This window comes from Salmo salar, chromosome ssa12 (genome assembly GCF_905237065.1).
Source record: "Salmo salar chromosome ssa12, Ssal_v3.1, whole genome shotgun sequence".
NCBI classification, from domain to species: Eukaryota; Metazoa; Chordata; class Actinopteri; order Salmoniformes; family Salmonidae; genus Salmo; species Salmo salar.
Window position 1 is genome coordinate 9,708,786 of NC_059453.1, and position 131,215 is coordinate 9,840,000.

Sequence of the window (131,215 nt, forward strand, 5' to 3'; positions counted from 1 at the left end):
GCATCATGAGGAGGAAAATTATGTGGATATATTGAAGCAACATCTCAAATGGGTCTTCCAAATGGACAACGACCCAAAGTTGTGCCAAAATGGCTTAAGGACAACAAAGTCAAGGTATTGGACTGGCCATCACAGAGCCCTGACCTCAATCCTATAGAAAATGTGTGGGCAGAACTGAAAAAGCGTGTGCGAGCAAGGAGGCCTACAAACCTGACTCAGTTACATCAGCTCTGTAAGGAGGAATGGGCCAAAATTCTTGTGGGAAGCTTGTGGAAGGCTACCTGAAACGTTTGACCCAAGTTCAACAATTTAAAGGCAATGCTACCAAATACTAATTGAGTATATGTAAACTACTGACCCACTGGGAATGTGATGAAAGAAATAAAAGCTGAAATTAATAATTCTCTATTATTCAGACATTTCACATTCTTAAAATAAAGTGGTGATCCTAACTGACCTAAGACAGGGAATTTTTACTAGGATTAAATGTCAGGAATTGTGAAAAACTGAGTTTAAATGTATTTGGCAAAGGTGTATGTCAACTTCCGACTTCAACTGTATGTAAATTTGAAATTACCAGAAAAAAATACCTGTTTTTGCTTTGTCATTACGGGGTATTGTGTGAATGTTGATGAGGGGGGAAAAAACTATTTAATTAATTTTAAAATAAGGCAGTAACCAAACCAAATGTGTAAAAAGTCAAGGGTTCTGAATACTTTCCGACTGCACTGTATATCTTTTACGTCAAGATGTTTAGGGCTAGTTCTTGTTTCCCCCCCTTCCACCGTGCTACCGTTGACATAAGAGGTTGTCTCCTCCTCTTCATCTATGATACTATTGGAGTGCTCTTCAGTCTTGATCCCGTTAGCCTGGTCCTCCTCAGGAAGTGGGCTGTGGTGTCTCTTCTTCTGTCTCCCAAGACTCTGAGAAGTGGTAAATCTCTGGCCACTTGTCATGCGTCTTTTCAGATCAAATAACCATTGCCAGTCTTTCCAACACACAGAGCAACTGTATCTCTGAGCTTTGAGATTCCCCTAGGTTTCTTTAGGTTCTCCTGATGTAGAGGCTCTCCCCTACAAACTCTCGTCTGTGTGAATGAGAAAACATAGGTTAAAAGGTCCAATGCAGTCAAAAATGTGATTTCCTGTCTTTTATACACATTTCCACACTATGAGGTTGGAAAAATACTGTGAAATGATGATAATAATAAAATTCTTGCTTGAGAATTCTCTTATCTACAGTGGGGGGGAAAAGTATTTGATCCCCTGCTGATTTTGTACGTTTGCCCACTTACAAAGAAATGATCAGTATATAATATTAATGGTAGGTTTATTTGAACAGTGAGAAACAGAATGACAACAAAAAAATCCAGAAAAACGCATGTCAAAAATGTTATAAAATGATTTGCATTTTAATGAGGGAAATAAGTATTTGACCCCCTCTGCAAAACATGACTTAGTACTTGGTGGCAAAACCCTTGTTAGCAATCAGAGGTCAGACGTTTCTTGTAGTTGGCCACCAGGTTTGCACACATCTCAGGAGGGATTTTGTCCCACTCCTCTGTGCAGATCTTCTCCAAGTCATTAAGGTTCCGAGGCTGACGTTTGGCAACTCGAACCTTCAGCTCCCTCCACAGATTGTCTATGGGATTAAGGTCTGGAGACTGGCTAGGCCACTCCAGGACCTTAATGTGCTTCTTCTTGAGCCACTCCTTTGTTGCCTTGGCCGTGTGTTTTGAGTCATTGTCATGCTGGAATACCCATCCACGACCCATTCTCAATGCCCTGGCTGAGAGATGGATGTTCTTACCCAAGATTTGACGGTACATGGCCCCGTCCATCGTCCCTTTGATGCGGTGAAGTTCTCCTGTCCCCTTAGCAGAAAAACACCCCCAAAGCATAATGTTTCCACCTCCATGTTTGACGGTGGAGATGGTGTTCTTGGGGTCATAGGCAGCATTCCTCCTCCTCCAAACACAGCGAGTTGAGTTGATGCCAAAGAGCTCCATTTTGGTCTCATCTGACCACAACACTTTCACCCAGTTGTCCTCTGAATCATTCAGATGTTCATTGGCAAACTTCAGACGGGCATGTATATGTATTCTTGAGCAGGGGGACCTTGCGGGCGCTGCAGGATTTCAGTCCTTCACGGCGTAGTGTGTTACCAATTATTTTCTTGGTGACTATGGTCCCAGCTGCCTTGAGATCATTGACAAGATCCTCCCGTGTAGTTCTGGGCTGATTCCTCAACCGTTCTCATGATCATTGCAACCCCACGAGGTGAGATCTTGCATGGAGCCCCAGGCCGAGGGATATTGACAGTTGTTTTGTGTTTCTTCCATTTGCGAATAATCGCACCAACTGTTGTCACCTTCTCACCAAGCTGCTTGGCGATGGTCTTGTAGCCCATTCCAGCCCTGTGTAGGTCTACAATCTTGTACCTGACATCCTTGGAGAGCTCTTTGGTCTTGGCCATGGTGGAGAGTTTGTAATCTGATTGATTTATTGCTTGCTTCTGTGGACAGGTGTCTTTTTTACAGGTAACAAGCTGCGGTTAGGAGCACTCCCTTTAAGAGTGTGCTCCTAAGCTCAGCTCGTTACCTGTATAAAAGACACCTGGGAGCCAGAAATCTTTCTGATTGAGAGGGGGTCAAATACTTATTTCCCTCATTAAAATGCAAATCAATTTATAACATTTTTGACATGCATTCTTATGGATATTTTTGTTGTTATTCTGTCTCTCACTGTTCAAATAAACCTACCATTAAAATTATAGACTGATCCTTTATCAGTGGGCAAACGTACAAAATCAGCAGGGGATCAAATACTTTTCCCCCCCCCACTGTACGAAGATATTTCTTTATTTTAATTGAAAACAATCACAGCAGGGTACTTAGTAAAAACATTTCAAAAGTCATATGGAGTTAACACTAGCAGCATTGGATTTTTAAATAAAAGAGCGATGTTCATTCAAAGTCAATATTGTATTAATGTAATTCATGGCTGTTCTGCTTCCACTTACCGAGACAATGAAGATCCCAACCAACCTCTTATCCATCTGAATGAATCAGACCACCAACTTCCTCATCTTCTCCCTCCCTCTCTCCTTCAATTGTTACAGGGTTTTGAAACTCAACAGGTGGTAAACCAGCATGAGATTTCTGGTGTCTCTGAAGTTTTTGAGAACTAATGAAGCTCTGGCCACATTTAGCACAGCTGTAGGGTTTCTCTCCTGTATGATATCTGTGGTGGACTTTAAGGCCTGCTGATCTTGCAAAACTCTTCTCGCAGACAGAGCAGGAGTAAGGTTTCTCTCCAGTGTGTGTCCGCAAATGCTCCTTCAAGTAACGTGCTTCAGAAAACCTCTTTCCACACACAGAGCAGGAGTGGGATTTCCCTTCTATGTGCAACAGTCTGTGTTTACGCAGGGACGAAGCACATCCAAACTTCTTGTCACAATCAGGGCAAGGGTGTCGTTTCTCTCCAGTGTGCACTGACCGGTGGTCTTCAAGATACGCCTTCTCGCTGAAACTCTTCCCACATACAGAGCAACTGTAAGGTCTCTTTCCTGTGTGAGTCTTCTCATGCTTCAGGAGTTGTTTAGACAAGGCAAAGCTTTGCTCACACATAGAACAGTGGTGGGGTTTCCCTGCGTGTTGCAGAGAGTGGTCCTTTAACTGATCTGGACGGCTGAAACTCTTTCCACAGACAGAGCAGGAGTGGGGTTTCTCTCCTGAGTGCATCAGGAAGTGTTCCTTCATGCGTGATTGTAAGCTAAAACCCTTCCCACACACAGAGCAGGAGTAAGGTTTCTCTTCTGTGTGTAACCACTGGTGCCTTTTCAAGGCTGAAGCAAAACCAAAACTCTTGTCACATTTGGAGCAGACATAAGGTTTCTCTCCAGTGTGCACTTTCTGGTGGTCTTGAAGATGTCTTTTTACACGGAACTGCTTTCCACACACAGAGCAAGGGTAAGGCTTTTCTCCTGTGTGTATTCTCATATGTATTATCAGTTTTGATAACTTTTTGCAGTCTTGTCCGCACACTGAACAGCAGTGAATTTTCTTAGCTGTGTGATTCCCCTGGTGTTGTTCAGGTAGTCCTGATGTAGAGGGACTCCCTTCACCGTCAGAGCAGTGGTCATGTCTCTCTGCTGTGGGATAAGATGGGATGGATAAACTATGCAAAAATGTGGAACTGTAACAAAAAATATGTTTTGCAATTCAAGCCCTTACAGAATAAGTCCCTTAAACTTACCAAAAGCAGGATCCTCTTCCTCCTCTTTCACTTTAATAACCAGTGCTGGTGTCAGACCATGACTCTCTCCTGTGTGTGTTCTCTGGTGTTTGGTAAGAATTGACGATGAAGAGAAACTCTCCCTGCACACGGAGCAACTGTACAGCTTCTCTCCTGTGTGCACTGTCTGGTGTTTTTTCAGGTTTCCTTTCTCACTGAATTGCTTCCCACAGACAGAGCAGGAGTAAGGTTTTTCTCCTGTGTGAGTTCTCATATGTATTTGTAGTTTTGATAACTTCTGACAGTTTTTTCCACACATTGAACAACAGTGAATCTTCTTAGCTGTGTGATTCCCCTGGTGTTGTTCAGGTAGTCCTGATGTAGAGGGACTCTCTTCGCTCTCAGAGCAGTGGTCGTGTCTCTCTGCTGTGGTAAAAACATAAGTATGGATTTACTCAAATTAGTCAACTGACTAAGTCAAAATGGTGTTCCTGACTAAACAGAAAATAATAAATATTGTAAAATTATAGGGTCCATACTTTTCTCGAAAATTCTACATGTTAGCTTTTCCCATGAGATAACCTGGCACAATTAGCCCTAAGCTAACCCCCAGAGGGATATTTTAAACCTCCAAGTCAAGGTTGTTCCACTTAAAATCAAATAAAATGTTATTGGTTGTGTACACAGTATTCTGCCATTGTTATAGCAGGTGCAGCGAAATGCTTATGTTTCTAGCTCCAACAGTGCAGTATTACCTAATAATACATACAAATCCCACCAAAATGTATCAGAACAGTCCGGAATATGTACAGTATCTCACAAAAGTGAGTACACCCCTCACATTTTTGTAAATATTTGAGTATATCTTTTCATGTGACAACACTGAAGAAATGACACTTTGCTACAATGTAAAGTAGTGAGTGTACAGCTTGTATAACAGTGTAAATTTGCTGTCCCCTCAAAATAACACAACACACAGCCATTAGTGTCTAAACCGCTGGCAACAAAAGTGAGTACACCCTTAAGTGAAAATATCCAAATTGGGCCCAAAGTGTCAATATTTTGTGTGGCCAACATCATTTTACAGCACTGCCATAACCCTCTTGAGCATGGAGTTCACCAGAGCTTCACAGGTTGCCACTGGAGTCCTCTTCCACTCCTCCATGACGACATCACGGAGCTGGTGGATGTTAGAGACCTTGCACTCCTCCACCTTCCGTTTGAGGATGCCCCACAGATGCTCAATAGGGTTTAGGTCGGGAGACATGCTTGGCCAGTCCATCACCTTTACCCTCAGCTTCTTTAGCAAGGCAGTGGTCGTCTTGGAGGTGTGTTTGGGGTCGTTATCATGTTAGAATACTGCCCTGCGGCCCAGTCTCCGAAGGGAGGGGATCATGCTCTGCTTCAGTATGTCACAGTACATGTTGGCATTCATGGTTCCCTCAATGAACTGTAGCTCCCCAGCGCCGGCAGCACTCATGCAGCCCCAGACCATGACACTCCCACCACCATGCTTGACTGTAGGCAAGACACACTTGTCTTTGTACTCCTCACCTGGTTGCCGCCACACACGCTTGACACCATATGAACCAAATAAGTTTCTTGGTCTTATCAGACCATAGGACATGGTTCCAGTAATCCATGTCCTTAGTCTGCTTGTCTTCAGCAAACTGTTTGCGGGCTTTCTTGTGCATCATCTTTAGAAGAGGCTTCCTTCTGTGACGACAGCCATGCAGACCAATTTGATGCAGTGTGCGGCGTATGGTCTGAGCACTGACAGGCTGACCCCCCACCCCTTCAACCTCTGCAGCAATGCTGGCAGCACTCATACGTCTATTTCCCAAAGACAACCTCTGGATATGACGCTGAGCACGGGCACTCAACTTCTTTGGTCGACCATGGCGAGGCCTGTTCTGAGTGGAACCTGTCCTGTTAAACCGCTGTATGGTCTTGGCCATTGTGCTGCAGCTCAGTTTCAGGGTCTTGGCAATCTTCTTATAGCCCAGGCCATCTTTATGTAGAGCAACAATTCTTTTTTTCAGATCCTCAGAGTTCTTTGCCATGAGGTGCCATGTTGAACTTCCAGTGACCAGTCAGTATGAGGGAGTGTGAGAGCGATGACACCAAATTTAACACACCTGCTCCCCATTCACACCTGAGACCTTGTAACACTAACGAGTCACATGACACCGGGGAGGGAAAATGGCTAATTGGGCCCAATTTGGACATTTTCACCTAAAGGTGTACTCACTTTTGTTGCCAGCGGTTTAGACATTAGTGGCTGTGTGTTGAGTTATTTTGAGGGGACAGCAAATTTACACTGTTATACAAGCTGTACACTCACTAATTTACATTATGGCAAAGTGTCATTTCTTCAGTGTTGTCACAGGAAAAGATATACTCAAATATTTACAAAAATGTGAGGGGTGTACTCACTTTTGTGAGATACTGTATATATAATGTATAGACAGTATATGAATAGGAAAGGTGTGTACAGCAGTAGTTAAATTGGACAAACATTGACTAGAATACAGTATATACATATGAAGTGGGTAAAACAGGATGTAAACATAATTAAAGTGACCAGTGTTCAGTGACTATGTACATAGGGCAGCAGTCTAAGATGCTGGATAGAACACAGGGTGGTAGCCAGCTAGTAACAGTGACTATGTACAGTGCAGGGTACTGGGCGGAGGCCTGACAGTGGTGACTATTTAACAGTCCGATGGCCTGATAGAAGCTGTTTTTCAAGCTCTCTGTTCCAGCTTTAATGAACCTGTACGGTCTCCCCCTTCTAGATGGTAGCAGGGTGAACAGGCTGTGGCTCGGGTGGCTGAAGTCCTTGATGATCTTCTTGGCCTTCCTGTGACACCGGGTGCTGTAGATGTCCTGGAGGGCAGGCAGTGTGCTCCCAGTGATGTGTTGGGCTGAACGCGCCACCCTATGGAAAGCACTGCGGTTGCGGACGGTGCAATTGCCCTAACATGCAGTGATACAGCCCGACAGGATGCTCAATGGTGCATCTGTAGAAGTTTGAGGGTCTTCGGGGGCCAAGACAAATTTCATGAGCCTCCTGGGAGGTTGAAGAGGCGCTATTACGCCTTCACCACACAATCTGTGTGAATGGATCATTTCAGGTTGTCAGTGATGTGCTTTAAGCTTTTCACCATCTTCACTTCGGCTCTCTCTGCCGTCTCCTGAAGTCCAGGATCAGCTCCTTCATTTTGTTGACGTTGAGGGAGAGGTTATTTTCCTGGCACCACTCCACCAGGGCCCTCACCTCCTACCTGTAGGCTGTCTCGTTGTTGTTGGTAATGAGGCGATCCCAACACAACAGGCTGAAATTTCAGGCGGCAGTTTCAAACAGCTCTTACACAAAAAGGGTATTATCATAGTTTTTACATTTTCACAGTATTATTCCATCCTCAACCAGTCAAAAGTTTGGACACACCTACTCATTCAAGGGTTTTCTTTATTTTTACTATTTTCTACATTGTAGAATAATAGTGAAGACATCAAAACTATGAAATAACACATATGGAATCATGTAGTAACCAAAAAAGTGTTAACCCTTTCTCAATGCCTTCAATTAACCTGTTGGGGCTAGGGGGCAGTATTTGCACGGCCGGATAAAAAACGTACCCGATTTAATCTGGTTACTACTACTGCCCAGAAACTAGAATATGCATATAATTGTTTGATTTGGATAGAAAACACCCTAAAGTTTCTAAAACTGTTTGAATGGTGTCTGTGAGTATAACAGAACTCAAATGGCAGGTCAAAAACCTGAGAAGATTCCTTACAGGAAGTGCCCTCTCTGACCATTTCTTGGCCTTCTTCCACTCTCTTTATTGACAACTGAGGATCTCTGCTGTTACGTGACACTTCCTACGGCTCCCATAGTCTCTCAGAAGGTGGCAAAAAGCTGAATCGTGCCTTTGTAGGCCATGGCTGAACAGTAGCGCATTTGGATAGTGGTCGATCAGAGTACTATGAGACTGGGGGCGCGTGCACGAGCCGACACCATGTTTTTTATTTTTCGCTCTTTGAACGAAAACGGAGATTCCCGGTCGGAATATTATCGCTTTTTTACGAGAAACATAGCATAAAAATTGATTTTAAACAGCGGTTGACATGCTTCGAAGTACGGTAATGGAATATTTAGATTTTTTTTGTCACGAAACGCGTCGGGCGCGTCACCCTTCGGATAGTGTCTTGAACGCACGAACAAAACAGAGGATATTTGAACATAACTATGGATTATTTTGAACCAAGCCAACATTTGTTATTGAAGTAGAAGTCCTGGGAGTGCATTCTGACGAAGAACAGCAAAGGTAATCCAATTTTTATTATAGTAAATCTGAGTTTGGTGAGGGCCAAACTTGGTGGGTGTCAAAATAGCTAGCCCGTGATGGCGAGCTATCTACTCAGAATATTGCAAAATGTGCTTTTGCCGAAAAGCTATTTTAATAATCGGACATAGCGATTGCATAAAGGAGTTCTGTATCTATAATTCTTAAAATAATTGTTATTTAGTAAATTCACCGGAAGTTTGCGGTGGGTATGCTAGTTCTGAACGTCACATGCTAATGTAAAAAGCTGGTTTTTGATATAAATATGAACTTGATTGAACAAAACATGCATGTATTGTATAACATAATGTCCTAGGAGTGTCATCTGATGAAGATCAAAAGGTTAGTGCTGCATTTAGCTGTGGTTTGGGTTTATGTGACATTATATGCTAGCTTGAAAAATGGGTGTCTGATTATTTCTGGCTGGGTACTCTGCTGACATAATCTAATGTTTTGCTTTCGTTGTAAAGCCTTTTTGAAATCGGACAGTGTGGTTAGATTAACGAGAGTTGTCTTTAAAATGGTGTAAAATAGTCATATGTTTGAGAAATTGAAGTAATAGCATTTCTAAGGTATTTGAATATTGCGCCACGGGATTCCACTGGCTGTTGAGTAGGTGGGACGATTTCGTCCCACATACCCTAGAGAGGTTAACAAGTGTGCCTTGTTAAAAGTGAATTTGTGGAATTTCTTTCCTTCGTAATGCATTTGAACCAATCAGTTGTGTTGTGACAAGGTAGGGTTGGTATTCTGAAGATAGCCCTATTTGGTAAAAGCAAGTCCATATTATGGAAAGAAAAGCTCAAATAAGCAAAGAGGAACGACAATCCAACATTATTTTAAGACATGAAGGTTAGTCAATTCAGAAAATGTAAAGAACTTCGAAAGTTTCTTCAAGTGCAGTAGCAAAAACCATTAGGCGCTATGATGAAACTGGCTCTCATGAGGACCGCCACAGGAAAGGAAGACCCAGAGTTACCTCTGCTGCAGAGGATAAGTTCATTAGTTACCAGACTCAGAAATTGCAGCCTAGATAAATGCTTCAGAATTCAAGTAACAGACACATCTCAACATCAACTGTTCAGAGGAGACTGCATGAATCAGGCCTTCATGGTTGAATTGCTGCAAAGAAACCACTACTAAAGGACACCAATGAGAAGAAAAGGCTTGCTTGGGCCAAGAAACATGAGCAATGGACATTAGACCGGTGAAAATCAGTCCTTTGGTCTGATGACTCTAAATTTGAGATTTTTGGTTCCAACCGCCGTGTCTTTGTGAGACGCAGAGTAGGTGAACGGATGATCTCCGCATGTGTGTTTCCCACTGTGAAGCACGGAGGTGGTGGTGTGATGGTCCTTTGCTGGTGACACTGTCAGGGATTTATTTATAATTCAAGGTACACCTAACCAGCATGGCTACCACAGCATTCTGCAGTGATACGCCATCCCATCTGGTTTATGCTTAGAGGGACAATCATCTGTTTTTCAACAGGACAATGACCCAACACACCTCCAGGCTGTGTAAGGGCTTTTCTACCAATTTTGTACAGGACCAGTGCTCAGCATATGTGGGAACTCCTTCAAGACTGTTGTTAAAGCATTCCAGGTGAAGCTGGTTGAGAGCATGCCAAGAGTGTGCAAAGCTGTCATCAAGGCAAAGGGTGGCTACTTTGAAGAATCTCAAATATAAAATAAATTGTTGTGGTTCCTACATGATTCCATATGTGTTACTTCATAGTTTTGAGGTCTTCACTATTATTCTATAATGTAGAAAATAGTGAATATAAAGAAAAACTCTTGAATGAGTAGGTGTGTCCAAACTTTTGACTGGTACTGTATATATATATATATATATATATATATATATATATATATATATATATATATATATAAAAGCACAATATGTATAAAAAAATTACAAAAAAATATTGGCTGATGTGGAATTTGTTACAGGAAATAATCATGCAGTCAGCTGGTTGTGTTAGCATAGGGCTACGTTTTCTCATGTTGTCAGCTGGCTGTGTTAGCATAGGGCTACGTTTTCTCATGTTGTCAGCTGGCTGTGTTAGCATAGGGCTACGTTTTCTCATGTTGTCAGCTGGCTGTGTTAGCATAGGGCTACGTTTTCTCATGCTGTCAGCTGGTTGTGTTAGCATAGGGCTACGTTTTCTCATGCTGTCAGCTGGTTGTGTTAGCATAGGGCTACGTTTTCTCATGCTGTCAGCTGGTCGTGTTAGCACAGGGCTACGTTTTCTCATGCCGTCAGCTGGCCCTGTTAGAATAGGGTTACGTTTTCTCATGCTATCAGCTGGTTGTGTTAGCATAGGGCTATGTTTTCTCATGCTGTCAGCTGGTGGTGTAAGCATAGGGCTACGTTTTCTCATGGTTAAAGCTTAAGCAAGAGGTCGCAAGTATGGACCCATTAAATATCAAAGCTATAGTACAAAATAAACGCTTTTACTCACCAAAAGCAGGATCTTCCTCCTCTTTCACTTTGACATCCAGTACTACAGACTCCTCCTCAGCTGCAGACACCTGCTGCTGTGATCCCTGTCCAGGAGCTCGGCTCAGGCTAGCCACAGTTCCTTCTCCGGCATGGAGACAGGATTGATTTGCTGATGAGGAGAATTTCTTTCTGCAGAGATAGCAGGGGTAAGGTTTCACCCTAGTGTGAACTATCTGGTGTCTTCTGAGAAGGGCCGAAGCTGAGAAACTCTTATCACACTGACAGCAGTGGTGCAGTTTCTCTCCGGTGTGCTGTTGCATGTGTATCTTAAAAGTCTGCGATTGGCTGAATTCCTTCCCACATTCTAAGCAGCTGTATTGTGCGACACTAGTGTGGGATTGTTTGTGTCTTGCTAGAGAGCTAGGGTGAACAAAGGCATTTTTACAGGTGGTACACTGGTACGGTTTCTCTCTATCAGTGTTGACAAAAACACCAATTTCCTCCTCCTCTTTGACATTAATTGCCAGCTCCTGTTCCTCGTCTTTGATCTTGATATTCATAGTTTGACTGTCTGATGACGCCGTATCTGGAATTCCCAGTGTACACTGGTTGCTATGGTTACTGGCATGGCTGCATTGATGTTTGCGAAGACCTTCGGTCGAAGCAAAACCCCTCCCGCAATCAGAGCACTCGTAAGGTGTCTCTCCAGTGTGCATAGTCTGATGCTGCCTGAGCCTCGATGGTGACTCGTATCTCTTCCCACACTGTGAGCATTGGTAAGGTTTTGGTGTGGGTGCTCCTGTATGGCGTCGTACGTGTCTCGATAGAGTTCCCTTACAGCCAAAGCTCATCTCGCAGTAGGAGCACTGGTGAGGTCTCTCCCCTGTGTGCCTTCTCATGTGCATCTTCAGCTCATATGCAGAGAAACATTCCTTTCCACAATCGGAGCACGGGTGCTTCTTTGTCGCGTCTGGCTGCTTCTCTCCAGGGTGGGTCATCTGATGTCTTTCCAGGTGGGGCTTCAGTGTGAATCGCTTCCCGCACACAGAGCACTGGTAAGGCTTCTCTCCTGTATGTGTTTGGAGGTGTCTCTTCAGTTTGGAGGGGTGAACAAAGTCTTTTCCACATACTGGACAGACGGAAGACTCCTTAGCAAGGTTTGTGTGTGTTCTCAGGTGTCTGTTGAAATTAGATGGGTGAGCGATCTCTTTTCCACATTCTGGGGCAGCGCCAAAGCTTCTTAGCTCTAGGATTCTCCTGGTGCTGTTCAGGTTCTGCTGAGGCCCCATCACTAGAGCTGGAGTTAGAACACTCTCCTCTTTCAGCTGGAAAATAAGGGGGGGGGGGTCATTCAACCTCAAAAAACACAAGAAAAAGGCTTTCAACACCAGCCCTCTCAGATTGTTCTGTCAGATAAGATAAGCGTTCCTGAAACATTATTTTTGTTCAAACGTAATTTGATCTTTGAGAAATTCAGCTAATTGATTGCACCCAAATTGGCCATTCTAATTTAAGGGATTCATTCATATGATCTTCAGTAAATATAGTACCGGACATCCAATTAAAATGGTCAAAAGTCATCCGCAGACACCAATCTCACCCACACAACCAGTGTTACAGTATCAGCTCTTTACAGTGCCTTGCAAATGTATTCATCCCCCTTGGTGTTTTTTCCTATTTTGTTGCATTACAACCTGTAATTTAAATGGATTTTTATTTGGATTTCATGTACATACACAAAATATTCCAAATTGGTAAAGTGAAAAAAAGAACTTGTTTCAAAAAAATTATTACAAAAAAACAAACTGAAAAGTGGTGCGTGTATGTATTCACCCACTTTGCTATGAAGCCCCTACATAATATCTGGTGCAACCAATTACATTCAGAAGTCACATAATTATTTAAATAAAGTCCACCTGTGAGCAATGTAAGTGTCACATGATCTCAGTATACAGTTGAAATTGGAAGTTTACATACACCTTAGCAAAATACATTTAAACTCAGTTTTTCACAATTTTTAAAAATTCCCTGTGTTAGGTCAGTCAGGATCACCACTTTATTAAGAATGTGAAATGTCAGAATAAAAGAGAATTATTTATTTCAGCTTTTATTTCTTTCATCACATTCCCAGTGGGTCAGAAGTAATACACTCAATTAGTATTTGGTAGCATTGCCTTTAAATGGTTTAACTTGGGTCAAACATTTCGGGTAGCCTTCCACTAGCTTCCCACAATAAGTTGGGTGAATTTTGGCCCATTCCTCCTTACAGAGCTGGTGTAACTGAGTCAGGTTTGTAGGCCTCCTTGCTCGCACACGCTTTTTCAGTTCTGCCCACAGATTTTCTATAGGATTGAGGTCAGGGCTCTGTGATGGCCACTCCAATAGCTTGACTTTGTTGTCCTTATGCCATAACTTTGGAAGTATGCTTGTGGTCATTGTCCATTTGGAAGACCCATTTGCAACCAAGCTTTAACTTCCTGACTGATGTCTTGAGATGTTGCTTCAATATATCCACATAATTTTCCCTCCTCATGATGCCATCTATTTTGTGAAGTGCACCAGTCCCTCCTGCAGCAAAGCACCCCCACAACATGATACTGCCACCCCCGTGCTTCACGGTTGGGATGGTGTTCTTTGGCTTGCAAGCCTACTCCTTTTTCTTCCAAACATAACGATGGTCATTTTGGCCAAACAGTTCTATTTTTGTTTCATCAGACCAGAGGACATTTCTCCAAAAAGTACGATCTTTGTCTCCATGTGCAGTTGCAAACCGTAGTCTGGCTTTTTTATGGCGGTTTTTGAGCAGTGGCTTCTTCCTTGCTGAGCAGCCTTTCAGGTTATGTCGATATAGGACTCGTTTTACTGTGGATATAGATACTTTTGTATCCGTTTCCTCCAGCATCTTCACAAGGTCCTTTGTTGTTGTTCTGGGATTGATTTGTTCTTTGTCGCACCAAAGTACAGTCATCTCTAGGAGACTGAACGCGTCTCCTTCCTGAGCGGGATGATGGCTGCGAAATCCCATGGTGTTTATACTTGCGTACTATTGTTTGTACAGATGAACGTGGTACCTTCAGACGTTTGGAAATTGCTCCCGAGGATGAACCAGACTTGTGGAGGTCTACAATTATTTTTCTGAGGTCTTGGCTGATTTCTTTTGATTATCCCATGATGTCAAGCAAAAAGGCACTGAGTTTGAAGGTAGGCCTTGAAATACATCCACAGGTACACCTCCAACTGACTTAAATTATGTCAATTAGCCTATCAGAAGCTTCTAAAGTCATGACATAATTTTCTGGAATTTTCCAAGCTGTTTAAAAAACTTCTTAGGGATAGGGGGCAGTATTTTCACGTCCGGATGAAAAGCGTGCCCAAAGTAAACTGCCTGTTACTCAGGCCCAGAAGCTAGGATATGCATATAATTAGTAGATTTGGATAGAAAACACTCTGAAGTTTCTAAAACTGTTATAATGTCAGAATAATGTCTATGGGTATAACAGAACTGATTTTGCAGGCGAAACCCCGAGCAAAATCCATTAACTTCTTGGTGACAGGGGGCAGTATTCGGAAGTTCAGATGAATAATGTGCCCAAAGTAAACTGCCTGCTACTCGGGCCCAGAAGGTAGGATATGCATATTATTAGTAGATTTGGATAGAAAGCACTCTGAAGTTTCTAAAACTGTTTGAATGATGTCTGTGAGTATAACAGAACTCATATGGCAGGCAAAAACCTTCCACTAGATGTCAACAGTCTTTAGAACCTTGTTTCATGCTTCTACTGTTACTGGGGAGAGAATAAGAGCTGTCTCAAGCCTGGGACCAATGAGTTGTTTACTGCGCGGGCACGCAGGCGCGCCGTTCCTTCTTTTTACTCTGTAATGAATACGCTATTGTCCGGTTGGATTATTATCGAAGATTTATGTTAAAAAGACCCTAAGGATTGATTGTAAACATCGTTTGACATGTTTCTACGAACGGTGATGGAACTATTTGACTTTTCGTCTCGGGTTTTGCTCTCGCACATTATGCCTTTGGATTAGTGATCTAAACGCGCTAACAAAACGGAGGTATTTGGACATAAATATGGAGTTTTTCGAACAAAACAAACATTTCTTGTAGAAGTGGGAGTCCTGGGAGTGCATTCCGATGAAGATCAGCAAAGGTAAGTGAAGATTTATAATACTATTTCTGAGTTTTGTTGACTCCAGAACTTGGCGGGTAATTGTACAGCTTGCTTTGATGGCTGAGCTCTGTACTAAGAATATTGAACAATGTGCTTTCGCCGTAAAGCCATTTTGAAATCTGACACAGCGGTTCCATTAAGGGGAAGTGTATCTATAATTCTTTCAATAACTGTTGTCAATTTTATCAACGTTTATGATAAGTATTTTTGTAAATTGATGTGCTCATTCACCAGAAGTTTTGGAGGCAATATATTTTCTGAACATCACGCGCCAATGTAAAATGGGGTTTTTGGATATAAATATGAACTTTATCGAACAAAACATACATGTATTGTGTAACATTGAGTCCTGGGAGTGTCATCTGATGAAGATCATCCAAGGTTAGTGATTAATTTTAGCTGTATTTCTGGTTTTTGTGACGCCTCTCCTTGCTTGGAGAATGGCTGTGTGGTTTTTCTTGTTTAGGTGCTGTCCTAACATAATCTAATGTTATGCTTTCGCCGTAAAGCCTTTTTGAAATCGGACAATGTGGTTGGATTAACGAGAAGTGTATCTTTAAAATAGGATATAATAGTTGTACGTTTGAGAAATTTGAATTATGAGATTTTTGTTGTTTTGAATTTGCCGCCCTGCTATTTCACGCTAGCGTCCCAGAGAGGTTAAGGGAATTTTTGTTTTGAGGTCATTGTGTTTTCCAATGATTTTGTATGGGAAACCTGATTTATTAGGGCCCAGATTGCAGTTCCTATGGCTTCCACTAGATGTCAACAGTCTTTAGAAACTGTTTATCCCATCTTAAATTTTATTGATTATTTACATTGTGGGATACCTGAGGTTGGATTGGGAATGTTGTTTGAAATGTTTGGACCAAGTTTACAGGTAACTTACTAGATACTTTGTAGTCATGTTGGAACAGGTGTATTTCTGAATCAAACGCACCAAATAAAAATGGACATTTTGGGGATATAAAAAAGGAATTTATCGAACAAAACGACCATTCATTGTGTCACAGCCATTTGAGATTGCAAAAAGATGAAGATCTTCAAAGGTAAGGTATTTATTACATGGCCATTTCTGACTTTCGCGTCACACCTGCCTGGTTGAAAGTGGTTTTCATGTTTTTGTATGCGGGGTGCTGTCCTCAGATAATCGCATGGTGTGCTTTCGCCGTAAAGCCTTTTTGAAATCTGGCACAGCGGCTGGATTAACAAGGAAGTTAAGCTTTTTTGATGTATTACACTTATATTTTCGTGAATGTTGAATATTTATATTTCTGTAGTTTGAATTTGGCGCTCTGCAATTTCACCGGATGTTGTCAAATCTATCCCGTTAACGGGATTTGATCCGTAAGAAGTTAAAGGCACAGTCAACTTAGTGTATGTCAACTTCTGACCCACTGGAATTGTGATACAGTGAATTAAGTGAAATAATCTGTAAACAATTGTTGGCAAAGTAGATGTCCTAACCGACTTGCCAAAATTATAGTTTGTAAACAAGAAATTTGTGTAGTGGTTGAAAAACTAGTTTTAATGACTCCAACCTAAGTGTATGTAAACTTCCAACTTCAACAGTATATGCACACACCTGTTCTGAAAGGCCCCAGAGTCTGCAACACCACTATGCAAGGGACACCACCAAGCAAGCGGCACCATGAAGTCCAAGGAGCTCTCCAAACAGGTCAGTGACAAAGTTGTGGAGAAATACAGATCAGGGTTGAGTTATAAAAAAATATCAGAAACTTTGAACATCCCACGGAGCACCATTAAATCCATTATTAAAAAATGGAAAGAATACGGCACCACAACAAACCTGCCAAGAGAAGGCCGCCCACCAAAACTCACGGACCAGGCAAGGAGGGCATTAATCAGAGAGGCAACAAAGAGACCAAAGATAACTCAGAAGGAGCTGCGTGGTCCATAGGACCACTTTATGCCATACACTCCACAGAGCTGGGCTTTATGAAAGAGTGGCCATAAAAAAGCCACTGCTTTAAGAAAAAAATAAGCAATCACGTTTGGTGTTCGCCAAAAGGCATGTGGGAGACTCCCCAAACATGTAGAAGAAGGTGCTCTGGTCAGATGAGACTAAAATGTAGCTTTTTGTCCATCAAGGAAAACGCTATGTCAGGCGCAAACCCAACACTTCTCATCACCCCGAGAACACCATCCCCACAGTGAAGCATGGTGGTGGCAGCATCATGCTGTGGGGATGTTTTTCCATCGGCAGGGACTGGGAAACTGGTCAGAATGGAAGGAATGATGGATGGCGCCAAATATAGGGAAATTCTTGAGGGAAACCTGTTTCAGTCTTCCAGAGATTTGAGACTGGGATGGCTCACCTTCCAGCAGGACAATGACCCTAAGTATACTGCTAAAGCAACACTCGAGTGGTTTAAAGAGAAACATTTAAATGTCTTGGAATGGCCTAGTCAAAGCCCAGACCTCAATCCAATTGAGAAGCTGTGGTATGACTTAAAGATTGCTGTACACCAGTGGAACCCATCCAACTTGAAGGAGCTAGAGCAGTTTCGCCTTGAATATTGGGCAAAAATCCCAGTGGCTAGATGTGCCAAGCTTATAGAGACATACCCCAAGAGACTTGCAGCTGTAATTTCTGCAAAAGGTGGCTCGACAAAGTATTGACTTCGGGGAGTGAATAGTTATGCACTCTCAAGGTTTAATTTTTTTGTCTTATTTCTTGGTTCACAATATAAAATATTTTGCATCTTCAAAGTGGTAGGCATGTTGTGTCAATCAAATGATTCAAACCCCCCCCCAAAAAAAATCTATTTTCATTCCAGGTTGTAAGGCAACAAAATATGAAAAATACGAAGGGGATGAACACTTTCACAAGCCACTGTATGTCTGATAAGAACTGCGGCTTGGAGTATTGCTTATTCGTTCTTTAATCCTTGTGAATCTGGTGATTTTATTTTATTCCCTGTTCAGACAAAGTTGCCATTGAAGATGCTTGCATTATTTGACATTAATTATTGTGGAAGAACCAGGTTTTGCCCACTAGAGTTTGGTTAAAGCATCAGGCTGCTAAGAGATGGACAAACTCGATTGCTTTCATGGGAGGGCTGGCTTGACTTGTGAGGATGACCTCATTCATCATCATTCAAATTCATCATAATCAAAAGCTATTCGTTTTCTACCCAAAGTTTCATGGAAAACGTTTTGATCAATTTAATAAACACAGGAGACCAGTAAAATGTATAAAATGATGTGGCAGCAGCAGGAACAGCAACATCTCGTGAGAAAAACCTGGAACTTGCACACAAATTTATGGTAAATAATGCAAGTTATTTAAATGGTTAATTTCTCTGAACAGAGGACAAAAATATCACCAGATTCACAGGGAATGCATTACATAGTATGGAGAAGCAATACTCCAAGCCGCAGCTTCGTACTACTTGTCAGACAGAGAACTGATACTGTACTGGTTGTTAAGGTGAGATTGGCATTGGGGTGTGGGGTCGGTTGATGCCTTTTGAGAATTTGATTGGATTTCTCATAACACTACATGGTCAAAAGTACGTGGACAGCCGATCTTCGAACATCTCATTCCAAAATCATGGGCATTAATATGGCCTCACTTTGATATGGACTCACTTCCACCAAACTTTACAGTTGGCACTATGCATTCAGACAGGTAGCGCTCTCGTGGCCTCCGCCAAACCCAGATAAGTCTGTCGGACTGCCAGATGGTGAAGCATGATTCATCACTCCAGAAAACACCTTTCCACTGCTCCAGAGTCCAAAGGCAGCGAGCTTTACGCCACTCCAACCGACGCTTGGCATTGCGCATGGTGATCTTAGGCTTGTGTGTGGCTGCTCTCCCATGGAAACTAATTTCATGAAGCTCCCGACGAACAGTTCTTGTGCTTTAGTTGCTTCCAGAGGCAATTTGGAACTCGGTAGTGAGTGTTGCAACTGAGGACAGACAATTTGCATGCGCTACAGCACTTTGTGGTCCTGTTCTGTGAGCTAGTGTGACCTACCATTTCGTGGCTGAGCCGTTGTTGCTCCTAGACATTTCCACTTCACGATAACAGCACATTTACAATTGACCGGGGCAGATGAGCTCTTCAATACGGGCCATTCTATTACCAATGTTTGTTTATGGCGATGGCATGGCTGTGTGACTGATTTTAGTTTATAAATGTCAATTTAATTTTACATGTTTTATTTTTTTACCCCTTTTTCGTGATATCTAATTGGTAGTTACAGTCTTGTCCCATCGCTGTAACTCCCGTGCGGACTCGGGAGAGGCGAAGTTCGAGAGCCGTGCGTCCTCCGAAACACGACGCCACCAAACCGCATTGCTTCTTGACACAATGCTCGCTTAACCCGGAAGCCAGCCGCACCAATGTGTTGGAGGAAACACCGTACACCTGGCAACCATGTCAGCATGCATTTTTCTTAACATTTTTATTTCACCTTTATTTAACCAGGTAGGCCAGTTGAGAACAAGTTCTCATTTACAACTGCAACCTCTCCATGATTAAGCAAAGCAGTGCAACAAAAAGCAACAGTTACACATGGGATAAACAAACGGACAGTCACTAACACAATAGAAAAATCTATATACGGTGTGTGCAAATGGAGTAAGGCGGTAAGGCAATAAATAGGCCATAGTAGCGAAGTAATTACAATTTAGCAAATTAACACTGGAGTGATAGATGTGCAGATGATGATGTGCAAGTAGAAATACTGGTGTGCAAAAGAACAAAAAATGTAAAAAACAATATGGGGATAAGGTAGGTAGTTGGATGGGCTATTTACAGATAGGCTGTGTACAGCTGCAGCGATCAGTGAGCTGCTCAGATATCTGATGCTTAAAGTTAGTGAGGGAGATATAAGTCTCCAACGTCAGTGATTTTTGCAATTCGTTCCAGTCATTGGCAGCAGAGAACTGGAAGGAATGGCAGCCAAAGAAGGTGTTGGCTTTGGGGATGACCAGTGAGATATATCTGCTGGAGCGCGTGCTACGGGTGGGTGTTGTTATGGTGACCAGTGAGCTGAGATAAGGCGGAGCATTACCTAGCAAAGACTTATAGATGACCTGGAGCCAGTGGGTTTGGCGACGAATATGTAGCGAGGGCCAGCCAACGAGAGCATACAGGTCGCAGTGGTGGGTGGTATATGGGGCTTTGGTGACAAAACGGATGGCACTGTGATAGACTGTATCCAGTTTGCTGAGTAGAGTGTTGGAGGCTATTTTGTAAATGATATTGCCGAAGTCGAGGATTGGTAGGATAGTCCGTTTTACGAGGGTATGTTTGGCAGCGTGAGTGAAGGAGGCTTTGTTACGAAATAGGAAGCCGATTCTATATTTAATTTAGGAATGGAGATGCTTAATATGCTTAACCACTTAACCGTCCAGAGTAGTGATGCTAGTCGGGCATGCGGGTGCGGGCAGTGATCGGTTGAAAAGCATACATTTAGTTTTACTAGCGTTTAAGAGCAGTTGGAGGCCACGGAAGGAGTGTTGTATGGCATTGAAGCTCGTTTGGAGGTTTGTTAACACAGTGTCCAAAGAAGGGCCAGATGTATGCAGAATGGTGTCGTCTGCTTAGAAGTGGATCAAGGAATCAACCGCAGCAAGAGTGACATCGTTGATATATACAGAGAAAAGAGTCGCCCCGAGAATTGAACCCTGTGGTACCCACATAGAGACTGCCAGAGGTCCGGACAACAGGCTCTCCGATTTGACACACTAAACTCTGTCTGAGAAGTAATTGGTGAACCAGACGAGGCAGTCATTTTGAGAAACCAAGGCTGTTGAGTCTGCCGATAAGAATACGATGATTGACAGAGTCGAAAGCCTTGGCCAGGTTGATGAAGACGGCTGCACAGTACTGTCTTTTATCGATGGCGGTTATGATATTGTTTAGCACCTTTGAGCGTGGCTGAGGTGCACCTGTGACCAGCTCGGAAACTGGATTGCACAGCGGAGAAGGTACGGTGGGATTCGAAATGGTCACTGATCTGTTTGTTAACTTGGCTTTCAAAGACTATAGGTCTGTAACAGTTTGGGTCTAGAGGTCTAGAGTGTGACCCCCTTTGAAGAGGGGGACGACCGCGGCAGATTTCCAATCTTTAGGAATCTCGGACGATACGAAAGAGGTTGAACAGACTTGTAATAGGGGTTGGAACAATGGCAGCAGATAATTTTAGAAAGAGAGGGTCCAGATTGTCTAGCCCAGCTGATTTGTACGGGTCCAGGTTTTGCAGCCCCTTCAGAACATCTGCTATCTGGATTTGGGTGAAGGAGAAGCTGGGGAGGCTTGGGCAAGTAGCTGCGGGGGGTGCGGAGCTGTTGCCGGGGGTTGGGGTAGCCAGGAGGAAAGCATGGCCAGCCGTAGAGAAATGCTTATTGAAATTCTCAATTATCGTGGATTTATCGGTGGTGACAGCGTTTCCTAGCCTCAGTGCAGTGGGCAGCTGGGAGGAGGTGCTCTTATTCTCCATGGACTTTACAGTGTCCCAGAACTTTTTGGAGTTAGAGCTGCGGATGCAAATTTCTGTTTGAAAAAGCTAGCCTTTGCTTTCCTAACTGACTGTGTGTATTGGTTCCTGACTTCCCTGAAAAGTTGCATATCGCGGGGACTATTCGATGCTAGTGCAGTACGCCACCAAAGGATGTTTTTGTGCTGGTCGGGAAAGGGACATGCTTATTTAAGATGGTGAGGAAATTACTTTTAAAGAACAACCAGGCATCCTCTACTAACGGGATGAGGTCAAAATCCTTCCAGGTCGATAAGAAAGGCCTGTTCGCAGAAGTGTTTTAGGGAGCGTTTGACAGTAATGAGGGGTGGTCGTTTGACCGCTGAGCTGAGGGGGGTCTATAACAGGCGGCAACAGTGAGAGACTTATTTCTGGAGAGATTCATTTTTAAATTAGAAGCTCGAACTGTTTAGGCATAGACCAGGAAAGTATGACAGCCCTTTGCAGACTATCTCTGCAGTAGATTGCGCCCGGCCTGACACAGGAGTCGCTAAAGAGCGATGGGACAAGGACAACACGGCCGGCCAAACCCTCCCCAATTGTGCAACGCCCCATGGGCCTCCCGGTCGCGGCCGGCCGCAACACAGCCTGGGAACGAACCAGGATCAGTAGCGACACAGCTAGCACTGCGATGCAGTACCTTAGACCGCTGCGCCACTCGGGACGCCCTGCTTGATTTTATACACATGTCGGGTGCGTCTGAAATATCCTTATCATCTAAATTAAAAGATGTCCACATACTTTTGGCCATGTAGTGTATCTTACTCAAAGGTAGGAATAAGTTTGGTCCAGATCAGATGTTGGTATTTATTGACTATTATGTGAATCCTATAAATCAAAAGGGCCCATTTGGATGCAATCAAATAGCTTCATTTCTCAGAGATTAAATGTAATTTCAACAAAATAATGTTGCAGGAATACTAATCTTATCTGTTACTAACTACAGACACAATTTCATAAGAATCTGTGATGGTGGGTGTCATGGAAGAATTCAGGGGTAAACAAAATCTATTACTATTTTCTAGCTATTATCGGTCATTGTCCCGTGTTTTTATTCCATAAACAATTAACCTTTTATTGAATTAAACAGATAGTCCATCTACAGATGGTCACACTATCAACAAACTCATCTGTTGATAAGCAACTGCATGCCAATGTTACGTTAGGGTTACGTTTAGAATAAGGGTAAGGTTAGGGCTAGTAGATAGATAGTTGACATGCTACTGACAGCCTGTAGAGAATGTACAGGTGGATTTAAAATTAAACTGCTGTGTGTTATGGAACTGTATAATCTCTGAGACTTAATTAATTAAGCATGTTTATTTACCAGTATTATCCATGTCCCAGTCTTCCTCCTCCTTGACTACAATGTTAAATCTGGGTATTTCACTATGGTTAGAGTCAGGAACCAGTGACTCTGGAGGGTTGGGTTCAGTGGAGTAGGAGAGAAGGGGGTTGGATGGGTCAGCAGAATCCTAAAATAAAGAATAAGACGTTAGAGGCAATCTGCTAGAGCTACATTCATTTCATGACATATGAATTACTTCTATATACCATTGATTCTTGAAGAATACAACTTATAAATGCCTCATGAGCGTAGTTCAACTGTGGTTCCCCATCAGAACCCAATATATCAGCTTGTTTTACTCCAATGTTTGCCAACAAAGTAAATGTAAACAAACACTGTATAACCTCAAAACATGGTTAAAACTATCATTTTCATATCATGGATGGTCAGTCCATAGCCCTGTTTATGAATTTGAGAGTGGTTACACTTCTTCAGCCCACCCCTCAGCTTCTTTATTAGCTTTAAAGAGGGGAGGCAAGACGCTTTGTGATTGTTTCAACTACTAATTGAAGCTTTAATAAATAGCTAAATGAATTAGCAAACTAGCTGATACTTTAGGCATAGCCATCCCGACTGGTTTAGCATTAGCTATAGACATTCTCACCTCATTCATCGTGAATTCTTCAGAAATAGTTTCCTATGATCGTTTTGGGTCACTGAATTAAACTAAAACAGATTCTTCTCAAATCCCCGACAGTTCACCACGAGGCCACATTAACTAGCGGATTCCTTTCCATACAAAACTATTCGACAACTCAGTTAGCTATCTAGCTAGGCCAACGGTAGCGAGAATTTACTTTCCTAGAACCGATAACAACTGTATGAAATGGTCGTTAAAAACATCGATAGCTCCGCGTATATAGTCCAGGTTGGGCAATATCAAAGTCTAATTTAAACGACATCAAACGATATCAGACACATTTTACACACTACCAAACTAAGCTAGCTATCAACATAAGCATCTTCTTTCTTCCTGGCCAGCTTCCGGGTTAGATTCTTCTGTCAATCCGCATTACCGCAAAACAGCAGAAGGCTCTTTGGGACACTAGCTTGTTACTAACGTTACAGTTAGAAAATATATAATTTTTTGTACCGGTACAATTAATAATATATGCATGGTTAGCTACCAGCTAGCTACATTACTGTCTTCCTGCTTCCGGTCTAACTTCCGGTCCGTCCTAGACTCTGCTGCCGACTCATTCTGCGTTACCGCCACCACCAGTTTATCTTCCTCTATGGTATCATGGCGGTCCGCAAACAAACGTTTAAGTGCATGCCGCCACCTACTGTGCTGGAATGTACGATTAATCATGATCTTCCCAATTCTGTACTACCATGGAAATAATATAACAACCAAATACTGTCTTCTACCCCCCCCCCCCAAAAAAAAACACTCCCCAACCCTCCTACCCCATTAAACTGTATCTACAGTACATTGGGAAAGTATTCAGACCCCTTGACTTTTCCACATTTTGTTACGTTACAGCCATATTCTAAAATGTATGAAATCATTTTTTTCACTCATCAATCTAAACACACAATACCCCATAATGTCGAGGCAAAAACAGATTTTTATAAAATTTTGGAAATGTATATAAAAAAAACTACTGAAATATTACATTTACATAAGTATTCAGACCCTTTACTCAGTACTTTGTTGAAGCACCTTTGACAGCGATTACAGCCTCAAGTCTTCTTGGGTATGACGCAACAAGCTTGGCAACACCTGTATTTGGGGAGTTTCTCCCATTCCTCTCTGGAGATCCTCTCAAGCTCTGTCAGGTTGGATGGAGAGCGTTGCTGCACAGCTATTTTCAGGTCTCTCCAGAGTTGTTTGATTGGGGTCATGTCCGGTCTCTGGTTGGGCCACTTAAGGACATTGACTTGTCCCGAAGCCACTCCTGTGTTGTCTTGGCTGTGTGCTTAGGGTCATTGTCCTGTTGGAAGGTGAAACTTCACCCGAGTCTGAGGTCCTGAGCGCTCTGGAGCAGGTTTTCATCAAGGATCTCTCTGTAAGTTGCTCCGTTCATCTTTGCCTCGATTCTGACTAGTCTCACAGTCCCAGCCGCTGAAAAACATCCCCACATCATGATGCTGCCACCACCATGCTTCACCGTAGGGATGGTGCCAGGTTTCTTCCAGAAGTGACGCTTGGCATTCAGGCCAAAGAGTTCAATTTTGGTTTCATCAGACCAGAGAGTCTTGTTTTTAGTTTTTAGGAGCCTTATGGAAAACTCCAAGTGGACTGTCATGTGTATTTTACTGAAGAGTGGCTTCCGTCTGGCCACTCTACCATAAAGGCCTGATTGGTGGAGTGCTGCAAAGATGGTTGTTCTTCTGGAAGGTTCTCCCATCTCCACAGAGGAACTCTAGAGCTCTATCAGAGTGACCATTGGGTTCTTGGTCACCTCCCTGACCAAGGCCCTTCTCCCCCGATTGCTCAGTTTGGCCAGGCAACCAGCACTAGAAAGAGTCTTGGCAGCTCCAAACTTCTATTTAAGAATGATCGAAGCCACTGGTCTTGGGGACCTTCAATGCTGCAGAATTTATTTGGTATCCTTCCCCAGATCTGTGCCTTGACATAATCCTGTCTCGGAGCTCTACGGACAAGTCCGTCAACCTCATGGCTTGGTTTTTGCTCTGACATGCACTGTCAACTGTGGGGCCTTATATAGACAGGTGTGTGCCTTTCCAAATCATGTCCAATCAATTGAATTTACCACAGATGGACTCCAATCAAGTTGTAGAAACATCTCAAGGATGAGCAATGGAAACAGGATGCACCTGAGCTCAATTTCGAGTCTCTTAGCAAAGGGTCTGAATACTAATGTAAATAAGGTATTTCTGTTTTATTTTTATTTGCAAACATTTCTAAAAACATATTTTTGCTTTGTCATTATGGGGTATTGTGTGTAGATTGATGAGGAACATGTTTTATTTAATCCATTTTAGAATAAAGCTGTAATTTAACAAAATGTGGAAAAAGTCAAGGGGTCTGAATACTTTCCGAAGGCACTGTATATCATACTGAAACACTCCTTAGGATTATTCAGCAGGTCAACAACCATTTCAAATGTCACATCTGTTACCCCCAATATCTCTTTTGCCGTCTCCACAATAACCTTCAATCTGGCATTTCTTCTTTCCACAACCCGAGTCGTATTGATAACCTTACCAATAAAAGCTATGAAGACAACTTTATTCATTCTTCAAAGTGTCCTGGAAACCATGCCAGGACCAGCAGAAACACCAGCCCCGACATTAGGTCCACTTAGTCAGCAGCAGCCATGGAAGTGCCATCATTCCACTGTAGTTCCACCAGTCTGTCCAACAGCCTCTGCATACGATATATCTCTGAGCCTCTTTCTGCTCCTGCTCCTGCACCTGATATCCACCAAAACCTGCACAATGCCCCCCCCCCCCCACACACAATTACAACACAACCTTCACATTGCTTCCACATTTGCAGTAATCCTGTTCCCCTTCACACATCGTTTCCCTCCTTTACATTGAACAGCTACATGTCCCATTCTTTGGCATTTAAAACACTGCAATAGGGATGGGACAAATTCTCTGACATTGAAACTGATGAATCCTCTCTGCACTTCTCTGAGCAGCACTGATAAGCATTCACTTCTTTGACCCTCTTTCCTACTGATCAACCTTTTTGGCCTCAATCTCTCTGCCTCCCTTCACATTTTCTTTAATATCATCTGTGGAAATAGATATTGGGACACCAATGACGACTCCCCTCAACCTAACAGAAGCACCAGGGACATGGTTTTTAATCTTCTTCTCATCACCACTTTTCACTCCAACACATTACTGCTCTTACTTCCTACCTTCACCACCAGTTCAGGAGCACATAAATGTGCCCCGTTACAGAAAGCTGGGCACATGACGCATGTCACTATTTCACAGGAGAGGCATTTGAACGTCATCAAACTGGTTTTTTTTCTTCTTCCAGAAATGCCTTCTTGAACATGTGAACTTTCGTGTGCCTTAATTACTAAGTCGTATATAATCTATAAATATAAATAAAATGTGAAATCACAAAGCTATTTAGACGCAGAGAAAATACAGAATCTTGCGTAGCCATGATTGGTGGTGATTTTTGTAGTAGCACTTCATCCCAACCTGTAAAATCTGTCAAAAAGGGAAAAGCTAGCAGGTGGATTAAATTGGGGGAAGTGGATGTTGAGTTCGAAGTTCAAAGTTGGTGAAGATTTATGTCCTGAATGGACAACAGTAGTGTCGAAAAAAACTGGAACAACAATGAAATTGTCTAAAATCGGAGTGGAGGTAAACGTCTATGAATGATAACGAATCGCTTCTTGTTCGGATGCATTTGTTGAGTGAGGATGCATATGTGGGAAACCCGTTTGAGGTGTTGAAAATGTTGAATATATGAAATACACATTGGGAAAAGTGGAGTCTGTCAGAGCGACCAGGAGTGGTCTTATTTTGATTCGTTGTGTTTCTGAAGAACAGAGGAAGTTTGCAGTGGGCTTCAAGAGAATCCAGAACAACAGAAGTATCGTGCTTTGAACTTGGGAGTAGAACACCTGTCAGAGGAGTCATCTGGGGTGAAGACGGATGTTCAAGTTGAATACATGAAGAGAATTCCTGGGTATGGTTGGTGTCCGGCGTCTGACCCGCTGGGTGAATGGAGAAACAGAAGAAAGTCTGTCGGTCCTGTTGTTTTATGATGAAGAGCATCTACCTACACATGTGAAGCTTGGTTATGTCAGATACACTGTAAGAGCTTTCATTCCCAAACCACTGCAGACGAAGCACTGTAAAGGATTTGGCCATGTTTCAAGTGTGTGCAGACTGGCGGAGTATAATGAAGAACGGTGTGTAGAAGGACGACGGTGTTGCAATTGTGGTGGGGATCACGATCCTGAGTTCCTGGAGTGTCCTGTAAGGGTGAAGGAGATTGAGGTGGCAAAAGTTAGAGCGACCAATCAAATCTCCTATGCAGAGGCGATTAAAAGAATTGAGAAAACAAGTGATGTGTGTGAAGATATGGTAGTGGACGCACCACAGCCTGTAGTAAATATTTGCTGCCAGTCAAAACATATCCGGTGTGTTAAAAAGGTAGATTTTGTGGCGTTCATTGCCACAGTTATAAACTGTACGACTCAAGTCTCAAAGAAGTCTAAGAAACTGGACATTATTGTGGATGCGGCAGAAAAGTATCAGGGACTTTTTACAACGAAAGACTTGCCGGAAGACGGCCCGCCCTCCCAGGATCCCCTTGAGCCTGTGTAGGGATTTTGTTTATTCTAGGTACTTTTTGGTTGTTTGTTCAGTTTTCTGGGGGAGAATCCTGTTTCCATCCCGCACAGTTGGTGGCAGGATGCCCATTAAATTCTGCAATTAAGCAATAAGGCCCGATGAGGTGTGGTATATGGCCAATATACCACGGCTAAGGGCTGGTCTTATGTACGACGCAACGCGGAGTACCTGGACACAGACATTAGCTGTGGTATACTGGCCATATATCACAAACCCCTGAGGAGCCTTATTGCTGTTATAAACTGGTTACCAATGTAATTAGAGCAGTAAAACTAAATGGTTTGTCATACCCGTGGTATACGGTCTGATATACCATGGCTTTGAGCCAATCAGAATTCAGGGCTCAAACCACCCAGTTTATAATTGCCAATATACGAGAGAAGAAGAAGGAGGCTGCAAGCTGGGCAGCAGCTGCTTTACAGGTGGGATGCACTGTTGAGTGCTTCATCCCCAGGGGTTCGTGCTGATTGTACTGAGATTGTACTGTAGCCAGTTAAGGGCTATTTGACAAAGAAGGAGAGTGATGGAGTGCTCCATCAGATGACCTGGCCTCCACAATCACCTGACCTCAACCCAATTGAGATGGTTTGGGATGAGATGGACTGTAGAGTGAAGGAAAAGCAGCCAACAAGTGCTCAGCATATGTGGGGATTCCTTCAAGACTGTTGGAAAAACATTCCTCATGAAGCTGGTTGAGAGAATGCCAAGAGTGTGCAACCCCATCAGCAAAGCACAGGGTGGCTACTTTGAAGAATCTCAAAACTCTCAAATCTATTTAACACTTTTTTGGTTACTACATGATTCCATATGTGTCATTTCATAGTTTTGATGTCTTCACTATTATTCTACAATGTAGAAAATAGTAAAAATAAAGAAAAGGCCTGTAATGAGTAGGTGTGTCCACACTTTTGACTGGTACTGTATATGGTTAAGTAAGATTAGATTTTTAGAATTTATAGCAATGGTTATCAACTGTATTGCAGGGATGGAACGTAATCGCAGAAAATAGAGGTTGTGGTGGCAGCTGCAGAGGTATTTGGGTGTGTGAGACTTGACATCAGAGTTACAGGGTGTGTTAAGTGGTGGTGTCCCATCCTTTCAGGCTGTTGACCTGAAGTAAATAGATTTACATAGATAAATATTGAGTAGGGTGGTGTTTCCTTTTTTATTTTACTGAGTGTTAGATGGGATAGGGTATTTGTTTATATTTTTCCTGCAAAGTATAAGGGCGTTATGCTTCAGTCCAGTAGCTGGCGGTAATGCAACATTTACTGGATGACAACCGCCTTCAAACCTTATCGAAGAAGAAGCCATGATTGGTTGAGGTAATCAGGGGGCTTGGACATTCACGAGAAAGAGTCCATTCTGTCACTCAAGGCTTCTCTGTCAAATGGCACCTCCTGCTCTCTGTTACCGTGGACATTTGAAAGATCCATTGGATATATAAACATGTTCATCATGGACAACATGCAACGTGTAGCTACAGCTTTCAATACCAGTGTTGTCCAGTGGTGATTTCAGCATGTCAACCTTGTTGGGGAAAACATTTGTTTATTTTTTTGATGAATGACAGCAAAGCCACTACACTATAACTGTAAACAATACATTAAATTAACTACAAACGGTGACAAACGTTGCCCACAAACGTTTAGGGTCTACACATGAATCTTTCCGAGAGTGGAGCTGATGGCCGACTGGCTTCAATAATCATGGTTTCTAATGACTCCTTGTGGATTTGTGTAACAGGGTTAGAACAGCATTCTCCTTCAATAAGGATGGTTTCTAATGACTCCTTGTGGATTTGTGTAACTGGGTAAGAACAGCATTCTCCTTCAATAAGGATGGTTTCTAATGACTCCTTGTGGATTTGCTTAACAGGGTAAGAACAGCATTCTCCTTCAATAATCATGGTTTCTAATGACTCCTTGTGGATTTGTGTAACAGGGTAAGAACAGCATTCTCCTTCAATAAGGATGGTTTCTAATGACTCCTTGTGGATTTGTGTAACAGGGTAAGAACAGCATTCTCCTTCAATAAGGATGGTTTCTAATGACTCCTTGTGGATTTGTGTAACAGGGTAAGAACAGCATTCTCCTTCAATAAGGATGGTTTCTAATGACTCCTTGTGGATTTGTGTAACAGGGTTAGAACAGCATTCTCCTTCAATAAGGATGGTTTCTAATGACTCCTTGTGGATTTGTGTAACAGGGTTAGAACAGCATTCTCCTTCAATCATATTGAATGTCGACATGAGTTTTAACTTTTGAAGCCATACACACACACACATTATTACATTCACATTCAGTAAATTCACAAATGATTGTTCTTTTATAATCAACACTTTGCTCTTAAGTATAAGCAACTGTATAAGAAAACGAGCTGCGATGAGGTAGGCCTATTCATTCAGCAATCCCAAAATGGACAGCGACAGAAATTCAGATGATGTTGAGGCCTTAATAACTTTTACTCTTCTTTAGTCACCACAGAAAAAACAAAAACCCAGACTCAGCGGTTAGCCTACTATTTGAAGTATTTTATTAGGCCTAAGTGGTCTAAAAAGAAAGGACAATACAATCACGAGGATTCCCTTTTATAGATAAGACAGACGCACTGAAAAAGCATTGAGAAAACAACCCTCACAATATGAGCTGGAATTACATGGGTATATTACTGAACTTTTTAATGAACAAAAATATTTGAATGGGAAGAGACTGTCACTGGCAAACATGGTTACGAGGAAGGGATACTATAATATAATATGTTGTTGGGTCTTCACCACCCTCATGGAGAAAATCACTAGAGATAATTATACACAAAGTAAGGGAAAACAATTAAATGCATCATTCTTACATGACCTAAAATTATGACTAAGCTACTAATGAGATAGACCTATATAAGCAATATAACAACGCAAATGTACAAACTATGGCAAAAAGCTCTGGCCACATTCAGCACAGCTGTAAGGTTTCTCTTCTGTGTGAACTCTATTGTGCATTTTAAAGGTCTGATGATCTTGCTAAAGCCTTCCCACAGACAGAACAGGGTTAAGGTTTCTCCCCTGTGTCTCCTTTGTGTGTCCAGAGGTGTTGTTTCACAAGGTCTGCTTGTCTAAATCTCTTCCCACAAACAGAACAGCTGTACGATTTCTCTCCTGTGTGCATTGTCATTTGTCTTTTCCGATCAAATATCCGTTGCCAGTCTTTCCCACACACAGAGCAACTCTATCTCTGAGCTTTGAGATTCCCCTAGGTTTCTTTAGGTTCTCCTGATGTAGAGGCTCTCCCCTCCGAACTCTCGTCTGTGTGAATGAGAAAACATAGGTTAAAAGGTCTAATGCAGTCAAAAATGTGATTTCCTGTCTTTTATACACATTAACACACTATGAGGTTGGAAAAATACTGTGAAATGATGATAATACCCTTTTAGTGTAAGAGCTGTTTGAATTTGAAATTTCAGGCTGTTTTGGTGGGATGGAGTTTTGGCCTGCCTGGTGACATCACCAGGTAGTAGTAGTTAGCAGACCAATAAGAAAGAGAGTTCCAAACCTCTCTGCTAATAACAGGTCATTTTCAGTTTTCCCCTCCCTACTCAGACAACTCCCAGACAGTCCTAGCAAAATTCTTGCTTGAGATATTGCTCTTATCTACTAAGAAGCTATTTTTGTTTGTTTTCAATTAAAATGGTCAAAAATAATCACAGCAAGGTACTTAATTTCTACCCAGAAATGATTTCATATGGAGTTAAAAATGGCCGCATTGGATTTTTAAATAAAAGAGCGATGTTCATTCACAGTCAATATTGTATTAATGTAACTAATGGCTGTTCTGCTTCCACTTACCGAGACAATGAAGATCCCAACCAACCTCTTCTCCATCTGAATTAATCAGACCACCAACTTCCTCATCTTCTCCCTCCCTCTCTCCTTCAATTGTAACAGGGTTTTGAAACTCAACAGGTGGTAAACCAGCATGAGTTTTCTGGTGTCTCTGAAGTTTTTGAGAACTAATGAAGCTCTGGGCGCATTTAGTGCAGCTGTAAGGTTTCTCTCCTGTATGATATCTGTGGTGGACTTTAAGGCCGGCTAATCTTACAAAACTCTTCTTGCAGACAGGGCAAGGGAGTCGTTTCTCTCCAGTGTGCACTGACTGGTGGTCTTCAAGAAACCCCTTCTCACTGAAACACTTCCCACATACAGAACAGTAGTGGGGTTTCCCTGCATGTTGCAGAGAGTGGTCCTTTAACTGATCTGGACGGCTGAAACACTTCCCACACACAGAACAGCAGTGGGGTTTCCCTGCGTGTTGCAGAGAGTGGTCCTTTAACTGATCTGGACGGCCGAAACCCTTCCCACACACAGAGCAGGAGTAAGGTTTCTCTTCTGCGTGTAACCACTGGTGCCTTTTCAAGGCTGAGGCGAAACCAAACCTCTTGTCACATTTGGAGCAGACGTAAGGTTTCTCTCCAGTGTGCACTTTCTGGTGGTCTTGAAGATGTCTTTTTACACGGAACTGCTTTCCACACACAGAGCAAGGGTATGGCTTTTCTCCTGTGTGTATTCTCATGTGTATTAGTAGTGAAGATAGCTTTTGGCAATCTCTTCCACACACTGAACAGCAGTGGGAGCTCTTTGCTGTGTGATTCTCCTGTTTTTGTTTAGGTTCTCCTGATGTAGAGGGAGTCACTTCACTGTCAGTGCAATGGTCATGTCTCTCTGCTGTGGGATAAGATGGGATGGATAAACTATGCAAAAATGTGGAACTGTCACAAAATATTTTTTTCCTTTGAATAACTGAAAGTAATATAAAATATTATTAAAAAAACATTTTTGCAATTCAAGCCCTTTAACTTACCAAAAGCAGGATCCTCTTCCTCCTCTTTCACTTTAATAACCAGTGCTGGTGAAAGACCACACACTTCTACAGCTAAAGACACTTGACTCTCTCCTGTGTGTGTTCTCTGGTGTTTGGTAAGATTTGACGATGAAGAAAAACTCTCCCCACACACGGAGCAACTGTACAGCTTCTCTCCTGTGTGCACCGTCTGGTGTTTTTTCAGGTTTCCTTTGTCACTGAATTGCTTCCCACAAACAGAGCAGGAGTAAGGTTTTTCTCCAGTGTGAGTTCTCATATGTATTTGTAGTTTTGATAACTTCTGACAGTTTTTTCCACACACTGAACAAAAGTGAATCTTCTTAGCTGTGTGATTCCCCTGGTTTTGTTCAGGTAGTCCTGATGTAGAGGGACTCCCTTCACTGTCAGAGCAGTGGTCATGTCTCTCTGCTGTGGGATAAGATGGGATGGATAAACAATGCATAATGTGGAATATATATGTTTTTTTCTTTGAATAACTGAAAGTGATGCAATGATTGATAAAAATAAAACGGTTTGGCAATTCATGCCCTTACAGAATAAGTACCTTAAACTTACCAAAAGCAGGATCCTCTTCCTCCTCTTTCACTTTAATAACCAGTGCTGGTGTCAGACCATGACTCTCTCCTGTGTGTGTTCTCTGGTGTTTGGTAAGAATTGACGATGAAGAGAAACTCTCCCTGCACACGGAGCAACTGTACAGCTTCTCTCCTGTGTGCACTGTCTGGTGTTTTTTCAGGTTTCCTTTGTCACTGAATTGCTTCCCACAGACAGAGCAGGAGTAAGGTTTTTCTCCTGTGTGAGTTCTCATATGTATTTGTAGTTTTGATAACTTCTGACAGTTTTTTCCACACACTGAACAAAAGTGAATCTTCTTAGCTGTGTGATTCCCCTGGTGTTGTTCAGGTAGTCCTGATGTAGAGGGACTCCCTTCACTGTCAAAGCAGTGGTCATGTCTCTCTGCTGTGGGATAAGATGGGATGGACAAACTATTCAAAAATGTGGAACTGTAACTATATATATTTTTCCCTTAGAATAACAAAGTAATGCAAAGATTGATAAAAACAAATGTTTTGCAATTCATGCCCTTACAGAATAAGTCCCTTAAACTTACCAAAAGCAGGATCCTCTTCCTCCTCTTTCACTTTAATAACCAGTGCTGGTGAAAGACCACACTCTTCTACAGCTACAGACACTTGACTCTCTCCTGTGTGTGTTCTCTGGTGTTTGGTAAGATTTGACGATGAAGAAAAACTCTCCCCACACACGGAGCAACTGTTTAGTTTCTCTCCTGTGTGCAACGTCTGGTGTTTTTTCAGGTTTCCTTTCTCACTGAATTGCTTCCCACAGACAGAGCAGGAGTAAGGTTTTTCTCCTGTGTGAGTTCTCATATGTATTTGTAGTTTTGATAACTTGTGACAGTTTTTTCCACACACTGAACAAAAGTGAATCTTCTTAGCTGTGTGATTCCCCTGGTGTTGTTCAGGTAGTCCTGATGTAGAGGGACTCCCTTCGCTCTCAGAGCAGTGGTTAGGTCTCTCTGCTGTGGTAAAGACATGAGTATGGATTAACTCAAATTAGTCAAAACCCTGACTAAGTCAAAATGTTTGTTCCTGACTTAACAGAAAATAAATATTGTAAAATTATAGGGTCCATACTTTTCCAGAAAATGCTACATGTTAGCTTTTCCCATGAGATAACCTGGCACAGTTAGCCCTAAGCTAATCACCAGAGGGATATTTTAAACCTCCAAATCAAATCAAATATTATTGGTTGTGTACACAGTATTCTGCCGTTATTATAGCAGGTGCAGCTAAATGCTTATGTTTCTAGCTCCAACAGTGCAGTATTACCTAATAATACATACAAATCCCACCAAAATGTATCAGAACAGTCCGGAATATATATATTATGGTATGTATAGACAGTATGGACAGTATATGAATAGAAAAGGTGTGTACTGCAGTAGTTACATAGGATGGTGTGTATAGACAGTATATGAATAGAAAAGGTGTGTACAGCAGTAGTTACATAGGATGGTGTGTATAGACAGTATATGAATAGAAAAGGTGTGTACAGCAGTAGTTACATAGGATGGTGTGTATAGACAATATGGACAGTATATGAATAGAAAAGGTGTGTACAGCAGTAGTTACATAGGATGACCATTGACTAGAATAAAGTATATACATATGAAGTCAGTAAAACAGGATATAAACATAATTGCACATCTGCACATCCATCACTCCAGTATTAATGCTAAATTGTAATTATTTCGCCTCTATGGCCTACCTCCCTTTTTAAATTATTATTATTTTTTATTTCACCTTTATTTAACCAGGTAGGCCAGTTGAAAACAAGTTCTCATTTACAACTGTGACCTGGCCAAGATAAAGCAAAGCAGTGCAACACAAACAACAACACAGAGTTACACATGGAATAAACAAACATACATAGAAAAGTCTATATACAGTATGTGCAAATGAGGTAAGATTAGGGAGGTAAGGCAATAAATAGGCCATAGTTGCGAAGTAACTACAATTTAGCAATTAAACACTGGAGTGATAGATGTGCAGAAGATGAATGTGCAAGTAGAGATACTGGGGTGCAAAGGAGAAGAAAAAAAAAACAATATGGGGATGAGGTAGTTGGATGGGCTATTTACAGATGGGCTATGTACAGGTGATATTGAATTAAACAGATAGTCCATCTGAAGCTGCTATACAGATGGTCACACTATCTGTTGATAAGCAACTGCTTGCCAAGGTTACGGTTAGGGTTATGTTTAGAATAAGGGTAAGGTTAGGTCCAGGGTTATGTTTAGAATAAGGGTAAGGTTAGGCCAAGGGTTATGTTTAGAATAAGGGTAAGGTTAGGGCTGGTTGATAGTTTGCTCAGGTGGCAGGTCATGGCACTTGTAATGCCAGGGTTGTGGTTCAATTCCCACGGAGGACAAGTACAAAAAAAGGTGTGAAAAAGTAACTAACTGTAAGTCGCTCTGGATCAGAGAGTCTGCTAAATGACTCACTACTGTAGTGGCTCTGGATAAGAGACTCTGCTAAATGACTCACTACTGTAGTGGCTCTGGATCAGAGTCTGCTAAATGACTCACTACTGTAGTGGCTCTGGATCAGAGACTGCTAAATGACTCACTACTGTAGTGGCTCTGGATCAGAGAGTCTGCTAAATGACTCACTACTGTAGTAACTCTGGATCAGAGTCTGCTAAATGACTCACTACTGTAGTGACTCTGGATCAGAGAATCTGCTAAATTACTACAATGTAAATGTATTAGTTGACATGCTACTGATAGTCTGTACAAAACTACAGGTGGACTATCAAAATAAAGTGTTACCAATTAAACTGCTATATATGGAATGGAACTGTATAATCTCTGAGATTTCATTAATTAAGCATGTTTATTTACCAGTATTATCCATGTCCCAGTCTTCCTCCTCCTTGACTACAATGTTAAATCTGGGTATTTCACTATGGTTAGAGTCAGGAACCAGTGACTCTGGAGGATTAGGTTCAGTGGAGCAGGAGAGAAGGGGGTTGGATGGGTCAGCAGAATCCTAAAACAAAGAATAAGAATGAATTAGTTATATATACCCATTGACCCATTCTGTGGTTCCCCATCAGAACCCAAAATATAAACTTGTTTTACTCCAATGTTTGTAAACAAAGTAAATGTAAACAAACACTGTATAACCTCAAAACATGGTTAAAACTATCATTTTGATATCATGGATGGTCAGTCCATAGCCCTGTTTATGAATTTGAGAGTGGTTACATTTCTTCAGGCCACCCCTCAGCTTCTTTATTAGCTTTAAAGAGGGGAGGCAAGACGCTTTGTGATTGTTTCAACTACTAATTGAAGCTTTAATAAATAGCTAAATGAATTAGCAAACTAGCTGATACTTTAGGCATAGCCATCCCGACTGGTTTAGCATTAGCTATAGACATTCTCACCTCATTCATCGTGAATTCTTCAGAAATAGTTTCCTATGAACGTTTTGGGTCACTGAATTAAACTAAAGCAGATTCTTCTCAAATCCCCGACAGTTCACCACGAGGTCACATTATCTAGCGGATTACTTTCCATACAACTCAGTTAGCTAACTATTTAGGCCAACGGTAGCGATAATTTCATTTCCTAGACCAGATAGCAAAACTGTATGAAATGGTCGTTGAAAACATCGCTAGTTCCACGTATATAGTCCGAGTTGGGCAATATCAAAGTCTAATTTAAACGACATCAAACGATATCGGACACATTTTACACACTACCAAACTAAGCTAGCTATCAACATAAGCATCTTCTTTCTTCCCGGCTATCTTCCGGGTTAGATTCTTCTGTCTATCCGCATTACCTCAAATCAGCAGAAGGCTCTTTGAGACACTAGCTTGTTACTAACGTTACAGTTTGATAGAAACCTGAGGAATTATTGACTATATTTACCTGTACACTAAATAATATATTCATGGTTAGCTACCAGCTAGCTACATTAGTCATTTCCTCCTTCCGGTCTAACTTCCGGTCCATACTAGACTCTGCTGCCGACTCATTCTGCCTAACTGCCACCACCAGTTAATATTTTTCTATGGCGTCATGGCGGTCCGCAAACAAACGTTTAAGTGCATGCCGCCACCTACTGTGCAGGAATGTACGATTAATCATGATCTTCCCAATTCTGTACCACCATGAAAATATCATAACATCAAAAAAATACTAACTTCTACCACCCCCCTCCCCCAAAAAACACTCCCCAACCCTCCTACCCCATTAAACTGTATGTATATCATGCTGAGACACTCCCCCCTTAGTATTGTTCAGCATGTCAAGAACCATTTCAAATGTAACATCTGTTACACCCAATATCTCTATGTCTCCACAATAACCTTCAATCTGGCATTTCTTCTTTCCACAACCCGAGTTGTATTGATAACCGTACCAATAAAAGCTATGAAGTCAACTTTATTCATTGTCAAAGTGTCCTTGACACCAAACATTCATGAGAGCAAGATTTCTGAACAGGCCTCCAAACCAGCAGAAACACCAGCCAGGACCAGCAGAAACACAACCAACATTAGGTCCAGTTGTTCCATCAGTCCTCACTGCAGTTCCACCAATCTGTCTTAACAGCCTCTGCATACGATACATCATGACTAATTCTATATCTCTGAGCCTCTCTAGCCTCTCTCTGCACCTGGCATCTACCAAATGCTGCACTATATTTGTCACATGCGCCGAATGCAACAGGTGTAGTAGACCTTACTGTGAAATACTTACTTACAAGCCCTTAACCAACAATGTAGTTCAAGAAAAATATTTACTAAATAAACTAAAGTAAAAAAAATTATTCAAAAAGTAACACAAGAAAATTACATAGCAATAACGAGGCTATACACAGGGGGTACCAGTACCGAGTCAATGTGCGGGGTTACAGGTTAGTCGAGGTAATTTGTACATGTAGGTAGGGGCAAAGTGACTATGCATAGATAATAAGCAGCGAGTAGCAGCAGTGTAAAAATAAAGGAGGGGGGTCAATGTAAATAGTCCGGAAGGCCATTTGATTAATTGTTCAGTAGTCTTATGGCTTGGTGGTAGAAGCTGATAAGGAGCCTTTTGGACATAGACTTGGCGCTCCGGTACCACTTTCCATGCGGTAGCAGAGAGAACAGTCTATGACTTGGGTGACAAAAGTCTTTGACAATTTTTTGGGCCTTCCTCTGACACAGCCAAGTATATTCAGTACCAGTCAAAAGTTTGGACACGCCAACTCATTCAACCTGTCCAATGTCAGTGAGGACACTTGCTAGTTGGTCCGCGTATGCTTTGAGTAGATGTCCTGGTAATCTGTCTGGCCCCGCAGCTTTGTGAATGTTGACCTGTTTATAGGTCTTGCTCACATCGGCTACGGAAAGCGTGATCACACAGTCATCTGGAACAGCTGGTGCTCTCATGCATGCTTCAGTGTTGTCCCGCTCCTTGAAAGTGGCAGCTCTAGCCTTTAGCTCGGTGCGGATGTTACCTGTAATCCATGGCTTGAATTATTGTTAGATTTGCCAAATGTTGTATTTGTATTTATTAGGGATCCCCATTAGCTGCTGCCAAGGTAGCTACTCTTCCTGGGGTCCAAACACCAAAGCACCCACATTACATATAAAACAAAAGGTAAAACAGTGAACTATGTTTGTACTGAATGAACTAAAGATAAAACCGTACATCATATAACATCCCTACACCACCACATATCCACAACACAAAATGTTCAATACGACCATACAACAATATCACAATGTGTGCGTATGGATGTGTCTGTACCTTTGTGTGTGTCTCTTCACAGTCCCCGTTGTTCCATAAGATGTATTTTCACCAGTTTTTAAAATCTGATTCTACTGCTTGTATCAGTTACCTGATGTGGAACAGAGTTCCAGAGTTCCATGTAGTCATGGCTCTATGTAGTATTGTGTGCCTCCCATAGTCTGTTCTGGACTTGGGGACTGTGAAGAGACCTCTGGTGGCATGTCTTGTGGGTATACATGGGTGTCCGAGCTGTGTGCCAGTATTTTAAACAGACAGCTCGGTACATTCAGCTTGTCAACACCTCTTACAAAAACAATTAATGATGAAGACAATCTCTCTTCCACTTTGAGCCATGAGAGATTGACATGCATGTCATTAATGTTAGCTCTCCGTGTACTTTTAAGGGCCAGCCGTGTTGCCCTGTTCTGAGCAAACGGCAATTTTCTCAAATCCCTCTTTGTGGCACCTGATCACACTACTGAACAGTAGTCCAGGTGTGACAAAATCAGGGCCTGTAGGACCTGCCTTGTTGATAGTGTTGTTAAGAAGGCAGAGAGGCGCTTTATTATGGACAGACTTCTCCTCGTCTTAGCTACACTTGTATCAATATGTTTTGACCATGACAGTTTACAATCCAGGGTTACTCCAATCAGTTTAGTCACTTGCTCAATTTCCACATTATTCATTACAAGATGTAGTTGAGGTTTAGGGTTTAGTGAATGATTTGTCCCAAATACAATGCTTTTAGTTTTGGAAATATTTAGGACTAACTTATTCCTTGCTACCCATTCCAAAACTAACTGCAGCTCTTTGTTAAGTGTTGCAGTCATTTCAGTCACTGTAGTAGCTGACGTGTATAGTGTTGAGTCATCTGCATACATAGACACACTGGCTTTACTCAAAGTCAGTGGCATGTTGTTAGTAAAAATTGAAAAAAGCAAGGGGCCTAAACAGCTACCCTGGGGAATTCCTGATTCTACCTGGATTATATTTGAGAGGCTTCCATTAAAGAACACCCTCTGTGTTCTGTTAGACAAGTAACTCTTTATCCATATTAAAACAGGGGGTGTAAAGCCATAACACATACGTTTTTCCAGCAGCAGACTATGATCGATAATGTCAAAAGCTGCACTGAAGTCTAACAAATGGAGGGCGAGGGAGAGCTTTGTATGTGGAGTGAAAGTGGTCTAGAGTTCTGGTTGCACACGTGACATTCTGGTAGAAATGAATTAAAACTGACTGTCACGTCCTGACCAGTAGAGGGTGTAGTTGGGTCAGGACGTGGCAGAAGGGAGTAAGTGTTTTATTGTTTCATTTAATTTTGGCCGTGTAACTTCCAATCAAGCACAGCTGTAGAGGGTTGTGGTTGATTGGGAGTCACACATAAGTTGCCTACGTTTCCGTTGTGTGGTGTGGGTAATTGTGCTTGTCACTGTTGTTGCACCTGACAGGACTGTGTTGGCTGTCAGTTTTGTTGTTTTGTTAATTGCATAGTGTTCGTAACATTAAAAATGACGAACCCTAACTCCGCCGCATTTTGGTCCACTTCTTCCGTAGACAGCCGTTACAGAATTACCCACCAAACCAGGACCAAGCGGCGGAAGAGGAAGGAGCAGCAGGACTACTGCGTTATGGACAAATGGACATGGGAACAGATCCTGGACGGAGAGGGACCATGGACTCAGGCTGGGGATTATCGCCTCCCGCAGTGGGAGATTGAAGCGGCGAGAGCGGAGAGGCGATACTACGAGGAGAGAGAGCGCAACGAGCGCGAGAGGCAGCCCCAATATTTTTTTGGGGGGCACACGGGACAGTCGGTGGAGCTGAGGTCGGAACCAGAGCCAGTCGGGATGACATTGGAGGTGAGCGAGGGCTATGAGACAGAGACTGTGACGGGGTTAATGGGAAAATTAGGAGAGAGAGAGATGAGAGAGCTGCTAGTGTGGTGCATAAAGTACGGCATTCGCCCTAATGAGCGTGTCGTGGGTATGATGTCACCTGAGGCAGCTCTCCATACTCGTCCTGAGGTGCGTGCTGGTTGTCTGGTAAAGACTGTGCCTGCGCCCAGAAACAGGCCTCCTCCATGTCTTCCCAGCCCTGCACATCCTGTACCTACGCCCAGAACCAAGCCTCCTGCATGTCTTCCTATCCTGGTCAAGCCCGTGCCTCCTCCACGGACCAGTACTCCAGTGGGTCTCCCTATCCTGGTCAAGCCCGTGCCTCCTCCACAGACCAGTACTCCAGTGGGTCTCTCTATCCTGGTCAAGCCCGTGTCTCCTCCACGGACCAGTCCTCCAATGGATCTCCCTATCCTGGTCAAGCCCGTGTCTCCTCCACGGACCGGTCCTCCAGTGGGTCTCTCCACCCTGGTCTCTCCTGTGCCACCTCCTCAAGCCAGGCCTCCGTTATGTCTCCCCAGCCTGGTGAATCCTGAGTCGGAGCTGCCCGCCAGTCAACAGTCGTCAGAGCTGCCCACCAGTCAACAGTCGTCAGAGCTGCCCGCCAGTCAACAGTCGTCAGAGCTGCCCGCCAGTCAACAGTCGTCAGAGCTGCCCGCCAGTCAACAGTCGCCAGAGAGGTCAGACTGCCCTGAACTGCCGGAGTGGCCAGACTGCCCTGAACTGCCGGAGTGGCCAGACTGCCCTGAACTGCCGGAGTGGCCAGACTGCCCTGAACTGCCGGAGTGGCCAGACTGCCCTGAACTGCCAGAGTGGCCGGACTGCCCTGAACTGCCAGAGTGGCCGGACTGCCCTGAACTGCCGGAGTGGCCGGACTGCCCTGAACTGCCAGAGTGGCCGGACTGCCCTGTTCTGCCAGAGTGGCCGGACTGCCCTGTTCTGCCGGAGTGGCCGGACTGCCCTGTTCTGCCGGAGTGGCCGGACTGCCCTGTTCTGCCAGACTGCCCGGTTCTGCCAGAGGTGCCCGCCTGCCCTGATCTGCCAGGGTGCCCGGCCTGTCAGGATCAGCCCGAGTGGTCCTCCTGCCCTCCGGTCCAGCCCGAGTGGTCCTCCTGCCCTCCGGTCCAGCCCGAGTGGTCCTCCTGCCCTCCGGCCCAGCCCGAGTGGCCCGCATGCCTTCCGGCCCAGCCCGAGTGGCCCGCATGCCTTCCGGCCCAGCCCGAGTGGCCCGCATGCCTTCCGGCCCAGCCCGAGTGGCCCGCATGCCTTCCGACCCAGCCCGAGTGGTCCGTCTGCCAGGGTCAGCCCGAGTGGCCCGTCTGCCCGGGCGCAGCGATCGGCGCCAACAGAGTGGGCGACGCCGAAGGTGGAGCGAGGTCCACGTCCTGCACCTGAGCCACCTCCAGGATAGGTGGGTTGGGGAGGGAGGGTGTAGCACAGTGCCGTCGGTGACGGCAGCCACCCTCCCTTCCCTCCCTTATTGTTTAGGTGTTCCTTTTTGTTGGGGATTTTTTTGTGTTTTCCTTTTTTTAGGTGCATCCCGGGGTCTGCACCTTGAGGGGGTACTGTCACGTCCTGACCAGTAGAGGGTGTAGTTGGGTCAGGACGTGGCAGAAGGGAGTAAGTGTTTTATTGTTTCATTTAATTTTGGCCGTGTGACTTCCAATCAAGCACAGCTGTAGAGGGTTGTGGTTGATTGGGAGTCACACATAAGTTGCCTACGTTTCCGTTGTGTGGTGTGGGTAATTGTGCTTGTCACTGTTGTTGCACCTGACAGGACTGTGTTGGCTGTCAGTTTTGTTGTTTTGTTAATTGCATAGTGTTCGTAACATTAAAAATGACGAACCCTAACTCCGCCGCATTTTGGTCCACTTCTTCCGTAGACAGCCGTTACACTGACGAATGGTAGAAAGTAGAGTGAGCTGAAGACAGGAGGAGAAATAAGAATGAGGGCGAAGTATCGGAGATGGTAGGTGTGGTGAAGTTCTCGGAGCCCGAGCGCAGAGGGTCAGGATGAAGATGAGTCTGTGACAGTAGGAGTGAAGTTTTAGAAAAAGTTGGGACCCCTGCCTTTTGGCTGATCCATTAGTGGTTTCAGGGTGGGTGAAAACAGAGTTGGATGCTGTGGAGTCAGTGAGGGTAACCAGAAGTGGTCTTATGATGATTGTTTGTGTTTCTGCTGGTCAGAGGGAGCAGGTGCTCCGCGTTAAACAAATGGAGACGAGATGTGAATTGTTTTTACTCTCAAGAAAAGAACACCATTGAAAGGAGTTATTACTGGGGTAGCAGTAAATGTGAAGGGAGTTATTACTGAGGTAGCAGTAAATGTGAAGGGAGTTATTACTGAGGTAGCAGTAAATGTGAAGGGAGTTATTACTGAGGTAGCAGTAAATGTGAAGGGAGTTATTACTGAGGTAGCAGTAAATGTGAAGGGAGTTATTACTGAGGTAGCAGTAAATGTGAAAGTTGACCAACTGAAGGAGAAGATTCCTGGTGTTTGTGACGCTCGTCGCTTGTTTGCGACACAGACGGTGTTATGAGTGGTGAAACAGAAGAGTCGTTGTCTGTTCTTTGATGTTGAGTCTTTGCCTAAGTGATGTTAGGATATATAAATTATCCTGTACAATCTTTTGTGCTGAATACAATACGTTGTTACAGGTGTCAAGCTTATGGCAGCATTGTGTAGCAGGGCGGTTCCCAGGTGTTTTTATTTTTTACCTTTATTTAACTAGGCAAGTCAGTTAAGAACAAATTCTTATTTTCAATGACAGCCTAGGAACAGTGGGTTAACTGCCTTGTTCAGGGGCAGAACGACAGATTTTTACCTTGTCAGCTCAGAGACTTGATTTTGTAACCTTTCGGTTACTAGTCCAACGCTCTAACCACTAGGCTACCTGCCGCTCCTACCTGCCGACAAAGGAATGTGTAGCATTGGGGAAAGTAGTGGTATGTGTTTTTTGTAGGGGTGCCCATGGAGCTGGGGATCAGATGTCCCTTGCGAGAGAGGCAGGTTGAGGTTTCCAGGGTTAGAGTAGTGCAGAAGGTGTCGTATGCTGACGCAGTGAAGAAAGTAGAGGAAGATGGGTCAAGGGGTAGGGATCCTGAGAGGAGTGGTGTGAGTAGTAGATCTGTACCAGTCCAGAGGGATAGGCCGAGGAGTGATATATGTTTCAGTAAGATTGGATTTTTAGCATTTATAGCAATGGTTATCAACTGTACTGCAGGGATGGAACATAAGTCACAGAACATTGTTGTGGTGGCAGCTGCAGAGAGGTATTTGGCCTGAAGTAGGAGTAAATAGATTTAAATAGATAAAAATAGAGTAGGGTGGTTTATTTTTAACATTTCTTACTGAGTTTTAGATGGTAGGGAATTTGTTAATTTTTTTCAAGCAAAGTATAAGGGAGTTATACTCCAGTCCAGTAGGTGGCGGTAATGCAACATTTATTGGATACCAACTGCTGTTAAACCTCATCGAAGAAGAAGCCATGATCGGTTGAGATAATAAGGGGGTTTGAACATTCACCAGAAAGAGTCCATTCTGTCACTCAAGGCTTCTCTGTCAAATGGCACCTCCTGCTCTCTGTTACCGTGGACATTTGAAAGATCCATTGGATTTAGTCATATGTTTATCATGGACAACATGTAGCTACAGGTCTCAATAATAATGTTGTCCTAAATACAGCTCTGTCTTTTGTGGCTAAAGCTGCCTGGACTAGTTGAAGCCCAGTGGGGAGGATTATTGTGAAAGTGTTTCTGTCTGCCGTGAATCACCATAATCCATACATTGGTAAGAGTCTATAGTTAAAATGCCAAGATAGTTACATGCACAGTACCAGTCAAAAGATGACACACACCTACTCATTCCAGGGTTTTTCTTTATTTTTACTATTTTCTACATTGTAGAATAATAGTGAAGACATCAAAACTATGAAATAACACATATGAAATAATGTAGTAACCAAAAAAGTGTTAAACAAATCAAAATATATTTTATATTTGAGATTCTTCAAAGTAGCCACCCTTTGCCTTGATGACAGCTTTGCACACTGTTGGCATTCTCTCAACCAGCTTCATTAGGTAGTCACCTGGAATGCATTTCAATTAACAGGTGTGCCTTGTTAAAAGTTAATTTGTGGAATTTCTTTCCTTCTTAATGTGTTTGAGCCCATCAGTTGTGTTGTGACAAGTTAGGGGTGGTATACAGAAGATAGCCCTATTTGGTAAAAGACCAAGTCCATATTACGGCAAGAACAGCTCAAATAAGCAAAGAGAAACAACAGTCCATCATTACTTTAAGACATGAAGGTCAGTCAATCCAGAAAATTTCAAGAACTTTGAAAGTTTCTTCAAGTGCAGCTGCAAAAACCATCAAGCGCTATGATGAAACTGGCTCTCATGAGGACCGTCACAGGAAAGGAAGACCCAGAGTTATCTCTACTGCAGAAGATAAGTTCATTAGAGTTAACTGCACCTGAAATTGCAGCCCAAATAAATGCTTCAGAGTTCAAGTAACAGACACATCTCAACATCAACTGTTCAGAGGAGACTGCGTGAATCAGATCTTCATGGTCGAATTGCTGCAAAGAAACCAGTACTAAACGACACCAATAAGAAGAAGAGACTTGCTTGGGCCAAGAAACCCGAGCAATGGACTTTAGAAATCTGTACTTTGGCCTGATGAGTCCAAATTTGAGATTTTTGGTTCCAACCGCCGTGTCTATGTGAGAGGCAGAGTAGGTGAACGGATGATCTCCGCATGTGTGGTTCCCAACGTGAAACAAGGAGGAGGAGGTGTGATGGTGTGGGGGTGCTTTTCTGGTGACACTGTTTATTTAAAATTCAAGGCACACTTAACCAGCATGGCTACCACAGCATTCTGCAGCGATACGCCATCCCATCTGGTTTGCGCTTAGTGGGACTATCATTTGTTTTTCAACAGAACAATGACCAAAAACACACCACCAAGCTGTGTAAGGGCTATTTGACCAAGGAGAGTGATGGAGTGCTGCATCAGATGACCTGGCCTCCACAATCATCCGACCTCAACCCAATTGATACGGTTTGGGTTGAGTTGGACCGCAGAGTGAAGGAAAAGCAGCCAACAAGTGCTCAGCATATGTGGGAACTCCTTCAAGACTGTTGGAAAAGCATTCCTCATGAAACTGGTTGAAAGAATGCCAAGAGTGTGCAAAGCTGTCATCAAGGACAATGTAGAAAATAGTAAAAATAAATAAAGACCTTTGAATGAGTAGGTGTGTCCAAACTTTTTACTTTCATGGCTTTAATTTGCCATTGTGAGGCTCCCAAGTGGCGCAGTAGTCTAAAGCACTGCATCTCAGTGCTAGAGGTGTCACTACAGACCCTGGTTTGATTCCAGGCTGTATCACAACCGGCCGTGATTGGGAGTCCCATAGGGCGGCGCACAATTGGCCCAGCGTCGTCCGGGTTAAGATTTGGCCGGGGTAAGCCGTCATTGTAAATAATAATTTGTTCTTAACTGACTTGCCTAGTTAAATAAAGGTTAAATAAAAAATAAAATAATTTATTTGACCTTGAAACATATTATTATTATTTTCTTACATTGTTGTGTCTCAATGGGCCACTAGGCTATAAATAGGAGTTAAGTGTAATGGTCAGGTCACTCTGAGGAAGAGGTCATCTTGACATCAAACTGTTATAATCCTGTACAATGGATTAAAGTAAGCTAAAATAAATCACACTGCTTTTTTTGTTGAGTGCTACAACTCCTTTCTGCCTCGAATTAGTCCTTTTTGACGTTGGTCTTGGTAAGCCCTTCCCATGATTTTTGTCATTGTTGTCGAGGACCCTTCCTTTCCTTTGTTTGCTGAAGTACAGTAGCTTTTACATCATGACATATAAGGCCAGTCCTTGTTTCCCTCCTTCCATCGAGCTACCATCCACAGCAGAGGTTTCCTCCTTCTCTTCATCACTGATACTAGTGAAGTTCTCTTCACTCTTTACCTCTGCAGCTAGTTCCTCCTCGGGAAGTGAGCTGTGGTGTCTCTTCTTGTGTCTTCCAAGACTCTGAGAAGTGGTGAAGCTCTGGCCACATTCGTCACAGCTGTAAGTTTTCTCTCCTGTATGAACTCTATTGTGTATGTTAAGGTCTGATGATCTTGTCAAATCCACAGACAGAACAGGGGTAAGGTTTCTCCCCTGCATCTCCTTTATGCATCCAGAAGTGTTGTTTCAATAGGTCTGCTCGTCTAAAACTCTTCCCACACACAGAACAGCTGTATGGTTTCTCTCCTGTGTGCGTTGTCATTTGTCTTTTCAGATCAAATAACCATTACCAGTCTTTCCAACACACAGAGCAACTGTATCTCTGAGCTTTGAGATTCCCCTAGGTTTCTTTAGGTTCTCCTGATGTAGAGGCTCTCCCCTACGAACTCTCGTCTGTGTGAATGAGAAAACATAGGTTAAAAGGTCTAGTGCAGTCAAAAATGTGATTTCCTGTCTTTTATACACATTTCGACAAAATGAGGTTGGAAAAATACTGTGAAATGATGATAATACCCTTTTAGTGTAAGAGCTGTTTGAATTTTGGAATTTCAGCCTATTTTGCTGGGATAGTTTTGGCCTGCCTGGTGACATCACCAAGAAAGAGTTCCAACCCTCTCTGCTCGTTTTCAGTTTTCCCCTCCCTACTCAGATAGCTCCCTGACAGTCCTAGCAAAATCCTTGCTTGAGATGTTGCTCTTACCTAAGAAGCAATTTTTTGACCATTTTAATTGAAAACAATCACAGCAAGGTACTTAATTTTTTACCTAGAAATGATTTCATATGGAGTTAAATAAAAGAGTCATGTTCAAGTCAATATTGTATTACTGTTTTTTGCGATTGCTTAGACACTTGTAGCAGAATTTGGCCCATTGTGTCAAAACTCTACACACAAGCCAAATAAGACACAACACTTGGAGATAAACATCTCACTTCTATGTCAAAATGAAACTCTGCAATCAAAACCTAACAATCCTTTTTCAAAATGGCATTTTTGCAACAAAATGATACACACATGCACCATTTGAATTACTCTTTCGAAGCAGCAACAACACACTGATTTACGTTATACAAAACACTGCTGTCTTTAGTACTTTGTATACCTTTTTAATTTTCTCATACAGGCTTCTGTGAAAGATTGTTCCAGTCCAGTACATCTACTCACATTTCAATGAACACAAAAATAGAAAGGCTTCAGAAAAAAATATATACAGCTTATTTTTTTGCCATTGCAGGTTTTTACAACAACAAAAAAAACACAAAGAAAAGTAGAACTACAGTACAGTAATCAATACAATATGTTACTGTAAACTCACGGAAACAAAAATAATTACTGTAAAATTACCATGCAATGGTCAAAAATAAGAATTATTGTAAGGGATTGTAAGGGCTGGAGTGGATGGTTTATGGATCCCGCCTTCTGTTAGGGTCTGGCCACATCACCTCATCCACATCACAAGCAATGTCATCCCTGGCTAGGCAACGGGGAAAATATCGCCTTGCGTGCCGTATCCAACCCTGGACTGACCCCACCTCAATGTCTCTGCATGCCTCTTCCATTGCTTGCAGAAGAGGCAGGCAGGCATGTGGTTGGCGGTCATACACTTTCCAACGCTAAGCCGAAAATAATTCCTCAATCGGATTGAGGGGTAAGGGGGCAAATATACAACTGTGAAGTTATGTGGTTGGTGAACCAGTCCCTGACCAGAGCTGTTAGTTATCTGGGATAACTAACATTATCCCAGATGACAACAAACCAGGCTGCTCTGGTCCATCCTGTACAACTGTATTATGTAGCGCATCCAGAAATATGATTATGTGTGCAGTATTGTAGGGACCTCGGGTGGCATGGTGATAGAGAACTCCTTGCAGACTAATGGCTGCACACAAGGTGATATTTCCCCTGCGCTGCTCTTTGGGTTTGTTCTTTTCGTCCTTGTCAATCATTGGCTCATTGGTGAAATTAGCATTATGACAATGTCTTTAATTAAATCATTCAAAAACCTTTATTAATGCAATTGCAGACAGAAGTTGACAATCAGGAACATAGCACGCATGTTTCCGAGTGAGGTCTGCCCTATAGGTCCACGTTGCTTTTATCATGCTTGTAGTCAACCCCTGTGATGTCATTGCATACGTCATTACCTGCTACTCCTCATACCAAGCCCATGCATACACAGCTATACTAACTTGCAAGAGAAACAATAGTTCCAGTGTTTTCTAAGGCCTCAGCAGTAAATGTCCACTCCCCCAAGTTGATTTATTGTGGAATGTCTGACTAGTCTCTTATCTCCCCCACTCCTCTGCAGAGCTCCTTCTTCACAGTCACACATTTCTCAGAGGGCCCTCTTTATAATGAGGCAGAGAGAGAGAATTAGAAAACAACTGTGGAACAAAATTAAAACCTAAATGTATATATATTGTTAATCTGTAGTCTATGACCCTATACATGTAAGGAGGGAGGGGTCTTATAATCCCTCCACTTCTATTAATATAACATAAGCATAATCAATTATTCTAATACATCAAACATTTGAACAGTCCATATCATGACCCCTAGGTGAACTGCCCAAAGTTCTCACAACAGAGGTGAGCTTACCTGAGGTCTATTTGTAGTGCTAAGGCTCAGACTAATTGGTGTTCAATTACTGTATAAGGGTCAAAGACGTATAAGGTTTTGAAAGTAGCAAAAAATTATATTAGTTCAAGAATAAAGCCAATGATTCATTTTTATTGTGATTCATATGAATGTACCCTAGTAAAACGTCATTCAGTATTCCGTTTTTCAGTTTTTCTTTTATGCCCATTTTTAATAATCACAAGGTTATATATCCATGCTTACACTGGCAGAAATATAACTACCCAGAAAAAAATAACATTATTTTATTTTGAATACCACTTATTTGATGTGTTTTTTACAAAAACTTCCTGCCTTACACTGAAGAAAAATGCAAAAATCTACAAAAAATATCTTTCACTTCATCCTTTGTTAATAATGTTAATAATAATCACTTTACTATAATTTGAGCCTGCGGCAACACTTTACGTTGCATTAAGGTGCATTATTACACGATTCATGATCGTTAATGTTGTAATTATGCATTGTTACACTGTAACTGGTCAATTTCTATTCAATGCAGGTACACAAATGCAATTTGAAGATACCTAAACAAAATTGCTACATAAAATGCCCATCAAACTACTTCAATTCAAACATGTACAGTCTCGACTTTTCATAAAATGCCGCCAACTTAATGTTAAGCGTTATCCACCCAGCTATATATACTATTGTATCCTATTCTGTTGCTGAAACCATGAAAACAATGCCTTGCTTTTCTTCTGGCTAGTCTTTCCTCCCTAGCAACTGGATCTGCGTTAATCTTTTGTCTGTGCTGTGCAGCCTTCTCCTTATTAGACAATGGCGTCTACAGTATAAAGATAATGTGCCTTGAAAATACCTTAAAATGCCATAAAATTGTTTAAAATGATAATATTCAGTATTCATACAAGTAAATATGCATGATATTGCATGATTAAATGTTGTAAACTAGTGAAAACATGGGATAACAAAGCTACTGTCATTCAGCATAATGGGTGACATTTTGGTATAACATGAAACTTTTGTTGCGCTGAAGGACAAAAGCGTGATACCGAAGGACGGATTTCATACATAAACATATTTAACAGGCAGTTCCTTGGCCACCTATATAAAGTAATGACCTTGACCTATAAAGATTATCCTTAATTTTCATATTTAATATAGATTTTATAAAATAATAACATGAATTGTATGTTTTCTGTGTTGTACTGAAGGACATGTGTTTTTGTTACAAAGGTTACTAGAGGGTGAAAAGGTGAACTCATCAAATATTTCAGAGAGATTTACTCACCTCATCACATTGATAGAGGGTCTTCAATGGGTCTTCTTTGTGATGTCACACACTGTCACATGATTACCATCATGTGATATGCTTTAAAATGGCTTTTCGCCTTTGTTATACTGAATGACATTGATGAAGCGTCAAAGTCCGGACAAAAGTTATTCAAGTTTTTAAATATTTTTTAGATACAGTATGCCGCCCATTATTTAATATATTGTTGCAAACACTAACACAATTATGCCATGGGTGTTCATTTATATTTTTAGGATGAATTTCTACATTTTAAAAACAGTTTTGTCATTAGAATTGTAACCCAGACAGTTACACTGAAAGACATTTTGACACTTTAGGGCTCAATAACTCCCTTAATTTAATAGTTTGCAACACAAATATTTCTGGGTCAAAAGATGGGTAAGAGTTGAGTGATTTAATATTATATTTTAATTCATATTTATCTTTTTATGTTAAATGAATGGCCTTCGGACACAAAATTTACACATCTCGTCTTTGACACACAAGTGTTTTCAAGTGTGTGTGTGGGTGTTGCCAATTTCAGGTATGTTTTGCATTTTTAATATAAGTGTTTTCCCAATGATTGCAAGAGATTTCATTCTTTAACTTAGTGCCTAATATAAGACACAGTGTGTAGTGTTTTGCAAGTGTGTTGCAGAATAGCAAACAAAGTGCAAACAAAGTGCAAAGTGTGTTGCAGAATTACAAACAAAGTGCAAAGCAGAAAATGTGTTTGTACTTTTGGTGCCTTTGTTTAAGGCATGGTTACAAAAGTTAAGGTTTTGATGCTTTTGTCTAAGCATTCACTTTCAGTGTGTAAGCAATCGGCAAAAACTGTAATGTAATTCATGGCTGTTCTGCTTCCACTTACCGAGACGATGAAGATCCCAACCAACCTCTTCTCCATCTGAATGAATCAGACCACCAACTTCCTCTCCCTCATCTTCTCCCTCCCTCTCTCCTTCACTTGAAACAGGGTTTTGAAACTCAACAGGTGGTAAACCAGCATGAGTTTTCTGATGTCTCTGAAATTTTTGAGAACTAATGAAGCTCTGGCTGCATTTAGCAGAGCTAAAAGGTTTCTCTCCTGTATGATCTCTTTGGTGGACTTTAAGGCCTGCTGATCTTGCAAAACTCTTCTCGCAGACAGAGCAGGAGTAAGGTTTCTCTCCAGTGTGTGTCCGGAAATGCTCCTTCAAGTAAAGTGCTTCAGAAAAACTCTTCCCACACACAGAGCAGGAGTGGGATTTCCCGTCTATGTGCAACAGTCTGTGTTTACGCAGGGACGAAGCACCTCCCACTTCTTGTCACAATCAGGGCAAGGGTCTCGTTTCTCTCCAGTGTGCACTGACCGGTGGTCTTCAAGATACGCCTTCTCGCTGAAACTCTTCCCACATACAGAGTAACTGTAAGATCGCTCTCCTGTGTGAGTCTTCTCATGCTTCAGCAGTTGTTTAGACAAGGCAAAGCTTTTCCCACACACAAAACAGTAGTGGGGTTTCCTTGCATGTTGCAGATAATGGTCCTTTAACTGATCTGGACGGCTGAAATTCTTTCCACAGACAGAGCAGGAGTGGGGTTTCTCTCCTGAGTGCGTCAGGAAGTGTTCCTTCATGCGTGATTGTAGGATAAAACCCTTCCCACACACAGAGCAGGATTAAGATTTCTCTTCTGTGTGGAACCACTGGTGCCTTCTCAATGCTGAGGCGAAACCAAACCTCTTGTCACATTTGGAGCAGACGTAAGGTTTCTCTCCAGTGTGCACTTTCTGGTGGTTTCGAAGATGTATTTTTTCACGGAACTGCTTCCCACGCACACAGACAGAACAACTGTTGTTCTGTTTGTGGGAAGCAGTTCCGTGAAAAAATACATCTTCGAAACCACCAGAAAGTGCACACTGGAGAGAAACCTTATGCCTGCCCCGACTGTGACAAGAGCTTTGCTTTCACTTCAGCCTTAAAAAGACACCATACGTTACACACAGTAGAGAAAACCCACTCCTGCTCTGTGTGGGGGGAAGAGTTTTACTCAATCATCCACCTTGAATGATCACTTCAGGACGCATTCAGGAGATAAACCCTGCTCTGTCTGCGGCTTATCTCCTGTGTGAGTTCTCATGTGTCTTTCCAGTGATGAAAGGTTTTGCCAATCTCTTCCACACACTGAACAGCAGTGAGAGCTCTTAGCTGTGTTGTACTCCTGCTGTTGTTCAGGTTCTCCTGATGTAGACGGACTCTCCTACTGGTTATTCTCTCCTATGGGAATAACAAAGCATGGGTTAAACAAAGCAGAACACTAGTTAATGTTGGATTGTTCATAGAAATAGAATCCAATCATTCAATTCAATGATGTCACAATGGGTGGACTGAAGATACCCAGGTTAGGACAAGAGGATTCTAATATCCCATACATTTTTGCATAATATGCAGACAAATTCTAAAATACAGGACCAGCAATGCAAGCAAATACGGCTGAGAGTGAATGTTAGCAGTGCAATCCAGCATCACAATACCAGGCAGCCATTGTGAATGTACCCATGAGTTTACCAGTCAAATTGCCAGGGTTAGAGGTTCCAAACCCTTCCTAGGATTTTTATTTTTATGGTATTGTTGTTTGACTGCAGTCTGATTCCCCACCATTTGTCCCCAAACTGTACACCTGCTCACTCCCCCTCATGGATTTACAAAATACTGGGTCAGTGAAAGCATTGACTAGAGAGAGTTTCTTACATCACTCCATTCCTATTGAATCCATAAGGTGGAATGAATGAACGCACCCTTAATGAAGAAAAGGAGAGAATGTGACCTCCACTTACCATGATGATCCAACCCAACTTCTTCTCCATCAGAATTGATCAGACCACCACCAACTTCTTCTTTTACCTGCAGTTCCTCTAAGGCATCACTAATCCCAGGTATCTGACGGAGGCCCTCGAGGTGCTCAGGTAACATTGACACATGGTCGTTGTAGGTACAGTCAGTCGGTGGATCAAGAGCATCACCATCAGCAGGGACCAGGCTAGCATCAGGGACCTGGCCAGCCTCTCTGGAGTGGATCTGCTGATGTCTTCTCAGACTTCCTGATTGTGAGAAGCCCCTCCCACAGTCAGAGCACTGGTAAGGTTTCTCTCCAGTGTGCGTCCTCTGATGGGCCCTCAGGTGTGTGGATTCAGAGAACCCTTTCCCACAGACATCACAGACATGACCCCTTTCTCCTGTGTGTCTTTTCTGGTGTTTAGTGAGATTCCACGATGTAGAGAAAGTCATTCCACATATAGAGCAAGAGTGAGGTTTCTCTTCTGTGTGCATCCCCTTGTGTTTCAGGAGTACTGTGTGCTTCAGCAGGTGTATTTTCATGGCTCCTGTTTGAGCAAACCTCTTCCCACAGTCAGGGCAGGGGTAAGGTTTCTCTCCTGTGTGTATTTTCTGGTGTTTGTTAAGGTTGCCCCTCTCACTGAATTGCTTCCCACACACATAGCAGGAGTATGGTTTGTCACCAGTGTGTGTTCTCGTGTGTTTGTGAAGGTCTGATAACCTTTGCCAACCTTTTCCACACACAGAGCAGGGGTAAGGCTTCTCTCCTGTGTGTATCCTCATATGTATTTGCAGTTTTGATAACTTTTTGCAGTCTTGTCCGCACACTGAACAGCATTGAGCGCTCTTAGCTGTGTGATTCTCCTGGTTTTGTTCAGGTTCTCCTGATGTAGAGGGACTTGCTTCGCTCTCAGAGCAGTGGTCATGTCTCTCTGCTATGGGAAAAAGATAGTATGGATGAACTCAAATTAGTCAACACCCTGACTAAGTCAAACTGTTTGTTCCTGACTACTTAACTATGTTTCTCCTACTTTGAATAACTCAAAAGGAAATAAATGGATTGTAAAACAGAAATAGTACAAAGTAACCCCATTGAACTCACCAAAAGCAGGGTCTTCCTCCTCTTCTTCTTTTACTTTAACATTGAGTACCAGACTGAGATCATTCTCCTCTACAGCTACAGACACCTGCTGTTGTGATCTCTGTCCAGTGGCTTGGCTCTCTCCTGTGTGCATTTTCTGGTGTTTTGTGAGACTTGACGATAAAGAGAAACTCTTCCCACACACATAGCAACTGTATGGCTTCTCTCCAGTGTGTACTTTCTGGTGTTTGTTCAGAATTCCCTTCTCACTAAATCGTTTTTTTACTCCTGATGTAGAGGGACACTCCTCACTGTCAGAACAGTGGTCAGGTCTCTCTGCTGTGGTAACGACATAAGTATGGATTAACTCAAATTAGTCAACACCCTGACTAAGTCAAAATGTTTGTTCCTGACTAAACAGAAAATAAATATTGTAAAATTATAGGGTCCATACTTTTCCTGAAAATGCTACATGTTAGCTTTTCCCATGAGATAACCTGGCACAGTTAGCCCTACACTAACCACCAGAAGGATATTTTAAACCTCCGAATCAAGGTTGTTCCACTTAAAATCAAATAACATTTTATTGGTTGTGTACACAGAGTATTCTGCCATTGTTATAGCAGGTGCCGCAAAATACTTATGTTTCTAGCTCCAACAGTGCAGTGTTACCTAACAATATACAACAATACATACAAATCCCACCAAAATGTACCAGAACAGTCCGGAATATATATATATATATATATATATATATATATATAATGGTATGTTGGCCTTCCCTGTGGCTCAGTTGGTAGAGCATGGTGTTTGCAACGCCAGGGTTGTGGGTTCGATTCCCACGGGGGGCCAGTACCATTTTTTTTAATGAAATGTATGCATTCACTACTGTAAGTCGCTCTGGATAAGAGCGTCTGCTAAATGACTAAAATGTAAATATATGTATAGACAGTATGGACAGTACATGAATAGAAAAGGTGTGTACTGCAGTAGTTACATAGGATGGTGTGTATAGACAGTATATGAATAGAAAAGGTGTGTACTGCAGTAGTTACATAGGATGTTGTGTATAGACAGTATATGAATAGAAAAGGTGTGTACAGCAGTAGTTAAATAGGATGGTCATTGAGCATCAATACCTCCTCCTTTAGACTATTTGTCAGAACACCCAGAAACCCCGGTATCACATCCGGCCGTTCTATAAGTGAAGATAGGAGAGAGTGCCAGACACATGCAGGAACCAACCCTATGACCTATGCCTATGTAACGTGTCTGTAACCAGTATAGAAGGGAACTAAACAGCATTGCCCCGTTTGAGCTCACTTCAGACAGGTACTTTATACATCTAAGTTTGACTGTGACCCTCCAGCTTGCTGACAATAGAGTGATTCATTTAAGATTGGCTTTGAGTGTCCCTGTGGAAGGATTTCTACAACAAGCTCTTACTCTAAAAGGGCATTATCATCATTTTCACAATTTCACAGTATTATTCCAACTTCATAGTGTAGAAATATATATAAAACACAATATGTTAAAAAAAATATTGGCTACTGTGGAATTTGTTAGAGGAAAATAATCATGTTGTCAGCTGGTCGTGTTAGCATAGGGCTACGTTTTCTCATGTTGTCAGCTGGTGGTGTTAGCATAGGGCTACGTTTTCTCATGCTGTCAGCTGGTGGTGTTAGCATAGGGCTACGTTTTCTCATGTTGTCAGCTGGTGGTGTTAGCATAGGGCTACGATTTTCTCATGCTGTCAGCTGGTGGTGTTAGCATAGGGCTACGTTTTCTCATGCTGTCAGCTGGTGGTGTTAGCATAGGGCTACGTTTTCTCATGCTGTCAGCTGGTCGTGTTAGCATAGGGCTATGTTTTCTCATGGGAAAAGCTTAAGCAAGAGGTCGCTAGTATGGACCCATTACATATCTACGCAACAAAATAAACACTTTAGCTCACCAAAAGCAGGATCTTCCTCCTTCTCTTTCACATCAAGTACTAGAATAGACACCTGCTGTTGTGATCCCTGTCCATGAGATTGGTTCAGGTAAGAAGCAGCTACATTTTTGGCATGGACATGATGTCTTTGACTGGATCGGTTTGCTGATGAGGAGAATCTATTCCTACAGAGAGAGCAGGGGTAAGGTTTCACCCTAGTGTGAACTAGCTGGTGTCTTCTGAGGAGTGACAAAGCTGAGAAACTCTTATCACACTGACAGCAGTGGTGCAGTTTCTCTCCGGTGTGCTGTTGCATGTGTATCTTGAAAGTCCACGATTGGCTGAATTCCTTCCCACATTCTGAGCAGCTGTACTGTGCGACACTAGTGTGGGATTGTTTGTGTCTTGCTAGAGAGCTAGGGTGAACAAAGGCATTTTTACAGGTGGTACACTGGTAAGGTTTCTCTCTATCAGTGTTGACAAAAACACCAATTTCCTCCTCCTCTTTGACATTAATTGCCAGCTCCTGTTCCTCGTCTTTGATCTTGATATTCATAGTTTGACTGTCTGATGACGCTGTATCTGGAATTCCCAGTGTACACTGGTTGCTATGGTTACTGGCATGGCTGCATTGATGTTTGCGAAGACCTTCGGTCGAAGCGAAACCCCTCCCGCAATCAGAGCACTCGTAAGGTGTCTCTCCAGTGTGCATAGTCTGATGCTGCCTGAGCCTCGATGGTGACTCGTATCTCTTCCCACACTGTGAGCATTGGTAAGGTTTTGGTGTGGGTGCTCCTGTATGGCGTCGTACGTGTCTCGATAGAGTTCCCTTACAGCCAAAGCTCATCTTGCAGTAGGAGCACTGGTGAGGTCTCTCCCCTGTGTGCCTTCTCATGTGCATCTTCAGTTCATATGCAGAGAAACATTCCTTTCCACAATCGGAGCACGGGTGCTTTTTTGTCGCGTCTGGCTGCTTCTCTCCAGGGTGGGTCATCTGGTGTCTTTCCAGGTGGGGCTTAAGTGTGAATCGCTTCCCGCACACAGAGCACTGGTAAGGCTTCTCTCCTGTATGTGTTCGGAGGTGTCTCTTCAGTTTGGAGGGGTGAACAAAGTCTTTTCCACATACTGGACAGACAGAAGACTCCTTAGCAGGTTTTGTGTGAGTTCTTAGGTGTCTGTTGATATTGGATGGGTGAGCAATCTCCATTTCACATTGGGGGCATCGCCAAGGCTCGTTAGCAGTAGGATTCTCCTGGTGTTGTTCTGCTGATGCCTCTTCACTAGAGCTAGAGTTAGGACTCTCTCCTGTTACAATAGGACAAGAAAAGTTAAATGACAAATTAGGGATGCACGATATAATCGATGAACATATCGGAATCGGACGATATTAGCTAAAAATGCTAACTAGTTTAACGCCGATGTGCAAAACTGATGTCAAAGCTGACGTGCATACCTATATAACGTAGGTACATGTAAAATGTTGTGCTACATGTGCAACACAGCATTCCTAACCTAGCCCACAATGACTGCTGTGTGGATCGAACAGTCAACAAGTTGAGCAGTCATTTGAAAGAGTAAGACAATTTCAGCGAGACAACTCAAAAGCGAAATCCATTCACGCCAAGATAATGGAATTCATTGCCCTTGACAATCAATCGTTCTCTGTCGTGGGTGATGTTGGCTTTCGCTGACTGGTTGAGCACCGGTACACATGTTGCCCTACCGGAGTTACACAGTAATAGCGTCACTGCTATTAGCTTCACGACATACTATGGAACGCCGTTTGGGTCTTTGTGTATCAAAAAATAAGCATTTAATTTGACACGTCAAATAACACAGTTCAATTATAGAATGTTATGTGTTCTGAATTTGCACTTGCAAGTCAAGCGCCACCACTACTATCAGTAGCACTGTCAAAGCTGTACAAAAAAAGTCTGCAAACAAGCCAACACCGGCCACGAACGATGTGTTTACAATACTGCGTTGGTAATAAAGCATTATATGTTCGACCGCAACTTCTGGGGTAGCTTGCTAGCTTTAGCTTGGTAGCTAGCTTTAGTTTGGTACATAGCTTTAGCTTGGTATCTAGCTTTAGCTTAGTATCTAGCTTTAGATTGGTATCTAGCTTTAGCTTGATATCGAGCTTTAGCTTGGTATCTAGCTTTAGCTTGGTATCTAGCTAGCACCAATACAACCATCCTGAAAACAATGACCAGTAGAAACTGGCCCAGCGTCGTCCGGGTTTGGCCGGGGTAGGCCGTCATTGTAAATAAGAATTTGTTCTTAACTTGTTATGGATAGGGGGCAGTATTTTCACGGCCGGATAAAAAAACGTACCCGATTTAATCTGATTATTACTCCTGCCCAGAAACTAGAATATGCATATAATTATTAGCTTTGGATAGAAAACACTCCAAAGTTTCTAAAACTGTTTGAATGGTGTCTGTGAGTATAACAGAACTCATCTGGCAGGCCAAAACCTGAGAAGATTCCAAACAGGAAGCGCCCTCTCTGACCATTTCTTGGCCTTCTTGATCATCTCTATCCAAAACAGGGGATCTCTGCTGTAACGTGACATTTTCTAACGCTCCCATAGGCTCTCAGAAGGCGCCAGAACGTTGACTTTGCAGGCCCTGGCTGAAAAACAGTAGCGCATTTGGTAAGTGGTCGATCTGAGAACAATGAGACTGGCGCGCGTGTGCACGAGACGACTCCATGTTTTCATTTTCAGTCTTTGAACGAAAACAATGACTCCCGGTCGGAATATTATGGCTTTTTAACGAGAAAAATCGCATAAAAATTGATTCTAAACAGCGTTTGACATGCTTCGAAGTACGGTAATGGAATATTTTGAAATTTTTTGTCACGAAACGCACCGGGCGCATCACCCTTCGTTACCCTTCGGATAGTGTCTTGAACGCACAACAAAACGCCGCTATTTGGATATAACTATGGATTATTTGGAACCAAACCAACATTTGTTATTGAAGTAGAAGTCCTGGGAGTGCATTCTGACGAAGAACAGCAAAGGTAATCCAATTTTTCTTATAGTAAATCTGAGTTTGGTGAGTACCAAACTTGGTGGGTGTCAAAATAGCTAGCCCGTGATGGCGAGCTATCTACTCAGAATATTGTAAAATGTGCTTTCACCGAAAAGCTATTTTAAAATCGGACACCGCGATTGCATAAAGGAGTTCTGTATCTATAATTCTTAAAATAATTGTTGTGTTTTTTGTAAACGTTTATCGTGAGTAATTTAGTAAATTCACCGGAAGTGTTCGGTGGGAATGCTAGTTCTGAACGTCACATGCTAATGTAAAAAGCTGTTTTTTTATATAAATATGAACTTGATTGAACAAAACATGCATGTATTGTATAACATAATGTCCTAGGAGTGTCATCTGATGAAGATCATCAAAGGTTAGTGCTGCATTTAGCTGTGGTTTTGTTTTTTGTGACATTATATGCTAGCTTGAAAAATGGGTGTCTGATTATTTCTGGCTGGGTACTCTGCTGACATAATCTAATGTTTTGCTTTCGCTGTAAAGCCTTTTTGAAATCGGACAGTGTGGTTAGATAAAGGAGAGTCTTGTCTTTAAAATGGTGTAAAATAGTCATATGTTTGAAAAATGGAAGTTTTCGGATTTTCGAGGAGTTTGTATTTCGCGCCACACCTATCATTGGATATTGGAGCAAGTGTTCCGCTAGCGGAACGTCTAGATGTAAGACTTGTGAAAATAATCCTGGGGGAAACACTGTATGGAACAGAACTATATAATCCCATTGTTATTATTAATTCAGTAACTATAGTAATATTTACCAGTATTATCCATGTCCCAGTCTTCCTCCTCTTTGACTACAATGTTAAATCTGGGTATTTCACTGCAGTTGTCGATGTCTCTATGTTCAGGAACCAGTGACTCTGTAGGGTTGGGTTCAGTGGAGCAGGAGAGAGGGGGGTCGGATGGGTCAGCAGAATCCTAAAATAAAGAATGACTTGTTATAAAATAGCAACATTCATCATCAGCTACCGCTTGCGCTTATCAGGGTTCCAAAACGCGTACGCACCGCAGTGTTCTAGAATGTTTGCTTTAATACTTTTTGAATTGCGTCCCATTGTGTTGAAATTGTGGGAAGGCATGTGTTCGGGCTGTGTGTCCCCCCCCCCTCCCCGCTGTGTGTCAGAGCCGCGTAGCTGTGTCACAATGGGATGTCGCGCCTCAGCGTCTTTGGACTACGATTTACGCTTAAATGCGTCTGCCTACATAGGTTCGGTTTGCTCCGAGCAGAAATCAGCGAAGTGAATGTCTCTGTTCACAATCTCCATAAAGACCTTTCATTGAAAAACTAGAGAAAGGCAATATTACTGTTGTTTGTCCCTCTTGAGCCACTGTAGCAAATACATAGCCAGAAACACTTCCTCAAAATAGTCAGAATTAATCTAAGATAAATGAAGAAATCTGTAATTAATAATTTAGACGTCTTTACCGAGGTCTTAGTCGCAGAATTGTATATCTAGCTAAGATACTTGGTGCAGTATTTCTAAAGTGGAAAAATGTGCACGAAAACTAGTCATCTCTAGTTGAATGACAACAAAAACTTAATTGAAGAATCCCGTTCCTACAAGGAGAAAGAACAATGAGCCAGGATGCATACATGAGCAGTGGTGTAAAGTACTTAAGTAAAAATACTTTAAAGTACTACATAAGTTTTTTTTGTATCTGTACTTTACTATTAATATTTTTCAAAACTTTTACTTTTACTCCACTACATTCCTAAAGAAAATAATGTACTTTTTACTCCATACATTTCCCTTACACCCAAAAGTACTTGTTACATTTCGAATGCTTAGCAGAACAGGAAAATGGTTCAATTCATGCACTTTCCAATTCATCCCTGGTCATCCCTACTGCCTCTGATCTGGTGGAGTCACTAAACACAAATGCTTAATTTGTAAATGATGTCTGAATGTTGGAGTGTGCCCCTGGCTATCTGTAAATAAAAAAATCAAGAAAAATCATGCCATTTGGTTTGCCTAATATAAACAATGTGAAATTATTTTTACTTTCACTTTTGATACTTTAGTATATTTTAGAAATTACACTTAGTTTTGATACTTAAGTATATTTAAAACCAAATACTTGCTGGGTGACTTTCACTTTTACTTGAGTCATTTTCTATTAAGGTATCTTTACTTTTATTCAACTATGACAATTGGTTGCTTTTTGCAACACTGTAAATGTGAAGCCTCCGGTTGGCGTTTCCACACTACCAAATATGGTGACGAGAGGAAACCCAGTGTCCGGCTGTGGGAGAAGATGGAGTGAGATGGATTTTGGCCGACATTCTGCAAATTTTCTCATCGATTAAACATTTGATCTCCATTCAGTATTCTGTTTCCAAAACTAGAATCTGTAACAGAGTGGACTGCGTTTTGTTGACTTTACCCTTTGCCAAAGTTGGTGTTGAGCACACGCGCACTTAAGAGTAGACGTTCCCTAACGCAAATATGCAAATAAATGCTAGGATCTCACCAGCTCGTGTTTGGCTCTGCCCACTTCTTTGCTTGTTCTGAAAACTATGATACATTTTCTCCCATTGGAAACGACAGGCTATGGTCGATCTTGGGTTAGTTATAAAAAAGATTTGGTAATACTGTTGACCAATCACCGACGAAGGGGCGTAGACTTCAGTAACCAAATTTCAACTTGCCTCAAGAAAAGAAAAAGCGTGCTTGAACATCACAAATGTTCATCATAATACATGTTCACATTATTTTGACTGGAAAGCATGCGACAGGCTTTAGTCAACGCCATCCAGACTGGTTTAGCATTAACCACCTAACATTAGCTACAGTCATTTCATAGAGGATGCACCATTGTATATGTTCTATTATGGCATCTCTGAGAGCATGGGCAGCGCCATTGATACTATCTCCATTTTGAAGTAGTCAATTTTATTGTTCTACTTCTATGAGTTGGTAAACAAACTGGAAGGGTGCATACTGCCACCTAAAGTGTGTTGTTTGAACAGATATAAAGCCAAGGTTGGCAATTCACTGCCACCTGCAGTTTTGGAACGTTTGCTCACAAATATAATTAATTGGCTGACCCCTTCTGATGACCTGGATGGAATTATGAGATCCTTCCGTAACCCACAGGAAGTCCCACCCAGTTGATTACTTCAAAATGGTCAACGTCCTCAATGGTACTAGTCCTCCATCTATCTCACCTCATCCATCATGAATTCTTCTATAGCTTCCTAGGAATGATGTAGTTAGCGCACTGAATTATAGCAGATTATTCTGAAATCACCGTCATCATTCCACTGACCGTTCACCACGAGCCCACATTAACTAGATAGTTCATTGCTTTCTATGCAGAACTGTTTGAAAACTAGCTAAGTTAGCGAGTTAGTAAGCTAGGCTTTAGCTAACAAGCTAACTTACTTTCCTAGACCCGATAACAAAAGGATATGGAATTGTGGTTGGTAACATCGTTGGTTCCACGTTTATAGTCCGTGTTTGGCAATATCAAAATCTACTTTAAACCGTATCAAATGATATCGGACACATTTTCACACACTTGGAAAATAACCCAGCTAGCTAACTATCAACGTTAGTATGTTTCTTCTTCCGGGTTAGATTCCTCAGTCGATCCGCGTTAGCGCCACCATCTGTTCTGGAGTTCAAACAGCAAAAATATTAATGGGACTTTGTCTACAGTACAGTAGTGTACATACAGCACAGTATGATATAAACAGGGTTGGGTAAGTCACTTTCTAAATGTAATCTGTTACAGGTCCAAAATTGTACTCAGTAGGATTACCCAAACTCAGTAATGTTATCTGATTACGTCCCCTTAAGAGGCATAGATGGGTTAGTTGTTAAGTAACAAAACCAACACATGCGCAACTATGGGGAAAACAGAGTTCGCTGATGCCGCGTTCACATGCTAGTCAGAACTAGGAGGACATTTCCGACTTGCTGATTCGTTGAATACAGCAGGTGTATAACTACAATTTAGCAAGTCGAACATTTCATAGTTTCGACTTGCACTTAGCATTAGACTGTTGACAACATGTATACTATATTTAATCTCTAAATGTTTATTGAAAGCAAATACATTTTCACAATGAGCACTTGTCTCACATACATTGTTATGGTTGTTGGTTAGCTTGCTAGTGAATTTTTGCCATATTAGCATAAACATGACATCAGTCAAAACACCTCAAAACAAGGAATTAATACAATGAGCACCACCTACGATTCCCCACATGGCAACTTATTTCATTTATTTTACTCATTTTTCTCCCCTATTTCGTGATTTCCAATTGGTAGTTACAGTCTTGCCCCATCGCTGCAACTCCCATACAGATTCAGGAGAGGCGAAGGTCACACTGCTACATAACCCGGAAGCCAGCCTCACCAATGTGTCGGAGGAAACACCGTCCAACTGGCAACCATGTCAGCGTGCATTGCGCCCGGCTCACCATAGGAGTCACTAGAGAGCGATAGGACAAGGACATCCCAGCCGACCAAAGCCTCTCCTAACATGGACGATGCTGGGCCAATTGTGCACCGCCTCATGGGTCTCCTGGTCGCAGCCGGTTGATACACAGCCCGGGATCGAACCCAGATCTGTAGTGACACCTCTAGCATTGCGATGCCGTGGCTTAGACCACTGCACCACACGGGAGGTCCCCATGGCAACCTCTTGTCACTGAGGGGGTTTGTTTATCTTGCCCGGGTTACACTGGTGGGAGGAGTTTGAACCAGGTGGAAAGTGATTGCAGTAGTTTTGGAAGCGGGCTGCCTCCTGGGCATGAGCCAGGTGCTCTGGCTGACATTAAGTCTCCTCCAAACAAAAGTTCCATAATAGAGTAACAATTTCATTAGTCATTACTCATTGCTGATTAAAACAGACACTCTTCATTTCTTGAGCTCAGCAGTTTCATAGTTTATATAAAATAAAATAAAAATGGAGATTGGTTTTTGAAATCATTGCAATGATTTATTTAATCATGATACGACTACTGTGCACAGGTACTGTTGTATCAGGTGGTGACATTCCACACTGAGACCCGTCTGCGAGAACTTCAGATAAAACATTTAAGTGCTTATGAATGAGAGACAATTGAACAGAGTAATATGACATACAATAAAAAATAAAGTTACTCAAATAGTATATTTAGTGTAAAACAGACAAGCGTCTCAACTCAACGGATGGTCATAAAAAAGGCATTGATCACAAATCTTAATCGTAAAATAACACTTGCTTGGCTTTTCACCCGCTCCCAGAACCTGAACGTAACTAATGCACCTCTATGTGTGGACTCCCACTGGTGATGGCATAACAGCCTGAACCTTGGTTTTTGGCCCTCCTCAGTCTAAATTAAGAAAAGAGCATACAAATAATTTTGAAAATAATTTTGTTTTTGTGCGGACCATCTACAAATGAAACTCTGAAGGCAAACAGAGCCCAGTTAGCATCCATCTTTCATAACTGTGGTGGGGATCGGAGAAGAGGAACATACATAAATAACGGTAACCCCTGTATATAGCTCCGCTATTGTTATTTTACTGCTGCTTTTTAATTATTTGTTATTTATACTTTTTTTTTTAGGTATTTTCTTAACTTCATTGTTGATTAAGGGCTTGTCAGTAAGCAATTCACTGAAAGATCTACACCTGTTGTATTCGGCACGTGTGCCAAATACAATTTGATTTGATGCTAGCAAGGACTAGCACATGAATTCCCACTACTTTTAACAGTCGAGACAAAAGTAGTGAGATTAACCACAGAGATAATATACTTGTCTGGTTTCCCGGATATAGATTAAGCCTAGTCCAGAGGCCGTCTATATGAAGCATCTTAAAGTAGGAGTGCTGATTGATAGTCAGCTTCACCTTTTCAGATCTCAATAAATAAGGTTACATGGACAGGGACCTGATCCTAGATCAGCACTCCTACTCTGAGACACATGAAACTATTGAACATGCTTTTTAAATCCAGAACGAATCTTAAATCGGTGTCCGGGAAAGTGGCCTTAAGTGTTGTAAGCAACGTAGTGGTGGTTAAAGGCGCAATCTGCAGTTCAAACTAGAGGTCGGCCGGTTAATTAGGGCCGATTTCAAGTTTTCATAACAAATCGGTAATCAGAATTTTTGGATGCCGATTATGGCCCATTACATTAAATTCCATGAGGAAACTGTGTGGCAGGCTGACCACCTGTTACGCGAGTGCAGCAAAGAGCCAAGGTAAGTTGCTAGCTAGCATTAAACGTATCTTATAAAAAACAATCAGTCTTCACATAATCACTAGTTAACTACACATGGTTGATGATATTACTAGGTTAACAAGCTTGTCCTGCGTTGCATATAAATCAATGCGCTGCCTGTTAATTTATCATCGAATCACAGCCAACCTCGCCAAACGGGTGATGATTTAACAAAAAGCACAATCATTGCACGAATGTACCTAAACATAAACATCAATGCCTTTCTTAAAATCAATACACAGAAGTATATTTTTTGAAACCTGCATATTTAGTTAAAAGAAATTCATGTTAGCAGGCAATATTAAACTAGGGAAATTGTGTCACATCTCTAGCGTTCATTGCACACAGAGTCAGAGTATATGCAAGAGTTTGGGCTGCCTGGCTCGTTGCGAATTAATTTGCCAGAATTGTACATAATTATGACATAACATTGAAGGTTGTGCAATGTAACAGCAATATTTAGACTTAGGGTTGCCACCCGTTAGATAAAATCCGGAACGGTTCCGTATTTCAATGAAAGAATAAACGTTTTGTTTTCGAAATTATAGTTTCCGGATTTGACCATATTAATGACCAAAGGCTTATATTTCTGTGATTATTATATTATAATTAAGTCTATGATTTGATATTTGATAGAGCAGTCTGACTGAGTGGTGGCAGGCAGCAGCAGGCTCGTAAGCATTCATTCAAACAGCACTGTGTTTGCAAGCAGCTCTTAACAATGCTTGAAGCACAGCGCTGTTTATGACTTCAAACCTATCAACTCCTGAGATTAGGCTGGCAATACTAAAGTGCCTATTAGAACATCCAATAGTCAAAGGTATATGGAATAGAGAGAAATAGTCGACGCATCATAATTCCTATAATAACTACAACCTAAAACTTCTTAACTGGGAATATTGAAGAACTGGGAATACTGAACCACCAGCTTTCATATGTCTCATGTTCTGAGCAAGGAATTTAAACGTTAGCTTTTTTACATGGCACATATTGCACTTTTACTTTCTTCTCCAACACTGTGTTTTTGCATTATTTAAACCAAATTGATCATGTTTCATTATTTATTTATGTATTATATTAAGTTAAAATAAGTGTTCATTCAGTATTGTTGTAATTGTCATTATTACAAATATTACCACACTCATATATATATAAAAAATATTCCAAAAAATTGGCCGATTAATCGGTATCGGCGTGCGTTGGTCCTCCAATAATCGGTATCGGCGTTGAAAAATCATAATCGGTCGACCTCTAGTTCAAACAACAACAAAAATTGAAAATGTCCCATTTAAAGGTGCCAGTACTGCCAGTGAGGTCTCTCCAGATCACTCTCAACTCTAGGTAGGCCTAGAGGCATGGGTCTCTCCACTCTGGGTAGAGGCACGGGTCTCTCTACTCTAGGAGCTGGCCTGGGTCTTCCCATCCTGGGTGATTGGTTTGGTATGTCCATGCTGTCCGCGCTGGACGACTGCTTAGGCCTGCCTAGCTGGCGGGTCGGTCCGATGGGCTTGGGAGCGTGGGTCCTCTGGTGCTGCCGGAGCCCCTGTAGATAGTAGAAACTCTTCCCACACTCCTCACACTGATGGGGCTTCTCTCCCGTGTGGACTCTGAGGTGAACCTTGAGGTCAAATTCTCTGAAGTAACTCTTCCCACAGACGGAGCAGAGGTGGCTCTTCTGTCCAGTGTGCATACGGAAGTGACATGTAAGTTGGGACTGTTGCTTGAATCTCTTTCCGCACTCGGGGCAGAGGTGGGGTCTCTCTCCCCGGTGAGCGCTCTCGTGCTTCTTCAGCCCTTCTTCTGTGATGAAGCCCTTCCCACACTCAACACATTGGTAAGGCCTCTCCCCGGTGTGCAATCGCATGTGGATCTTAACGTAGTAATTACTGCGGAACCTCTTGCCACAGTCAGGGCAGGGGAAAGGCTTCTTGTTGTTGTGAGCCAACCGGTGCTCTTCTAACTGTGCCTTCTCAGAGAACTCCTCCCCACACAGCGAGCAGAAGAAAGAGGACTTCTCTCCGCTGTCCTGAGACGTCATGTGTTTCTGTACTGACGATAGATCTGGACGGTTGAAGTTCTCCTGAACTGCTGCTGCGGCGACGGTGTGATTCTCCCGGTGGTGTTCAGGACCTCTTGATGTAGAGGGCGCTAACCCACCAGCAGACAACAAACTAGGGTTCCCATCTGCAGGGAAGATAAAAGGTCGACATTTAGGTTGTGGCCCCAAAACGGACCCCTATTCCCTATATCAGGGCTCTCCAACCCTGTTCCTGGAGAGATACCCTCCTGCAGGTTTTGACTCAAACCCTGTTCGTGGAGAGATACTCTCCTGTAGGTTTTAACTCCAACCCTGTTCCTGGAGAGCTACCATCCTGTAGGTTTATACTCCAACCCTGTTCCTGGAGAGATACCGTCCTGTAGGTTTATACTCCAACCCTGTTCCTGGAGAGCTACCATCCTGTAGGTTTATACTCCAACCCTGTTCCTGGAGAGCTACCGTCCTGTAGGTTTATACTCCAACCCTGTTCCTGGAGAGCTACCCTCCTGTAGGTTTATACTCCAACCCTGTTCCTGGAGAGCTACCGTCCTGTAGGTTCATACTCCAACCCTGTTCCTGGAGAGATACCGTCCTGTAGGTTCATACTCCAACCCTGTTCCTGGAGAGCTACCCTCCTGCAGGTTTATACTCCAACCCTGTTCCTGGAGAGATACCGTCCTGTAGGTTTATACTCCAACCCTGTTCCTGGAGAGATACAGTCCTGTAGGTTTTAACCCCAACCCTAATCTAGCACACCTGATTCTAATAATTAGCTGGTTGATAAGATGAATCAGGTTAGTTACAACAGGGTTGGAGCAAAAACCTACAGGAGGGTATCTCTCCAGGAACAGGAGTTAAAACCTACAGGAGGGTTTCTCTCCAGGAACAGGAGTTAAAACCTACAGGAGGGTTTCTCTCCAGGAACAGGAGTTAAAACCTACAGGAGGGTTTCTCTCCAGGAACAGGAGTTAACCTACAGGAGGGTTTCTCTCCAGGAACAGGAGTTAAAACCTACAGGAGGGTTTCTCTCCAGGAACAGGAGTTAAAACCTACAGGAGGGTTTCTCTCCAGGAACAGGAGTTAAAACCTACAGGAGGGTTTCTCTCCGGGAACAGGAGTTAAAACCTACAGGAGGGTTTCTCTCCAGGAACAGGAGTTAAAACCTACAGGAGGGTTTCTCTCCGGGAACAGGAGTTAACCTACAGGAGGTTTCTCTCCAGGAACAGGAGTTAACCTACAGGAGGGTTTCTCTCCAGGAACAGGAGTTAAAACCTACAGGAGGGTTTCTCTCCTGGAACAGGGTTGGGAAAGCCCTGCCCTATATAGTGCACTACTTTTGAACCGGGCCCTTAGTGCTCTAAAACAGTAGTGCACTACTTAGGGAATAGGGTGCCATTAGGGATGTATCTTAGGGTAAAGTAGTGCACTATGTAGGGAATAGGGTGCCATTTGAGACACACATGGCCAGTGTTAAGTCCTTCAGACAAATATGCTCTTCATAGCCTTTGTTCCAGATCTATCTATACTCCACTGCTGTCATTGTTTGGATGTGACAATGAGGGACAGGGAGTTGGGCATGTTAGCACAAACAGACTGGCCCCCAGCTACTTTTACAACAGCATACATAAACCTCCCAAAAGACAATGAGAAAATATCAACGTTTAGCTGTATTTTCACATAAACCTGATAGGGACATTTTCAACCTCATGTTCATCATCCCATCACCACCTCAACATCAACATACAGTACAGTGCCTTCAGGAAGTATTCACACAACATCAACATACAGTACAGTGCCTTCAGGAAGTATTCACACCACCTCAACATACAGTACAGTGCCTTCAGGAAGTATTCACACCACCTCAACATACAGTACAGTGCCTTCAGGAAGTATTCACACCACCTCAACATACAGTACAGTGCCTTCAGGAAGTATTCACACCACCTCAACATACAGTACAGTGCCTTCAGGAAGTATTCACACCACCTCAACATACAGTACAGTGCCTTCAGGAAGTATTCACACCACCTCAACATACAGTACAGTGCCTTCAGGAAGTATTCACACCCCCTCGACTTTTCCCACATGTTGTTGTGTTACAGACAGAATTTGAAATGGATACATGTGAGATTTTGTGTGACTGGCCTACACACAATACCCCATAATGTAAAAGTAATGACGTAATGTGTTTAGAAATTGTTATAAATTCATTAAAAATGAAAAGCTGAAATGTCTCGTGTCAATAAGTATTCAACCCCTTTGTTATGGAAAGCCTAAATAAGTTCAGGAGTAAAAATGTACTTAACAAGTCACATGTTAAGTTGCATGGACTCACACTGTGTGCAATAATAGTGTTTAACATGATTTTTGAATGACTACCTCATCTCTGTACCTCACACCTGTAAGGTCCCTCAGTCAAGCAGTGAATTTCAAACACAGATTCAACCACAAAGACCAGGGAGGTTTTTCAATGTCTCACAAAGAAGGGCACCTATTGGTAGATGTGTAAATATTATAAAGCAGATATTGAATATCTCTTTGAGCCTGGTGAAGTTATGAATTACACTTTGAATTTTTCTCCCACTTTGACTAGAGTATTTTGTGTAGATCATTAACAACAACAAAAAATAACAATTAAACCCATTTGAATCCCACCTTGTAACACAACAAAATGTGGAAAAAGTCAAGGGGTGTGAATCTTTTCTGAAGACACTGCACGTGGACCACAACATCAGCATATGTTGCTGAATGTCTTTCCAAAGTCTCTCTCACCTCTGTGTGTTTTCATGTGTGTTTTCAGGTTCCCTGGCTGAGTGAAACCCTTTCCACACAGGGAGCAACAGTAAGGTTTCTCCCCGGTGTGGATTCTCACGTGTAACTTCAGCTTGGACGCGTCGGATAGTTCTTTGCCACAGGTTGGACATCGGTGAGTCCTCTTCCCTCTCCCCCGCTGCTGTCCTGTAGTTGGACCTGCTGCCTCACCAGAGAACACACCCAGACTCTCCTCTGGAACAAACACACAGTTAGTGTATCTCAAACGGTACCCTATTCCCTATATAGTGCACTACCTTTGACAAGAGCCTATGGGCCCTAGTGTGCACTATGTAGGGAATAGGGTGCCATTTGAGGGACAGCCTACACAGTGAATTCACTAGTAACCTGTCAGAAAGGCTATTACAGTCATGACGTAGCCATCGTGAGTCTCCATCACAGGCTCTCTTACCGGTGTGCTCTTCCTGATGTCTCTGCAGCAGCTCTTTGTTGTTGAACGGTGCTCCACACACGTAGCAGTTGTAATCTAGATGTGTCTGCAGGTGTAGCAACAGCTCATATTCCCGGGGGAATCCCTCTCCACATTTAAAGCAGCGACGGTTGTTAAACCTCTTGGCTTTGGGTTGCTTCTGTTTGCCTTCTTTGACTCTGGTTTTCCGTTTGACCTGTTGTTTCTTCCGGTGTTTTCTCTGTCCTCCTGATGCAGAGGGACCACCGCCACCGGTCTTGGCTGTGTGACAAAAGAGACTGGGTTTAAAGAATTGGTCAAATACATTGTCCGTCGCCCAAATGGCACGCTATTCCCTATTTAGGGCACTACTTTTGAACAGAGCCCTATATAGGCGACAGGATGCAATTTATAACGCAGCCAAATTAACAGGCTATAGTTGAATGATTTTCTGTTGACATTCTACCTCCACTTACCAAGACGAAGAGCAGGTTTCCAACTGGCGTCGTCTTCTTCAGAATTACCCGAACCATCAACGTTCACCTCTTCTTCTTCTTCTTCCTCCTCCTCCTCCTCCTCTTCTTCAGCTCTGGCCTTCAACCGAGGTGTTTGACTGGATGCCTTGCTGCTATGGCTTGGATCAGGACCCTGGGATTCTATAGCTTTAGGGCTGGATTGGTCACCAGGATCCTACAATGAAAACACAAGTCATTCTTGGTTAACAGTCAGTAGTAATATAATGTTTGTTGTAGGATTTCCCAGGGTAGCGTCCTCCTCGACCTCCTTTCTGTTCCTTGTCAAACAGGAAGTGTATATGTAGCAGATTTTGAGTGGCGGTTGGCTAAATCTATGCCTAACTTTAACCTAATCCCCACCCATTCTAACCATAAACCCAAACCGATTCCATAAACTTCTAGATTTCAGAGTGAAACCCCCCCCCCAAAAAACAAAACCTGAAAGCGATAGCATTAGCATTAGCTTACAGCAAACCAAACCACATACCTTTCTGATAAGGGATGTTGGAAGACCACTTCCTCCACTGCCGTAGTGAGGGCCTTTGGGGATGGGTGGGGTTGGTTCCACTATAGGCTTCCCAGGGTGCATCTGCTGCATGTGTGACCGGATGCCTGCTCTGTACCTGTAGCTCTTGCCACACTCATGGCACTGGTAGGGCTTCTCTCCAGAGTGAACTCTGAGATGCACCCTGAGGTCAAACTCTCTGGCGAAACTCTTCCCACACAGGAAGCAGAGATGGCTCCTCTCTCCGGTGTGGATCTTGAAGTGACAGGTCAGCTGGGATTGTTGTTTGAAACACTTGCCACACGCAGGGCATCGGTACGGCCTCTCTCCTCGGTGAGCGCTCTCGTGCTTCTTGAGCCCCTCCGCTGACAGGAAACTCTTATCACACTGGACGCAGTGGTAAGAGATCTTCCCACTGTGGATCTTCCGGTGGATCTTGATGTAACTCTTGCTGGAGAATCTCTTCCCACAGTCTGGACAGGGGTAAGGTTTCTCTGGTTTCTCATGGGAGTGGGCGATCACCAGGTGATCATCCAGAAGGCCTTTTTGAGAGAACTCTGCCCCGCAGAGAGGGCACTGTGGATTAGACTGGTTCTCTACAGTGTGAGTCCTCATGTGTATCTGTAGACTTGGAGTTTGGCATTCCTCTCCTATTGGCTTAGCTGTGCGGTTGTCATGGTATTGGTCCAGGACTCCTATTGGCTTAGCTGTGCCGTTGTCATGGTATTGGTCCAGGACTCCTATTGGCTTAGCTGTGTGGTTGTCATGGTATTGGTCCAGGACTCCTATTGGCTTAGCTGTGTGGTTGTCATGGTATTGGTCCAGAACTCCTATTGGCTTAGCTGTGTGGTTGTCATGGTATTGGTCCGGGACACCTATTGTAGGAAGCCTCTCCACGATGTCAGGCCAGAAACTGGGATTCCTGACTTCTCCTGCATGGGGGAAGATAGTGTTAGTTCATGTTAAGTCTAACCAGATAATGACTAGGGCCAGGACGATACCAGTATCATCTTACTCAGATAATGACTGGGGCCAGGACGATACCAGTATCATCTTACTCAGATAATGACTAGGGCCAGGACGATACCAGTATCATCTTACTCAGATAATGACTGGGGCCAGGACGATACCAGTATCATCTTACTCAGATAATGACTGGGGCCAGGACGATACCAGTATCATCTTACTCAGATAATGACTGGGGCCAGGACGATACCAGTATCACCTTACTCAGATAATGACTGGGGCCAGGACGATACCAGTATCATCTTACTCAGATAATGACTGGGGCCAGGACGATACCAGTATCATCTTACTCAGATAATGACTGGGGCCAGGACGATACCAGTATCACCTTACTCAGATAATGACTAGGGCCAGGACGATACCAGTATCATCTTACTCAGATAATGACTGGGGCCAGGACGATACCAGTATCACCTTACTCAGATAATGACTAGGGCCAGGACGATACCAGTATCATCTTACTCAGATAATGACTGGGGCCAGGACGATACCAGTATCATCTTACTCAGATAATGACTGGGGCCAGGACGATACCAGTATCACCCTACTCAGATAATGACTGGGGTCAGGATGATACCAGTATCACCTTACTCAGATAATGACTGGGGTCAGGATGATACCAGTATCACCTTACTCAGATAATGACTGGGGCCAGGACGATACCAGTATCACCTTACTCAGATAATGACTGGGGCCAGGACGATACCAGTATCACCTTACTCAGATAATGACTGGGGCCAGGACGATACCAGTATCATCTTACTCAGATAATGACTGGGGCCAGGACGATACCAGTATCATCTTACTCAGATAATGACTGGGGCCAGGACGATACCAGTATCATCTTACTCAGATAATGACTGGGGCCAGGACGATACCAGTATCATCTTACTCAGATAATGACTGGGGCCAGGACGATACCAGTATCATCTTACTCAGATAATGACTGGGGCCAGGACGATACCAGTATCATCTTACTCAGATAATGACTGGGGCCAGGACGATACCAGTATCACCCTACTCAGATAATGACTGGGGTCAGGACGATAACAAAAATATATCTAAAGATTTGTTTTTACAAAAGCTTAAAGGGATACTTTGGGATTTTGGCAATGAGGTAAATTATCCACTTCACCAGTCAGATGAACTTGTGGATACCATTTTTATGTCTTTGTGTCCAGTATGAAGGAAGTTAGAGGTTGTTTTGTGAGCCATTGCCAACTAGCGTTAGCGCTACGCAGTTAGCAATTATGATTATTTTGAAATGTTTTATTTAACCTTTATTTAACTAGGCAAGTCAATTGCGCTGCCGCTAGATAGCAACTTCCTTTAAACTGCAAGCAGAAACATAAAAATGGTATCCACGAGTTTGGTAATGTAGATAAAGGACCTCATTACCAAATCCCAAAGTATCCCTTTAAGAGGACAAACGTATTTCCACAGTTGAGTCACTGGGCAGATGTACGAGTTCTCACCCTTGTGCACACTGTGGTGTATTTTCAGATTTCCTTTCTGAGCGAATCTCTTCCCACACACAGAGCACTGGAAAGGCTTCTCTCCCGTGTGTGTCCGCTCGTGCATCATCAGTTTATGTGCATCGGATGCTTCGTATCCACACGTTAAGCAGCGGTGAACCTTCTTAGTTTTGAACATGGTCGTTCCATCTATATGAATGGTCTGGTGTAAGAGCATGTCGTAGATACGGGAGAATCCCTCTCCACATTTAAAGCAGCGGTGGGTCATCTTAGCTTTCTTCTCCTTCTTCGGTTTCTTTTCTTTCTTTGGCTGCTTTCGTTCTGGACTCTTCTTCCGTTTGGTCCCCTGTGTCTTCTCTTTCTCCTGGTGTTGTCGCTCCAGTGCTCCTGGTGTTGAGGTAGTTCCCTCACTACCGTGGCAGGAGTTAGGACTCATTCCTGTGGAGAGAAGAGAGTTCAGTGGGTCAGTATGGGTAGAGTTCCCTCACTACCGTGGCAGGAGTTAGAACTCATCAGTATGGGTAGAGTTCCCTCACTACCGTGGCAGGAGTTAGGACTCATCAGTATGGGTAGAGTTCCCTCACTACCGTGGCAGGAGTTAGGACTCATCAGTATGGGTAGAGTTCCCTCACTACCGTGGCAGGAGTTAGGACTCATCAGTATGGGTAGAGTTCCCTCACTACCGTGGCAGGAGTTAGGACTCATCAGTATGGGTAGAGTTCCCTCACTACCGTGGCAGGAGTTAGGACTCATCAGTATGGGTAGAGTTCCTCACTACCGTGGCAGGAGTTAGGACTCATCAGTATGGGTAGAGTTCCCTCACTACCGTGGCAGGAGTTAGGACTCATCAGTATGGGTAGAGTTCCCTCACTACCGTGGCAGGAGTTAGGACTCATCAGTATGGGTAGAGTTCCCTCACTACCGTGGCAGGAGTTAGGACTCATCAGTATGGGTAGAGTTCCCTCACTACCGTGGCAGGAGTTAGGACTCATCAGTATGGGTAGAGTTCCCTCACTACCGTGGCAGGAGTTAGGACTCATCAGTATGGGTAGAGTTCCTCACTACCGTGGCAGGAGTTAGGACTCATCATTATGGGTAGAGTTCCCTCACTACCGTGGCAGGAGTTAGGACTCATCAGTATGGGTAGAGTTCCCTCACTACCGTGGCAGGAGTTAGGACTCATCAGTATGGGTAGAGTTCCTCACTACCGTGGCAGGAGTTAGGACTCATCAGTATGGGTAGAGTTCCTCACTACCGTGGCAGGAGTTAGGACTCATCAGTATGGGTAGAGTTCCCTCACTACCGTGGCAGGAGTTAGGACTCATCAGTATGGGTAGAGTTCCCTCACTACCGTGGCAGGAGTTAGGACTCATCAGTATGGGTAGAGTTCCCTCACTACCGTGGCAGGAGTTAGGACTCATCAGTATGGGTAGAGTTCCCTCACTACCGTGGCAGGAGTTAGGACTCATCAGTATGGGTAGAGTTCCCTCACTACCGTGGCATGTAGCGTACATGCTATTGTGTGAAAACAGTGGCCACGTATTCCCTATATAGTGCATACATCCGTCTCCCTCTCTACAGTGTACTATATAGGGAATAGGGCTCTGGTCTATAGTAGTGTACTATATAGGGAATAGGGCTCTGGTCTATAGTAGTGCACTATATAGGGAATAGGGCTCTGGTCTATAGTAGTGTACTATATAGGGAATAGGGCTCTGGTCTATAGTAGTGTACTATATAGGGAATAGGGCTCTGGACTATAGTAGTGCACTATATAGGGAATAGGGCTCTGGTCTATAGTAGTGCACTATATAGGGAATAGGGCCCTGGTCTATAGTAGTGTTCTATATAGGGAATAGGCTCTGGTCTATAGTAGTGCACTATATAGGGAATAGGGCTCTGGTCTATAGTAGTGCACTATATAGGGAATAGGCTCTGGTCTATAGTAGTGCACTATATAGGGAATAGGGCTCTGGTCTAAAGTAGTACACTATATAGGGAATAGGGCCCTGGTCTATAGTAGTGTTCTATATAGGGAATAGGGCTCTGGTCTATAGTAGTGCACTATATAGGGAATAGGGCTCTGGTCTATAGTAGTGCACTATATAGGGAATAGGGCTCTGGTCTATAGTAGTGCACTATATAGGGAATAGGGCCCTGGTCTATAGTAGTGTACTATATAGGGAATAGGGTGCCATTTGGGATGAACACATTCTTTAACTCACCTTTCTGTCACCACTTGTAAACAAAATATGTTTACATATCTTACATTACTCATTTCATATGTATATACTGTATTCTATCCTATTCTACTGTATCTTAGTCTATGTATTACTCATCTCATATGTATATACTGTATTCTATCCTATTCTACTGTATCTTAGTCTATGTATTACTCATCTCATATGTATATACTGTTATATCCTACTGTATCTTAGTCTATGTATTACTCATCTCACATGTATATACTGTATTCTATCCTATTCTACTGTATTCTATCCTACTGTATCTTAGTCTATGTATTACTCATCTCACATGTATATACTGTATTCTATCCTATTCTACTGTATCTGTCTATGTATTACTCATCTCACATGTATATACTGTATTCTATCCTATTCTACTGTATCTGTCTATGTATTACTCATCTCACCTGTATATACTGGTTTCTATCCTATTCTACTGTATCTTAGTCTATGTATTACTCATCTCATATGTATATACTGTATTCTATCCTATTCTACTGCATCTTAGTCTATGTATTACTCATCTCATATGTGATATACTGTATTCTATCCTACTGTATCTTAGTCTATGTATTACTCATCTCATATGTATATACTGTATTCTATCCTCTTCTACTGTATCTTAGTCTATGTATTACTCATCTCATATGTATATACTGTATTCTATCCTACTGTATCTTAGTCTATGCTGCTCTGACATTGCTCGTCCAAATATTTATATATTCTTAATTCTATTCCTTTACTTTAGATTGTGTGTATTGTTAGATAATACTGCACTGTTGGAGCTAGAAACACAAGCATTTCGCTACACCCACAATCACATCTGCTAAACATGTGTATGTGACCAATAACATCTGCTAAACATGTGTATGTGACCAGTAACATCTGCTAAACACGTGTACGTGACCAATAACATCTGCTAAACACGTGTACATGACCAGTAACATCTGTTAACCACGTGTACGTGACCAGTAACATCTGCTAAACACGTGTACGTGACCAATAACATCTGCTAAACACGTGTACGTGACCAGTAACATCTGCTAAACACGTGTACGTGACCAATAACATCTGCTAAACACGTGTACGTGACCAGTAACATCTGCTAAACACGTGTACGTGACCAGTAACATCTGCTAAACACGTGTACGTGACCAATAACATCTGCTAAACACGTGTACGTGACCAATAACATCTGCTAAACACGTGTACATGACCAATAACATCTGCTAAACACGTGTACATGACCAATAACATCTGCACACGTGTACATGACCAGTAACATCTGTTAACCACGTGTACGTGACCAGTAACATCTGCTAAACACGTGTACGTGACCAATAACATCTGCTAAACACGTGTACATGACCAATAACATCTGCTAAACACGTGTACATGACCAATAACATCTGCTAAACACGTGTACGTGACCAGTAACATCTGCTAAACACGTGTACGTGACCAGTAACATCTGCTAAACATGTGTACGTGACCAGTAACATCTGCTAAACAGGTGTACGTGACCAGTAACATCTGCTAAACACGTGTACGTGACCAATAACATCTGCTAAACACGTGTACATGACCAATAACATCTGCTAAACACGTGTATGTGACCAATAACATCTGCTAAACAAGTGTACGTGACCAATAACATCTGCTAAACACGTGTACGTGACCAGTAACATGTGATTTGACTTTGATTTACCAAGATGAGGAGTATCCCAGGAAGCTTGTTCTACTACAGAATTCAACAGATCACCAACTTCCTCTTCCTCCCCTTCTTCATCTTCACCCACTTCTTCCTCTTCCACCTCCCACTCTTCCTCCTCCTCTTCTTCCTCATCCTCCTCTTCTTCTTCTTCTTCTTCTTCTTCTTCCTCATCCTCCTCTTCTTCAATATGAATGTTCATCCCAGGTGTTTGAGTGATGTCCTCCTCATGTCTTCGGTCAGGACCCAGGGACTCTGTCGACCCCGATTGAGCCCCAGGATCCTAGAATAAAGACAAGACCTTTTCTAGTCAAGTTACCATGGAAACCAAGTTGGAACAAAAATGGGTTCAATAGAATTTGAACAATATCTCCTATTAAAATGTTTGTTATTAGTTTCTCCCACCTTGTTGATGTGTGATGTAGGGGGACTTCCTCCTTCACTACCAGAGCCATGGACAGGACTCTCTCCTGTAGAGATAGGTTGGTATTATGGGTTATAATGAGACTACCAGAGCCATGGACAGGACTCTCTCCTGTAGAGATAGGTTGGTATTATGGGTTATAATGAGACTACCAGAGCCATGGACAGGACTCTCTCCTATAGAGATAGGTTGGTATTATGGGTTATAATGAGACTACCAGAGCCATGGACAGGACTCTCTCCTGTAGAGATAGGTTGGTATTATGGGTTATAATGAGACTACCAGAGCCATGGACAGGACTCTCTCCTGTAGAGATAGGTTGGTATTATGGGTTATAATGAGACTACCAGAGCCATGGACAGGACTCTCTCCTGTAGAGATAGGTTGGTATTATGGGTTATAATGAGACTACCAGAGCCATGGACAGGACTCTCTCCTGTAGAGATAGGTTGGTATTATGGGTTATAATGAGACTACCAGAGCCATGGACAGGACTCTCTCCTGTAGAGATAGGTTGGTATTATGGGTTATAATGAGACTACCAGAGCCATGGACAGGACTCTCTCCTGTAGAGATAGGTTGGAATTATGGGTTATAATGAGACTACCAGAGCCATGGACAGGACTCTCTCCTATAGAGATAGGTTGGTATTATGGGTTATAATGAGACTACCAGAGCCATGGACAGGACTCTCTCCTGTAGAGATAGGTTGGTATTATGGGTTATAATGAGACTACCAGAGCCATGGACAGGACTCTCTCCTGTAGAGATAGGTTGGTATTATGGGTTATAATGAGACTACCAGAGCCATGGACAGGACTCTCTCCTGTAGAGATAGGTTGGAATTATGGGTTATAATGAGACTACCAGAGCCATGGACAGGACTCTCTCCTGTAGAGATAGGTTGGTATTATGGGTTATAATGAGACTACCAGAGCCATGGACAGGACTCTCTCCTGTAGAGATAGGTTGGAATTATGGGTTAGACCAGGGGTCTGGGTTAGACTTAGGCCCCCTAGGGGGGCACCTTCCAGCATTAGGGGGGACCCCCCACCCCCCCGCGGACACTATGGGACAAGCACTGTTCATGACACAAACTGTTCACACCCCTCTTGTTGGTGGAGAAAACATTTTGCGGGTTTAAAGCTGATTTCCTGCAATTCTACACATTTTTGTCATGGGGTACAGGGAACATTTTGCCATATTAAAGCCATGTCTAATGTGTATTCATGTGATATCTGAGTGACTCAAACAATGCAACAAAATCTATGAGCTAAAAATCCTAGCTAAAAAAACGTTAGCTGACATGGGCTAGTTGATCTGGACATTTCTGACCAGTTATAAATTGTTTTCCAAGGTATGTAATGACTGACATGACAACAGGAACTGATGACGAACTACCCAATTTCTACATCACACCTTGTGCGTTCTACTATTACAACTTTCAAGAGTACATTTAAAGCCAGACTGAGTTCCTTAAAACCACTGGGTTAGATAATGAGTCAGACTCTATTACTATGTAACTAAAAGAACAGTCAGTGTTCTGCCTCCACTTACTATGTTGAACAGAATCCCAGTCAACTAAAGAAGTCAGCATTCTGCCTCCACTTACTATGTTGAACAGAACCCCAGTCAACTAAAGAACAGTCAGCATTCTGCCTCCACTTACTATGTTGAACAGAATCCCAGTCAACTAAAGAACAGTCAGCATTCTGCCTCCACTTACTATGTTGAACAGAATCCCAGTCAACTAAAGAAGTCAGCATTCTGCCTCCACTTACTATGTTGAACAGAATCCCAGTCAACTAAAGAAGTCAGCATTCTGCCTCCACTTACTATGTTGAACAGAATCCCAGTCAACTAAAGAACAGTCAGCATTCTGCCTCCACTTACTATGTTGAACAGAATCCCAGTCAACTAAAGAAGTCAGCATTCTGCCTCCACTTACTATGTTGAACAGAATCCCAGTCAACTAAAGAACAGTCAGCATTCTGCCTCCACTTACTATGTTGAACAGAATCCCAGTCAACTAAAGAACAGTCAGCATTCTGCCTCCACTTACTATGTTGAACAGAATCCCAGTCAACTAAAGAACAGTCAGCATTCTGCCTCCACTTACTATGTTGAACAGAATCCCAGTCAACTAAAGAACGTCAGCATTCTGCCTCCACTTACTATGTTGAACAGAATCCCAGTCAACTAAAGAACAGTCAGCATTCTGCCTCCACTTACTATGTTGAACAGAATCCCAGTCAACTAAAGAACAGTCAGCATTCTGCCTCCACTTACTATGTTGAACAGAATCCCAGTCAACTAAAGAAGTCAGCATTCTGCCTCCACTTACTATGTTGAACAGAATCCCAGTCAACTAAAGAAGTCAGCATTCTGCCTCCACTTACTATGTTGAACAGAATCCCAGTCAACTAAAGAACGTCAGCATTCTGCCTCCACTTACTATGTTGAACAGAATCCCAGTCAACTAAAGAAGTCAGCATTCTGCCTCCACTTACTATGTTGAACAGAATCCCAGTCAACTAAAGAACAGTCAGCATTCTGCCTCCACTTACTATGTTGAACAGAATCCCAGTCAACTAAAGAACAGTCAGCATTCTGCCTCCACTTACTATGTTGAACAGAATCCCAGTCAACTAAAGAACAGTCAGCATTCTGCCTCCACTTACTATGTTGAACAGAATCCCAGTCAACTAAAGAACAGTCAGCATTCTGCCTCCACTTACTATGTTGAACAGAATCCCAGTCAACTAAAGAACAGTCAGCATTCTGCCTCCACTTACTATGTTGAACAGAATCCCAGTCAACTAAAGAAGTCAGCATTCTGCCTCCACTTACTATGTTGAACAGAATCCCAGTCAACTAAAGAACAGTCAGCATTCTGCCTCCACTTACTATGTTGAACAGAATCCCAGTCAACTAAAGAACAGTCAGCATTCTGCCTCCACTTACTATGTTGAACAGAATCCCAGTCAACTAAAGAACAGTCAGCATTCTGCCTCCACTTACTATGTTGAACAGAATCCCAGTCAACTAAAGAAAGTCAGCATTCTGCCTCCACTTACTATGTTGAACAGAATCCCAGTCAACTAAAGAACAGTCAGCATTCTGCCTCCACTTACTATGTTGAACAGAATCCCAGTCAACTAAAGAACAGTCAGCATTCTGCCTCCACTTACTATGTTGAACAGAATCCCAGTCAACTAAAGAACAGTCAGCATTCTGCCTCCACTTACTATGTTGAACAGAATCCCAGTCAACTAAAGAACAGTCAGCATTCTGCCTCCACTTACTATGTTGAACAGAATCCCAGTCAACTAAAGAAGTCAGCATTCTGCCTCCACTTACTATGTTGAACAGAATCCCAGTCAACTAAAGAACAGTCAGCATTCTGCCTCCACTTACTATGTTGAACAGAATCCCAGTCAACTAAAGAACAGTCAGCATTCTGCCTCCACTTACTATGTTGAACAGAATCCCAGTCAACTAAAGAACAGTCAGCATTCTGCCTCCACTTACTATGTTGAACAGAATCCCAGTCAACTAAAGAACAGTCAGCATTCTGCCTCCACTTACTATGTTGAACAGAATCCCAGTCAACTAAAGAACAGTCAGCATTCTGCCTCCACTTACTATGTTGAACAGAACCCCAGTCAACTAAAGAACAGTCAGCATTCTGCCTCCACTTACTATGTTGAACAGAATCCCAGTCAACTAAAGAACAGTCAGCATTCTGCCTCCACTTACTATGTTGAACAGAATCCCAGTCAACTAAAGAACAGTCAGCATTCTGCCTCCACTTACTATGTTGAACAGAATCCCAGTCAACTAAAGAACAGTCAGCATTCTGCCTCCACTTACTATGTTGAACAGAATCCCAGTCAACTAAAGAACAGTCAGCATTCTGCCTCCACTTACTATGTTGAACAGAATCCCAGTCAACTAAAGAAAGTCAGCATTCTGCCTCCACTTACTATGTTGAACAGAATCCCAGTCAACTAAAGAACAGTCAGCATTCTGCCTCCACTTACTATGTTGAACAGAATCCCAGTCAACTAAAGAACAGTCAGCATTCTGCCTCCACTTACTATGTTGAACAGAATCCCAGTCAACTAAAGAACAGTCAGCATTCTGCCTCCACTTACTATGTTGAACAGAATCCCAGTCAACTAAAGAACAGTCAGCATTCTGCCTCCACTTACTATGTTGAACAGAATCCCAGTCAACTAAAGAACAGTCAGCATTCTGCCTCCACTTACTATGTTGAACAGAACCCCAGTCAACTAAAGAACAGTCAGCATTCTGCCTCCACTTACTATGTTGAACAGAATCCCAGTCAACTAAAGAACAGTCAGCATTCTGCCTCCACTTACTATGTTGAACAGAATCCCAGTCAACTAAAGAACAGTCAGCATTCTGCCTCCACTTACTATGTTGAACAGAATCCCAGTCAACTAAAGAAGTCAGCATTCTGCCTCCACTTACTATGTTGAACAGAATCCCAGTCAACTAAAGAACAGTCAGCATTCTGCCTCCACTTACTATGTTGAACAGAATCCCAGTCAACTAAAGAAGTCAGCATTCTGCCTCCACTTACTATGTTGAACAGAATCCCAGTCAACTAAAGAAGTCAGCATTCTGCCTCCACTTACTATGTTAAACAGAATCCCAGTCAACTAAAGAAGTCAGCATTCTACCTCCACTTACTATGTTGAACAGAATCCCAGTCAACTAAAGAACAGTCAGCATTCTGCCTCCACTTACTATGTTGAACAGAATCCCAGTCAACTAAAGAAGTCAGCATTCTGCCTCCACTTACTATGTTGAACAGAATCCCAGTCAACTAAAGAAGTCAGCATTCTGCCTCCACTTACTATGTTGAACAGAATCCCAGTCAACTAAAGAACGTCAGCATTCTGCCTCCACTTACTTTGTTGAACAGAATCCCAGTCAACTAAAGAACGTCAGCATTCTGCCTCCACTTACTATGTTGAACAGAATCCCAGTCAACTAAAGAACAGTCAGCATTCTGCCTCCACTTACTATGTTGAACAGAACCCCAGTCAACTAAAGAACAGTCAGCATTCTGCCTCCACTTACTATGTTGAACAGAATCCCAGTCAACTAAAGAACAGTCAGCATTCTGCCTCCACTTACTATGTTGAACAGAATCCCAGTCAACTAAAGAACAGTCAGCATTCTGCCTCCACTTACTATGTTGAACAGAATCCCAGTCAACTAAAGAAGTCAGCATTCTGCCTCCACTTACTATGTTGAACAGAATCCCAGTCAACTAAAGAAGTCAGCATTCTGCCTCCACTTACTATGTTGAACAGAATCCCAGTCAACTAAAGAACAGTCAGCATTCTGCCTCCACTTACTATGTTGAACAGAATCCCAGTCAACTAAAGAAGTCAGCATTCTGCCTCCACTTACTATGTTGAACAGAATCCCAGTCGACTAAAGAAAGTCAGCATTCTGCCTCCACTTACTATGTTGAACAGAATCCCAGTCAACTAAAGAAGTCAGCATTCTGCCTCCACTTACTATGTTGAACAGAATCCCAGTCAACTAAAGAAGTCAGCATTCTGCCTCCACTTACTATGTTGAACAGAATCCCAGTCAACTAAAGAAGTCAGCATTCTGCCTCCACTTACTATGTTGAACAGAATCCCAGTCAACTAAAGAACAGTCAGCATTCTGCCTCCACTTACTATGTTGAACAGAATCCCAGTCAACTAAAGAAGTCAGCATTCTGCCTCCACTTACTATGTTGAACAGAATCCCAGTCAACTAAAGAAGTCAGCATTCTGCCTCCACTTACTATGTTGAACAGAATCCCAGTCAACTAAAGAACAGTCAGCATTCTGCCTCCACTTACTATGTTGAACAGAATCCCAGTCAACTAAAGAACAGTCAGCATTCTGCCTCCACTTACTATGTTGAACAGAATCCCAGTCAACTAAAGAAGTCAGCATTCTGCCTCCACTTACTATGTTGAACAGAATCCCAGTCAACTAAAGAACAGTCAGCATTCTGCCTCCACTTACTATGTTGAACAGAACCCCAGTCAACTAAAGAACAGTCAGCATTCTGCCTCCACTTACTATGTTGAACAGAATCCCAGTCAACTAAAGAACAGTCAGCATTCTGCCTCCACTTACTATGTTGAACAGAATCCCAGTCAACTAAAGAACAGTCAGCATTCTGCCTCCACTTACTATGTTGAACAGAATCCCAGTCAACTAAAGAACGTCAGCATTCTGCCTCCACTTACTATGTTGAACAGAATCCCCAGTCAACTAAAGAAGTCAGCATTCTGCCTCCACTTACTATGTTGAACAGAATCCCAGTCAACTAAAGAACAGTCAGCATTCTGCCTCCACTTACTATGTTGAACAGAATCCCAGTCAACTAAAGAACAGTCAGCATTCTGCCTCCACTTACTATGTTGAACAGAATCCCAGTCAACTAAAGAAGTCAGCATTCTGCCTCCACTTACTATGTTGAACAGAATCCCAGTCAACTAAAGAACAGTCAGCATTCTGCCTCCACTTACTATGTTGAACAGAATCCCAGTCAACTAAAGAACAGTCAGCATTCTGCCTCCACTTACTATGTTGAACAGAATCCCAGTCAACTAAAGAAGTCAGCATTCTGCCTCCACTTACTATGTTGAACAGAATCCCAGTCAACTAAAGAAAGTCAGCATTCTGCCTCCACTTACTATGTTGAACAGAATCCCAGTCAACTAAAGAACAGTCAGCATTCTGCCTCCACTTACTATGTTGAACAGAATCCCAGTCAACTAAAGAACAGTCAGCATTCTGCCTCCACTTACTATGTTGAACAGAATCCCAGTCAACTAAAGAACAGTCAGCATTCTGCCTCCACTTACTATGTTGAACAGAATCCCAGTCAACTAAAGAAGTCAGCATTCTGCCTCCACTTACTATGTTGAACAGAATCCCAGTCAACTAAAGAACAGTCAGCATTCTGCCTCCACTTACTATGTTGAACAGAATCCCAGTCAACTAAAGAACAGTCAGCATTCTGCCTCCACTTACTATGTTGAACAGAATCCCAGTCAACTAAAGAACAGTCAGCATTCTGCCTCCACTTACTATGTTGAACAGAATCCCAGTCAACTAAAGAACAGTCAGCATTCTGCCTCCACTTACTATGTTGAACAGAATCCCAGTCAACTAAAGAAAGTCAGCATTCTGCCTCCACTTACTATGTTGAACAGAATCCCAGTCAACTAAAGAACAGTCAGCATTCTGCCTCCACTTACTATGTTGAACAGAATCCCAGTCAACTAAAGAAGTCAGCATTCTGCCTCCACTTACTATGTTGAACAGAATCCCAGTCAACTAAAGAAGTCAGCATTCTGCCTCCACTTACTATGTTGAACAGAATCCCAGTCAACTAAAGAAGTCAGCATTCTGCCTCCACTTACTATGTTGAACAGAATCCCAGTCAACTAAAGAAGTCAGCATTCTGCCTCCACTTACTATGTTGAACAGAATCCCAGTCAACTAAAGAACAGTCAGCATTCTGCCTCCACTTACTATGTTGAACAGAATCCCAGTCAACTAAAGAACAGTCAGCATTCTGCCTCCACTTACTATGTTGAACAGAATCCCAGTCAACTAAAGAACAGTCAGCATTCTGCCTCCACTTACTATGTTGAACAGAATCCCAGTCAACTAAAGAACAGTCAGCATTCTGCCTCCACTTACTATGTTGAACAGAATCCCAGTCAACTAAAGAACAGTCAGCATTCTGCCTCCACTTACTATGTTGAACAGAATCCCAGTCAACTAAAGAACAGTCAGCATTCTGCCTCCACTTACTATGTTGAACAGAATCCCAGTCAACTAAAGAACAGTCAGCATTCTGCCTCCACTTACTATGTTGAACAGAATCCCAGTCAACTAAAGAACAGTCAGCATTCTGCCTCCACTTACTATGTTGAACAGAATCCCAGTCAACTAAAGAACAGTCAGCATTCTGCCTCCACTTACTATGTTGAACAGAATCCCAGTCAACTAAAGAACAGTCAGCATTCTGCCTCCACTTACTATGTTGAACAGAATCCCAGTCAACTAAAGAACAGTCAGCATTCTGCCTCCACTTACTATGTTGAACAGAATCCCAGTCAACTAAAGAAGTCAGCATTCTGCCTCCACTTACTATGTTGAACAGAATCCCCAGTCAACTAAAGAACAGTCAGCATTCTGCCTCCACTTACTATGTTGAACAGAATCCCAGTCAACTAAAGAACAGTCAGCATTCTGCCTCCACTTACTATGTTGAACAGAATCCCAGTCAACTAAAGAAGTCAGCATTCTGCCTCCACTTACTATGTTGAACAGAATCCCAGTCAACTAAAGAACAGTCAGCATTCTGCCTCCACTTACTATGTTGAACAGAATCCCAGTCAACTAAAGAACAGTCAGCATTCTGCCTCCACTTACTATGTTGAACAGAATCCCAGTCAACTAAAGAACAGTCAGCATTCTGCCTCCACTTACTATGTTGAACAGAATCCCAGTCAACTAAAGAAAGTCAGCATTCTGCCTCCACTTACTATGTTGAACAGAATCCCAGTCAACTAAAGAACAGTCAGCATTCTGCCTCCACTTACTATGTTGAACAGAATCCCAGTCAACTAAAGAACGTCAGCATTCTGCCTCCACTTACTATGTTGAACAGAATCCCAGTCAACTAAAGAACAGTCAGCATTCTGCCTCCACTTACTATGTTGAACAGAATCCCAGTCAACTAAAGAACAGTCAGCATTCTGCCTCCACTTACTATGTTGAACAGAATCCCAGTCAACTAAAGAACAGTCAGCATTCTGCCTCCACTTACTATGTTGAACAGAATCCCAGTCAACTAAAGAAGTCAGCATTCTGCCTCCACTTACTATGTTGAACAGAATCCCAGTCAACTAAAGAACAGTCAGCATTCTGCCTCCACTTACTATGTTGAACAGAATCCCAGTCAACTAAAGAACAGTCAGCATTCTGCCTCCACTTACTATGTTGAACAGAATCCCAGTCAACTAAAGAACAGTCAGCATTCTGCCTCCACTTACTATGTTGAACAGAATCCCAGTCAACTAAAGAACAGTCAGCATTCTGCCTCCACTTACTATGTTGAACAGAATCCCAGTCAACTAAAGAACAGTCAGCATTCTGCCTCCACTTACTATGTTGAACAGAATCCCAGTCAACTAAAGAACAGTCAGCATTCTGCCTCCACTTACTATGTTGAACAGAATCCCAGTCAACTAAAGAACAGTCAGCATTCTGCCTCCACTTACTATGTTGAACAGAATCCCAGTCAACTAAAGAACAGTCAGCATTCTGCCTCCACTTACTATGTTGAACAGAATCCCAGTCAACTAAAGAACAGTCAGCATTCTGCCTCCACTTACTATGTTGAACAGAATCCCAGTCAACTAAAGAACAGTCAGCATTCTGCCTCCACTTACTATGTTGAACAGAATCCCAGTCAACTAAAGAACAGTCAGCATTCTGCCTCCACTTACTATGTTGAACAGAATCCCAGTCAACTAAAGAACAGTCAGCATTCTGCCTCCACTTACTATGTTGAACAGAATCCCAGTCAACTAAAGAAGTCAGCATTCTGCCTCCACTTACTATGTTGAACAGAATCCCAGTCAACTAAAGAACAGTCAGCATTCTGCCTCCACTTACTATGTTGAACAGAATCCCAGTCAACTAAAGAACAGTCAGCAATCTGCCTCCACTTACTATGTTGAATAGAATCCCAGTCTACTTCTTCTCCATCAGAATTAATCAGCCCTCCAACTTCCTCTGCATTATCCGTCACCTCTTCTCCATCCTCCTCCACCTCGTCCTTCTCCTCTTCGACTTTAGCCTTCAGCCCCAGTGTTTGACAGAGGTCCTGTAGGTTATCAGATACCATCTCCTGCCCCTGTGATGTGTTCTCCTCCTCACAGTGGATGGGTTTCTCTGCTTCTGTTGTGTGTGACCGCTGGTGCAAGTTCAAACTTCCTTTTGTAGCAAAATTCTTCCCACAGTCGGGGCAGGGGTATGGCTTCTCTCCTGTGTGGATTCTCATGTGGATCTGTAGAGATGATGAAGTTTTGAAATGTTTCCCACATTCTGAGCAGCAGTGAGACGACGTCTTAGTTTTGTGATTCTCCTGGTGTTGTTCAGATTCTGCTGCTGATGCAGAGAGACTTTCAACTTTTTTGCCGTGTGATTGTTGGTGTATTTCTTTCAAACTTAGCAATTCCGGTTTCTCTCCTGTGTGTTGCAGCTGGTGTCTTTTCAAGGATGTACAGAAGGTAAATCTCTTGTCACACTCGGAGCAGGCATAAGGCTTCTCTCCAGTGTGCAGTTTCTGGTGTTGTTTCAGATATGCTTTCTGAGTGAAGCCCTTCCTACAGATGGAACAGGAGAAAGGCTTCTCTCCTGTGTGGGAGAGCTGGTGGGCAGTCAGGTTGGCTTTCTGGGTGAAGCACTTGCCACAGACAGAGCAGGAGAAAGGTTTCTCACCAGTGTGCACTAGCATGTGTTGGTTCAAATTTCCCTTTTGGTTGAAGCTCTTCTCACACACGGAACATTTGTAAGACTTCTCCCCAGTGTGTTTCAGCTCATGTGATTTCAAGGTGTGTAGATAAGTATAACTTTTCCCACACACGGAGCAGGAGTGAGGCTTTTCTCCCGTGTGTGTCAGCAGGTGTCTGCGTAGTTTGTAAGCGCTAGAGAACTCTCTTCCACACTCCAGGCAGCAGTTCTTTGCCTGTTCAGGATCTCCCGATATAGCGGGACTGCCCTCCCCATTAGAACAGTGGAACCGCTGGTGTGTCTTCAGATGTTCCTCCCGAGTGAAACTCTTCCCACAGTCAGAACAGAAGCAGGGCCTCTCTCCTGTGTGAGTCAGAAGGTGTCGTTGTAGTTTAGATGGACATGGGAACTCCTTCCCGCAGTCCAGGCAGCTGTAGCTCTTCCTGGGTTTGGGACTGGTCTTCTTCTCTCCTGTGTGTGTTGTGTTACGATGTTTTCTTAGATAATGCTGGGTAGGGAACTCCTCTCCACACTCTCTGCAGCTGTGTGTGTTCTTGGCTGTGTGATTGTCCTCCTGTCGTTCAGGTTCTCCTGAGGTAGAACTTGTCCCCTCACTGTCAGAGTGACGGCTGGAACTCTCTCCTGTCTCTCCTGTGGGGATATAGGAAGAGTCTGATCAGGATTGCTCGAGTGGAAACCAAAGGGGTGTATTCATTAGTGTACACCGTAGCAAATGAAAACAAGTGTTTCTTATAGTCCCTTTCCCTGTTTCGGCCATTAGCTTCCTAGTGAATACACCCCAGCTTGTGTAAGTGTTGCACTGTTTTGTTCACGCTGTACCTAAACAACACCGTCAGATGGTTTAAACATTCAGTCTGCCTCAGCCTCCACCTACTAAAGTTAATGGACATCTCTCAACCGACTTACCTCTCAATCTTAGAAAGTCCCTGAAGTAGTCAAGGCTCCTAGGAACCATGTCTGGACCGCTTGTGCTCTGGTCACCATGGATACAGTCAGGAACCAGTAGATGTGACTGGGGTTCATTAAAATCCTGATTGAAAAGTACAGTCAGAGATAGGCCTCGAAGATAATGTCATGTCATGTCATTGGCTTTGGTCTTAATAACGAACTGACTTGATAAAAGAGTCCTTACTACTTGACAAATGTATACCAACTTCTACAAATGACAAACTAACCTTGAACAAGACAATGACAATGGAGTTGACTAAAGCAGAGCCATGTATTTACATAACTAGCTAACAAGCTATATCTATCTATACCTGCTGTATCTATGGCTTTGGGCTCAAGCAAAACAGGTTTTAGTTTCAGGGCAACTAGCTAGCTATAGCTCACTTCTCACCTCATACATTGTGTGAGCCAAAGCAACAACAACAAAATTGCCGGGAAAATGTTGTTCTCTGGCTGTAGCAAGGAATCAGTTCAAATGTTGCTTTGCTATGAGAAATCACAGCTATTTCGCAAAAATAGATAGCAGGCTAAGTTAGCATAGCATACTGAGCTAGCTAACGGTACTTAGTTAGCTAATAATGTTAGCTTAACTTGTCGTTTGTAACTTCACGTCTGTCTGGTTTAATAGTTCCATATCTACGTTATCACAGGATGGAAATAGTCTACGCCAAGTATATTGAAGATATATTTGTAAATAACTCTAGCTACAATGCTTTTGAGTAAAGTTTATCTAAGCAGGCTAGCTATTTTGACAGAACCGCCTAGAACTACTTCCGGGGCAGCAGCTAACCCGGAAAAAGGTTGATGCCATCACTGGACGCCATTCCACATAGTTTGGATATGGCCATTCTTTGATTGCATTAACGGTGAGGGGAGAATGGGAAAATGTTTAAATAAATCTGGTCAGTAAAACATTAGGTATTGGCTTTGTCCAAACGGTGTAGTTAGCTAGTCGTTACCGTTGCATAACTGTTAACGTGTCCTGCTCATCATCAGACAGCTACATTTTTAGCTTGGTACTGTTGGCTAGCTAATAGCTCCTGCTAACTAATTTGAAGCTCTGCTCATACAGAGTCGATGTAGGAGTAAAACGACGATTGTTTTCTATTTGGTAAGTAAAAGCAGAGCGACTGTACATATAATCAATGAGTTACTGCTGTACCTAATGTTCGTGTTACATTAGTTAACGTTAGTTAGCTTCAAAATACAAGCCCTCATCGTGGGAACCTTGACATTTCATATATATCTTACAAAAATATTTTTATTATCATTAAGATTTTTTTTATTATATTGTTCTATTAAGTAAAAATGAAATAGTGACAGTAAATTAAAAGTCAACATTTCACAGATTTGACAAATATAGAATGTCACTATACATATTGCACGCCTGTATAAAATGTTTTTGTCTTACACCATATCGTCCTATTTACACAGGTGACCTCACAAGGGATTCCACTGTTCTGGTGACAGGAAGAAGATCGGACCCTGAAATAACTTGTCTTTGACAGAGACTCATAATGCAGCACTTCCTGAAGCTCCCAGTGTGGCAGGAGATATAGGAGAGAGACACAGGAGAGAGACAAACCTCACACTAGTGACAACTCAATTCAATAGAAAGTTGTTATTTTTATTTTATTTTTACAACAAAAAAACATTCTAACTGCTGGGACAAAATGAGTTCTGAGAAGGAAACGTTGATGGATGAAATTGAAAAGAGTTTATGGAATTTAACTGAGGACAATTTACGCTACATGTGTGAACGTTGTGGAATAGATGGCTCTGAAGTTAAAGGGATGAATCATCGCTTATTACGGCGTAAAGTCATGGAGGAAATGTGGGACAATACGGAGTCAATGATATCAGAGGAGCAGGGAATGTCTTGGTTAGTCCAACTGAAAGACGACATCAGGAGGATACAGGAGGAGGGTAGCAGTGCACTCATGAGTCCCAGCCAATCCGATGATGTAGACTGCAATGAAGAACGCAACAAGGGGTACAGGGATTGGTTGCCTAGCAACGGACTGACAGCAGAGCCCTTGCATCCCAGCCAATGTGATGATGATGCTGTCGACTGCGATGAAGAATGGAATGAAGAGGGAGGAGCTGGGTTGCTTAGCAACACACCAGACCAGAGTAAATTAAAGAGGCACATCAGATCGCACACTGTTAAACAACACACAGTGAATCCCTCAGTGAAACCTCACCACTGCTCGGATTGTGGGAAGCAATTCATTGTAAAATCAAGCCTAAAACATCACCGGCTAGTTTTTCACACAGAACACCCTCACCGTTGTGGTCAATGTAAGAAGAGTTTCATAACTGCAGAAAGACTGGAATCACACATAAAAACACAACACCCGCCAAGTGATCCTCTGAAGAACCCACATGTGTGCTCTAAATGCGGTAGGGCATTCCCTGTGGCTGCCAGTCTTAAGAGACACCTGAGAACTCATACTGGGGAGAAACCGTACGTCTGCCCCAAATGTGGAAAGGACTACAGTGACTGTGGAAACTTGAGGAAACACATGAGAAGAACTCACCCAGTAGAGGAGGTGGTTGTGGAGAGTTTCGCCACTCAGAGGAGCATCCCTACAGGAAATGTGGAGGAAATGTGGGACAATACGGATTCAATTAAATCGGAGGAGCAGGGAACATCTTGGTCACTCCAACTGAAAGAGGACCTCAAAGGGATACAGGAGGATGGTAGCGTTGTACCCATGAGTCCCGGCCAAGCTGATGATGATGGTGCTGATGACGACGATGATGATGCTGTAGACTGCAACGTTAAGGACAGAGATTGGTTGCCTAGCAACGGACTGAAGGCGGAGCCCATGAGTCCCAGGAAATCTGATGACGCTGTAGACTGGGACGAGGAGGACAGGGATTGGATGGCTAACGATGGGCTGGAGGTGGAGTTGTCTCCAGAGAGGCACACACCAGAGCAGAGAGTGAGAGGGGTGAGTACTTCAATTCCCAGTGTTAAACAGGGATCGCATTAGCTTTTATAAATCAGCATTCTTTTTAAACACAGACCATAAAGTGTTTTAAACCATTTCCCCTGCATTTTTATATTTAAAGTCAAGTGTTTTTTGCTTCAATAGATCAACAGACATGCAACTACAGTTTTAATTAACATGCATTTCATCATATGACAACAGAAGCTATTTGGCTAGCAGCCACACAAGGTAAATGAGCTTACAGTAAAAAACAAGGTATATTTTACCAAAACGATGCATGGCCATCATATTTCTAATGTTTATCATAGAAAAATGGAGCCAGATACATTTCCTGATGTTTTGCTTTGAAGTTAATCTTTAAGGATTGTAACTGAACTTAAGCACACAGCAGTCAGAGTGGTGGAATGTAATTGGTCAAGACGAGAGCGAAGATATTTCATACGATTGCAGAAGTGCAACTGAAGCACAAAAATGTGTCCTTTTTTTAAATTCATGATTTGGAGTGAAACCTACTGAAGTTTTACAAAAACGCAACAAGATATTTTTTCTGCATTTTATCTTTCCTTTTAATGCGTGAAGAACTGCGTTAATGCGACCTCTGCTTGAAGTGTGTTCCTCTTTCCTTGATTCCTCGTCGTTGATTCCTGGACCTCCTTTTATAAGGTTCTAGGTTCTTTCCCTCTGACTTTATCCTCCAATGCATTTTAAGAAGGATGCCGAGTAATCGAAAGATGATGAGAGGAATCAAGGAAAGACTTCTGATTTTCTCTGCAAAGATTTTAAAATGACTTGACCGGTAGGAAAGTGTTTCCCTGATTCATTCCATCTCTATTTTTATGATTTTCTAGGACAAATCTCCCCCGCCCCCCTTTGCCCTCCCAGAGTCCCCGGGTCGTGCCTCCCCCGGTAGCGCCTTATTGTGCAGTCTGAAGAGGGTGTCTGTGCGGCTTGTCGACTGCAGGAAGACACCTGGGCAGAGTGCCCATATAATACACAAGACAACACAGACTGGAGAGAAACCCCACAGTTCGTCTAATGCTGAACAACACAAAACCCTCTCAGAAAACAGGCCTCGCTACCATATCTGTGATCACTGTGGGAAGAATTTTACCACAGCAACCAATCTGAAAACACACTTACTTTATCTGTCTGGAGAGAAACCACACGTGTGCTCTGAATGCGGAAAGAGTTTCACACAGGCCGGCTGTCTGAAGAGACACCGGAGAACACATACTGGGGAGAAACCGTACGTCTGTCCTCGTTGTGAGAAGGCTTGTACTGATTCTGGAAACTTAAAGAGACACATCAGAAAAACTCACCCAGGAGAGGAGGTCATTGTGAAGAGACTTGCCTATCAGAAGAGCATTCGTAATGCTAAAGAACGCAAACAAGCCCACTCCGGAGATGGCTCCCATATCTGTGATCACTGTAGTAAGAGTTTTACCACAGCAAGAAGTCTAACACTACACATACAGTCCCTGCAGAGAAGGAGAGAGAACTTGACTGCAGAGAAAGCTCATGTGTGCTCTGAATGTGGAAAGGGCTTCCATCAGGCTGGAAGTCTTAAGAGACACCTGAGAACTCATACTGGGGAGAAACCGTACGTTTGCCATCATTGTGGGAAGGCTTGCAGTGATTCTGGAAACTTACAGAAACACATCAAAAGTCACATGGGTAAACAACACACAGTGAAACCTTACCTCTGCTCTGAATGTGGGAAGCAATTCATTGGAAAACAAAGCCTTGAACATCACTGGGAGGTTTTTCACACAGATCACCCTCACCGCTGTGGTCAATGTAAGAAGAGCTTCATAACTGCAGAAAGATTGGAATCGCACACAAAAACACGACATCCGCCAAGTGATCCTCTGAAGAATCCACACGTGTGCTTGGAATGCGGAAGGGGATTCCCTGTGGCCGCCAGTCTTAAAAGACACCTGAGAATCCATACTGGGGAGAAACCATACTCCTGCCCTCAGTGTGGAAACAGTTACAATGATCGTGGAAATTTAAAGAAACACATCAGAACTCACACAGAAGAGAAACCCTACCACTGCTTGGTGTGCGGGATGAAGTTCCGTCATACAAAAACCTTACAACGGCATCACCAGGAGAACCACAAGGGGGAGACACTGGGTCCCATCCACAGGCACCAAGACCCTCTTCCATGCCTCCACTGTGGGGAGGAGTTCTCATCCAAGGCTCTTCTAAGGGATCATCTACGGACCCACTCTAGCCGGGTCCACTGCTCCCGATGCGACAAGACCTTCTCCACTAAAAGTAACTTACTGGTTCATCAGAGGATACACACTGGAGAGAGGCCTTACCTTTGCCCTCAGTGTGGGAAGAGTTTTTCTCTGGCAGGGAGTTTAAAACTTCATCTCCGGATTCATGCTGGTGAGAAACCTTACTGCTGTACTTACTGTGACAAGAGATTCACAAGTAAGAGCCACTGCAATCTTCATCTGCGGATCCACACAGGAGAGAAGCCGTACCAATGCCCTGACTGCGGGAGGTGTTTCGCTGATGGGAATGTCCTGAAAAACCACAGGCGGACCCACACGGGAGAGAAACCGTTCCAGTGCCGCTTGTGTGATAAAGCCTTTGCCCAGTTGAGCAGTCTGAAGAAACATCAGGAGACACATAGACAAACTCAGCCTGTCTCTGTCCCAAGACTCCCTGATCCCTACCCACCACACAATCAGCATGTCCCTTATCCCTACCCACCACACATTCAATGGTAACCTTGTTTACACCTGACCAAGTTGTCCGGTGTTCTGTTACCTGGTAACCTATCTGTTACCTGGTAACCTATCTGTTACCTGGTAACCTATCTGTTACCTGGTAACCTATCTGTTACCTGGTAACCTATCTGTTACCTGGTAACCTATCTGTTACCTGGTAACCTATCTGTTACCTGGTAACCTATCTGTTACCTGGTCCAGATAGGAAGGATGCATTTCTAACGTATTGGGACAGGAACCTAGACTCATTGTCCCAAAACCCAAACTACCACGCACTCAGTGAATGGTAAGCTTGCTTAAACCTGTCCAATCCCTTTTAGATAACTAGATGGAAATGAATTGAAGGATCCATTTTATTTTATTTGTTATGATTTTATTGAGACAGGTTTGCTGTATATAGAGCTTGGAATAGAATGGTATTTTGTCCATCTGTCTCAAAATAATTATTTTGCTCAAAGTCCATGTTTTAGCTCCAGAGTTTTTATATTCACAGTTGATATTTGTATATGTTGTCCATTTTAAAAGGTGTTTAAAATTCACCGCCAAACCTCAACTGGTGGAAATAAAATGGTGACAATGATATGTTGTTGGGGTAATTATTTTTCTAATTCTTTGAGTAAGAAGTTGTATGCATAAATAAGGGTCCTAGGCAGGGGTCAAAGTAAGCCAGTATGCTCTGGTACCGCGACTCGGAAATAAATAGTGGGGGTACACCGTACCGGTAAAATGTGAACCTATCACAATCATTTCTAAGAAATTCCAAGAAAACTATAGGCAATTACACCATTATTTAACAATACCGCATGTCAGCTGCATGAACATTTGTGAATTGACTTGAAAACTGTCAGTAAACCCTCAAAATTGCATTGTAATTCCGCGAGAACACTAAAATGTTGCCAAAGCGTCACGTACAACAGTGGATGCATCAATTCAGGCTACAAGTGTCCTGGGCCTAATGACTACAATTGAGTAACTCTTTCTATTCTTCAAATTGTGGGTGCACTGTTTGGATGCTGGAATTATTTTGTGAAAATCTAATTTTATTTATCACATGCACCGAATACAACTTGACAGTAAAATGCTTACTAACGAACCTTTCCCAACGATGCAGAGTTTAAAAATAATAATACAAAAAAAAATAGTAACTAACTCGAGGAATAAAATAAAATAGATAAGAATGAAGCTACAGTTTATACAGGGAGTACCAGATCAATGTGGAGCAATATACAGGGAGTACCAGTACCAGATCAATGTGCAGCTATATACAGGGAGTACCAGATCAATGTGGAGCTATATACAGGGAGTACCAGTACCAGATCAATGTGGAGCTATATACAGGGAGAACCAGATCAATGTGGAGCTATATACAGGGAGTACCAGATCAATGAGCAGCTATATACAGAGAGTACCAGTACCAGATCAATGTGCAGCTATATACAGGGAGTACCAGTACCAGATCAATGTGGAGCTATATACAGGGAGTACCAGTACCAGATCAATGTGGAGCTATATACAGGGAGTACCAGTACCAGATCGATGTGGAGCTATATACAGGGAGTACCAGTACCATATCAATGGGGAGCTATATACAGGGAGTACCAGTACCAGATCAATGTGGAGCTATATACAGGGAGTATCAGTACCAGATCAATGTGGAGCTATATACAGGGAGTACCAGATCAATGTAGAGCTATATACAGGGAGTACCAGTACCAGATCAATGTGGCGCGATAGACAGGAAGTACCAGTACCAGATCAATGTGGAGCTATATACAGGGAGTACCAGATCAATGTGGAGCTATATACAGGGAGTACCAGATCAATGTGGAGCTATATACAGGGAGTACCAGATCAATGTGGAGCTATATACAGGGAGTACCAGATCAATGTGGAGCTATATACAGGGAGTACCAGTACCAGATCAATGTGGAGCTATATACAGGGAGTACCAGTACCAGATCAATGTGGAGCTATATACAGGGAGTACCAGTACCAGATCGATGTGGAGCTATATACAGGGAGTACCAGTACCAGATCAATGTGGAGCTATATACAGGGAGTACCAGTACCAGATCAATGTGGAGCTATATACAGGGAGTACCAGTACCAGATCAATGTGGAGCTATATACAGGGAGTACCAGTACCAGATCAATGTAGAGCTATATACAGGCAGTACCAGTACCAGATCAATGTGGAGCTATATACAGGGAGTACCAGTACCATTCAATGTGGAGCTATATACAGGGAGTACACAGATCAATGTGGAGCTATATACAGGGAGTATCAGATCAATGTGCAGCTATATACAGGGAGTGCCAGTACCAGATCAATGTAGAGCTATATACAGGGAGTACCAGTACCAGATCAATGTGGAGCTATATACAGGGAGTACCAGTACCAGATCAATGTGGAGCTATATACAGGGAGTACCAGTACCAGATCAATGTGGAGCTATATACAGGGAGTACCAGTACCAGATCAATGTGGAGCTATATACAGGGAGTACCAGTACCAGATCAATGTGCAGCTATATACAGGGAGTACCAATACCAGATCAATGTGGAGCTATATACAGGGAGAACCAGTACCAGATCAATGTGGAGCTATATACAGGGAGTACCAGTACCAGATCAATGTGGAGCTATATACAGGGAGTACCAGTACCAGATCAATGTGGAGCTATATACAGGGAGTACCAGTACCAGATCAATGTGCAGCTATATACAGGGAGTACCAGTACCAGATCAATGTGGAGCTATATACAGGGAGTACCAGTACCAGATCAATGTGCAGCTATATACAGGAAGTACCAGTACCAGATCAATGTGCAGCTATATACAGGGAGTACCAGATCAATGTGGAGCTATATACAGGGAGAACCAGTACCAGATCAATGTGGAGCTATATACAGGGAGTACCAGTACCAGATCAATGTGCAGCTATATACAGGGAGTACCAGATCAATGTGCAGCTATATACAGGGAGTACCAGATCAATGTGCAGCTATATACAGGGAGTATCAGATCAATGTGCAGCTACGTACATGAAGGCAGGGTAAAGTGACTAAGCATCAGGATAGATAGTAATAAGAGTACATTAAAGAACAGCAGTGTGCGTATGTAGTGTTTGTGTGTGAGGCTTTTGTGTGGGAGTGACTGGGTGTGCGGGTTTTGTTTGGGAGTGACTGTGTGTGCGGGTTTTGTGTGGGAGTGACTGGGTGTGCGGGTTTTGTTTGGGAGTGACTGTGTGTGTGGGTTTTGTTTGGGAGTGACTGTGTGTGTGAGGGTTTCGTGTGGGAGTGACAATGTAGTGTTTGTGTGTGTGAATGTGTGAGGTTTTTGTGTGGGAGTGACAGTGTAGTGTGTGTTTGTATACAGTACCAGTCCAAAATTTGGACCCACCTACTCATTCAAGGTTTTATTTTTATTTTATTTTAGGGGGTAGATCAGCTTTAATATTGATAGATTGTAGCTTCAATTAATGTAATTGTCTGCATTTCCAATCCATCATATTTGTTTGTAAATTATATATTTACACACACAGTACCAGTCAAAAGTTTGGACACCTACTATTCCAGGGTTTTTCTTTATTTTGATTATTTTCTACATTGTAGAATAATAGTGAAGACATCAAAACTATGATATAACACATGGAATCATGTAGTAACCAAAAAGTGTTCAACAAATCTAAATATATTTTAGTTTCTTCAAAGTAGCCACCCTTTGCCGTGATGACAGCTTTGCACACTCTTGGCATTCTCTCAACAAGCTTCACCTGGAATGCTTTTCCAACAGTCCAACACCCTTTCTTTCTAAAATGATCTGCCAAAATTGTTGTAACCCCTATTACTAGCCTGTTCAACCTCTCTTTCGTGTCGTCTGAGATTCCAAAAGATTGGAAAGCAGCTGCTGTCATCCCCCTCTTCAAAGGAGGGGACACTCTTGACCCAAACTGCTACAGACCTATATCTATCCTACCCTGCCTTTCTAAGGTCTTCGAAAGCCAAGTCAACAAACAGATTACCGACCATTTCAAATCCCACCGCACCTTCTCCGCTATGCAATCTGGTTTCAGAGCTGGTCATGGGTGCACCTCAGCCACGCTCAAGGTCCTAAACGATATCGTAACCGCCATCGATAAGAAACAATACTGTGCTGCCGTATTCATTAACCTGGCCAATGCTTTCGACCCTGTCAATCGCCACATCCTCAGCGGCAGACTCAATAGCCTTGGTTTCTCAAATGACTGCCTCGCCTGGTTCACCAACTACTTCTCTGATAGAGTTCAATGTGTCAAATCGGATGGCCTGTTGTCCGGGCCTCTGGTAGTCTATATGGGGGTGCCACAGGGTTCAATTCTTGGGCCAACTCTTTTGTCTGTATACATCAATGATGTCGCTCTTGCTGCTGGTGAGTCTCTGATCCACCTCTACGCAGATGACACCATTCTGTATACTTCTGGCCCTTCTTTGGACACTGTGTTAACTACCCTCCAGACGAGCTTCAATGCCATACAACTCTCCTTCCGTGGCCTCCAACTGCTCTTAAATACAAGTAAAACTAAATGCATGCTCTTCAACCGATCGCTGCCTGCACCTGCCCGCCCGTCCAGCATCACTACTCTGGACGGTTCTGACTTAGAATATGTGGACAACTACAAATACCTAGGTGTCTGGTTAGACTGTAAGCTCTCCTTCCAGACTCACATCAAACATCTCCAATCCAAAGTTAAATCTAGAATTGGCTTCCTATTTCACAACAAAGCATCCTTCACTCATGCTGCCAAACATACCCTCGCAAAACTGACCATCCTACCGATCCTCGACTTCGGCGATGTCATTTACAAAATATCCTCCAATACCCTACTCAATAAACTGGATGCAGTCTATCACAGTGCCATCTATTTTGTCACCAAAGCCCCATATACTACCCACCACTGCGACCTGTACGCTCTCGTTGGCTGGCCCTCGCTTCATACTCGTCGCCAAACCCACTGGCTCCAGGTCATCTACAAGACCCTGCTAGGTAAAGTCCCTCCTTATCTCCGCTCACTGGTCACCATAGCAGCACCCACCTGTAGCACGCGCTCCAGCAGGTATATCTCTCTGGTCACCCCCAAAGCCAATTCCTCCTTTGGCCGTCTCTCCTTCCAGTTCTCTGCTGCCAATGACTGGAACGAACTACAAAAATCTCTGAAACTGGAAACACTTATCTCCCTCACTAGCTTTAAGCACCAGCTGTCAGAGCAGCTCACAGATCACTGCACCTGTACATAGCCCATCTATAATTAGCCCAAACAACTACCCCTTCCCCTACTGTATTTATTTATTTAGCTCCTTTGCACCCCATTATTTCTATTTCCACTTTGCACTTTCTTCCACTGCAAATCTACCATTCCAGTGTTTTACTTGCTATATTGTATTTACTTTGCAACCATGGCCTTTTTTGCCTTTACCTCCCTTACCTCACCTCATTTGCTCACATTGTATATAGACTTATTTTTCTACCGTATTATTGACTGTATGTTTGTTTTACTCCATGTGTAACTCTGTGTTGTTGTATGTGTCGAACTGCTTTGCTTTATCTTGGCCAGGTCGCAATTGTAAATGAGAACTTGTTCTCAACTTGCCTACCTGGTTAAATAAAGGTGAAATAAATAAAATAAATAAAAAGTTCCCACAAATGCTGAGCACTTGTTGGCTGCTTTTCCTTCACTCTGCGGTCCAACTCATTACAAAGCATCTCAAATGGGTTGAGGTTGGGTGATTGTGGAGGCCAGGTCATCTGATGCAGCACTCCCTCACTCTCCTTCTTGGTCAAATAGCCCCCATACAGCCTGGAGGTGTGTTGGGTCATTGTCCTGTTGAAAAACAAATGATAGTTCCACTAAGCGCAAACCAGATGGGATAGCGTATCGCTGCAGAATGCTGTGGTAGCCATGCTGGTTAAGTGTGCCTTGAATTCTAAATAAATCCCTGACAGTGTCACCAGCAAAGCACCATCACACCTCCTTCTCCATGCTTCACGGTGGGAACCACACATGCAGAGATCATCCGTTCACCTACTCTGCCTCTCACAAAGACAAGGCGGTTGGAACCAAAAATCGCAAATTTGGACTCATCAGTCTAAAGGACAGATTTCAACCAGTCTAATGTCTATTGCTTGTGTTTCTTGGCCCAAGCAAGTCTCTTCTTCTTATTGGTGTCCTTTAGTAGTGGTTTCTTTGAAGCAATTTCACCATGAAGGCCTGATTCACGCAGTCTCCTCTGAACAGTTGATGTTGAGATGTGTCTGTTACTTTAACTCAACGAAGTATTGATTTGGGCTGCAATCTGAGGTGCGGTTAACTCTAATGAACGCATCTTCTGCAGTAGAGATAACTCTGGGTCTTCCTTTCCTGTGGCGGTCCTCATGAGAGCCAGTTTCATCATAGCGCTTGATGGTTTTTGCGACTGCACTTGAAGAAACAAAGTTCTTGACATTTTCCGTATTGACTGACCTTGATGTCTTAAAGTAATGATGGACTGTCGTTTCTCTTTGCTTAATTGAGCTGTTCTTGCCATAATATGGACTTGGCCTTTTACCAAATAGTGCTATCTTCTGTATACCACCCCTACCTTGTCACAACACAACTGATTGGCTCAAACGCATTAAGAAGGAAAGAAATTCCACAAATTAACTTTTAACAAGGACTGTTAATTGAAATGCATTCCAGGTGACTACCTCATGAAGCTGGTTGAGAGAATACCAAGAGTACAAAGCTGTCATCTTGGCAAAGGGTGGCTACTTTGAAAAATCTAAAATATATTTTGGTTTGTTTAACAGTTTTTTTGGGGGTTACTACATGATTCTATATGTTTTATTCCATAGTTTGATGTCTTCACTATTACACGGAACCCAAACCGGCTGCGCACATGCGCCATCGTGCATACATTTATTTTGTCCCCCTACACCAAATGCGATCACGACAATCAGGTTAAAATATCAAAACAAACTCTGAACCAATGACATTCATTTGGGGACAGGTCGAAAAGCATTAAACATTTATGGCAATTTGGCTTGCACTTGCTAGATAATTTGTCCTATTTAGCTAGCTTGCTGTTGCTAGCTAATTTGTCCTGGGATATAAACATTAGGTTGTTATTTTACCTGAAATGCACAAGGTCCTCTACTCCGACAATTAATCCACACATAAAAACAGTCAATCGAATCGTTTCTAGTCATCTCTCCTCCTTCCTGGATTTTTCAATGTTTAACTTATATGGTGATTGGCATCTAAACTTTCATAGCATTACCATGACAACCGGCAACAGTTTATCTTTCAATCACCCACGTGGGTATAACCAATGAGGAGATGGCACGTGGGTACCTGCTTCTATAAACCAATGAGGAGATGGGAGAGGCAGGACTTGCAGCGCGATCTGCGTCAGAAATAGGAATGACTTCTATTTTAGCCCTTGGCAACTCAGACGATCTTTGACGCACGCGAGCAGTGTGGGTGCAATAATTGAATAACATAGATTCCTACATTTATTTTGCAATGCACGCGACGCGAGTGATGTAGTCAGGGTATTGTTCTACAATGTAGAAAATAGTACAAATAACTAATCTCTTGAATGAGTAGGTGTGTCCAAACTTTTGACTGGTACTGTATATAGTCCACTGAGTGTGCATAGGGTCAGTGCAAGATAGAATCAGTGCATATAGTTCAGGTACCATTAATTGACTATTTAGCAATCTGGTTATTTAGCGGTCTTATGGCTTGGGGGGTAGAAGCTGTCTGGGAGTCTGTTGGTCCGAGAACTGATGCTCTGGTACCGACTACCTCGTCTCTCTACCCTACACATACAATTATCTTTAAGGTCCCTCAGTCGACCAGTGAATTTCAACCACAAAGACCAGGAAGGTTTTCCAATGCCTCACAAAGGAGGGCACCTATTGGTAGATGGGTAATACAAAAACAAAAAGCAGACATTGAATATCCCTTTGAGCATGGTGAAGTTATCAGTTACACTTTGGATGGTTTATCAATACACCCAGTCACTACAAAGATACATGCGTCCTTCCTAACTCAGTTGACGGAGAGGAAGGAAACCGCTCAGGGATTTCACCATGAGGCCAATGGTGACTTTAAAACAGAGTTTAATGGCTGTGAAAACTACAGTGCCCTCCACTAATATTGGAACCCTTGGTAAATATGAGCAAAACGGGCTGTGAATTAAAAAAAAAAAAGTGTTTATCCTCTTGGTCTTTCATTCAAAATATTCACAAAAATCTCACCTTTAATTCAAATGAAATAATTGAAAGAAAAAATGTATTCTTATCATAAAACAAATATTTTTCTCAAATATATGTGTGCCAAAATTATTAGCACCCCTTCATTCAATACTTTGTGCAACAGCTCTGAGTCTTCTCCTATAACGCATAAAGAGGTTAGAGAACACATGACAAGGGATCTGAGACCATTCCTCCATACAGAATCTCTCCAGATCCTTCAGATTCCAAGGTCCACACTCGTGGACTCTCCTCTTCAGCTCATCCCACAGGTTTTCTATGGGGTTTAAGTCAGGGGACTGGGATGGCCATGGTAAAACCTTGATTCTGTGGTCAGTGAACCATTTTTGTGTTGATTTTGAGGTGTGCTTTGGATTATTGTCCTGCTGGAAGAGTTTAAGCTTCCTAGCAGAGGCAGTCAGGTTTTGATTTAATATCTGCTGGTACTTGATGGAGTCCATGATAATATGTATCCTAACAAGTGGTCCAAGGCCTTTGGAAGAAAAACAGCCCCACAACATCAAAGATCCACCACCATACTTCACAGTGGGGATGAGGTACTTTTCTGCATGGCTATCTTTCTGTCTACGCCAAACCCACCTCTGGTGTTTGTTTCCAAAACCCTCTATTTTGGTCTCATCTGACCATAGAACCAGTCCCACTGAAAGTTCCAGTAACGTTTGGCAAAATGTAGACGCTTAAGTTTGTTGTTCGATGACAGCAAAGGTTTTTCATGGCAACCCTCGCCAAACAACTTGTGGTTATGTACAGTAGGTGGCGTCTGATCGTAGTTTTGGAGACTTTCTGACCCCAAGACCCAACTAACGTCTGCATTTCTCCAGTTGTGATCCTTGGAGATTTTTTTGGCCACTCGAACCATCCTCCTCACTGTGCGTGGGGTCAATATAGAAACACATCCTCTTCCTGGCCGATTGTTAACATCTCCAGTTGCTTTAAACTTCTTAAATTATTGCCGATAGTGGAAATGGGCATTTTCAACCGTTGAGCTATTTTCTTATAGCCATTTCCTGATTTGTGCAGCTCAACCTTTTGTCGCACATCTTTACTGTATTCTCGGGTCTTTCCCATAGTGGTGCATGACTATGGGAACTTGGCCTGTGTGTCACCTCATATTTATACCCCAGTGAAACAGGAAGTCATGGCTTACCACTTAAGTGGTCCAAATCACTCAGGTGAACTTAAAAACATAAAATATGAATGGGAATATACTTCAGTTAGATTTTACTCATAAGAATTTCTAAGGGTGCCAATAATTGTGACACACATGTTTCGGAGAAAAATATCTATTTAATTTATTTCACATGTATTTTTTTCAATAATTTTACTTAAATTAAAAGGTTTGATTTAGTGAATATGTTGAATGAAAGACCAAGAGTATAAACAGCAAATCATTTCAACAGCAAAATCCTAGAGGAAAACCTGGTTCAGTCCGCTTTCCACCAGACACTGAGAGATGAATTCACCTTTCAGCGGGACAGTAACCTAAAACACAAGGCCAAATCTACACTGGAGTTGCTTACCAAGAAGACAGTGAATGTTCCTGAATGACCGAGTTACAGTTTTGACTTAAACGTATATGAAAATCTATGGCAAGACCTGAAAATGGTTGTCTTGCAATGATCAACAACCAATTTGACAGATTTTGAAGAATCTTGAAAAGAATAATGGGCAAATGTTGCACAATCCAGGTGTGGAACGCTCTTAGAGACTTACCCAGAAAGACTCACAGCTGTAATCGCTGCCAAAGGTGCTTCTAAAAAGTATTGACACAGGGGTATGAATACTTATGTAAACAAAATATTTCAGTATTTAATTTTCAATAAATATGAACACATTTCTAAAAATATGTTTTCACTATGTGTAATCTATGCATCTATATGTCATTCTATGAATAGACAAGTAAAAAAACATGGTAGGTCTCATACCGGTAACAAATTGAGTCTCCTTTCACCCCTGGTCCTAGGTACAGCTGCTGGCAGTGCACTAGTGTTGACTCTAATCACATGATTCCTTGTGTTGCCTTTATCATGTCCACCTAATAAACAGGTGATTGTTGTTAACATGGTTCGGTCATTTAATGAGGAGCTAGCTTCTACTGTCTGGTACAACTTATCCAATCATTCATCGGAAGAAAGAGAAGGGATGGAGTGGGTGTGAAGGTTTGAGGAAATGTCAAGTCTTGAAATAAGGGCTTTTATTTAGAAGGATTTCTTATTACCATACCGGAAATGACATCGACAGGCTCCCCGAGGTCAAAAGGTATACATCAGAACACATCGCAAGGAAAGTCACAGACCATATAATAAAATACATTTAGAGTAATCAGGTATTTCTATGCGTATATAGCGAAATTATATTCGCTTTGGAGATAGTTATAGCCAGAACCATGTAGTCGTTAGCTAGCTAGGTCCACATGGATAGCTGGCTAAGTTAGCCCACGCTGATCTAGCTAGCTCCGCTAACGTTAGCTGCTTTGTACACCGCTAGCTATCTAGCTATAGCTGTTGTAGCGTGGACTGCAACATAAACCCAATCTTACAGTCCACGCTACAACAGCTATTGGGTTTATTATGCTTGCTAGTTACGTCCCGACTGATTTGCTCCCCTACACAACATGAATATAATAGCTAAGTACAGTAACTAGCTAGCTAGCTCACTCATGCTAACAGAGCAATGGCCAAGTTCCAGGCTGATCTTAAAACGGATGGTTATATGTTTTAAATTTCAGCTGATAATGACATGAAATTACAGATGAGTGTTTTGATGTATACATATATTTTTTACAGGTACTCTATAGTCCTGCCATTGACTGCATTGTCGTTGTTGCCACACGAGCAGGACAATATGAATCCACTCAGTTCAGAGAAGGAAACATTGATGGATGAAATCGAAAAGAGTTTATGGAATTTAACTGAGGACAATTTACGCTACATGTGTGAACGTTGTGGAATAGATGGCTCTGAAGTTAAAGGGATGAATCATCGCTTATTACGGCGTAAAGTCATGGAGGAAATGTGGGACAATACGGAGTCAATGATATCAGAGGAGCAGGGAATGTCTTGGTTAGTCCAACTGAAAGACGACATCAGGAGGATACAGGAGGAGGGTAGCAGTGCACTCATGAGTCCCAGCCAATCCGACGATGTAGACTGCAATGAAGAACGCAACAAGGGGGACAGGGATTGGTTGCCTAGCAACGGACTGGCAGCGGCGCCCTTGCATCCCAGCCAATGTGATGATGATGCTGTCGACTGCGATGAAGAATGGAATGAAGAGGGAGGAGCTGGGTTGCCTTGCAATGGACTGGAGGCGGAGTCAGCTCCAGAGAGGAATAGTTACGTGAGTATTTCCCAGTCAGAAAGTGTTTTGTTTCTCAACAGTCTTTTCTTGGTTCCTTGACCTCCTATAAATGCATTGAAGGAGAATATCTGAGTTTTTTCCTCTTGGACTTTATCCTCCGATGTATTTTAAGAAGACCAAGTAATCAAAGATGATGGAATCAAGGAAAGACCTTTGAGATCACTTAAAAAAACAACAACATTTTAGTCACTTAGCAGACGCTCTTATACAGAGAGACTTTCATTTAACTTGGCAAGTCAGTTTTAAGAACAAATTCTTATTTGCAATGACGGCCTAACCCCGGCCAAACCCTAAACCGGACGGCGCTGGGCCAATTGTGTGCCGCCCCAAACATGAGCAATTAGGGTTAAGTGCCTTGCTTAGGGGCACATTGACAGATTTTTTCACTTTTTAGTCGGCTTGAGGATTCGAACCAGCAACCTTTTGGTTATTGGTCCAATGCTCTTAACCACTAGGCTACCTTTTGAGACTTAAAAATTCCTTGACAAGTACGAGAGTGTTTCTCACACTGATTCTCTATTTTTATGATTTCCAGGACAAGCCTCCACCACCCCCCTCTCCTCTCCCAGAGTCCCCAGGTCGTGCCTCTCCCGGTAGCGCCTTATTGTGCAGTCTGAAGAGGGTGTCTGTGCGGCTCGACGACTGCAGGAAGACACCAGGGCAGAGTAGCCATATAATACATAAGACAACACAGACAGGAGAGAAACCCCACAGCTCGTCTAATGCTGAACATATCTGTGATCACTGTGGGAAGAATTTTGTCACAGCTACCAATCTGAAAACACATTTACTGTGTCTGTCTGGAGAGAAACCGTACATGTGCTCTGAATGTGGAAAGAGATTCACGCAGGCCGGCAATCTTAAGAGACACCAGAGAACTCATACTGGGGAGAAACCTTTTGTTTGTCCTCGTTGTGGGAAAGACTACAATGATTCTGGAAACTTAAAGAAACACATGAGATCTCATGCTGTTAAACAACACACAGGGAACCCCACAGTGAAACCTTACCTCTGCTCTGATTGTGGGAAGCAATTAATTGGAAAACAAAGCCTTGAATATCACCGGGAGGTTTTTCACACAGAACACCCTCACCGCTGTGGTCAATGTAAGAAGAGCTTCATAACTGCAGCAAGATTGGAATCACACACAAAAACACGACATCCGCCAAGTGATCCTCTGAAGAATCCACATGTGTGCTTGGAATGCGGAAGGGGATTCCCTGTGGCCGCCAGTCTTAAAAGACACCTGAGAATTCATTCTGAGGAGAAACCGTACGTTTGCCCTCAGTGTGGAAACAGTTACAGTGATCGTGGAAATTTAAAGAAACACATCAGAACTCACACAGAAGAGAAACCCTACCACTGCTTGGTTTGCGGGATGAAGTTCCGTCATACAAAAACGTTACAACGGCATCACCAGGAGAACCACAAGGGGGAGACGCTGGGTCCCATCCAAAGGCATCAAGACCCTCTTCCATGCCCCCACTGCGGGGAGAAGTTCTCTACCAAGGCTCTTCTAAAGGATCATCTACGGACCCACCCTAGCCGGGTCCACTGCTCCCAGTGTGACAAGACCTTTTCCAATAAAGGTAACTTACTTGTTCATCAGAGGAAACACACTGGAGAGAGGCCTTACCTTTGCCCTCAGTGTGGGAAGAGTTTCTCTCTGGCAGGGAGTTTAAAACTTCATCTCCGGATTCATGCTGGTGAGAAACCTTACTGCTGTACTTACTGTGACAAGAGATTCACAAGGAAGGGCCACTGCAATAGCCACATGCGAATCCACACTGGAGAGAAGCCGTACCAATGCCCTGACTGCGGGAGGAGATTTGCTGACAGTAATGTCCTGAAAAACCACAGGCGGACCCACACAGGAGAGAAACCGTTCCAGTGCCGCATGTGCGATAAAGCCTTTGCCCAGTTGACCAGTCTGAAGAAACATCAGGAGACACATAGCCATAATCACACTGTGCGATAAAGCCTTGGCCAGTTGTGCAGTATGAAGAAACATCCAGAGACACAAATTCAGCCTGTCTCTGTAAGGAATCCCTACGTACCACACAATCAGTCCGTCCCTAATACTTACCCACCACGTCCCTTTGGCCCTCACCTTTCCATGTTGGCAGTTCTAGGGAGGGATTTGGGACCAGGTGACTGAAGTTACCAAAGACAAACAGCTGGAAATACAACTTTGTATCACCGACTTCCTCTCATTAGGGCCATCTGAAGGCATTGGATCAGGTGTCTTCTTGATCTCTGGTTTTAAAAGACTTGTCAGCAATCTTACCACCATGACCATTTTATTTTAAATGACAAATGTGGGTATCCTGTTAGCCTGACATCCAGACCTGTTTTGTACTTACATTCCACTCTCCATGCCATGTTTGGCATATTAGAATTAGAAAAATGGATACTGTGTGGAATGTAAGCACAACTAGACTGGTACCCAGGATAGTATCTTGTATGTATAACAAATAATATTTTTTCTGTCTCAAACTGAAATGATTCTGCTCGGCTCCCCCATTCAAGTTGAGTTCACATTTTAGCCCGGGAGTTTTTGTATTTACTGTTGATGTTTAGATATGTTGCCCATTTGAATTTATTGCTGACCCCAACTAGAGTTAATAAAAATGGTGACGGCAAAGTGTTGTTGGAGTAGATCTTTGAGTAAGAATGTTTATGCATAACCTAGGGTCCTAATATAACCTAGGGTCCTAATATAACCTAGGGTCGTAGCATAACCTAGGGTTCAAGCATAACCTAGGGTTCAAGCATAACCTGGGGTCCAAGCATAACCTAGGGGTCCAAGCATAACCTGGGGTCCAAGCATAACCTGGGGTCCAAGCATAACCCAGGGTTCAAGCATAACCAAGGGTTCAAGCATAACCTAGGGTTCAAGCATAACCTGGGGTCCAAGCATAACCTAGGATCCAAGCATAACCTAGGGTCCAAGCATAACCTAGGGTTCAAGCATAACCTAGGATCCAAGCATAACCTGGGGTCCAAGCATAACCTAGGATCCAAGCATAACCAAGGGTTCAAGCATAACCTAGGGTTCAAGCATAACCTAGGGTTCAAGCATAACCTAGGGTCCAAGTATAACCTAGGGTTGAAGCGTCACAGGCAAAGAGCATGTAGTACAACATCAAAATTGAGTGAGGACAGAAATTATTATATTGTTTATTATTAATCAATATTGGCATGACTGGTGTAATTCTATACTGAACAAAAATATAAACGCAACATGTAAAGCGTTAGTCCTATGTTTCATGAGCACAAAAAGCTTATTTCTCTCACATTTGGTGCACAAATTTGTTTACATCCCAGTTAGTATTTCTCCTTTGCCAAGATAATCCGTGACATATCAATAAACTGATTATACAGCATGATCATTACACAGGTGCACACTGTGCTGGGGACAATAAAAGTCCAGCTCCAAAAAATCAAAGTTGTCTCAAGTTTTGAGGGAGCATGCAATTGGCATGCTGACAGCAGGAAAGACCACCAGAACTGTTGCCAGAGAATGTTATGTTGATTTCTCTACCATAAGCCGCCTACAATTTGGGTCCACTGCTCCTGATGTGGCAAAACCTTCTCCATTAAAAGTAACTTACTGGTTCATCAGAGGATACACACTGGAGAGAGGCCTTACCTTTGCCCTCAGTGTGGGAAGAGTTTCTCTCTGACAGGGGGTTTCAAACTTCATCTCCGGATTCATGTGGGTGAGAAGCCTTACTGCTGTACTTACTGTGACAAGAGACTCAGAAGTAAGAGGCACTGCAATGGCCACATGCCAACAGGAGCACCTTTTGAAATGATTGATAAACAAACACCATGACTGGTTGTTTTTATGCCACATTAAACGGTAATACATGATGAAAGTCGTGACTAATCTTTACTAGGTCCACTGAGATCATATGAAATGAATAGGGATTCTATATGGAATTTATGCTTCCAGTACCTTCACAAATATTCACACCCCTTTACTTTTGCCCTACATTCTGCTGTGTTACAGACTGAATTTCAAATTGATTCTATTGAGATTTGTTTTTGTAACAGGCCTACACACAATACCCAATAATGTCAAAGTGGAAGTATGTTTTTTGAAATCTTTACAAATTAATTAAACATTTAAAGCTGAAATGTCTTGAGTCAGTAAGCATTCAACCCCTTTGCTATGGCAAGCCAAAATAAGTTCAGGAGTAAAACATTAGCTTAACAAGTCACATAATAAGTTGCATGGACTCTCTCTGTGCGCAATAGTAGAGTTTCATATTTTTTTATGACTACCTCATCTCTATACCCTACACATATAATTATCTGTAAGGTCCCTCAGTTGAGCAGTGCATTTCAACCACAAAGATCAGGGAGGTTTTCCAATGCCTCGCAAAGAAGGGAAGCTATTGGTATATGGGTAAAAAAAACAGACATTGAATATCCTTTTGAGCATGATGAAGTTATTAATTACACTTTGAATGGTGTATCAATACACCCAGTCACTACAAAGACACAGGTGTCCTTCCTAACTCAGTTGCCGGAGAGGAAGGAAACCACTCAGGGATTCCACCAATAGGCTAATGGTGACTTTAAAACAGTTACAGAGGTTAATGGCTGTGAAAGGAGGAAACTGAGGATGGATCAACAACATTGCAGTTACTCCACAATACTAACCTAATTGAAAGAGTGAAAAGAAAGAAGCCTGTACAGACCAAAAATATTCCAAAACATGCATCCTGTTTGCAACAAGGCACTGAAGTAATACTGGAAAAAAATTGTTAAATAAAAGGTTAAAGAAATAATTTTAATTTTATATATATATAAAAGCAATTTACTTTTTGTCCTTTTATTTTGAAAGTTTCCTTATTGTCATACCTGAAGTGACGTCATCGTCATGCTGCCGGAGGTCGAAAGGTGTACGTCAGAACACATCGGAAGCAAAGTCACAGACGATATAATTAAAGTCATTAAAAGCAACCAGGTAAATTGTATTCGCTTCGTAGATAGGCATAGCCAGAGCCATGTTATCGTAAGCTAGCTAGGTCCACATGGATAGCTAGCTACTCTAACGTTAGCTGCTTTGTCCTCGCTAGCAATAGACTGTATGATTAGGTTTATTATGCTTGCTAGTTACGTCCCAACATTGCTGCAAGTTCAAGTTGTAAATTATTCTATATTCTGTAAATCGATTTAACTGATTTGGGTCCCCTACACAACATGAATAGAATAGCTAAGTAACTATTTAACTAGCCAGCCAGCTAACTCGAGCGAACAGAGCAATGACCACGTTCTGATCTCACAACGCCCGGTGACGTGTTTTAAATATTAGCTAATAATGACATAAAATTACAGAAGTGTAATTTTGATGTATATTTTTTTTACAGGTACTCTAAAGTCCTGCCATTGACTGCATTGTCGTTGTTGCCGCACAAGCAGGACAATGTGAATCCACTCAGATCAGAGAAGGAAACGTTGATTGATATAATTGAACAGGAGAACGATCGTCTTACAGCGAGGATAGCTGTGCTGCAAGCCCAGCTTCAGACGGAGCCGTTAGGCAAGGGTCATTTCAGTGTAGGAAAGGATGAAACAGCGTCTGTGCCACCAGTAAGTACAGATAGTAACGTTAGTATAAATCCCCTCGCACGGTGCCCGCAGCCGGACAACTTTCTCATGGCTTCTGGAGGGAAATGCTGTAGGAACGCTCAACCGGTGTCGCTTATTCAGCCGACAGCAACTTTCAACCGGTTCTCCCCATTAAGCAGCGAGGCCGAGTCTTCTCTGGTCTCTACTCCTCCCGTTACGGGGTCTGAGACGCCGAAGGCTCCCACTGTAGTAGAGTTAAAATGGTTATTCCATCAAACATCAAATGATTAGAATAGTACAATAGTAAGCCCACGAACAGGAATATTCCAAGTTCAGACAGAAGGGGGGAGTCAGATCGCTATGATCGCCAGGAATTTTACTTTTGGTCTCTATTTTTAATTGTTGCGCTACTGGTGATGCCTGTTGATGTTAGGTAGGCAGCTACAGTAGCTGAATGATTAACATCTTCGGGTTGTGTTTCATTAAATGTATTTTATTTCATCTGGGTGCCAACGTCACCTACTAACACCCTGGTACTACCCGTAGCTCCCGGAGGAGAAAACACTGAGAAATGTATGTGTTGCAGATTACTCCTTTGTAGAAGTCCATAACGTGAAATAAATAAAACATCCCAAGGTTAATGCTGTAGATATTGTTATAAGGAAGTGTGAGACTATTGAAACACGTAACTTTCAGAGTTTTATTGTTATTAATATAGTTACAGAGTGCTAAAAGTTTCTAGCTAGCATGCGTTTCTGTGATGCAGACGGTTAGCAGAGCTGCCGACTGGTGGTGTTGCATTATGGGAGATGTAGTTTTGGCCCTTTAAGGTTTGAATGGGATAAAGGCTATTTCACGTTGTAACTTGTTTGTGTTGCAGTGTTTTTGTACATGAGTTGTTGTATTTTGGTACTGTCAACACTGGAAGCACCTAGCAATGTATTGGGGATGTGAGACAGGATATGTGTTTTACCTTTCTTCATGCTCCTGTGTAGAACAACTTGTCAGGTGGTGCATTGGAGACTGATGTGTTCCTGTCCTGTCTTTTCATAATACTATTGCAGATCAACATAAAAGCCTAAAAGACAGCCGTGGTGTCGCTCTTCATTTAAAGGTAAAGTCCCCCCTTATCTCCGCTCACTGGTCACCATAGCAGCACCCACCTGTAGCACGCGCTCCAGCAGGTATATCTCTCTGGTCACCCCCAAAGCCAATTCCTCCTTCGGCTGCCTCTCCTTCCAGTTCTCTGCTGCCAATGACTGGAACGAACTACAAAAATCTCTGAAACTGGAAACACTTATCTCCCTCACTAGCTTTAAGCACCAGCTGTCAGAGCAGCTCACAGATCACCGCAACTGTACATAGCCCATCTATAATTAGCCCAAACAACTACCCCTTCCCCTACTGTATTTATTTATTTATTTATTTATTTTTGCTCCTTTGCACCCCATTATTTCTATTTCTACTTTGCACGTTCTTCCACTACAAATCTACCATTCCAGTGTTTTACTTGCTATATTGTATTTACTCTGCCACCATGGCCTTTTTTTGCCTTTACCTCCCTTATCTCACCTGATTTGCTCACATTGTATATAGACTTATTTTTCTACTGTATTATTGACTGTATGTTTGTTTTACTCCATGTGTAACTCTGTGTTGTTGTATGTGTCGAACTGCTTTGCTTTATCTTGGCCAGGTCGCAGTTGTAAATGAGAACTTGTTCTCAACTTGCCTACCTGGTTAAATAAAGGTGAAATAAAAATAAATTAAAAAAAGAAGTTCTTGGTTCTCCTGTGGTACATAACAGACCCGCTACACCACCATTAGCTCTGACAAATTGAAAACCCTGGTCATTGGCGACTCCATTACCCGCAGTATTAGACTTAAAACAAATCATCCAGCGATCATACACTGTTTACCAGGGGGCACGGCTACCGACGTTAAGGCTAATCTGAAGATGGTGCTGGCTAAAGCTAAAACTGGCGAGTGTAGAGAGGATAGAGATATTGTTATCCACGTCGGCACCAACGATGTTAGGATGAAACAGTCAGAGGTCACCAAACGCAACATAGCTTCAGTGTGTAAATCAGCTAGAAAGATGTCGGCATCGAGTAATTGTCTCTGGCCCCCTCCCAGTTAGGAGGAGTGATGAGCTCTACAGAGTCTCACAACTCAATCGCTGGTTGAAAACTGTTTTCTGCCCCTTCTAAAAGATACAATTTGTAGGTAATTGGCCCTCTTTCTGGGACTCACCCACAAACAGGACCAAGCCTGGCCTGCTGAGGAGTGACGGACTCCATCCTAGCTGGAAGGGTGCTCTCATCTTATCTACGAACATAGACAGGGCTCTAACTCCCTTAGCTCCACAATGAAATAGGGTGCAGGCCAGGCAGCAGGCTGTTAGTCAGCCTGCCAGCTTAGTGGAGTCTGCCACTAGCACAGTCAGTGTAGTCAGCTCAGCTATCCCCTTTGAGACCGTGTCTGTGCCTCGATCTAGGTTGGGAAAAACTAAACATGGCGGTGTTCGCCTTAGCAATCTCACTGGAATAAAGACCTCCATTCCTGCCGTTATTGAAAGAGATCGTGATACCTCACATCTCAAAATAGGGCTACTTAATGTTAGATCCCTCACTTCAAAGGCAGTTATAGTCAATGAACTAATCACTGATCATAATCTTGATGTGATTGGCCTGCCTGAAACATGGCTTAAGCCTGATGAATTTACTGTGTTAAATGAGTCCTCACCTCCAGGTTACACTAGTGACCATATCCCCCGTGCATCCCGCAAAGGCGGAGGTGTTGCTAAAATTTACTATAGCAAATTTCAATTTCCAAATGTCATGACGTTGCCCTCTTTGAGTACAGGGAGGACAGTTGACCCCCTCCCCCCTGCACCATCCCCCAAACCTACCTCCCCCCACCCAGGCCCTGTGTGAAGGGGTTGTAAAATTCCAGAGGAGAATCTCCTGCCACATGTTTCATAGAGAGACACAGGAAATTCTTCCAACTCACAGAATTGGGGAACCGAACGACATTTATGTTTGGGAGAAGGTATGGAAGATTGGTGAAGAATCCAGCTACGAACTGGTCCGCTTGGTACAATTTTGTGATACTCAGAAGAGACAATATAGCCATATTACCATAAAACTGTTTATATAATAGCCTCAGCTATGGGACTTGCATCCAAATGGTTGTATAGAATGTATTAATAAGGATAAAGCTATTTGTGATACATTGAGATGCTGTGTACTGATGTTAATGTGATAGAATGTATTTATGTTCAAAGATTAAATCAGTCATCGGCACACCCCCAGGGACACGGACAGGACCAGGCGTCATGTGACAAGCCTGTTCTAGGTTCACCTATAAAACCCCCACCCTGATTTAAATTGAACAGACCAGGCCTCCACGCCATTGCGAGTTGGCCAATAGGTTTGACCATCCAATTCCTCTACTGAAAGGGAACTATACCACGTGGTTAACTTTTAGACTATCGATACCGACAGAATAAGAACAAGTCTTTGATATTAATTAATAGTCTGCAGCTAGAAATTATATCATTGAACGCGAAGACCGACGAAACATCCATTCTATAACGACATTAATGAATGTCGCTTTGAAAGATCCATTCTAACCGAGAGAGAGAGAGAGAGAGAGAGAGAGAGAGAGAACTCTCCAACAGAATGACTCTCCAACAAGGATCCCGACGACACACTGAGCGTAAATATATATTGATTGCAATTGTTCCCGAATGAGTGAGCGTTCATGTACAAAGGATTAGCATATCAATTGTTAATATTAATGAACTCTGTGTGCCTCCTCAGCTGACCTTTTATGACCCATTGTTTAACAAGACACCAGCCATGCCTGTTTAGCCCACTAGGGCACATTACTCTACCAATTCTTTGTGATGATAATTACTGTTTGTATGCTTTCTGTGAATTACTTAGTTTAGTAAATAAATTATTTTAAGACAATTGATGTATGGATGACTCTTAGTAAAGGCTGGGTTCTTGCAGATACAACAATTTACAACGTTTGGAATGAGACTGGACGCGAGGTAAAATACACCATTTAAACCAGAAGATAATCGGCCTATACTATAAAATAATATATGTTATAATATAGGAAAGTTATATTAGGAAAATTATAACTTTGTAAGCTGAATATTTTCCTTGGTGCCCCGATCTCCTAGTTAATTACAATTAAACGATTAATCAGTTTAATTGCGTGATAATAATTACAGGGAGTTAATTGATAAACATGTCTTCAGTTTAATGGTGACCCAAAGACTCAATTACACAAAAAAAAAACAGAAGTTTTCATCTTTTGAGCTTCTAGTCATGAAATCTATGCAGCCTACTCAATTACTTTTTATAGCTACTGTTACAGGCCTCCTGGGCCATATACAGCGTTCCTCACTGAGTTCCCTGAATTCCTATCGGACCTTGTAGTCATAGCAGATAATATTCAACATTTTGGTGACTTTAATATTCACATGGAAAAGTCCACAGACCCACTCCAAAAAGCTTTCGGAGCCATCATCGACTCAGTGGGTTTTGTCCAACATGTCTCTGGACCTACTCACTGCCACAGTCATACTCTGGACATAGTTTTGTCCAGTGGAATAAATGTTGTAGATCTTAATGTTTTTCCTCATAATCCTGGACTATCGGACCACCATTCTATTACGTTTGCAATCGCAACAAATAATCTGCTCAGACCCCAACCAAGGAGCATCAAAAGTCGTGCTATAAATGATCAGACAACCAAAGATTCCTTGATGCCCTTCCAGACTCCCTCTGCCTACCCAAGGATGTCAGAGGACAAAAATCATTTAACCACCTAACTGAGGAACTCAATTTAACCTTGTGTAATACCCTAGATGCAGTTGCACCCCTAAAAACTAAAAACATTTGTCATAAGAAACTAGCTCCCTGGTATACAGAAAATACCTGAGCTCTGAAGCAAGCTTCCAGAAAATTGGAACAGAAATGGCGCCACACCAAACTTGAACTAGCTTGGAAAGACAGTGTAGTATCGAAGAGCCCTCACTGCTCCTCGATCATCCTATTTTTCCAATTTAATTGAGGAAAATAAGAACAATCCCCCAAAAAAATTTGATACTGTCGCAAACCTAACTAAAAAGCAGCATTCCCCAAGAGAGGATGGCTTTCACTTCAGCAGTAATACATTCATGAACTTCTTTGAGGAAAACATCATGATCATTAGAAAGCAAATTACGGACTCCTCTTTAAATCTGCATATTCCTCCAAAGCTCAGTTGTCCTGAGTCTGCACAACTCTGCCAGGACCTAGGATCAAGGGAGACACTCAAGTGTTTTAGTACTATGTCTCTTGACACAATGATGAAAATAATCATGGCCTCTAAACTGAAAGAGCTGCTTCCTGTGCTTGGCCCTCCTATGTTGAACATAATAAACGGCTCTCTATCCACCAGATGTGTACCAAACTCACTAAAAGTGGCAGTAATAAAGCCTCTCTTGAAAAAGCCAAACCTTGACCCAGAAAATATAAAAAACTATCGGCCTATATCAAATCTTTCATTCCTCTCAATATGTTAAGAAAAAGCTGTTGCGCAGCAACTCACTGCCTTCCTGAAGACAAACAATGTATAGGAAATGCTTCAGTCTGGTTTTAGACCCCATCATAGCACTGAGACTGCACTTGTGAAGGTGGTAAATTACCTTTTAATGGCGTCAGACCAAGGCTCTGCATCTGTCCTCGTGCTCCTAGACCTTAGTGCTGCTTTTGATACCATCGATCACTACATTCTTTTGGAGAGATTGGAAACCCAAATTGGTCTTCACGGACAAGTTCTGGCCTGGTTTAGATCTTATCTGTCGGAAAGATATCAGTTTGTCTCTGTGAATGGTTTGTCCTCTGACAAATCAACTGTAAATGTTGGTGTTCCTCAAGGTTCCATTTTAGGACCACTATTGTTTTCACTATATATTTTACCTCTTGGGGATGTCATTCGAAAACATAATGTTAACTTTCACTGCTATGCGGTGACACACAGCTGTACATTTCAATGAAACATGGTGAAGCCCCAATATTGCCCTCGCTAGAAGCCAGTGTTTCAGACATAAGGAAGTGGATGGCTGCGAACTTTCTACTTTTAAACTCGGACAAAACGGAGATGCTTGTTCTAGGTCCCAAGAAACAAAGAGATCTTCTGTTGAATCTGACAATTATTCTTGATGGTTGTACAGTCGTCTCAAATAAAACTGTGAAGGACCTCGGCAGTACTCTGGACCCTGATCTCTCTTTTGACAAACATATCAAGTCTGTTTCAAGGACAACTTTTTTCCATCTACGTAACATTGCAAAAATCAGAAACTTTCTGTCCAAAAATGATGCAGAAAAATTAATCCATGCTTTTCTTACTTCTAGGTTAGACTACTGCAATGCTCTACATTCCGGCTACCCGGATAAAGCACTAAATAAACGTCAGTTAGTGCTAAATACGGCTGCTAGAATCCTGACTAGAACCAAAAAATTTGATCATATTACTCCAGTGCTAGCCTCCCTACACTGGCTTCCTGTTAAGGCAAGGGCTGATTTCAAGGTTTCACTGCTAACCTACAAAGCATTACATGGGCTTGCTCCTACCTATCTTTCCGATTTGGTCCTGCCGTACATACCTACACGTACGCTACGGTCACAAGACGCAGGCCTCCTAATTGTCCCTAGAATTTCTAAGCAAACAGCTGGAGGCAGGGCCTTCTCCTATAGAGCTCCATTTTTATGAAATGGTCTGCCTACCCATGTGAGAGACGCAGACTCGGTCTCAACCTTTAAGTCTTTACTGAAGACTCATCTCTTCAGTAGGTCATATCATTGAGTGTAGTCTGGCCCAGGAGTGTGAAGGTGAACGGAAAGGCTCTGGAGCAACGAACCGCCCTTGCTGTCTCTGCCTGGCCGGTTCCCCTCTCTCCACTGGGATTCTCAGCCTCTAACCCTATTACAGGGGCTAAGTCACTGGCTTACTGGTGCTCTTCCATGCCGTCCCTAGGAAGGGGTGCGTCACTTGAGTGGGTTGAGTCACTGACGTGGTCTTCCTGTCTGGGTTGGCGCCCCCCCTTTGGGTTGTGCCGTGGCAGAGATCTTTGTGGGCTATACTCGGCCTTGTCTCAGGATGGTAAGTTGGTCGTTGAAGATGTCCCTCTGGTGGTGTGGGGGCTGTGCTTTGGCAAAGTGGGTGGGGTTATATCCTGCCTGTTTGGCCTTGTCCGGGGGTATCATCGGATGGGGCCACAGTGTCTCCTGACCCCTCCTGTCTCAGCCTCCAGTATTTATGCTGCAGTAGTTTATGTGTCGGGGGGCTAGGGTCAGTCTGTTATATCTGGAGTATTTCTCCTGTCTTATCCGGTGTCCTGTGTGAATTTAAGTATGCTCTCTCTAATTCTATTTTTCTCTCTTTCTTTCTTTCTCTCTCAGAGGACCTGAGCCCTAGGACCATGCCTCAGGACTACTTGGCATGATGACTCCTTGCTGTCCCCAGTCCACCTGGCCGTGCTGCTGCTCCAGTTTCAACTGTTCTGCCTGCGGCTATGGAACCCTGACCTGTTCACCGGATGTGCTACCTGTCCCAGACTTGCTGTTTTCAACTCTCTAGAGACAGCAGGAGCGGTAGAGATACTCTCAATGATCGGCTATGAAAAGCCAACTGACATTTACTCCTGAGGTGCTCACCTGTTGCACCCTCGACAACTACTGTTATTGTTATTATTTGACCATGCTGGTCATTTATGAACATTTGAACATCTAGGCCATGTGCTGTTATAATCTCCACCCGGCACAGCCAGAAGAGGACTGGCCACCCCTCATAGCATGGTTCCTCTCTAGGTTTCTTCCTAGGTTTTGGCCTTTCTAGGGAGTTTTTCCTAGCCACCGTGCTTCTACACCTGCATTGCTTGCTGTTTGGGGTTTTAGGCTAGCCACTTTAATAATGTGTCTGTATCTTGCATTACTCATGTCATATGTGTAAACTGTACTCTATACTATGTCACTGTATCTTAGTCCAATGCCGCTCTGACATATATGTATATATATTCTTAATCCATTCCTTACGTAGATTTACGTGTATTTTGGGTATATGTTGTGAAATTGTTAGATATTACTTGCTAGATATTACTGCACTGTTGGAGCTTGAAGCACAAGCATTTCGCTACACCCGCAATAACATCTGCTGAACACGTGTATGTGACCAATAAAATTGGATTTGATTTGAAATGCGAACCGCTTCAATGTCCGTATCTGGCCACTAGGTGGAGCTGTTGCTATTGCCCATATTGTGAATCACTGGTCTGAGAATACAGTAGTTTGACTGGCTCCGATCAAGATGGTTTATTATGTTCTGCAATATTGTTGCTACTGCTGTTTTTGACTTGAATATAGATATTGTTGAATATTTTTGGAATATGGTATAGTTTATGGTAGAGAAATTAACATTAAATTGTCTTGCAACAGCTCTGGTGGACATTCCTAGAGTCAGCACGCCAATTGCACGCTCCCTCAAAACTTGAGACTTCTGTGGCATTGTGTTGTGCAAACAAACTGCACATTTTAGAGTGGCCTTTTATTGTGCCCAGCACAAGGTGCACCTGTGTAATGATCATTCTGTTTAATCAGCTTCTTGATATGCCACACCTGTCAGGTGGATGGATTATCTTGGCAAAGGACAAATGCTCACTAACAGAGATATAAACAAATTTGTGCACAAAATTTGAGAGAAATACACTTTTTGTGCATATTCAACATTTCTGGTATCTTTTATTTTTTAGCTCATGTTTAATACAGTGCAAACAAACTTAACAATACCAAAAACATTAACATGTTGCATTTATATTTTTGTTCAGTATAAACGACACACATGTTTGTGTCATCACAAAACAGGAGAGCAACATCTGTCCGGTGAAGGCCACAAAGCAGATACTGCATGTAACAAACAGTTAGGTCAACATGACCCACAGCATGGTCAAGCACATACTGCATGGTACAAACAGTTAGGTCAACATGACCCACAGCATGGTCAAGCAGATACTGTATTACACGCATGGTCAAGCAGATACTGTATGTAACCAACAGTTAGGTCAACATGACCCACAGCATGGTCAAGCACATACTGCATGGTACAAACAGTTAGGTCAACATGACCCACAGCATGGTCAAGCAGATACTGTATGTAACAAACAGTTAGGTCAACATGACCCACAGCATGGTCAAGCAGATACTGTATGTAACAAACAGTTAGGTCAACATGACCCACAGCATGGTCAAGCAGATACTGTATGTAACAAACAGTTAGGTCAACATGACCCACAGCATGGTCAAGTAAATTCATGTTTTCAACAGTTTACTAAACAATTACTGATTGAGAACCACGAAGTTACTGCAAGTCAGAACAAAGACAACAGGAGCACTGCCTCTGCTTTTCCAGCACCATTTCAACTTAAACATTTAAACATCATCAAATCAACTAGGCTACATATGCTTAGTTTAATACAGTGAAAATAAACTTAATGATACCAAAAACATTTTAGTCCAATCATCTGATTCAGAGGGGTTGGGTTAAATGTAGAAGACACCTTGCAGTTGAAGGCATTCAGTTGTACAACTGACTAGGTATCCCCCTTTCCTGTTAAACATCACGCGGCTGTCCATGGTACTGATGTGTGTGTGTGTGTGTGTGTGTGTGTGTGTGTGTGTGTGTGTGTGTGTGTGTGTGTGTGGGATTTGTTCTTCAATCCTTGTGGGGACCTAAAATTACCAAAAGTCCCCAATAGTAAAACAAGGAAGATTTAGATTTAGGGTTATGGGTTAGGGTTACAGTAAGGGTTTAAGGTTACGGTAAGGTTTAGGGTTATGGGTTAGGGTTAGGTTTTAATGTGGTGGAGCACACCAAGAGAGACACACACACACTCCCACTCGGGAAGGCAGGAGAGAGAGAGAAGCTATGAGCGGCAGACTAAGACGTGACTGTGGGCTTTGTTCCAAGCTGAATATCGCGCGGATAGACCGGCATTTCAAGTCTGTCCATGCACTTAAGCCTGGTACTATTAAATGGAAGTGTGCTATGCAATCTTGCCGGCTTTCAGCCGAGAGACAGCGGCCCGGATCATGGAAGTATACGCAGCCTAACAACGATGTTGCACCGCGGCTGGAGCCCTGGGAGAACCCTGTGTATTTCCAGTGTGTGGGAAGTGAGTTGTCCGTGGATCAGCAGCTGTTGGACGAGAGTGAGCAGGCGGTGGCGACTGGGCCGGTGCAGTCAACCAGCCAGATCGGTGGTGAACCACGCTCGGAACCGAGGGAGCGAGGCTGCGCGGAGGCGACTTCCACGGAGAGCGAGAGCGATGAAGGCGGCGGTGTGGATTCCGGAATTGAAGGTTGGAGAAATGTAATTTTGACTGAATATGAGCACTTTGCTACGGGTAGAAACCCTTCAGTTAAACGAATTGACAATTGTCGCACCAGTCTATCCCGAGTACGGAAATTCCTCCGCTATATATCAGAGGGCAAGGCCGATGAAGTACTGTGTTCTCTGGATAACTACAGACGTGCGTCTGAGTGGTACGGTCAATGTGAAGACCGTTGTTTGGCACCATCCACGTAAAAAATGTACCGATCCGATGTTCGAAGTTTCTTGAACTATCTCATTCAGTTCCGGCCAGAAGGTCTGCAGGCTAGAGCCAGTAAAATCCGAAAGTTGTTACTCTGCTTGGCAAAGATGGACAGGGATTCGCGGCAGAGCCAGGCAACACACAGGGCAAAATTCCGCAAACGCTGCAGGGACGAGGTGCTCAGCGCTGCGGAGTTAAGCCGATTTGTTGAGCAAAGCAATCAAGCTATTCCTTCGGTTCTCAGTAGGCTGGAGGTCCGACCCACCTGCGCTGATAGACGTAGGTTTGCGGCTCTCATGTCCAGCCGGTTGGCCATCTTTAATGGCACTCGACGATCCCCAGTCACCACATTCAGTGAGAGGGAATTTACTGAAGTAACCCCGGATAGTGGGGGTTATCAGATGTCTATTTCAAGCCACAAAACGAACTATAGCTTCGGTGAGTGCAGAATTGTTCTATCTGGGCAGGAATACACTTGGCTTAAACGATTCCATCAGATCAGGCCTAATCTGAGTGGAATCACCTCAGACACAACACTCTTCTTTTTCACGTCCTGCGGTCAACCGTACAGCAATATCTGTGAGTATGTGGGCCAGCTATTTGAAGAATTTGGCATTGGAAGTAAAGTCACCTTCGGTACAATTCGACGAAGCATTGCTACATTGAACTTTAATCAAGGCTCGGTTAAAGACCGGGGGACTGTGGCTGACCATATGTGTCATTCTCTGGAAACCCAGGCACGGTACTACCGGTTCCATAATTTGCCTCGTAACACCAGCCGAGCGCGGACACTAATTGAGGGACAAATCAACCCATGATTCACTGATAAATAAAGACTATTTATTTGAAACTCACCCATGTCTTTGTGTGTGTGTCATTTGGTCTTGGGCCCGTAGTAGGGTGCTCTCAGGGTGGGTATGGAGGTCCCTATACCCTTTAAAAGTAATTAAAACCGTTTTTAAAATTTTGACCTGGTAACCCAGACTAAACCCAGGTGCCCGTTTGGACTTAGTGCAATTTCTGAGAAGAAAAACATAGAATATTTTCTGAAGATTTTTTAAAACTTCCATAAATCAGCCAGGCCGGCCCCCATTGACTTGGGCCCGTAGTAGGGTGCTCTCGGGGTGGGTATGGAGGTCCCTATACCCTTTAAAAGTATTTAAAACCGTTTTTAAAATTTAGACCTGGTAACCCAGAATAAACCCAGGTGCCCGTTTGGACTTAGTCTCTGAAGCGAAATGAAAAGTGGGCACTTAGTAACTTTTTTGACCAAAATCGGAAATTTTCAAATAATGATTAAAAATACTTCCTGAGGGGCTAGAGTTCCCAAATTTTTTCTCATACCCTCTCTCGTGATGGGTAACAATTAGCCCCTGTTTATAAAATGTCGCATGCATAGGAACAAATTTTTTGGTCCCGGGAACCTTTTTTCGAAAACTTAAAACTCGATTTTCTATTATACATTTTTATGGAAAAACGGTTTAAATTATATGGAAATAATGTTCGTTTATATGTGCCCTTTCGTGCAAAAAAAAACCCATCCGGATTGGAGTTGTACTTTTCGATTTATTCAAGTTTTTCGTTTTTTTTTTTGAGGTCCGGATTTTCATACGGGAGAACGGGGGGGGAAATACTGTGTGAGTGACACAGTGGAGATCGTTAGTTTCTGTATTCCGGTCTTTACACAGTCATGCCCGTGTGGGGCAGACAGGTACCGGCGCGAAATCAGAAACCTGGTTTTTGACAACAAGACTTCCATGTCCTAGAAGCTCAGGGATAGTGGCAAACTACTAGTCCGATATAATAAATGTGAAACGGACACTTCTGAGGGTTGCTTGTCCCTCGGAACCATGGTAGTTCGGTCCATATCCCTTCGGCGACCGATTGATGATTACTACTCATGCCGAATAGGGAGAGCTTTATGGACACTTTTGAGGGTTACAAGCCCCTCAGAACCGTGGGTACTTTGGACCATATCCCTCCGGCGCCCGATTGGTCCTAAGTATTGATCCGATTTTCCCAGCTTGGTGGTGGGAGGATATTGAGCTCTGTCCTGGACAGGTGCTCTATCCCAGCTATTACCTTGTGGGTTTGGGTCCTCCATGACCATGGTTCTTGTCCCATGAATGTGTCCGTCCCTAGCTTCCAACATGTTGCGTATCCATGGTTGTCCTCTGTTGTCGAGCCTGTTTTACATCTTCTGACCGATTTGCAATCTATTTCCACCTGGGAGGGCCCCTGTCGGCCGGCCATTGGTCGGTGTTCAGACGGACGGTTCCTCCCGCCCCACGTGGAATTGCCTCTATCGGGGGAGCCCCTGTCGGAGACGGTTATCCCCGTCTTGATGACAAGCTTCAGCTGCGCTCCGTTCGTGCGAGATCTAGCCGACCCGTCTGTCTCAGTGGCTCTACATTGGTGTTCCGGTTCGGGGAGTGGAGTACCCAGGTAGCGATGCCTGAGGATGACGTTCACCCATGCCGTACCGGCGCCAGAAACACATGTATTTCTCAAACCCTGTCTTTTAACAAAGTTGATGGCGTTCTGAAAAAAAAAAAACCTCCAGCTAAGACAAGATACCTGATTAAGCGGTGCCCCGGCACCTGTGGCTCCGGCCATGGGCAGTTCAGGGCCTCCCGCTGGGCGCACGGTGGATTGACCTAGGGCCTCCTCCCCTCACGGGATAGGAGTGGTCCCTGGCTGTTCTCTGCTTAGTGTGCTCGGGTACAACCTCTATGTTGTGAGTGGCTACCTGGTTGATCCTGCCAGTAGCATATGCTTGTCTCAAAGATTAAGCCATGCAAGTCTAAGTACACACGGCCGGTACAGTGAAACTGCGAATGGCTCATTAAATCAGTTATGGTTCCTTGGATCGCTCCAACGTTACTTGGATAACTGTGGCAATTCTAGAGCTAATACATGCAGACGAGCGCTGACCTCCGGGGATGCGTGCATCTATCAGACCCAAAACCCATGCGGGCCAATCTCGGTTGCCCCGGCCGCTTTGGTGACTCTAGATAACCTCGAGCCGATCGCGCGCCCTTTGTGGCGGTGACGTCTCATTCGAATGTCTGCCCTATCAACTTTCAATGGTACTTTCTGTGCCTACCATGGTGACCACGGGTAACGGGGAATCAGGGTTCGATTCCGGAGAGGGAGCCTGAGAAACGGCTACCACATCCAAGGAAGGCAGCAGGCGCGCAAATTACCCACTCCCGACTCGGGGAGGTAGTGACGAAAAATAACAATACAGGACTCTTTCGAGGCCCTGTAATTGGAATGAGTACACTTTAAATCCTTTAACGAGGATCCATTGGAGGGCAAGTCTGGTGCCAGCAGCCGCGGTAATTCCAGCTCCAATAGCGTATCTTAAAGTATGGAATAGAGAGAATAGATTTTCACCTTGACAGGTGTTTCCTCCTTAGTAGGAGAGAGAGAGAGAGAGTGAATGGCCTTTTCACCTTGACAGGTGGTCATCCTTAGTAGGAGATATAGAGAGTAGCTGTTCACCTGACATATGATTTCTCCTTAGTAGGAGATAGAGAGAATGGCCTACACACATTGACAAGTGTTTTCTCCTTAGTAGGAGATATAGAGAATAGCTATTCACCTGACATATGATTTCTCCTTAATAGGAGATAGAGAGGAGGGCCTTCTCACCTTGAGAGGTGTTTTCTCCTTAGTAGGAGATATAGAGTATAGCTATCCACCTGACTTATGAGGTATCCTAGTAGGGGATGGAGAGAATGGCCTACTCACATTGACAAGTGTTTCTCCTTAGTAGGAGATATATAGAATAGCTATACAGTGGGCGTTTCCGGACACCGACAGGGCATACGATCAGGATCCTCCACAGCCCTGGTTCCGGGGGCCCGGGGAGGAAGCTACGGGAAGGAGATAAACCGGTGTGGCCAAGTAAGCGCCACAAGCGCAGGGCAGGCGAAGGGTAAGCGGGGAGGAAACCACCTGGGAGGGCCCCTGTCGGCCGGCCATTGGTCGGTGTTCAGACGGACGGTTCCTCCCGCCCCACGTGGATAGCCTCTATCGAGGGAGCCCCTGTCGGAGACGGCCTCCCGTCTTATTGACAAGCTTCAGCCGCGCCCCGTTAGAGCGGAATAAAGAAGGAGAGGGAGTGGACAGTTTCTCCTTGAGAGGGGACTCCAGATGGGAAAGAGAGAGAGAGAAGGGCCTTTCCATTTGATAGGAGATATAGAGAATAGCTATACAGTGGGCGTTTCCGGACACCGACAGGGCATACGATCAGGATCCTCCACAGCCCTGGTTCCGGGGGCCCGGGGAGGAAGCTACGGGAAGGAGATAAACCGGTGTGGCCAAGTAAGCGCCACAAGTGCAGGGCAGGCGAAGGGTAAGCGGGGAGGAAACCACCTGGGAGGGCCCCTGTCGGCCGGCCATTGGTCGGTGTTCAGACGGACGGTTCCTCCCGCCCCACGTGGATAGCCTCTATCGAGGGAGCCCCTGTCGGAGACGGCCTCCCGTCTTATTGACAAGCTTCAACCGCGCCCCGTTCGAGCGAGATAAAGAGGGAGAGGGAGTGGACATTTTCTCCTTGAGAGGGGACTCCGGATGGGAAAGAGAGAGAGAGAAGGGCCTCCTGCCTCTCCCTCCCCTCAATGCGGGTGGACTGGTCCTAGCCCGGTCCCCGGCAACTCCTCCTCGCCTGGGATGTGCCCGACTTGCTCCATCCCCTTTCCCCGTTAGGCACGGCTAAATGACGCACCGATGGGCGGGTGTGTAGGCCGCCACCGAGGGGGACTGGGGGTGTCCAGTGGACCGGGACTTCCCAAAATGGTCTCACATTTTTAAGCGGCTTGAGTATCGCCCCGTATCCTCGCGCGGCACTGGGAACCCAGTCAACTGCTCTGCGCCCCGGCGCAGGCGGGGGTTTAATGTCTCCCCGGCTTCACCGGTGCTTCGGCGACGACGCAGAGGAGCACCCGGAGGCCCCCTTAAGTTAAACCTATTGTCTTTGAACTATGGCCTCTCGCTTTGGTGAAGGGCGGGTGGGAGAAAGGAGGGCAACCTCCCCAACCCCGCCTAGCCACTAGCCACTAGCAAACTGTCTCTGAAATGCTAGTGCAGGGGGTAAGGGAGACAGCCTTCTTGTAAGGCTCGTTCAACCCCCTCCTACAGTACACCTACCTCAGCAGGTGTCGACAGCATGTAAACAAGAGTTGCCTCGATACTGGTCTACTGCAATTAGGGTCCTGCAGAGGGCGGTTGCTACAGGCCTTGGGGGTGAGCGAGGGAAGGAGGAAACAGCTGGCCAAGCTGTTCAGCAGGAGGGCGCTCCTGTACTCCTTGGATGTCCTCAGGGACTTCTATAGGACGGATGGGGAGGCAGAGGCCTCGGAGGACGAGGGCGGAGACAGCCTCCCCTAGGATGGCCGGAGGGCGCAGGCAGGAGGGAGCGGGAAACAAAAAGAAGATTAAAAAGATATATAAAATACAAAACCAAATATATGTTGTCAAGGTAAACCTAAGCGATAAACAACACACATGCTGAGAGTCAGAGGGGATAGAGGGTATGAAGGGGAATGATTAACCTAGAAGGTAAGAGTAACTACACCTTGTTGATAGTTGGATATTGATAGAGGGGGAAGCTACATGGCGGAGACAGCCTCCCCTAGGATGGCCGGAGGGCGCAGGCTGGAGGGAGAGGGAAACAAAAAGAAGGAAGATATATATAAAATACAAAAACCAAAATATATGTTGTCAAGGTAAACCTAAGCGATAAGCAACAACACATAGTTGATAGTTAGAGAGTGATATAGGGTATGAAGGGGAATGATTAACCTAGAAGGTAAGAGTAAATACACCTTGCTGATAGTTGGATATTGATAGAGGGGAGAAGCTACGTGGTAAACCTAAGGTATAGATTCACAACACATGGTAAACAGTGGGACATTGATAGAGGGAATAAAGCTAAATAATGAAGATTGATAGAGGGCGCAAAGTGCAAGAGGGTGGGGAGGTGGGGGGCTCACGCCTCCTGCCTCTCCCTCCCCTCAATGCGGGTGGACTGGTCCTAGCCCGGTTCCCGGCAACTCATCCTCGCCTGGGATGTGCCCGACTGGCTCCATCCCCTTTCCCCGTTAGGCACGGCTAAATGACGCACCGATGGGCGGGTGTGTAGGCCGCTACCGAGGGGGACTGGGGGTGTCCAGTGAACCGGGACTTCCCAAAATGGTCTCACATTTTTAAGCGGCTTGAGTATCGCCCCGTATCCTCGCGCGGCACTGGGAACCCAGTCAACTGCTCTGCGCCCCGGCGCAGGCGGGGGTTTAATGTCTCCCCGGCTTCACCGGCGCTTCGGCGACGACGCAGAGGAGCACCCGGAGTTAAGTTAAACCTATTGTCTTTGAACTATGGCCTCTCGCTTTGGCGAAGGGCGGGTGGGAGAAAGGAGGGCAACCTCCCCAACCCCGCC

At 43.2% G+C, this 131,215-nt stretch overlaps 6 protein-coding genes across 13 annotated transcripts; 2 read left to right on the top strand and 4 right to left on the bottom strand.

Annotated features, from left to right (window-relative positions):
• Window positions 1-547: 547 nt before the first annotated feature.
• LOC106564130 (zinc finger protein 271) lies at window positions 548-24,279 on the bottom strand. 2 transcript variants are annotated; one of them, XM_014130143.2, is made up of 6 exons: window positions 23,682-24,279; window positions 23,057-23,204; window positions 11,052-12,357; window positions 4,257-4,661; window positions 3,022-4,149; window positions 548-1,087 (listed from the first exon to the last, which is right to left on the bottom strand). In XM_014130143.2, the coding sequence occupies exons 3-5, from the start codon at window positions 12,319-12,321 to the stop codon at window positions 3,050-3,052; spliced, it is 2,775 nt and encodes a 924-aa protein (XP_013985618.2). In that variant the 5' UTR covers window positions 12,322-12,357; window positions 23,057-23,204; window positions 23,682-24,279; the 3' UTR covers window positions 548-1,087; window positions 3,022-3,049. The 2 variants fall into 2 exon arrangements, with proteins under 2 accessions (XP_013985618.2, XP_013985617.2); XM_014130142.2 differs by having other exon boundaries at window positions 554-1,087; window positions 3,022-4,152; window positions 23,682-24,278.
• Window positions 24,280-30,890: 6,611 nt separating this feature from the next.
• LOC106564128 (zinc finger protein 883) lies at window positions 30,891-37,820 on the bottom strand. 3 transcript variants are annotated; one of them, XM_045690649.1, is made up of 7 exons: window positions 37,709-37,820; window positions 36,674-36,821; window positions 34,361-34,789; window positions 33,805-34,209; window positions 33,229-33,654; window positions 32,217-33,092; window positions 30,891-31,676 (listed from the first exon to the last, which is right to left on the bottom strand). In XM_045690649.1, exons 1-7 carry the CDS (start codon window positions 37,730-37,732, stop codon window positions 31,624-31,626), a joined length of 2,361 nt encoding a protein of 786 aa, XP_045546605.1. In that variant the 5' UTR covers window positions 37,733-37,820; the 3' UTR covers window positions 30,891-31,623. The 3 variants fall into 3 exon arrangements, with proteins under 3 accessions (XP_045546605.1, XP_013985613.2, XP_045546606.1); XM_014130138.2 differs by having other exon boundaries at window positions 33,229-33,657; XM_045690650.1 differs by lacking the exons at window positions 33,229-33,654; window positions 33,805-34,209.
• A 14,650-nt stretch (window positions 37,821-52,470) lies between these two features.
• LOC106564127 (zinc finger protein 271) lies at window positions 52,471-63,799 on the bottom strand. Of its 2 annotated transcripts, none has more exons than XM_014130133.2 (6): window positions 63,427-63,799; window positions 61,016-61,175; window positions 57,217-58,500; window positions 55,287-55,604; window positions 54,187-55,119; window positions 52,471-53,626 (listed from the first exon to the last, which is right to left on the bottom strand). In XM_014130133.2, the coding sequence occupies exons 1-6, from the start codon at window positions 63,436-63,438 to the stop codon at window positions 53,610-53,612; spliced, it is 2,724 nt and encodes a 907-aa protein (XP_013985608.2). In that variant the 5' UTR covers window positions 63,439-63,799; the 3' UTR covers window positions 52,471-53,609. The 2 variants fall into 2 exon arrangements, with proteins under 2 accessions (XP_013985608.2, XP_045546607.1); XM_045690651.1 differs by having other exon boundaries at window positions 62,730-63,799.
• Window positions 63,800-67,627: 3,828 nt separating this feature from the next.
• On the bottom strand, window positions 67,628-91,929 carry LOC106564120 (zinc finger protein 62 homolog). The gene is made up of 11 exons (XM_045690652.1): window positions 91,575-91,929; window positions 91,142-91,265; window positions 89,432-90,865; window positions 79,616-79,680; window positions 79,208-79,493; window positions 75,254-75,691; window positions 72,735-73,684; window positions 72,209-72,422; window positions 71,736-72,014; window positions 71,285-71,518; window positions 67,628-68,658 (listed from the first exon to the last, which is right to left on the bottom strand). Exons 1-11 carry the CDS (start codon window positions 91,581-91,583, stop codon window positions 67,763-67,765), a joined length of 4,929 nt encoding a protein of 1,642 aa, XP_045546608.1. The 5' UTR covers window positions 91,584-91,929; the 3' UTR covers window positions 67,628-67,762.
• Window positions 91,930-91,984: 55 nt separating this feature from the next.
• LOC106595483 (zinc finger protein 420-like) lies at window positions 91,985-97,464 on the top strand. Of its 2 annotated transcripts, XM_014186865.2 has the most exons (4): window positions 91,985-92,294; window positions 92,618-94,140; window positions 94,285-94,368; window positions 94,989-95,063. In XM_014186865.2, the coding sequence occupies exons 2-3, from the start codon at window positions 92,857-92,859 to the stop codon at window positions 94,333-94,335; spliced, it is 1,335 nt and encodes a 444-aa protein (XP_014042340.1). In that variant the 5' UTR covers window positions 91,985-92,294; window positions 92,618-92,856; the 3' UTR covers window positions 94,336-94,368; window positions 94,989-95,063. The 2 variants fall into 2 exon arrangements, with proteins under 2 accessions (XP_014042340.1, XP_014042334.2); XM_014186859.2 differs by lacking the exon at window positions 94,285-94,368 and having other exon boundaries at window positions 91,986-92,294; window positions 94,989-97,464.
• A 9,864-nt stretch (window positions 97,465-107,328) lies between these two features.
• Window positions 107,329-111,183, top strand: LOC106564113 (gastrula zinc finger protein XlCGF26.1). 3 transcript variants are annotated; one of them, XM_014130109.2, is made up of 3 exons: window positions 107,329-107,438; window positions 107,966-108,518; window positions 109,075-111,183. In XM_014130109.2, exons 2-3 carry the CDS (start codon window positions 108,024-108,026, stop codon window positions 110,515-110,517), a joined length of 1,938 nt encoding a protein of 645 aa, XP_013985584.2. In that variant the 5' UTR covers window positions 107,329-107,438; window positions 107,966-108,023; the 3' UTR covers window positions 110,518-111,183. The 3 variants fall into 3 exon arrangements, with proteins under 3 accessions (XP_013985584.2, XP_045546610.1, XP_045546609.1); XM_045690654.1 differs by having other exon boundaries at window positions 107,434-107,505; XM_045690653.1 differs by lacking the exon at window positions 107,329-107,438 and having other exon boundaries at window positions 107,445-108,518.
• The last annotated feature ends 20,032 nt before the right edge of the window (window positions 111,184-131,215 follow it).

Coding starts and splice junctions, on each gene's coding strand:
- LOC106564130 (XM_014130142.2), bottom strand. CDS start 12,321: ATGGGGCCTCAGCAGAACCTGAACAGCACCAGGAGAATCCTAGAGCTA. Junction 4,662..11,051: donor GGAGGAAGATCCTGCTTTTG/GTGAGTAAAAGC, acceptor TTTTTACCACAG/CAGAGAGACACGACCACTGC. Junction 4,153..4,256: donor GGAAGAGGATCCTGCTTTTG/GTAAGTTTAAGG, acceptor CTTATCCCACAG/CAGAGAGACATGACCACTGC.
- LOC106564128 (XM_014130138.2), bottom strand. CDS start 37,732: ATGAATATATTATTTAGTGTACAG. Junction 36,822..37,708: donor ATATATTATTTAGTGTACAG/GTAAATATAGTC, acceptor TCTTTGTTTTAG/GATTCTGCTGACCCATCCAA. Junction 34,210..34,360: donor GGAAGAGGATCCTGCTTTTG/GTAAGTTTAAGG, acceptor CTTATCCCACAG/CAGAGAGACATGACCACTGC.
- LOC106564127 (XM_014130133.2), bottom strand. Junction 58,501..61,015: donor CTGGGACATGGATAATACTG/GTAAATATTACT, acceptor CTATTGTAACAG/GAGAGAGTCCTAACTCTAGC. Junction 55,605..57,216: donor GGAGGAAGATCCTGCTTTTG/GTGAGCTAAAGT, acceptor TCGTTACCACAG/CAGAGAGACCTGACCACTGT.
- LOC106564120 (XM_045690652.1), bottom strand. Junction 79,494..79,615: donor CTACATCACACATCAACAAG/GTGGGAGAAACT, acceptor TCTTTATTCTAG/GATCCTGGGGCTCAATCGGG. Junction 72,015..72,208: donor GAAACCTGCTCTTCGTCTTG/GTAAGTGGAGGT, acceptor TTTGTCACACAG/CCAAGACCGGTGGCGGTGGT.
- LOC106595483 (XM_014186859.2), top strand. CDS start 92,857: ATGAGTTCTGAGAAGGAAACGTTGATGGATGAAATTGAAAAGAGTTTA. Junction 94,141..94,988: donor CAGAGCAGAGAGTGAGAGGG/GTGAGTACTTCA, acceptor ATGATTTTCTAG/GACAAATCTCCCCCGCCCCC.
- LOC106564113 (XM_045690653.1), top strand. CDS start 107,919: ATGAAATTACAGATGAGTGTTTTGATGTATACATATATTTTTTACAGG. Junction 108,519..109,074: donor CTCCAGAGAGGAATAGTTAC/GTGAGTATTTCC, acceptor TATGATTTCCAG/GACAAGCCTCCACCACCCCC.